General features: G+C 37.1%; 9 protein-coding genes, 2 long non-coding RNA genes and 2 pseudogenes across 40 annotated transcripts; 5 read left to right on the plus strand and 8 right to left on the minus strand.

Annotated features, from left to right (window-relative positions):
* Positions 1-6,467: 6,467 nt before the first annotated feature.
* Positions 6,468-7,383, plus strand: LOC137726344 (antimicrobial ginkbilobin-2-like protein pseudogene; annotated as a pseudogene). The gene has a single exon (XR_015963056.1). The product of XR_015963056.1 is annotated as an antimicrobial ginkbilobin-2-like protein pseudogene (transcript).
* Positions 7,384-13,176: 5,793 nt separating this feature from the next.
* Positions 13,177-18,920, plus strand: LOC137721950 (subtilisin-like protease SBT3.9). The gene is made up of 11 exons (XM_068460966.2): positions 13,177-13,557; positions 13,722-13,813; positions 14,539-14,636; positions 14,748-14,903; positions 14,986-15,097; positions 15,800-16,343; positions 17,152-17,249; positions 17,349-17,591; positions 17,781-17,895; positions 17,978-18,179; positions 18,257-18,920. Exons 1-11 carry the CDS (start codon positions 13,321-13,323, stop codon positions 18,823-18,825), a joined length of 2,466 nt encoding a protein of 821 aa, XP_068317067.2. The 5' UTR covers positions 13,177-13,320; the 3' UTR covers positions 18,826-18,920.
* A 12,539-nt stretch (positions 18,921-31,459) lies between these two features.
* Positions 31,460-32,984, plus strand: LOC137726543 (GATA transcription factor 5-like). Its single transcript, XM_088694857.1, has 2 exons — positions 31,460-31,971; positions 32,067-32,984. The coding sequence occupies exons 1-2, from the start codon at positions 31,669-31,671 to the stop codon at positions 32,733-32,735; spliced, it is 972 nt and encodes a 323-aa protein (XP_088550983.1). The 5' UTR covers positions 31,460-31,668; the 3' UTR covers positions 32,736-32,984.
* Positions 32,985-39,393: 6,409 nt separating this feature from the next.
* LOC137726615 (protein FMP32, mitochondrial) lies at positions 39,394-42,230 on the minus strand. Of its 2 annotated transcripts, XM_068465552.2 has the most exons (6): positions 41,685-42,230; positions 41,486-41,545; positions 40,774-40,850; positions 40,591-40,647; positions 39,804-39,870; positions 39,394-39,716 (listed from the first exon to the last, which is right to left on the minus strand). In XM_068465552.2, the coding sequence occupies exons 1-6, from the start codon at positions 42,000-42,002 to the stop codon at positions 39,597-39,599; spliced, it is 699 nt and encodes a 232-aa protein (XP_068321653.1). In that variant the 5' UTR covers positions 42,003-42,230; the 3' UTR covers positions 39,394-39,596. The 2 variants fall into 2 exon arrangements, with proteins under 2 accessions (XP_068321653.1, XP_068321654.1); XM_068465553.2 differs by lacking the exons at positions 39,394-39,716; positions 39,804-39,870 and adding an exon at positions 40,156-40,246 and having other exon boundaries at positions 41,685-42,152.
* Positions 42,231-43,792: 1,562 nt separating this feature from the next.
* On the minus strand, positions 43,793-46,869 carry LOC148697105 (uncharacterized; annotated as a pseudogene). The gene is made up of 6 exons (XR_015962161.1): positions 46,715-46,869; positions 46,269-46,369; positions 45,777-45,945; positions 45,486-45,549; positions 44,504-44,576; positions 43,793-44,366 (listed from the first exon to the last, which is right to left on the minus strand). The product of XR_015962161.1 is annotated as an uncharacterized LOC148697105 (transcript).
* Positions 46,870-48,756: 1,887 nt separating this feature from the next.
* On the minus strand, positions 48,757-57,907 carry LOC137725212 (bifunctional aspartokinase/homoserine dehydrogenase 1, chloroplastic). Of its 20 annotated transcripts, none has more exons than XM_088694867.1 (8): positions 57,377-57,857; positions 53,916-57,289; positions 53,629-53,743; positions 53,173-53,271; positions 52,798-52,992; positions 51,992-52,034; positions 51,586-51,779; positions 49,646-50,044 (listed from the first exon to the last, which is right to left on the minus strand). In XM_088694867.1, exons 3-7 carry the CDS (start codon positions 53,707-53,709, stop codon positions 51,727-51,729), a joined length of 471 nt encoding a protein of 156 aa, XP_088550993.1. In that variant the 5' UTR covers positions 53,710-53,743; positions 53,916-57,289; positions 57,377-57,857; the 3' UTR covers positions 49,646-50,044; positions 51,586-51,726. The 20 variants fall into 20 exon arrangements, 14 of the variants coding, with proteins under 14 accessions (XP_088550989.1, XP_088550993.1, XP_088550992.1 ...); XM_088694866.1 differs by having other exon boundaries at positions 53,872-57,289; positions 57,377-57,856; XM_088694865.1 differs by having other exon boundaries at positions 53,629-53,802; positions 57,377-57,855.
* A 1,917-nt stretch (positions 57,908-59,824) lies between these two features.
* On the minus strand, positions 59,825-71,794 carry LOC137724533 (zinc finger CCCH domain-containing protein 19). The gene is made up of 10 exons (XM_068463291.2): positions 70,284-71,794; positions 70,118-70,197; positions 68,173-68,360; positions 66,116-67,037; positions 65,883-66,010; positions 65,449-65,508; positions 65,321-65,371; positions 63,321-63,391; positions 62,213-62,367; positions 59,825-62,055 (listed from the first exon to the last, which is right to left on the minus strand). The coding sequence occupies exons 1-10, from the start codon at positions 71,648-71,650 to the stop codon at positions 59,966-59,968; spliced, it is 5,112 nt and encodes a 1,703-aa protein (XP_068319392.2). The 5' UTR covers positions 71,651-71,794; the 3' UTR covers positions 59,825-59,965.
* Positions 71,795-72,645: 851 nt separating this feature from the next.
* LOC148697106 (uncharacterized) lies at positions 72,646-75,698 on the minus strand. The gene is made up of 3 exons (XR_015963063.1): positions 75,230-75,698; positions 74,472-74,530; positions 72,646-72,829 (listed from the first exon to the last, which is right to left on the minus strand). It is a non-coding gene; the product is annotated as an uncharacterized LOC148697106 (long non-coding RNA).
* Positions 75,699-79,194: 3,496 nt separating this feature from the next.
* Positions 79,195-82,247, minus strand: LOC148697107 (uncharacterized). The gene is made up of 3 exons (XR_015963064.1): positions 81,779-82,247; positions 81,021-81,079; positions 79,195-79,378 (listed from the first exon to the last, which is right to left on the minus strand). It is a non-coding gene; the product is annotated as an uncharacterized LOC148697107 (long non-coding RNA).
* Positions 82,248-95,697: 13,450 nt separating this feature from the next.
* On the minus strand, positions 95,698-99,608 carry LOC137725791 (uncharacterized). 6 transcript variants are annotated; one of them, XM_068464580.2, is made up of 4 exons: positions 99,460-99,608; positions 97,996-98,203; positions 97,266-97,358; positions 95,698-96,467 (listed from the first exon to the last, which is right to left on the minus strand). In XM_068464580.2, the coding sequence occupies exons 2-4, from the start codon at positions 98,115-98,117 to the stop codon at positions 95,909-95,911; spliced, it is 774 nt and encodes a 257-aa protein (XP_068320681.2). In that variant the 5' UTR covers positions 98,118-98,203; positions 99,460-99,608; the 3' UTR covers positions 95,698-95,908. The 6 variants fall into 6 exon arrangements, with proteins under 6 accessions (XP_068320681.2, XP_068320680.2, XP_088550998.1 ...); XM_068464579.2 differs by having other exon boundaries at positions 99,443-99,599; XM_088694872.1 differs by having other exon boundaries at positions 99,449-99,588.
* An 11,112-nt stretch (positions 99,609-110,720) lies between these two features.
* Positions 110,721-112,840, plus strand: LOC137726133 (uncharacterized). Of its 2 annotated transcripts, XM_068465009.2 has the most exons (3): positions 110,721-110,879; positions 111,997-112,074; positions 112,168-112,840. In XM_068465009.2, the coding sequence occupies exons 1-3, from the start codon at positions 110,870-110,872 to the stop codon at positions 112,752-112,754; spliced, it is 675 nt and encodes a 224-aa protein (XP_068321110.2). In that variant the 5' UTR covers positions 110,721-110,869; the 3' UTR covers positions 112,755-112,840. The 2 variants fall into 2 exon arrangements, with proteins under 2 accessions (XP_068321110.2, XP_068321109.2); XM_068465008.2 differs by having other exon boundaries at positions 111,997-112,840.
* Positions 112,841-112,979: 139 nt separating this feature from the next.
* LOC137726134 (fructose-bisphosphate aldolase 1, chloroplastic) lies at positions 112,980-115,662 on the plus strand. The gene is made up of 6 exons (XM_068465012.2): positions 112,980-113,666; positions 114,002-114,271; positions 114,393-114,502; positions 114,599-114,689; positions 114,837-115,106; positions 115,202-115,662. The coding sequence occupies exons 1-6, from the start codon at positions 113,493-113,495 to the stop codon at positions 115,478-115,480; spliced, it is 1,194 nt and encodes a 397-aa protein (XP_068321113.2). The 5' UTR covers positions 112,980-113,492; the 3' UTR covers positions 115,481-115,662.
* A 539-nt stretch (positions 115,663-116,201) lies between these two features.
* LOC137725010 (B-box zinc finger protein 19-like) lies at positions 116,202-119,739 on the minus strand. 2 transcript variants are annotated; one of them, XM_088694875.1, is made up of 6 exons: positions 119,467-119,739; positions 118,653-118,749; positions 118,432-118,547; positions 118,108-118,338; positions 117,810-117,898; positions 116,202-116,526 (listed from the first exon to the last, which is right to left on the minus strand). In XM_088694875.1, the coding sequence occupies exons 1-5, from the start codon at positions 119,557-119,559 to the stop codon at positions 117,842-117,844; spliced, it is 594 nt and encodes a 197-aa protein (XP_088551001.1). In that variant the 5' UTR covers positions 119,560-119,739; the 3' UTR covers positions 116,202-116,526; positions 117,810-117,841. The 2 variants fall into 2 exon arrangements, with proteins under 2 accessions (XP_088551001.1, XP_088551000.1); XM_088694874.1 differs by having other exon boundaries at positions 117,810-117,904; positions 119,467-119,735.
* Positions 119,740-144,179: the final 24,440 nt, after the last annotated feature.

Genomic DNA, 144,179 nt, shown 5'->3' on the forward strand with positions numbered 1-144,179 from the left:
AAAATTAACTTAACACAAAATTAAATCCTAATGTTGACAATTGTAGTATATATGTAAGTAGGGATCGTTCTAGACCGGGGATTAACTAGGAATGCTAATCAACACAAATAAGACTTAAAAACACTAAATTAGACTCTATAGACTCAAAACTGACTCAAAACACTCAAAACAGCAGTTACAATAAAAAAGACTCAATTCTAGACCTAACAAGTGATTTTGACGAAAATAAGACTTAACTTGACTCTAGAGACTAAAAGAAAACAGATTTTGACTCAAATAACAAGACTTAATGGAAAGGAGATTGTTTTTTACGAATTTAAAACTTAAAACAGAAACTTTGCATAAAACACTTTATAAAAACGAATTTGGTGAATTAAAAAGGATGAAAGGCTAGTTAGAGGCTCCTTCTCCACACATGACATATGCATACAAACCAATTTCCAGTTATTATTCCTTTAGACTATGAATGACAATGCCCCAAATTAACCGTGAAAAGCACAAATTAACTTTCAGATTTTCCTTAACTCATTGAATTGGATGGGATACGCATCGCAACCAAATTATCCTTATCAAGTTCCCTAACTATGAAAAGCATGATAGAAAGACATATCAAAGGTCATAAGCATTGACGATGCATTCGTAACTATGAAAAACATGATACTCATACCAAGGATTTACTTAACACAATCATGACTAGTGACTCCACTACTTTTGAATATAAGTTCATAACGATTAGGTGAAACTCTCTTATACTCTAGCATCAAATATATGCATGCAAATTAAGTGTCAACCCTCAATCAACATACGTAAACAAGTTTTGATAACTCAGATAAGCAAATCACATTCAAGACTCAAGAAACAATAACTGGATGTAATCAATTCAAATTAAACATATAATCATGGCATCGAATTCACCTCCAACTATAAAGAAATTAGTTCCTCATGTTCATCATAATTGAAAACCAAATTAAAATAAACATTGTACTAAAACTAAGGATAGAAAGAACCCAGAAGCATTCCACACTCCAATGGTAGGCACAACACTCCCTTGGATGGTGGCAAGCACGGCACAAGTCCTCTTCTCCTTCCTTCCTTGCTTGCGGCACTAGGGTAATTTAGGTGTTTGTGGTGTGAATTATGGTGTTTGATGGCTGAATGAATGAATGAGTGAATGGATGGATGGGATGGATGCGGCACAAACTTAAATATATATATATATATATATATATATATATATGTGATGCACGGCAAACCCTAGGGAAAATCAGATTAGGGTTTGGTAAAAATCAGGTGGGAAAAGGTTAGGAACCTACGGCAAGGATTTAGGCCTTCTAGAAAGGGTATTGTTTCTAGAAGAACAAGGGCTAAAGGGTGCAGCAGCAATGTAGGAGAAGGATAGAGCTTCTAGAACCTGATATTTAGGTGAATTAATCTGAAATTAAGTCCGCTTTGCAGCTGGAATTAAGGTGCAACAAGATTAGGTTAGGATAAGATAAGATAAGGTTGGATAAGGTTTGGATAAGATAAGGTTGTTTGGATAATATTCCATGTTTCTTGCTCTTTCCTTATCTTCTTTGTCTTGAATTTGTTTCTCTAGATTTGTAGCATGTTCCTAGCCTCATTTGACTTCAAATTCGTCCATCCACCTTGCTCCATATGCAAGCTATCCATTCCAAACCCAAAACTGCTCCAAATGGCTCCAAAATGCACTTTCTTGCCAACTTTGCCATTAGGACCTACAAACACACGAAAATAGCTTAAAACACTATAATAAATGGAAACTAACTATGTAAATGCAAGAAAACAAGCTAACTAAGTCGCATAAATATGCTCCTATCAAATTCCCCCACACTTAGCTTTTAGTTCTCTTTACCCTTGAGCATATACTTAATCGTAGTCACCACTCACTAGCTCGCATTTAATCAATTAAAACAACATTTTGAACGTAGTAACATGCCTTAGAGAATTCCCTCAATTCCTCACTGGATATACTCTCTATTTTCACACAGATTTTCTGACTACACTCCCTGCACTAGGTATATGTGAGAAGATTGATGTAAACATGTAGACTAGCACTCACATATGTATAATCAAAGAAGGCACTTTCTGGAATTATTAACATGTACAGGTATATGATCTCATGAATGAAATGTCACTACTTAGACGCGAGAACCAGGGATACCATATACTCAAACCAATTTTAAACTCCACATATTGAAACACATAACAATCAAGATAGAAGTCAAAGGGTTGTAACGGGGCTAGGGTATTGGTTAACAAAGAAAGGTAAGGATAAACAAAAGTTCTTAAAGCAATAGTAAGCAAAGTAATCAAATAAACACTTAGAATTCACTTTTGAATGCAGAAATCAACTTTGAAAGATGTATAAACACTTGGAATTCAATTTTGAAAGCAGTTAAAATGACATAGGATCTAATGAAAGATGTATAAACAACAGATCTACTTTATGTAAGTACAAATAAAGGAGATTCGGGCATGATTACAACCTTGGCGGGCAAGGTTTGTTTTCTAGCAGACACTTCTCCTTGTATTTTACATATATTGGAGTCTTGGAAAATGAAAATATAAACAAGGTTTACTTAAAGGGATTCAATACTACGATAAAGAAATTGTAGCAGAGCTTTTAAAAACTGACAAAAGATAGCTTTCTATAGTGGACGTGCGACTAAAGAAAGGGAAAATGAGTGAATAAACTAAAGCTTTCTGGTTTTTGCTGTTGAATGCAGAATTGAGTGTTGCTTGATTCATTGGTTGAGAGAGAGTTTTTGCTTGTGTTCCTTGTCGCTTTTATAGACTTTACTAGCCCGATTGTCCAAGTCTTCTCTTTTGATGATGACTTCCAAAGCATGGTAAGTCATCATCTGCCTATTAATTACCTACTCATGTCATGGAAAAGTACATTTTTTTTTTTAGGATGAGCTGTCCTCTATTGCTTGTCACTTCTCACGCTGCCACCTGTCCCAGCCCACTTCCTTTCTTATTTTTGTACGTCTGGGCCTTCAATTGCCTTAAACCCAATATTAAATATCCACCCAAACAAATTGTATGCTGGAGGTGGAGGTGAGTGCAGCAAGACGCGCTGCAGTTTTTGCTCAGTGGATTGGGTTGAGTGGACAACGATGTGTGATGGAAGGAGACACGGTGATCATCATAGCTGCGCTGAACGGGCGCGGAGAGGATTGCTCTTCGCTTGGCCCTATTATTAATGATGCTCGGGAATTGATTATAGGTTTTTTCTCATATACAGCTGATCATGTTAAAAGACAGGCTACCCAAGTTGCCCATAGACTAGTTCGTGCGGGAATAGGTTGTGTTCAGGATTTGGTGTGGCATGAAGAACGTCCAAATTTAATCACGGATGTACTACTTGGAGATGCCTCCTATTAATTGTGTCCATTTAAATTTGGTTGTGAGGATAGTTAATTCTTAGTTTATTTGTATGGTACGTTTTTTTTTTTTTTTTTTTTTCCTTCAACCAGGTTAAAATTCCTAACAAGATTTTTATCGAGACTAATTTAAGCACATTATCCTCACTTTGTACGTTTTCTTTCTTCCAAATGAACATCTTACTTTTCTCGTAAAAAACAAAAATAAATAGAATAACCAAACGTGCGCGTCATCTATTTCTGGAACAATATGAGCCACACCCTGAGGTCACGTTTGATTTGCACTACTAGATAACGGTATTGATTCTGGTAACTATACATCCCACTAATTCCACCATATACATCCCACCACTTTTAATTAATTCATTTTGACCATAATACTGCAAGCTTGCCTAACAATTCGCTCAAAATACACTCATATTCTGGAGCAAAAAGGAGAAAAATAATGAAATATATAATATAAGATGAATACATATAGTCTTACAATTGTCCTTCCCTTGTTCCATATTTTATTATAGTAAAACGAGAACTCTACTACGAAGCTATTCCTTTTACTAACTTTAAATATAAGTCATTGCACGCTCATATTATATAACGAAACATTTGTGACATCATGTGATATTGTTACGGAAAATTGATTTCATTTCTTACGGAAAAAAAATCCAAGACAATTTATTTCATTTGCAAACATATTTGGACTTCACAATTTTAGTCTCCAAAGTATTTTTATGGAAAAATAAGTTCTTAAAATCATTAAGAACTACTAATATATCCTTATTATAAGATTCAAAACTATTATATATATGCAATTTTTCATCACATTAAGTCACGTGACTTGTATGTGGTACATTCTAAAGGGTAGATTTAACATTTTCTATTTAGTTTAATGTATAACCTTTTTCTTATACTAAAAAAAAAAAGTACGACCTTTTTTTGGTGAAATGAAATCTATGTATGGTTTTAACTTTGGATGGTAAATTGATAGTTAAATTCGTTACATCCATGCAACATTAAGGGTTTATGGAGAGAAAAGGACAGTACTACTATCCTCGAAAGGGTGTCACGTTAAGTCAAGTGACTTAAATGAATGGGAATTATTTGATAGAGTAGCTTCAAATATTATAGTACTGAAATTAATTGGCGGGTTTTAATTAGTTCAAAAGGACTACTTTTTCTGACAGAATATGTTAAGTTAAATTTCGATGTCTCTGTTTCTGCAGGCAGGGGTGCTGCGGCTTTTGTTCTGCGAAACCATGAGGGGACTCCTATTGTTGCTGGAGCATTGTGTATGGGTGAAACCACTATCAATGTGGCTGAGCCTACTGCTCTAAAAGAAGGGCTGATGCTGGCCAAGCGAAAGGGTGTCTAGAGGTTATGGGTGGAAAGGGACTCGTTGCTTATCATTCAGCTCGCACGTGGAGTGTGGAAGCCCCGTTGGCGTATCCACCAGATCATTGGTGACATTATGGGGACTGCAACTGAATTCGTTGAGATTTCCGGGCATCATATTTTTAAGGAAGCAAACTTTGTCGTTGAAGCTATTGCGCATGTCGGCCTTTCTATTGATAACCCTCACTTTTGGAACTTTTGTTGCCCCCTGAGGCTTTGACCCCCCTTAGATTTGACACTCGAGCAACTGGTTGTACCAAAGGTTTCAGTCTTTAATAAATGATTCGTTTATCCAAAAAAAAAAAAAACTAGCTAGGGATTTAATTGACACTCGAGTAATAATTCATTGACCAATTTAGCAGTTTACTCATATTTATAATGGGTCATAAGGACCTAGAAGGCTAGAAGATAGACAGATGGATCATTGAAATACATTATGACGTTGACTCTAATAATATGTGTCCAAATACGTGCCTCCCGATCTTTACCCATATATAATAATAATAATGTTTTTGAACACTATAGTATCTACACTAAAGGGGTGGGGAAGTGGGTTAAGTTTTACGATAAGCTTCCCATAATAATGTGGTTCAAGTTCGCCTTTGGCGAGAATTGAACATAAGACCTCTCATTTACAAGTGAAGAAGAACATCACTAAGCGAACAGAAATATCACTAGACCGTAGTATTAAGTGGCAATAATAATAATAAATTTTAAGTACTGATAGATTGTCCAAAAACCAAAAACAAAAAAAAAAAAAAAAAAAAAAAAACGACGGTATGAATAGGTGGTGCTATCTACACACCTGTTTTTACCTCTCATCCACACTCTTCTCAATTTTAGTGTCAAATCCCGACCCAGGCTCTATTCTACCGTAGCACGATATTGTTCGCTTTGGGCCCCGACCACACCTTCACGGTTTTGTTTCTGGAAATTCACACGAGAACTTCCCAGTGGTTCACCCATCCTAGGATTGCTCTCACACGACCTCGCTTAACTTCGGAATTCCGATGAAACTCGAAGCTAGTGAGCTCCCAAAAGATCTCTTGCTATGTGGAGGTGGGCATGTACGTATAAGGCATAGAGGATCTTCTCCCCTTGGCGATGTGGGATCTAACATTCGATCGTCAGATGAATGAATTGAAGAAGATCAATGGACAAAGATTAACAAGAGTGTGCTCTAGAGGTATAAAAGGGTGTGTGAATAGCATTATCCTAAAAATATTGAGGTAGTTTGTCTAGAACTCCTCAGCGCATTAAGCATAATCATGAGCTTGATCCAAAGGAGCAAAACTTGACCTAATCTTCCACTGGAAAGTAGCACCAGACAGACAATTAATAATCCATATGTAAGTTCCAAAGAGCGACCAGTATAGTGCCTTGAAAATGTGTGATGCTTTAGACATTTTACTTTTAATACTAACATCCGTGGCTAGCTTGAATTCGTCTTTCAACATCATTCGTGGAAGTTTAATTTGTCCAGAACTACGTCAATATCCCATAAGTAATGTCAAGTTTATTATATTGGCTGGTGAGACTTTTGACGACGTTCAATACAATCAATATCTTAGAAACACATAAAAAAAAATGAAAAAAAACAAGTCAACAATTTCGTCTCCAGTCAGAACCAATATCTTAGAAGCTTCTTATATATCTATATATACCGACTGCGTTCTTTGATATATCTCATAAATCCAACATGTTCTTCTTCAAATCAATCCCTCTGGGTCTCTTAGTGCTTTGCCTTTTACACCATTCTGCAAGTGGTGCCTCCCCACTTAACCATTTTTGTTTCAGCCCAGAAAACTACACTGCTGATAGTCCATATGGTGCCAACTTGAACTCATTGTTCCATCTTTTATACACCAAAGTTCCTCCTTCTGGCTTTGGCATTGGTTCAACTGGCCAAGCTAAAAACCAAGTGAATGGCTTGGCCCTTTGCCGCGGTGATGTCTCAAGCAAAGATTGCAATACTTGCGTGGTTGACGCAAGCAAAGAGCTTCGAGACCGCTGCCCTTATCATAAAGGAGCCATAATTTGGTACGATCACTGCCTTTTAAAGTACTCAGATGTGAGCTTTTTTGGGCAAATTGATAGCAGGAACAGGTTTTATATGTGGAACGTCCAAGAAGTAGAGAATGGGACACTATTCAATGAGAAAGTTAAAGAGTTGTTAAGTGGGTTATCTAATGAAGCTTCTGAAGCTAATCAAAAGCTTTATGCTACTGGTGAGGTACAACTCGATACATTCACAACCCTTTATGGCATTGCTCAATGCACGAGGGACCTCTCTGGGGTTGATTGTAAAAAGTGTCTTGATAGTGCAATAAGCGAACTCCCAAACTGCTGCGATGCAAAACGAGGTGGGCGTGTTGTAGGTGGGAGCTGTAATGTTGGGTATGAACTGTATCCCATTGTCAATACTTAAGAGTATAATTATTCAGTACAATGTGACCGACGTCTTGTTATGCTTGCTAATAAATGATGTTCAGATGATATTTGAATGTCTCTCTTGACAAATTTGTCCAAGGATATGGATCTGTGTTTACTGATTGTGTTTGTGTTATAAAAGAAAAGCATTATGGTATATTGAGTAGTTTTATGAGATTGTATTTATCTTCGAAGTTAGCATTGAGTGGGAATCTGCTGATTTATATTTCATATGAGATCTTTACAAGATTACAAGACATGTATATGAGATTGGAATTGAGTGAGGGAAGGCATGGAATGCGGGACAACACACCTCAATCTTCTCGGCACAATCAGCTGCCATAATTCAAGGAAAAAAGGTGGTATTCACAACTCATCCCAAGATAAGGTGATGGGGAGTGGTGACTACAGCCTAATATATAGGTTTTCTTGTCTATGTAAATATGTGGTTGCTTGTACAATTACGATCGACTTATTTACGGTTTTGAACAAGTCTTGTATCTTGTTCTCTTATAAATACTTACCTTATGGAGAATAATTAAGTACTTGTTATGAATATACTTTTAGTACCGTACATGGGTGGATCTATTAAGAGACTAAGGTGGTCCCAGGACCACCCAAAGGCTTAGAAAAGTGGCTATGAAAACCTCCAAGGAACACCCTAATCTGGGTTGTGGTGGAGGAAAAGAGCAGCCATGGTTGCCGAGCACCTTCTGCAAAACAGAAGGAGAAAGAAGATGACTTTTTCTTTCAAATGACTTGGCCAAAACGAAACCGTTTTGAGCCAAACCATTAAAAAAAAGACAATATTTAGACACTGACTAGTCACTGTATTGTTTTACTGACCACCAATAAATAAAAGACACATGTCAACCAAAACTCTCTCTAAATCTATAACCAAACAACCAACTCTAACATTGCACCCATAACCAAACAGCCACTCTTTCCTCGTAAGCCTACTTTGCTGTATGCTACAAATCTCGTCTGCAAAAGCCTCTCCACCGCTAAGCCCTCCTCTCCGCCAAAACATCTTCCGTTGAACCCAGCCTTGCCCACTCATAATCCAACCCTCTCTTTGCCATGGAAGGACGTCTGCACCCACCCGCACCACCTTTCTCTCCTTGCTAAAATCCTAGATCCGCCACTGCCTGCGTATTGTGCAAATCATTAGTAGATTATATTTAGAATACTAGAAGAACTTTTTCCTTTAGGATTGTATTAATTGCAAGGCAATGAATCCTCCTTGGTTTACTATAAATAAAGGCACAAGGAATGAGAAATAACACACAGAATTCCTCAATCCAATTTTCCATCTCTCTTTCTCTCTATGCCGCACCCTCTATTTGCCTCAGTTAATTATAGGCCACAACACATTATCAGCAAGCTCTTTAATTATAATATACAAGCTTTGAAGATGGACATTCGAAATCCGGAGGAGGAACTCCTACAAACCAATTCATCAATACCATCACGTAATCCAACTTCTTCCAAAATAACGATGTTTATCTTAATATTTTTTCAGCCTTCACTGCGTGAACCTTCACCATAATGCATGAACCAACTTTATGTTTTACGAATTTTAAATTCTACATAGATTGTGCGTACATTATACTCAAAATGTTGCCAGATTATAGGAATTGATATTAGGAATTTGAAAGCAAAAAAAATTAGGCCAACTGCCTAAACCGCTGGAGCCGAGCCACCAAGATAAATCAAACCCAAAAAAACTATGAGTGTCATGCAGGTTCCGCCCACTTGCCTACATAGTGAGGAGTATACACATGTTAAGTAATGAATGTTTTAGTGCTATGTTGTTTGTACCAAATTAAAATTTGGCATATCTGTTTTTGGTTTGTGGGATAATGATTTTGACTCAATATAAGGGTTGTGGTATTTAAGAATCTGGTTGCTAGCATGATCCATTTCTATGGCTATCTAATTTCTGGCATTGTATTTGATCTTATTATGTATATCATTACTATTTTTGAAGATAAATTAATAAATGGTAGAAGGTTCCCAGTTTTAATTTCTGCCTAAACCACTGGAGCCGAGCCACCAAGATAAATCGAGCCCAAAAAAACTATGAGTGTCATGCAGGTTCCACCCACTTGCCTACATAGTCAGGAGTATACACATGTTAAGCAATGAATGTTTTAGTGCTATGTTGCTTGTAGCAAATTAAAATTTGGCATATCTGTTTTTGGTTTGTGGGATGATGATTTTGACTCAATATAAGGGTTGTGGTATTTAAGAAACTAGTTGCTAGCATGATCTATTTCTATGGCTATCTAATTTCTGGCATTGTATTTGATCTTATTATGTATATTATTACTATTTTTGAAGATAAATTAATAAATGGCAGAGGGTTCCCAGTTTCATGAGATTGATACTTTTGAGATTGCTCATGCCTTGAAGAACAAAAACTGGACCAATGAGGCAGCCAAGTCCAAATTTGTAAGTCTAAAATGGAATTAATGCTTTGGTGTTGTTTAATAATTAAGCTGTAAATTTCGGACAAAGTTCTATTCTATGCCTTTCTTGTTTTTTTTTAAAGGAAAACTAATGAAAAGGGTTTGAAATTTTTGAGTTTTAACGATAAAGACAAAATAAAGGGTAAAGTGAATAGTATCAAGTTTGATTTTTTAGTGTAAAAATGTGGTTTTTCGTTAAAGTAAACAGTACCGTGGACTTTTCTTTAAAACTCATTTCTTTTAAAGGATGAGACGCTTGTTAGGAAAGAGGATTGTCTTAATGAATTTACAAAGGATTATCCTGAGAATACTCCATTAGATGACATAGCAGTACTTGATAAAGATTTTGTCTTCTTATCCTTAACTGTGTACTGGGTGTTAAACCCAGTAGGTAGATACGCGCTTTGGGTGATGGCCGAGTTCATGGGTTTGGTGGATCGACTTCTCGGACGTCACTTAGAACCTGTGAGTTGGAGGAGGAGCTTGCAGAGGAAAGAGCTGCTCGACCGTTGGAGGAGGATTTTGATGCACCGGGGAGCTTGGTGCGTCAGCTACCTGTCAAGCAACTCTTTCCTCTACCAACTCCTCCTCCAACTAACGCGCTTTAAGTGACGATCGAGAAGTCAATCCACCAAGCTCACGAACTCGGTCATCACCTAAACCACATATCTGCCTACTGGGCTTAACATCAGTACATCAGTAAGGATATGAAGACCAACATCTGTATCAGTTACTGCTATGTCATCTAATGGAGTATCCTCTGGATAATCCTTAGCCAATTCATTGAGATAATCCTATTTCCTAGCAACCATATCATCCTTAAAACAAAGGGCATAGATTAGAACTTCGTCCGAAATTTACAGCTTTATTTATTATACAACACTAAAACAGAATCAACTTCAGACTTACAAATTTGGACTTGGCAGTCTTATTGGTCCAGTTTTTGCTCTTCTCAGCATAAGCAATGTTAAAAGTATCAATCTTAGGGAATTGCGAACCTGCCTGTTAGCTTCAAATATAGTAATGATCAGTGTATAAAATCAAATACAAATGAGAAAAATTGTACATACATAGAAATGGATCATGCTAGCAACCAGATTCTTAAATACCACAACCCTTATATTGAGTCAAAATCATTATCCAACAAACCAAAAGCAGATATGCCAAATTTTAATTTGCTACAAACAACATAGCACTAAAACATTCATTACTTAACCTGTGTATACTCCTACACCTCCATTATGTAGGCAAGTGGGCACGAACCAGCGTGACACTGATGCTTATTTTGGGCTCGATTTTTCTTGTTAGCATCTGATTGCTTCTACATTTCGCAACAATATAACAGTTTCTTAGCTAGTGCACATATACTTGACAAAAAATGAAGACTAACTGCTTTGCTGGTATGAACCAACTAAAAGAATACCATAAACTTCTCTGACTGAAAATGTTCATATAAAAACTCCCACTCCAAGTTCCCCAAGTCTTGAGTTCATATATTGGCCATGCCTCGTCAGGCGATGCCCACTCTAAAAAGTATGCATGTAACTCGTACTTAAACTCAATACCGTCTAGACATAAGTCAGTCAACATAATCATAATGTTGTTCAATTTTGGTGTCCAAGTTAAAATTCACAAAAACAAAGGTTGTGATTTTTATTTCAACAAAATGCAGACCTAAACTTAAAAGAAAGTTTAAAAAAAAATACATGCTGTTTGTATAGTAAAATTCAGGTTGCTATAGAGATTACTACAATGTATATGTCTCGATCAAAGATTATTAATTAATTCTACTCACAGTAATCTCTTAGATGAGGTCTGACTTTGACTCGTCAGACATTTTTTTTGCCAATATGCCTTGTTTATTGGGCAGTGTTGGTGAACAATGACCCTTGCATCATGCGTCAACAATCTATGAACGACCTTATGTATCGCTCACCTATGCACAAGTCTATAACGATCTTGATCTTTACTTGCACAATACAAACAGTACGATTGGTCTATTTAACCAACCAACATGCCCCGCGTACTGGTGTTTCATCAAGTTTGGGATAAAACCACCAACACCTACAATGCAAAAGCAAAAATGGTATTAATATGCAGTGATGATTGGTGTAACGTTATGTGATAATAACTATGCTGATCATGGTGTATAATATTTATTTATTTTTATTTCTTACGCCAGCTGCGGCGAACGGCATTCTCTTTGTAGTAGGTGCTTGAGTAGGCAAATCAATAGGAGTAACATCAAGCTGGGATCCTACAGGTGTATAGTTGCCTCTCGCTGTTGATGAGAAGTTCTCCTAGTGCCAATTACGGATTGCGATTGAGTGCGAGGAAGAGGGGTCCCGCTCGCACCACTTGTGGTAAAGACGATTACAAGGTGGATAACGCGTAGTGTTTTCCTGCCAAGGTCTTGGAGCATCAATATTCCTTGGCCCAAAAAATGAAAATTGGGCCTATTTTTTTCACAAAACAAAATTAAAGAGTGGGCTTTTAGCTAAAGCCCAAAATAGAAACAGAATAGTTTCATACTAAACCTATAAGGTTGGGTATAAGTTCGGCACACCCCATGATTGCGAACCAAATCGTACTAATTTTTGTTTTTGATTTTGATTTTTGTTCGCCTCCCATACTGTGCCGAGCTATCGTGCATAGAGCTACCCAACCTATATATATATTTTCTCAATTCAACTATTATTTGCTTTAACTTTTTTTTTTTCAAAAAAAAAATTATTATTATTAGGAAAGGGAGCAGAGTTCCAAACTATTACTTTAATTTGCAGATCAATTTTGAACCATGATGCATTGATAGAAACTCAACATCCTATCCTATCCACTAAAGACCACGTACAAATTATCTACTCAAATGTGTTACAACATTGATTTCTCTCTTTTTGCTTTCATCACTCTTCAACCTATGCTAGGTTATATAAAACTCAATTTTGATTTCATTTTGTCCCTGAAAACTTGAAAGTCATCTCTATAAAACTCAAAATTCGCTCTACATTACCTTAGATCTGTTAATTTCTAATATGGATTTGGTTTGAGTGCCCCAAGCTAATCAATTCTTTTTTATTTTTTCATCTCTTCAATTTCCCTTAAACCTATTATTCTTTGATTATTGAATGTTAATCCATAATAGAGATTTATAATCAAATTTATTGCATACATCGCATAGTCTTATTGAATGTTAGATCCACATATATTTCAGGAAGCGACCTATAAATTTCAGGGAGAATGAAATCTCTACAAGTCAAGGTGAAACGAATTTTAAATTTTAAAAAAGTAAAATGATGACTTTTAAATTACAAAATAATGTTTCATATAGAATTCCAAATACCGTAACAAAAAATAAGCCAAAAATAAATTACCCCCAAGTCAACTTTACATAAAAGCTCATATAGAGTCCCGAGGTTATAGCGCCTCCATCGAGAATGATTTGACCATGAATTCCATTCCCACGTTGAACAGTAGAATGTAGGGTAGTTAAGGAAGTGACCACGCTTCTCCACACCAAATGTGGAAAATTTCAGTCAACCCTCTTGAGTCTTTGGTTTTTGGATTATGCTTTTTCCACATCACATTATTCTCATCAATCCTGAGCTGAATGCCGACTGTTGTAAATGCTTTGCTTATTGTCCCACCAGCAACAATTGCAACACAGCATACTCTCGCTACTTCCTTCCACAACCCCCAAGTTTATTAACTCAAACACTCTGAGCTTTCTGTGTTTTCGAATTGCCATTTTTCAGGTCACTCGTTCACATCGCATGGCTTCTCCTTGTGGGGTTATCGGCACCCTTTTTCTTCTTCTTGCTCTACAGAATTCTGGGTTTCTTCTCTCTTTGGCTTCCAAAAATGTGAGTCTTAACCTATTCTTTGTGTGCTTTATAGTTTATTCTTTATTTGTTTTGACAAAGGCGATATTCTATTATAAACTACTTTATAGTTTATTCTTTATTTGCTTTGTTATTGAATGTTACAATATGATCACTTTGTTTTTGTGGGTTTTTGGTTTTGGCAGGTTTACATTGTGTATATGGGAGAAAGACAGCATGGAGAGCCTGAACTGGTTTCTGAGTCTCACCATCAGACTCTGTCATCTGTATTTGGAAGGTCATTGATACTTATCCAAACTTTTATCTTTGACTATGTGCGGTTCAATTTAAGTTAAATTTAAACTTAACCAACAAAAGAAGATGAACTGATTTCTATTTCTAATTTAGGAACACAAATTTGTTCAAATTGCTAGGTTTTCTGTATGTTTTTTTTTCCCAATGAAATGGTTGTTCTCTATGTTCATAACTGGGGGAAGGGACTATATTGCTACATAATTGTTTGTAACTACCTTCCTACGGCCTTGACATGTTTCAATGCATTTTGTGCTAAAATATTTCGTATCATTTTGCAAGAAAAAAATTCGTAAGGCCTTACGTGTTTCAATGCATTTTGTAGTGAAAATTCCTCAACATTTTTCGAGAAGAAAAGGTTAAACATGCTGCTGCTGTTTTACTTCATAATAAAACGATATGCTGTTTGGTTTGAGAAATGACACAGGGGGATGGAGTTTTCATAGCTGTGACTGATATATGATGACAACTTCAATAGCATAGACCGAAAACTCCCTTCAGTAAACATGCATATGTGTGTGTGAATGTCTGCTGTTTTGTGGCATGCTAGTTTTGCTTGTTTGGCCAATGGTACCTCTTTCTCTGCAATATCACAAGCACAGGGTGCATCTCATAGGCATGGACATGAAAAATCATCCGAAAAAAGCATATTTTAACTGGACAGGATTACAGCATAATATAAAAGTAACAGGTTGTGAGTAAAATTTTCAGCAAAGAAGCCGCAAAGGAATCAATTCTGTACAACTACAAGCATGGATTTTCAGGGTTCGCTGCTGTCCTAACTCCATGTCAAGCAAAGCTTATTGCAGGTGTTACAATTTTAGTGAACTGTAAACTATGTTTTCTTTCTTTTGAGTCAGAATTTTCTTTTCTAATAAGTAACTTAATTTATATTTTCCTTTGCTGAAAACTTAATGCAGATTCCCCTGGCGTTGTTCATGTCATTCCAAACAGAATTCTTAATTTGCATACGACTAGAAGTTGGAATTTTCTGGAAGTAAACTCTCATATTAGAAATGGAATTCTTTCAAAGAGTCAATCGGGCATTGGGTCTATTATTGGAATCATGGACACTGGTCAGGATTTCAAAATTCTCTACATCTTGCAAAGTATATTAGATCAGATTACATTTTACTTATATTGTATTTTGATTCTCAGGAATTTGGCCTGAGTCTGAAAGCTTCAGAGATGAGGGTATGGGAGATGCCCCATCCCGATTCAGAGGGATATGTCAAGAAGGAGAAAGGTTCAATCGCTCCCATTGTAACCGGTTAGTTTATTTCATTTGCATGTATATTGTTATATTTTTCATCATTTCCTCATATGATGACGTAGTCAACTGTTGTGTACCTGGTGATATATTGTTCCTTCACTTGTTTTAGAAGGGAGTTGTTTCGGTAAACTGGATTAGTGGTTATATTGAACCACTAACCTAATAATAGTTGAAGCGATCAGTTTAAATATATCATGTGGTGGAAATGGTCACAACCTTCCCATTGTCCCGTTCTACTAATTTTCGAACTCAACATCAGCAATGACTTTTGTATCAGTCTACTTTGGAGAGCTCTGCCTTGTGCTAACTGCAAAATTATCATTAGGTTTTTCTTTTAGGGACAAAGTATGTCATCATAATAAATTGATAAAAACTATGAAAAATGTTGCATGTCAATTAGTGTAAAGGATTCTTCAGCTATCAAGATCCCAGAATCTATACCTATAAGTATCAAGTGCGGGCTGCTTCTAACCAAATATTTCAGTTTAGTGCTTAATTTTCAACAATTACCAAATTTTTATCTTAGTAGTCCTTTTTTAATCCGCATTTATGGTGTTTACTTGCGAACCATATCTAAACAACAAAGGAGTTTGACTAACTTCATCAAGTCCCTTAAGGGAAACCATTTATTGGTATTCTTTGCTGAACTACAGTCAGAGAACGACATGGTTTATTTATTCTATTTTCTATGATAAGCAGCAAAATAATTGGTGCACGGTGGTATAGTAAAGGATATGAAGCTGAATTCGGAAATCTAAGTACAAGTGATGAGTTTGAATATCTATCTCCCCGAGATGCTGCAGGACATGGTACTCATACATCATCCACCGCAGCTGGTGATTCAATAGAAAATGCAAGCTATAAGGGATTAGCTGCAGGATTGGCAAGAGGGGGTGCTCCTTCAGCTCGGTTAGCTGTCTATAAAGTTTGTTGGGCAACTGGTGACTGCAGCTCAGCAGACCTGCTTGCCGCATTTGATGATGCAATCTATGATGGTGTAGATGTGTTGTCTGTATCTCTTGGTTCTCCACCTCCACTTTCTTCTTATGTTGAGGATGCTGTGGCCATTGGCTCTTTCCATGCTGTTGCCAAAGGAATCTCTGTTGTATGCTCTGCTGGAAATTCTGGTCCATACCCTCAAACTGTCATAAATTCTGCTCCCTGGATTTTCACTGTTGTGGCAAGCACTATTGATAGGGCTTTCCCTACTGTGATTACCCTGGGAAACAATCAAACTGTTGTGGTATATCATCACTTCCTTCTTTTAGCCATGAAGTTTTTGTTTGCTTCTTATTGACATGATTAGCGCTATGGTATACAACGAGTTATGTTAATCACTTGATAGACAGTCTGCTGTGATATGTTGCCAGTTATCAGTCAAGCCCTTGGTTCTAAATGCGTGGTTCTGAGTAGCAGTCTTTAAATAAGCATATCACATTGTGTCACAAGAGAACATTCTTATGCTACTCTATGCATAGCATGTATATTAGGCCATTATGTGAAATTCTCTTTTACTAATGCATCGCTCTTAGCATTGTTAAAGCAAACTTGCACAATAATGGAAATCGTTGATTTGAAATTTATGATCCATTAATTTGTTACCATTCATGTTGTTTCCATGATCTAGAAGAGCAATACGTTACTCTATTTGATTTAGTTTCAGAATCTGAGACCCTTGGAGTTGTTTGGAAATGTTGCATATTTATCAATTTGAAAATGGTATGTCGTTAATTGTGTAAGAGAAAGTTTGTTCTGAAATACCAATCAAAGCAAATCATCCTGGTAGTGTTCTCAAAATCATTTGGGTTTGTTCTACCGATAGAAGTGTTTAGTGTTTTGTTGTTTTAATCATTTTTAAGAATTTTCATCATTGTGGATTAGCGATGCGATTTAAATGAATAATGCACTGTGTTCGAAGTTGAAAATTAAACCGTATATACTATATCCTTAATGCTTCAACTTGATTCTGAGTTTCCATTTAAACGTCTAAGTTGGTACTGGTAAATGCAAAACTACAAAAACCTGGAAATGAAATTTATTTTCTCATGTAGGGTCAGGCTTTGTATACAGGGATGGATAGAAACAAGTATTACCCTCTTGTTTATGGAGGAGACATTGCATCTATTGATTCAGATGAAGACACTGCCGGGTATTAAACCTTTTCCTCTATTTTTGAGCTTGAATTCTACATGAGCCTCGTACCTCACTGTAGAGAAATACACATTATAATGGTGCCCATTTTTAACAGGAGCTGTTATCCGGGAACTCTAAATGAAACTTTAGCAAGTGGAAAGGTCATTCTTTGTTTCCAATCTCGATCACAGAGGTCAGCTATTCCTGCAACGACAACTGTGACGAGTGCTAGGGGCGCTGGTCTCATTTTTGCTCAGTTTCCTAGCAAGGATGTTTCTTTGTCTTCGGGTAGTCTACCTTGTGTTCAAGTTGACTTTGCAATTGGCACAAATCTGCTAACATACATTAGAGCAACCAGGTATTCTCTAGTATGTGTAACTTGTCTTTATGCAGAATGTGTACCATATGGAAATAAAAATAAAGAGCCTTTTCATGCTTTAGTTCTTGTCACTCGTCAATATCGCTCCTCATAGAAGACACAATTACATTTCCCTTCTTTATCTTGAGGAGGCTAATAACAGTGCCCTAATCGAATGATGTGCCACAGAAATCCCGTAGTCAAGTTCAATCCTTCAAAAACACTAGTGGGACAACAGATATCCCCAGAAGTGGCATTTTTCTCTTCCCGAGGACCCAATTCTCTCTCTCCTTCCATACTTAAGGTATATAAACTGTGTTATATTGTTTCATTAATTTTTCTTTTCTTAAGAACTATATTATTAACGATTCGAATGTGTTATGCAGCCAGACATTGCTGCTCCTGGTGTTAATATATTAGCCTCCTGGTCTCCTGCTCAGTCCCAAAATCAAGCAAATCCAGATATTTTCAAAATTGAATCAGGAACTTCCATGGCTTGTCCCCATATATCCGGTATTGTTGCTCTTCTTAAATCTATCCATCCAACGTGGAGTCCTGCTGCAATAAAGTCTTCCCTGGTTACAACAGGTGAGAAAGTAAAATTTCATGGCATCTAGTGCATTCAAGGAACTTTTTGGAGAACTGATTGTTCTTCCTCTTTACAGCTTCTCTAGAAGATGAATATGGTCAAAGTATTGTGGCCGAGGGAGCTCCTCACAAGCCGGCCGATCCATTTGACTATGGTGGTGGTCATGTTGATCCTAACAAAGCCATAGCTCCTGGTCTCATATATGACATAGAATCATCAGATTATATCCGTTTCCTGTGCTCCATGGGTTATAACAACACAGCCATCAGTTTAGTGGCTGGGGCTAAGATCACATGCCGTAAATCAACCAACTTCATTAATAACCTTAATCTTCCTTCTATCACCATTCATGAGCTGAAGCAGAGCACAACAGTATCAAGAACGGTCACAAATGTAGGTCCAGTTAATTCTACCTACAATGCTCGTGTTATAACGCCTGCAGGTGTGTCTGTGAGAGTTAAGCCATCAATTTTGTCATTCAACTCTACTGTAAAGAAGCTGGAGTTTAAGGTTACTTTTCGTTCCCTATTAAGAATTCAAGGAAGATTCTCCTTCGGAAATCTGTTTTGGGAAGATGGTTTGCATGTAGTTAGGATACCACTCATAGTTCGAATTGTCCTTGATGATTTTTATGCAGACACATGATGAACTGCCATTCATTTTGAAAACCAAATCTGGAGTTAATCTGATTGTAATTATAATTGTATCCTTATGAATAAATGATTCATCGTTCTGTATCACTTTGCTTCATTAAAAATCTGTTGTTTGACTTTTTCACCATCCCTCAAAGTATGTTGCTTGGCGACCAAGCAAAGAACCTAAACCGCATACGGAAAAAAATTCTTTTGGGTGATTATGGGTTTTAGGTTCTTGGTCATATACTCGAAAAATACTAATAGCATCGTCCTCCTGGTCCATTTTATATGCTTAACGTATTATGTAGAGCAATTGTTTTAATCAAAGCAGAAGCCATTCAACTGCTGGGACCAGCCTTGCTGCTGTTTATGCACAATGTTCTTATCCGGTATCAAGTTTCCAAACTGCGTGGCAAGGAAACGCTTGCCAACCAGCTTCATTTGTATGTTTTGACTTGTGGGTGTGCAGGCTAGGAGTATGACTGCTTCTGCTGCTGCTAACTCCCCTCAAGAAAAGAGGCGAGGACACCCGCAGTGCCTTTAGCAGCCATGTTCATCCTGCTATACATGGGAAGAAAACCAAAACATGCATGGATCATAGTCTTAAAGGAGTAGATGAAATTGCGCCTGCACTTATGAAAGCAATCAAGAATTCATATCTTTCAGCAATCATTTCTCAGCAAACTATGCTTCTTCTACATGGTGTTTGGATGAACTTGCGCATATACTGCGATGCAAGGAGAGAGATAGACAATTTGTTATTCCCATTTTTTACTGCATTAATCCGTCACATGTACGATAACATCAGGGGGCATATACAGATGGGTTTGCTCGACTTGAAGAACGTTTTAAGGATAGTGTGGACAAGGTGCACAAGTGGAGGGATGCTGGTGTTGGATTTAACCAAGATTTGTCTAGGTGAGAAGGCTGAGCTCTGTTTACTATTGTTTAGTTTGTTTGTGTAGGTCCTGGAACTGTGAGGTGTGATGGTCTGAATTATGTGTCATGGTCCTGTGACTCCTTCCCATTGCAACTTCAAATATGGTTACTACCGCGCTTGTAAGAGGTGTTAGTGTCTCCTCCTCTCTTAACCCTAGTGCCTCTGTGGTGGTGCAGTGAATAAATTCGTATGCTTGTTGGGTACTTTTTTGTCACATTGATTCAGAATTTGAATTTTCTGCAGCAACTTGGCGCAATTTGCAAGGAATTTGTAAGTATTTATGATTCATATTTTGTATACACAACTTGATGATATAAACTTTCTGATGCAGTTTTCGTTATTCCTGCAGCAAAATACATAGGTTCAGGTTTCTTCCCACCTTTCAAACCATTCATATGCTCTTTTCTTTGAGATAAACAGTGTTAGTTACTCCTCTAATGGGTTGTTATGATGTCCTCCACTTGCATGTCTTATCTTCGTTGACATCATGTCCTTCTATTAGCTCTCCTACTACCAGTAAAAAGAATTACTATGACATACTCCTGCACTTGATTTGTTTTAATTGACTTTGTAACTGAACACGACATCTTCTCTCGGTAGACAAGAGGTTTGGCATGGCCTGCAGTTCATGTCCGTTGGGTTACTCGGAGTGCAAGGTTACATATCTCTTCCATTGGTAACTACACTGCCATGGACTTTGTAAACTCCCAACATGTTTTTGAACCCAAGGGATTTTAAATAAAGCCTGCATTCATACTTATTTGTTGCCCTAGAGAAAGTTATCTTGGCAGGGGATTTCAAATGCTGAGGTTAAATGAGATTGTGAGCAGCTGTTACTTCATGTTCCTCGATTTATCTTGAGTGATGATTTTTCTTCTGTTCTTCTGATAAGCTGATCATGCCGGTCTTTCGGAGCAAAGATAGTTGAAAACTGAGTCCTGTTTGTATTGATGTTGGGTTTGCTGTATAGCGCTTGCTGCTTTAGGACAGGGAAGCTCTATTGAGCTTAGGTACTTGGTTCTTTTTATTTACTTTTACTTTATTTTTTTAAAATATGGTGAATTTTAGTTGAGATCTGTTTACTTGTTTGGACCGTTATTTGACAATCCACATGGATTCTGAAAGATCCACTATGTCATGTTATTATTATGAGATAGCCACAAAAATTAAAGATATTTTTGATGAGGATGGGTGAAGACCTAGAGATCATGGAGCACTATCAAAGGAGAAGCCAAACAACTTAAAAAGAAAAAAAAAAAAACCAAGATTATTCAATCTCTCTCAAAATCCTCCTACGAGCAATATTCTCAGTCTCTCAAAGAGCAAATCTCTACAAAGAAAGCAAGCTTTACTCAAAGCATTTCAAAGAGAAGTATCATTCCTTCTCCAAATCTCTTCCAATCCAGTAGTTGCGGTGAATACGTACCATACCTTCTCCAAGCCCTCCTTCAAAATCAAGCAAGCCCTCTCTGACAAAGCTTTAATTTGCTTTCTCTTGTTTTGTAGCCTTGCATTTACAATTTCCTCTTGTAATCGTTACTAAGTATTTCAGTACAATTTCTCTCTTTGAGTCTTGAGATTTAGTTTCCGACAATTTGAGGTCCATAGCATTCAAGGCAAAAAGAACTCAACGCTGAGCCTCCCCACTCAATTACACAATTCCTTGGTTAGGAGTCAATTAGGTGCAATTTTTCATGTCCGAAATCTGTCTACTAGTAGCCTCTAATAGTGGCATACCTGTTTCCCTTAATCTACACCCATATTTTCATTTCAGGGGTCAAACGTATGTTGGCACGTCCACTGAGACTTCGTAGAAACTAATTCCTAAATTCTCATCATTACTTTTCCAATGACTACGATTCGAAGGATGATGATGATGATTGGCCTTTATATGGCCCCAATCAAGGTTATCATCTTAATCATAATAATCATGTTGAGTGGCCTTCCTATGGCTATGACCTAGATTATTATTAGAGTAAATTGGATTAATAGTTTCTGTGATGATAGGGTATTCGGAAGATAGTTCTCATGGTAAAATAATTTGGAATATAGTTTCTAGATCATTCATAGTATACTATTTCTATGATATAAAACCAAAACTCATGAATGAATAAACCTTGCTCATTTTCTTATTAATTTGGAACAATTACAATATACTTTTTTTCTTTTTTTGGAATAAATGATAGTATCTACATTAAAAGTTGGCAGGGTCGGTCCTCAGATTTTGGAGGTCCTGTGCGAGACTCAAACGAAGGCCCTTACAAGGTCTAACTTTTGGTTGCTATATTTTCTTTTATATTTTATATTTTTTTTTTTGTGTGTATAAATTGATATGAACGCAAAAGAAAATAAATAAAAAAGAAGCATAGTTTGGTGGCTATGTATCTGCATTCTTTATGTTTTTAAGTTCGAAACTCCTTACTTTTTAAATAAAAAAAGCATGGTGTGGTGGCTATGTACATATCATATCATTGTACATATCATATCATTATAGTGTTTAGATTCTATAAGTGGTTGGGGCTATTAAACATTTGTGGTTGGTATTGTTGTGGTATGTTTGCTTTTTAACCGTTTTCTCAACAAGCTGGAATTCTCGTCTTTTTGGAATTAATTGAATCTTTATTTTAATTTTTTTTTTCTTTTTTTTTGTTTTTTGGTACAGAAATTCTTACTTTCATGACAAATACAATTGCTCACTGATAACGTTTAATTGAATTCCAAACAAAGATGAATTTCAAATCAAATGAATTATGAACCAGAGAAGACCTTTAGCTTGCTTTTCTCTCCCCAAAATCCTATTGTTTTTATCTCAATCTCTGTTAATGAAAAAAATCCATCAATATTTAATTTGAAGGAAAACCACAATTTGAATTTTTAAAACGAAAAAATAATTCAAGATCTCAATTCTGTAAATGAAAATTTGTCGAGCATACCCACAATTTGACAAACCAATAGATGAACTAGTCAAATTTTGTAAACATTGTCATTCGTTGGAAAGAAAAAAAAGTGAGGGGGAGCATGACACACCCCGACCGAGATCGGAGCGTGCTGGCCGTCACACGAAGATGACGTAGCCATGTGCACGTGCGGAAGCTAATAAAGTAGTAATATAAAAGTACGAATAATTTAAAAACTAGCATACAAAGTCCTAGAACAAGTGCTAGCATGAGTGAACACAATTCAGAGCAGGTCTACAGCAGTCCAAAAGAAGATTTCGACAATAGTACACCCGAAGGTGACCCTACAATGGTGAGTGTCTGTCAGAAACGCCGGAAAAGCCCTCTGGGAAACCACCGAAACTGCTAATCAACTAGAACCTGGAGGGGCGCAAAACAAAAGCGTGAGTGGGCAAAAACAAATCTTTCCGAAAACCATTTAGCAAAATACATTCTAACCCCTCACCGTAAAACCTGTATACTTCCCAGAAAATAATCATATATACGTACGTATAAATATGCCAATCATGCTCAAGGGTATGCCAATCATGCTCAACAATGTGCCATGTCAAAGCCTCATAATGATATGCAAGTGCTCAGGTATAACTCATATCAATAGCATAACATCTGGCAGCCGGAGTCACCTAACGTGACCTGTACGGCTACATATAGAGCTCAAATCTCAAAACTCAATAACTGAACCTGCCCACGAGTCGGAACCACCTAAAGTGGTCTGTACGACAAGCCTGGGTGTAATATATATATACGCTCTAGTGCTACGATCACGTGAAGACTGTGCGAATAATCGCGGGTCACCTACGAGTCGGAACCACCTAAAGTGGTCTGTACGACAGGACTGTGCACCTAACTTGGATCCAAGCTGAGCGTGTGGTGCGGGAGGTGAACATCACGTGAAGGACTGTGCCCTACTCTGGGCGGGAGCACTAACACCGGGAGTGCAGGTTATGAGCTCTCTAAGCATCTCAAACTACTGCTGAATGTAAATATGTATACCACTTACCTGGCACTTACCTGTGCGTCCACAGCACCCAATATGCATATGTATATGTATGCCACTACTAAAGCGTGCAATGATGCATAAACGATAATAATAACATGCATGGCATAAGGCAAATAACCCTTTTTACTCAATTTCTGGGAAAATAATTGTATATAGGTATATACGGAAAACAAAAGCCCACTCACTGGTACGTGGAAGGGTCGTAGCCCCCCTGCCTCGAGTGCGCACGCTCGTCCTCGGGGTACGTGTCACCTATATGCGAAATAACTATAAAAACGTTAACTTTAAAGCACATAACCTAACTTTCGTAATAACTTCTCATACATTGCTCAAAATGGACAAATGAATATACCAACGTGCTCTACACAACCTCAGGATCACAACCATATTTTTAGAAAAAATTTCCTCCGCCGCACGCGCCGGCCACGCGCAGGCACGTGCGGTGCACACTGACGGCGTCAACTGACGCCGTGAGGAATATTCCGTTATTTCTAACAGATTCCGTCAACGGCGTCAGGAATATTCCGTCAGATTTGACGGAATATTCCGTCACCTTCTCCGTTCAATCTCCAGTGTCGTCGCCGGCGCCGGAAAACTGGAAAACCTGCAACTTACGTTTTCTCACTCGTTTCTCAACCGTTTTTCACGTTTCTTGCACCAATTTAAAGCTTAGGACTAGTAGAACACATCCATACAAGTTTTAAGGGCTAAAACTTACGCAATCTTACCTGTGCAAACAACCAAAACAGGCCAACTTCGAGCAGGACAATCCCGACGTCCAAATTCGTCCAACGAAGCACTCCGAGGCTCCTTGGGACCTCACTAAGACACCTATGAGCTTCAAAAATCCAAAAACATGCTAGATTAAGGTTTGCATGAACAGTACACAAATCTGCCATTGTCGAATCGACGTGAAAACGTTAGAGTTCCTACCTGAAAATGGTATGGTTGCACTCGCACGAGCTTCACGAGTTCGAAGGTGTCCTTAGTTTCTTCGATCTGTGAGGATTTGGTGGGTTGTGTGTTTGTCCGTACGTATTAAGGTGAACGGGAAGGGAGAGGGAGATGAGAGACATTGACAGAGAAAGGGTAGAGAGAGACAGTGAGAGTGCAGGTGTGTGTGTGTGGCCCAACACATGCCACAACACACAAAACAACCAATAAACGTGACGAAAACGAACTAGGGGCAAATATGTAATTTCACACGTGCGTTTTAATAATCCCGGGACGGGATGTCACAGAGCAGTTTAAATATACGAACTGATTATACTAAAACTATACCAACTGATTTTACCAAAAATTATACTAAACTGATTCTACATATATTTGAAACTGATTATGCGAAAATGGTCAATGACGGGTTGGGCTAATAGCATATATGTTTTTTGTTGAAAATATATAAACTGATTCTACTAAAACTATATAGACAGATTTTACTAAAAAGTATACAAAACAGATTCTACATATATTTGAAATTGACTCTGCAAAAATGATCAAGGACGAGTAAGACTGATGACATGTAGTTTTGTTTAAATATACTAACGAATTATATTGAAACTATACACATTGATTTTACTAAAAATATACAAAAATGATTTTACAAATATTTGAAACTGGTTTTGCAAAAAATGATCAAGGACGGGGTTGGACTAATGACATGTAAGTACTTTTGTTTAAAATATACAAACTAATTCTACTGAAACTATACGCATTGATTTTACATGTATTCGAAACTAATTATGCAAAATGGTCAAGGAGGAGTTGAATTGATTCCATTAATAAAGGATACAAACTAATTCTACATATAGGTTCGAAAACGATCCTACAAAAATGGTCAAGGAGAGGTTGAGTTGATGACACACATTAATTTCTTTGAATTTATGTGGGTTGGGCTATGTTAACAAACATAACTCTTAGGGGTATGGCTGGTATTTTCAAAAATTATTTCCATGTTTTTAGGCTTGACGTTAGGTGTTTTTGTGTTTTTGTCTGTCCTTGAAATATTTAAAAACTAGTGGAGTTTCTTGAAATATAGTATTTTTGGGAGATGAGATTTGAATGGGAGTTTGAGTTTCTGTGATGGTAGTTGTTGTGTCGACGACTTTGAACCCCAAAGCTGCGTCCCAAGAGGAGGTTGTCCCTAAAACGACACCGTAAGGCCGCCTCTTCTTCTTTTTGAATCTAACAATGGCGTCGCTGTTCCTCTCTGCCTCAAAGCTCAGGGTGTGAAATATTGTCTCCGAGTTCAAAGAAAGGCACGCCGGAGAGGTGTCAAAGGCAATCATTGATGGTGGTGGCTGAAGCTTTTGGGGGAGAGAGAGTTAAAAAATTGAGGTTTTAAAGTAAAAAGATTCGGAGAGTATAGGAGAGAGAAAGAGAGAGTTTTTTTCCTTCTTGCCATATCATCACTTAACGATTAACTTAACAGATTTTTAACGAATGTCTAATATTGCAACGAATGTCTAATATTGCAACGAATTCAGAAGTTAATGTATGACATTGCAATTTTTAAAAGGTGAGTTATTAGTTTGCTATGTGACTCAAAATTGAGTGGTAAAATGTATTTACCCTTTTAAAAAATGTAATATGAGTATAAAAGAAATAAAAGTGGAGAAAAGATAATACTAGACTTAACCTAATAACTATGTTGATTTTTTGGACCCAGATCTAAATTTCCCATAAAAAGTGCATTTCCATACCCTAGAAAAAGTCATGAGAAATTAATTCCCATGAATTTCTTTTCACGTACGAAACACAGCCTCATAGTAACTACTTAGTAATTTTATCACTCGAGACCATACCCCTAACCAAAAAAAAAAAAGAGGAAAACTAATGAAAAGGGCTTGAAAACTTTGAGTTTTAATGATAAGGACAAAATACAGGGTAAAGTGAATAGTACCAGGATTGACCTTTTAGTGTAAAAATATGGTTTTTCGTTAAAATGAACAGTACAGTGGGCTTTTCATTAAAACTCCCAAAAAACAGACTGCTCCCTCGCGTACTCTCTCCCAACCTCATAGTAGTTACTTAGTCCTTTAAATAGCATTAATTTTTTCAGTTATTGATAGTGAGTATGGTAGCTTCAATGTGACATGACAATATTGGTGTAGAAAAGATATACTTGGCATAGTCTTCTGTTTAGTGTAGATTAGTATAAAATATCGTTATTAAAGAAATAAAATAAAAGCTAACTACAAGCATAGAAGTCCATGTTGTTCGACTACAAAATGGTATGTGTACCCAAAATATAAAGTGGTACACCATGTATTATAATATAAGTAGATGAAATGGTTGATATGTCATACTTTAGGGTATATTTTTCAATATTTATGCATTTATATTATAATATGAGGTGTACTACCTTGTATACTGGATTAAAATATCTATCATTAAGCACCGTGCTTCTCTAACATGTAAGATGGGCCGGAGCACTTGGCTTTCATAAGTTTATTTCATCTTTCCAATAAAAATGTTATTTTTACCATTTATATGTACCACCATTTTGTATCATCTCTCTAATAAAGATGAGACCCACATGTATTGTTGCCCTAACTCTATTAGATAAATGATACAAATAAACTCTTAAAGGCCTCGTTTGGCAAACCATATTATGTATCAGATAGGATTAATAATACGGAGGCTGGTGTTTGGAGACTTATGTGCTAAATAGTCGCCGAATTAATGAATCTAGTCCAAATTGATTAGTACGCCTCATACCTGCTAGTTAGTACGCTAAAAAAACTCGATATAATTAGTCGGCCTCAAAACTAAAAAACACGATTCGCACCCTTTTCGCATCGGAGGCAGATTCTCTGCCCTCTCACTTCTCGTGCCCTCCTGTTTGTATGGTCACCATTAATCCACGTCAACATTTTATATTACTATTCATTTTTGTCTTATTATCTCTATAAAAACAAACAATATAAAATGTTGACGTGGCTTAACCGTGACCACACAAAACAGAAGGGCACGATGTCACATATCGGCCCGGGGGGGGACCATTTCCCGGGCCCGCTCCACCACCGTAGCACGATATTGTCCGCTTTGGACCCCGACCACGCCCTCACGGTTTTGTTTCTGGGAACTCACACGAGAACTTCCCGATGGGTCACCTATCCTGGGAATACTCTCGCGCGCTACTCGCTTAACTTCGGAGTTCCAAAGGAACCTGAAGCCAGTGAGCTCCCAAAAGGCCTCGTGCTAGATAGAGATGGGAATATACATATAAGGCTAACAAGATCCACTCCTAGGGCGATGTGGGATGTCACAATCCACCCCCCTTAGGGGCCCGACATCCTCGTCGGCACACACGCGCTCAGGGTTAGGCTCTAATACTAAATTGTCACATCCCGGCTCGGGGCAGATCACTTCCCGGACCTGCTCCACCACCGTAGCATGATATTGTCCACTTTGGGCTTACCATTCCCTCACGATTTTGTTTTTGGGAACTCACGAGCAACTTCCCAGTGGGTCACCCATCATGGGATTGCTCTAACCCCCTTCTCGCTTAACTTCGGAGTTCCTACGGAACCCGAAGCCAATGAGCTCCCAAAAGGCCTCGTGCTAAGTAGGGATGGAAATATACATATAAGGATTACTCCCCTGGGCGATGTGGGATGTCACAATCCACCCCCCCTTAGGGAAATTTTTTTTTTTTTTGGTCTTTTTTTTTAAAAAAAATTTGAATTGTCATTCAAAAAATACTAATAACAAGTTATTAGAAAATAAAATATAATCAAACCTCTTAATACGTCATTAGTCTGATATTGCATCAAACGCTGGACTAATTTAGTCAGTACTATTTGACGACTATTTATTCTATTTGATTAAAATAATCAGTACAATCCGAGCTGTCAAATGAGGTCCTTTAGCTTTTTAGGAAGTGGGTGGATTAGCTATCAATCAATGCCATCATTAGCCTCAAATTTGAAAGTTTTAACAGCGGGAAAGACGTTGGAAATTACGGAGAAAAAGAGGCGCGATTAACGCGGACAAGTAATCCCATTCCTTCCCAATCTCGTAAATAACTTGAATGCCGGTGGCGACTGTCCATGACTAAATGATTGCAGTTTCCTGGATGGTAAACTTTGGTTTCGTTTAATTTGAACTTTGAATGATCCTAGCGCCCAAATCCCAGCATAACCCACTGTCACCACCAATCAAGGCAATACCCACCGCTCATTCAAACATTCGAATTTCTTGATTCTTGATAGTTTGGAGAGAATATCGAACATTAGAGCTCTAATCGTGATAAGTCACCATTAAGATTTACATCGGATGTGAAAATGAAGTTAGTACTTTTAACATGGATGAACTCTTCTATGTTTATATTCTACTTGTTTTGAAAAATATAATTTGATTGTTAAATGGTAACAAATTTCAAACATGAACGATGATTAGTGAAATTAATGAATGATAACACACATGTATATATTAGTTTTTATATTTTTTAATTAAAAGTACTTTGCGTAAAAGTTTGTAAAAACTCGTAAACCATTGTAATTAATCATTTAATTCCAGTACAATGACGCGGTATAACGGTTTCAAATTAAGATACGAATTTTCAATTTAGAGGGCTTAAAAAAGTTGGAACCGAAGGATCCAGTGCGATGATGGTCATTGGTGGGCATGGTCATTGGTGGAACCAGTGCGATGATGGTCATGGAACCAGTGCGATGATGGTCATTGGTGGGCATGGTCATGGTCAAGCTCAAATGGGAATGTGGAATGTGGAATGTGGATATGGACTTGGTCCGGATAAGCCAAGCATGCCAACCCGCTGAGACCTAGAATAGTCAGCCGGACAGAGCCGGACAGCCATATGTCACGCGCAGACACCAAAAACACGCCGAGTCACAACCCCTCCCCAGTATTTAATTTAAATATTTTATTTTAGAATTGCCCCTAAAACTTTTGATTTGTTTTTCTCTTTGGTATCTTTTTTTTTTTTCGTTCCAAATTAGTCCATAAACTTTTAAATGTGCAAACACTATGACATAATGGCACGTGACCAGTTCTGAAGTAAGTTTGATAACCCATGTATTTTGAAAACCAAACGTCTTAAGTCCACATGAAAGTATTGACAGTGAAATACAATCAAAACGAACCAAATCAAAATGAGCCCGTCTAGTTTGAAGTTGTTTATAGTTCATATTGAAAGTATCTAAACCGTCAAAAACTAGTTTTTACGTTTAGTAGTAACCCATTTATTTTTTTTATAGTAATTGTTGGAAAATAGTTATTTATTTAGTGATTAGATTTGGGCTTAGCCCATTAGAATTAGATTTTCATTTCCTTGCTTATTAGGCACTATGGTTAATTTATTATAAATAGAGAACTTTGTTATTTAGAGATAATAAGTCATTCACAATGTAGTTTTTTAAAGTTTTGTAACCGTTTTGACATTCTTGTTTGTTGAATAATATTCTATTTTGTAATCTTATTTATGGCGCACTTTGATATTCAACTAATGAAATAGTAATTGACTTAATAAAATAATATATGAGTATTTTTTTTTTCACGTTTCTTAAGTCATTTTGGTGTTATATGATTAAGTGCGAGTGCAATATGTTCCAACTTTAAAAAGGGCATAATCTTTTTGATAAAAAAAACAAAAGGCATCATCTAATTGCCCCACCACAAACCTTATCAAAATTTTCAAACTGTTGTCAGTGTTCTCATTTAACACATTTCAAATCTTATTAATTGTTAAACTATAGTATTCATTTTTAATTATAAGTAAAAAATCTTAAATTCAACTCTTATGAATGACAAGTTTAATACTAAATTATAATTATTCATTTGTCCGACTACCCCAATCACCAACACTAACATCTTTTCAAATAAACATAAGGGAGCATTTTAACTCGCCACATTAAATTTGGTGTATACTTACTATATACGTAATCACTTATTGCGTGGCCTTTCACTTAACCTTGGTATTTTTTTTCAAAATCGAAAAAGTAATATTTAATGTGAAAGTTAACTAGAGTTAGGTTAAAGGACATATGATAAATGATTAGGTTTATGGTATGGTGAGCATACACCATAATTATGGTGGTGAACAAAAATGCACTTTAAAAATAATGGCTTGTTCTTAGCTACACTCCCTAGAACACTATTTTGATCTTATTTTGCCTCTGTAGCTTAATAGTCACCGCTCCCTTAAACTCAGAATGTGTTCCCTTTTAACTCTTGACTTTCTCTTCTCCTTCAAACTTATAGATCGACTCCTAAAATATATGTGGGACACAACACTCAATAAGACTATGTCACATGTGCAATAAATTTGATTATAAATCTCCATTTTGTGTTTACATTCAACAATCAGAGTATATCCAGTTTAAAAGAAATTGATTAGCTTGACACATCCAAATCAAACCTCATAAGAAAATAAAAGATCTAAGGTAATGTGAAGCGAATTTTGAAATTTTATAAAGATGACTTTCAAGTTTCAGAGGCAAAATGAGATAAAAATCAAGTTATAGCGGGCAAAGTAAAGCGAACTTTGAGTTTCACAGAATAAAGAACGACCTTTGAGTTATAAAAAATAAAATGAGACTAAAATCAAGTTTCAGAAGACGTAGCTAAAAATAATAAATTTGAGACCAACTTGAGACGAACAAAAATTAGAGGTCCAAAGTGGAAGCACCACTACAATGGAAGGATCAAATTTATAATTCATTTAGTTGAATTGAATCCAAAATTCAAAATAAATAGGAAACGGACACTGAGAAAGAGATAAAAACACGAAACCAATAACTCAGGCACTTGCTTCGCTCACAAACCAGCCTTTATTTCAGTGCTTTTAACCCAACACACTCTGAGTCGCTGACCCCATCAATCATCCACACCACCCCGCCCCACAGTTTTCATCCTTCTCTCCTTCTTCTTCCTCTCTCACCAGCACCAGGTACTACTACACATATACTTGTTGTACTAATAATAATAATAATAATGGAGTACTGCATGGAAGCAAGGGCCTTGAAATCGAGTCTGCGCAGAGAACTGGCCGTGAAGTCGACCCAGCATGTTCTGTTGGAGGAACTTTGGTGTGCTACTGGAATTTCTGGTGTGCCCTGTGAGGATTTTTCAGTGGATGACCTTCTTGACCTCTCCAATGGCGAATTCGGAGACGGTTACGTTGAAGAAGAAGGAGAAGAAAGAGACTCAGTTTCTGTGGATGATGAAACTTCCAATTCAAGCAATTCGGTCTTGGCTGACTCCGACTCCGGTCTGGCAACCCAGCTCTTAGTTCCGGTAACAATCTTTTGAATTGACAATTTTTTGTTTAATTCTCTTTTAAATTATGTAACATTTTGAAATTAAATTTTGGGTTTTGGGCTAATTTACAGGACGATGATTTAGCAGAGCTTGAATGGGTTTCTCATTTTGTGGACGATTCTCTTCCGGACCTCTCTCTATTACACACAATTGGTGTCCAAAAACCGGAAGCTCTTCCTGCGAATCGGTCTGAACCGGAACCCAAACCGGCTCAATTAAGAGCTTCTCTGTTTCCTTTTGAAGTTCCGGTCAAACCTAGAACCAAACGCTGCAGACTGGCCAGCCGGGATTGGTCCTTGTCCTCTTCATCTTCACCGTCGTCGCCTTCTTCTTCTTCGGGTTCGGGGTTTTCATTTTCAACCCCTTGTCTTATCTTCAACCCGGTTCAAAGCATGCACGTATTTGTTGGTGAACCGGCGGCTAAGAAACAAAAGAAAAAACCGGCGGTCCAAACAGGGGAGGGTTCAATTGGGGGACAGTTTCAGCGGAGGTGTAGTCATTGCCAAGTTCAGAAGACTCCACAATGGAGAACTGGTCCGCTTGGTCCTAAAACGTTGTGTAATGCATGCGGCGTTCGGTTCAAGTCTGGCCGGCTTTTCCCGGAGTACAGGCCGGCTTGTAGCCCGACCTTCTCCGGTGATGTCCACTCGAACAGTCACCGTAAGGTGTTGGAGATGAGGAAGAGGAAAGAGATTGGCGAGCCCGAACCGCGGTTGAACCGGATGATTCGGAGTTTTTGATGGGTTAAAGTTAGAGAATAGTGCACTTGAACCGGATCGAATGGGATGGACCCAATTGTGTTGTACATTTTTGTTGGTGGTTGGCAGTAGTAGCAGTGGTGGTAGTACTAGGTTTTTAGGAAGCTTTTGGAATTTAGCCATGGTTTTAGGTTTTAGCTCTATACTTTTTCTTGTATTATTAATTAATGGTCTCCATCTTGTTACGGTAGTCGAAAGATGGCCCCGTAGTAAAAGAAATTAGTGTTTAAACCCTTGTGATGAAATTTGTTAGAAATTAAATCCAACATTAAAAGTAGATGAAATTTGTTAGAAATTAAATCCAACATTAAAAGTTACATAAACTCTACGTTAATTGGTAGTGCGGGATCCTCACATTAAAAGTTTTGTAAACTCAATGTTAAGTTTCGTAAACTCTACGTTAACTCATTCTGCGTTCGAAGTCCTCAGACCCAAAGGGAAGAAAAGAAAAAAAGTCATTCAGCGTCCCTCCCAATTTGAACTGGGATCGAACTGAAACTGTCTATTGCAATCATAGAGTGGAGCGATGAAACCATGAAATCACGATCAGCAGGTTGTTAGGGTTCTGTGAGAAATCAACTTGAGTTTGAGTGAGAGAGAGAATTGAAATTTTTTAGGCTCACAAAAGTATTGAAAGGGGTTTACAGGTATGAAGTTTTCTTGTTTTGATTTTTGATTGATGTTGAATCGGGTTTTTTTTCTTATTGCTACTTTTTTTTTTTTTAAAAGCAATGAAAAAGACAAATTTTAGCTCACATGTAAAATATTTATAGTTGACGAAACTTTTAATATTAGGCTTAAATCCTAACAGACCTCACCACAGGATTTAAATCCTAATTTTTTTAAGACATGAGCTATCTTCCAATTTTCTTATTATCACATGAAACTATGAATCCAATTAGGTATTATTAATTTGTTTTGCAGGTTTAAAATTAATGGAGAAAGGGGGATATAAAATTCAGGGTTTGAGTGGAGCTTTGGACCTTCCGGTTTTTGATGGATGGGGAATCTTTCAATCGTTTGTTTTTTTTTTAATTTTTTTTTTTTTTTAACAAATGATATTATCTATACTAAAGCAAAGAGGGTGGGCATCACCTTATAATGAGAAGGAATTAGGCTTAGTCTCATAATAGATTAGCAATAATCTGATTCGAATTTGCCTTTCGCGATAATCGAACATAAGACTTCTCACTTATAAGTGAAGAGGAATACTACTAGACCGTAAACTAAGTGGCTGATGGATGTGAAATCTTGAAACATTAGAAATTGGGTAATGTTAGAGAGACCAAATTTTTAAACAAAATTTTGTAAACCAAATGATGTGGTTGTGGATGATTAGATTATTAATTAAGTATCAATTAACGTTTTTATTTTCAATTAGTGACACATCATTTAGTTTATAATTTTGTTTTAAAATTTGATCTTTCTCGTGTTTTTGTTAAAAAATTTAGTTGACCAAAAGAAACTTGATTCTTGAAACGCCAATTTGAAAGAATGGTGAGCCGTAATTGAGGTTAAAAAAATGATTGTGTAGGTCAAATCACACATGGCATGACTAATCATCATTAAAATACTTGCAATGAATCCCCAATAAAACATTTTTGACACCATCATCACCTTCAACCACCATAGCCATCACCACCTCCACCATCCCACTGCTACAAGCACCACCACCACCCCTTCCACCATCGTCGCCACCATCACCATTAAAACATTCTCCACCCATTACCCTCACGATTACTACCACTAACTTCACCATCTCCTCCACCACCTTCACCATTTCCTCCACCCGACTTGATATGACTTGATATGGATTCTCACTTCAAATTATTCGAATGTAAACAAACTTTCTATTTATGAGAACCTAGCTCCACATCTTCAATGGTGGCACAAAGAGAAGGTATAACTAAACAACAATACAATTCATTAACTTCCTTTCTTTCCTTACAAGCTTCTATTAATACTGACCTCCAGCTTCTAACAAACTCTAACTAACTCTTAACTAACTAATATCCAATGTACATTTGTCAATCTTAGATGATGTCACCTAACATCCTAACAATAACCCCACTCCCCTTAAAACACAAGTTTCCTCAAAACATAACTAAAACACAATACAATCAAAAAACTCAACAACATTGATAGAGTTTATCACAACTGCACAATTTTTGGAAACTTAAGCTTGAGCTCCTAATATTTTTCCCAAGTAGCATCATCCTTAGAGTGGTTCTGCCTAGGGATGCAACTCGGACGGGCTGGGCGGGTTGGAAGGTCAACCCAATCCTAACCCAACTTTTATAATTCGGGCTCGAATTCGGGTTGAGTTTCATTCGGGTTCATTTGGGCTCGGGTTTAATTGGGTTAGGGTTTACTTGGGTTAGGTTCAGGTTGCCCAACTTTTTCAAGTTTAACCTTGTAACAACTTAGTTTCCAAGAATTCCTAAAAAAAATTAAGCCAAGTAGCATCAAAGTTAGCCAACTTTAATTTTATAAATCCATCTACTATAAAGCTTTAGGATTTAGAGACTACAAATATGGGCTGACTAATCATAGCCTCTTATTTCCTAAAAGCTTAAGTAATTATAAAGGGTAGTTTATTAAAAAAATATTAGAAAGCTCGTTGGTTTTTGGACTTGACTCACTTGGGTGTAGTATGAACATTAATTGATATGGGTTACAATCTGGTTAGATTGGGTTTGGTTAGTCGGGTTGGGTTGGGTTGGGGATGGACGGGCAAATGATCAACCTAATTAATGAACGGGTTGAAATTGGGTTGGGTTTGGACAGGTTATAACTAAAAAAAAACCTTATTCTTCAGGTTTAAAATCGGGTTAGACATGGGCGGGTTCGGATTGGCCCAACCCAAGTTGCACCCCTAGTTCTACCAGTACACCAAAACTTCAATCACTGCAAAATTGTTTCTTTTCACCATTCTTCTGTCCAAGATTGCCACGAGAACATCCTAAAGAATACTTGAATCTGTGATGACAGGCAATGGAACAGTAGGCTGTGTATCCAAACCCAAGTGTTTCTTTAAACAAGACACATGGAATATAGTATGAAGTTTAGAATGATTTGATAATTTGAGCTTATAAGCTGCAGGACTGCTTTGGACAATATTTGAAATGGACCATAAAATTTTGGTTGTAGTTTAAGAAATGGATGAGAAGCTAAGGATATATGTTGGTATGGCACCAATCTCAGATAAACCAAATCTCCCACCTCAAATACCATTTCAGACCTCTATTTATCAGCAGGAACCTTCATCCTACACCAAGCAGCTTCCAAATTACTTTTGAGTAAAGATAAAATTCGATCCTTGTCCTTCAAAGCTTGATCCACATAATCAACCTTAGTAGTGCCATTCTCATAAGCTTGCACTGTTGTTGGAGCTTGACCACATACAATTTCAAATGGAGTCATCTTGGTTGCAGAATGAAAACTTGTGTTAAAAGACCATTCTACCCAAGGAAGCCATGATACCCATTTCTTCGATTGCAAGCTACAAAAGCATCTCAAAAATGTTTCAAGACATATGTTCAATACCTCGGTTTGACCATTTGTTTGAGGATGGTAACTACAACTGAAGCATAAGAGGATCCTTGAAGATGAAAAAACTCTTTCCAAAATTTGCTTAAGAACACCGGATCTCTGTCACTTACTATAGAATTAGGTATTTCATGTAATTTGAAAATATTATCGACAAAGAGCTGAGCAACCATGGATGCAGAATACGGATGAACAATGGCAGTGAAATGAGCATATTTGGAAAATTTACCAACAACAACCCAAATTACAGATTTACCTTTACATGGGGGAAGGCCCACAATGAAATCCATAGATATGTCGGTCTAAATCTTGGTTGGTAGAGGCAAGGGATGCAACAATCTAGGGGGAGACAAAGTCTCATACCTTCTTTTGTTGACATATTGAACAACAAGCTACCATATCATTCACAAACTTCTTCATACATTCCCAATAAAAGCACGTGGAAATCCTCGTATAAGTCTTCAAAAAACCACATGACCAGCAGTGGGTGTTGCATGGTTTTCATTGAACACTTTGCTTCTCCATTGACTAGTAGGACTAGAACAATCCTATTCTTGTATTTAAGTAGACCATTATCCACTTGAAACTTCAAAATAGACACTGTCATCTTTAGACATAAGGCTTTGAACTTTCGACACTATCCAAGGGTCCCCTTCCATATCTCTTCTCAAATCATCTAACCATTGAGAATAAGGGTAAGAAATAGCCAATACTTCCATATCTGCTAATAATTGATCAGTAGGATTGGTAACATTCAAGGGAGAACTTGATAAAGCATTAGCAGCTTGGTTATTACAACCCTATTTAAATTGAATTTTATAGTCGAATATAAGTAGTTTGGTAACCCATTTGTATAGGCCTTGCCTTGAAGGAAATATTTCAAATTGTGGTGATCAATTTGAATAATGAAATGATTCCCTACTAAATAGGACTGCCACTTGTGAATGGCATGTAAAATTACCAACATCTGTCTCTCATATACAGATAACACTTGATTCCTAGGACAAAGTGCTTTACTAGTGAAAGCAATTGGTTTTCCTTCTAGTTGAAGTACAACACCAATGTCATGACCTGAGGCATCAGTTTCAATCACAAAAGGCTTTGTAAAATCCGGTAATACCAAAACTTGAGGAGATAACCTTGCTTATTTGAGAGTTTTAAAAGCTATAGTAGCTTCATCAGACCACTGGAAGCTGTCTTTTCTTGTAAGTGCAGTCAATGGACTTATGATCTTGCCAAAATGAGGAATAAATTTCCTATAATACCCAGTTAACCCCAAGAAGCCTCCCAAAGCTTTCACAGAATTGGGAATAGGCCATTTGGCTATGGAATTCAACTTAGTGGGATCAGTAGATACCATTTTCCTAATTATGAGTTAAACCCAATAAAGCCACAAAACCCACTTAATTGCCTAATTAGTTATAACATTTTTCGACAAATTATAACAATGTCACTTATTCAGTGGCATCACATATCACTATTAACACCGGATCCTTTTCGATCCCTAAAATTGTACATGCCTAAAGGAAGATAAAAGCCCAAAGGAAGAAAGGAAGACAAAGGCCCAAAGGAATGAAGACCAAGGCCCAACATAACTGGGAAAAACAATCCCGAATGCTATGGATGGCCAACAATCTGGTTTTCTTGCCAACAATAAAGCTAAACATCTCCCTATAAAGTACTTTCCGATCACTGGCAACAAGTTGGCATACTGCCAACTTTATAGCACGACGTCTTAGGGGCAGGCCTACTCAGACATTAACCGTAGGCCACATGTTGCACGTCTACGAGAGCAAAAGCCTATGACGAGACATAAAGGCTAACAAATCAAGCACTCGGGCATGAGTTTCCACCAACCCTAGGGCTGAAAGGCGCTCGATATGCATTGGCTCAAGAAAACATGCAAGTGGATATGAACGAGTGTCACTTAGCCACATGTGTTGACTAAAGAACAGAATGGCAACTCACGGGTCACGTCAATGTACTTGGTTCATTAAATGCAAATGCAGTGGAGAACTCAAGCCCAGAGAATTGGGGCTCATTGAAGGACTATATAATGAGGACGAGTACCTTATTGGATGTAGCCCAGTTTTTAAGGGCTTATAACCTTTATTCAATATATCTGAGCACCTCAATGGATGTAGCCAAGTTTTTAAGGGCGAATCACTTAAATCTTGTTATTCAGTTCTTATTATTGCTACCCCGAACCACCAACGGCTGACCACACTAGTCTTTGTTAACCTCAATGGATGTAGCCCAGTTTTTAAGGTATGTATGTTCAATTTGTTTTATGTCTTAATGTTAATAATAGGAAATTTTGGCGTAGTGTGTGTGTGTTTCTTGTTAATTTATTATTCAGAAAATTTGATGTTTATTTGCATCAAATTAAGGTTACTGATTAAATGTTATTGATTGTTTTCTGAACCCTAGAATGGATGCAGCACAAGATGTACCAGTTTCGCTTCATACCTTGAGAGAGTACGCTATTCATAAGCAGATGGCTGATCATCCCCTAGTGGAGGAGACGAGGAGACAAGAAGAACTGAGGTTGGCCGGCGACAAGGCCGACGAACTCATGAATCTGGAAGCTGTTGATGTGAGCGACGAGAGACGGACATGTTGAACTTGTGTTTGTTTAAGCTAGCAGATGGCCGTAAAACCTGGCCTGGTTACGCCGGATCGCAGCTGCTCTAGATGCACATGAGCTTCAAAAAATTCTCGCCATTGCTGTTCCGTGTAACATTCCGGTACTCCAGCCGCCACACAATATTTACCGTGCGCCGAGATTCTGAGTTCAATTTACCTTTTCTTTACTTGTGTGTTTCTTTTTGACAAAATTCGGAACCACCGTGTTGTAACTATGGATTGGTAGATCTTGTGATGTTAGAATTGAACTTTTCAAATTTTTATGGTGTCGTAAAGTTTTACTTCTCGACTCAGTCACGGCCGTGGCTACAAGAGTATTTACGCAAGAATTTTACGTTGTAACCTGCTATTTATTTAAATTTCTATCTCCCACGTTACGCGACACTACAACATGTGATAAATAACTAGTTACACCAAAGATTTTCGCCTACTCAAGGGTGAGATCTACCATTAAAAATTAAATTAGCTATAACTATTGGAACTGTAAACATGTGTAACAGTACTTTGAATTGTTCGTTCTAACATCAAATTCCCATGACCATACGTCTATATCGGCTATATAACCCTGTAACAGGCATCACATTGCCACGAAAAGAATAGTGACCTCTGAGTTTCTGTGTCTCATCGATGATCAACGTACCTGCAATCCTATACGAAAATACGAACTACAGCAAGTCCAACAGCAGTTATGGAGACCAAGGTACCTATGCAATATTTGATCACCTCATATTTTGCAGTTTCCACCTGTGCTCTTAATGCATGAATTTCCTGTCAACAAGGTTCAACATCATTATTTCTAATAAAACCCTATGTTATAAGTCAACTGATGTAAACCAAATAGTTTCCAGTGCTCACTCGGTCAAGTTTATTTGTGAGATTGGTTGTTTCTGCATTTTGATTGGCAAGCTCATCGCGTATGCGCCTGCAATCATGAATCAGAAATTATTAATTTATTACAAGAGTAATCTGTTTACACCCAAATTTCATCTCGGGACACCCCATTCAATTTATAATATTCCAAAATCAACCCTACATAAAAAATATAGAAGGAAACAAAAAAATTGCACAACCACCCATCTCACCTTCATTGGTGAATCCAACTCGACCCCTAATAACCTCCCCCTATTCTTCTCCAACAACAGCAAATCCCCATCCCCACCCAACCCAAAAGTGTGGCTAAGGCTAAAAGATCCATTGCATAAAGAAATTGGAGAAACAATGGCTATTCTTCTTCTTCTATTGTAAGGTAACTCAACAGCCCAGGTGGCTGGAACATAGCCATCTGCCACTCCGCCGATCTGGAGATGGGAGGAGCCACTGATCACCATTAGTCCGGTGAAGGGGAGATAAAAGGGTAATAAAATGTGAAGAGAGGGAGACAAAAAGCGAGGATAAAGGGGGTGGTGGGGGGATTGCATCCGTGGGTGGGAGAGAGAGATAATTGAGTGGATTCAGAGGTGACTGGAACATCCGCCCTTTCTCCATTAATTTTTCAGTAACTTAATAATGGGATACAATGGTCATTAAAGTAAGAAAAATTTATGGGTGTCCAAAGATGAAAAGTGGGTGTAAACAAAAACAATCTTATTACAATGGTACCAACGGACTAATAAAATTGTAGACAAGAAGAAAATTGACTTACCCTCTTTCAAGATTTAAATCCAAACGCTGCCCTGCTGTAACTTTGTCAATCTCGTACCTGTTTCAGTAAACAAACTATTGAACTAAGACCCCAAAGAAAAATAACAGTATTGGAATAATAAGTTATGAGTCAATAATTCCCTTGACAGTAGAAACCAAAAACATAATACATCAGAAGACATACCTCAATTCACTGCGCATCTTCTCTATGTCACCACGAAGTTTTTCAGTTTCACGTTGCAACACTGTAAAATGATGCTCCTACGACCAAACAACGATGAATTAGAATAAGAAAATGATAATTTTTGTATTGTATATATAGGACTATTCAATACTAAAACCATTCAAAAGTCTAATAAATCTAAAATCATGCTATGCTACCTCAACTTCATTGAATTTCAAGCTAAATGTATGTGGAAATCGAATTAGGTTTAAACAACCTCAAAAGAACTAGATACGATTTCTGATAAAGAACGAAGGGTGATGGATGGGGAACAAATCAATGCCCTACTAATTTTGATATATATATATATATATATATATATAAAAGGAAACTGTTATTGGCACTCCAAAAATCTCATTATGCACTCATTGTGCACTCCTCAGAAGTGTATTTTTCTTTCTATATATAAAAAGTTTGGAGTACAAAATGAGAATTTAGGTGTGCGAATAACAATTCCTTTAAAAAATTTCAAATTACCAAATTTTACTCTACTTCAAAAGCTCATGTCTATTTTATCATAACAAACAATGTTGAATTCCATTTGGTGACATGTAATATGACAGCAACTTTCATGGAACGCTATACCAAAACAGTAGCAGTACTGCTTCAATAGCTATAAATTATTCTCGAAGTGCTAAGTTTTATGAAGAAGGAAGGACAAATCTGTTGGAACCTGTGAACTCTGTACTTCGGATTTGAACTTTGACAGGTTTGATTCTTGCAGCATTACAGCCTACAAATACCAAAAACAAAAAACGCATCAAAATCAGACCGCAAGATGAGCAGTAAAAACATCGAACAAAACACGCACAACTTCTAAACTCACACTCCACTGAGGCAAATCAACAAACAGTTGGGGAGCAGCTTTTTACCTGTTGCATTTCGGATTTAGATACAAAAGCATGAGCTACATTCTCCAAGCTATCGTTCAGAACTTCAGTGATCGCAGCTGTGATGGCCTCCGCCTGCTTCGTCGGCACGCCTTTGGCCTCCAAACCCCTGACCAGAGCCAGCGTGTCGACAAGAAACGCGCGGTTTCCGTTCGGTTTGACCAGCTGCGAAATCTGCCTGCTCATGAGTCCGTATCCGCTGTTGCCCGTCGAGGAAGGCGCATAGAAGTTTCGTCGGAAGCCGGAGAAGCGAAACGCCGATTCGGCACCGGTTTGAAGCACCCGCTTGCAGAGCGCCATGGATTTGCTTCAAATCTTTCGGGGAGAGCTGATAATCGAAGTGGGGTCCACTGGAGAGAGGAAGAGAGAGCGGCGAACAAACGAGGATGGCCGAAGGACGTTAAGAAGAAGGAAAAACGAAAAGAGAAAGTAGTTTTGCGGTTGCTTGGGGGAAACGCAAACAGCTTGCGTTTATATTTATGCTTTCCTGTGACTCTGTCTCGGTCGTTACAAGCCTTTGCCCAAGTCAAGCCTTGCAGTTGTACTTCCAAACTTAATATATACCTGTTCACATACTCATTTTTACTTTTCACACATTTAGTAATTTTTTGTCATTGATTTTTTTAATTTATTCGATCTATGGCCGGAATTAAAAAGGGTGGTGAGAAGTAAAAATAAATATGTGGATAGCGCTACCTTGTTTTAAATTCAAAATTTGGAGGTTTTTTGTGGATGGTTAATCATAATAATTTGTGTTTTGGAAAATGCTAGAGAGATCATTTTTAGATCATATTTTACAAATCACATGATGTGGCAGTTGATGGTTGGATTCCTTCTTTAAATGTTTAAACCAATCATCAACCATTGTTGCATCATGTGATCTATAAAATATGGTTTAAAACAATGGTCTTTTTAACTTCATCCATTTCTTTTAGTTTATATTGTATTTCTCCAAAGCCAAATGCAAAACTAAAAGGTTTACCGTGTTGTAAAGAACTTAATTGGAAAGAAGTCTAACACCTAAGAGCAAGTCCACCCCTAAAAATACGCTGGCACCCAGCCCATTTAATCCACTCAAATGAATAATAATTGACCCCGATGCATCTCGATGGCTTAATTGCCATGGTTTGGCTGCAAAACGGCTCAAAAGTGGTTGTCTTGGTCTTGAGTTAGCCACTTTCGAGCTGTTTTCGGCCAAACCACGGTGAATTAGCCATCGTTAAAGGTATCATTCTCTTCGTCTCATTGAGAAGTATGATTTTTGTTTTTGAATCACTCGATTTCGTTGAGTATTGAAGAAGTTATGAACGTTTAAAATTTACCCAGTTTAGAGCGAGTTTTCTAGTTTTTCTGCGGACCAGTCACCTTTCAGGCTATTTTCTGATCATCTCCAACAACCATTGGGCTTCCAAATAGGTATAATCTTGTTCTACACTTTTCTATCTTCATTTTGATATATTATGGGTCGAATTTGGTTAAGAAACGATTGAGTTACGAAGCTTTAAAAATTGCCCAAACTTCCGGCCAAGAGTTCTGGGACACTTAATGGAGTTTTTAACGGAATGACCAAAATAATGGATGGTGGACAATTTCAGAGACCATTTCTATTGATTTTCAATCCCAATGACCAAAATGATGTGTTATGCAAATCTTAGAAACCATTTTGGCTAAAAAGCCTTTCTATAACTACGGAGAAGATTCGAATTAACTAAAGTTATTCCAACAATGTGCCCTCCCTTTGGTCTGTGGACAAGTACAAATAACTAACCAAATTGAAGTGGCTGAGAGGACTTTGTGCGGTTGGAATGCAATGGCGCAATGCAACTATGCTGTCGGTAGAAGGTGAAATCAAGGATAAACCTCAACCCATGATATTCGATGCAGCCATTTAGCTTATACCTTTTGCACCGGTATAAATGATTTTAATTTTCTTTCAAAAAAGATTCGCATTACAAAAATTTGAGTGAAAATATCACGAGCTGACGTCATAATACCGTATCACAAGGTCTTGCTTTGGTCTCTAGGACTGAAGTAGAATGGATACTTCATTAGATTCATGGTATTAAAGCAAGAAATAAAAAATTAGGGTCTAACTTCAAAGCAGATGATGGATTACTCAAAAATAAACTTATCCACTGCAATAACCCTCACATTGGAGGACAAGGAGAAGTTCCTTTCATGTTTAAACCCTTCAGCTAGCGGTGGATTCGCTCCGTGATTAAGGTACTTCTCTTCAACCTACTGTTTTCTGGGTTCATATCTCCAACCAGCCATGCTAGTATTGTATTCGTGATTACAAAAGTTGGAACAAGGTTTACCTATGGCAGACCTACTACAACCAGCCCCTATTATTACAAATTTCCACAGCAAAAACTCGACCTTCGCCGGGATGACTATATTGTCAATACGAGCACAGAGAAAGTGAGGGAATGAAGGGAGGGGAAATGAGGAAGGGAAATTTCAATTTGATTATACAACTGGGATCATGATTCAGGCACTGAGATTTTCTATTGATATAAATTATTGTTGCAATAGAAGAATTGTTACTTAGGCCTTCTCCGGTAAGGGTATAGAATGTTATCCACACTCTGTTTCACGTAGCTTCCCACTCTATTCACATTTCGAGCAACGCCTGATGCTACTAGTGCCGCATTCCTCTTAAACCTGCAGATATAAATATAAGGTTTTTGAACCATAAGTCGAAAGACAACAAACAAGACCTGAAATTAAAATAACAAATCATGTGAAAAATGTCATTGACAACTCATTTTCTCTTCTGCTAAGTCGAGTTTCTGCCAAACCTGTGGAGGTATTCATCTCGTGTTGACTGTGCTGGTTGGTAGGTTCGAGGTTGAGGAATAGGCCGACCGTTTTCTTGAGAGGAGACACAAAAAGTTATCAACAAGATTGCAGTGAATGCTATAAGAAAACTCAATCACTTTGACAATTAGTATTCACGCATTAAAATAGTTTGCTGGTTCACCAGAAACACCTGAGAAGCTTAAGCTGTTAGCATATGAACTATCAATTATTTCATAACATTCTAAGACTCCCTATCACATGTGGGTCTCTCTTGTGGAAATCAATCGATACTGAAGTTACAAGTGCAGGGATACAAACTCAAGATCTCGTTCTTTGGTAAAGTTTGCTAGTTTACTACCATTCCCAAATATTGATACTGTTCAGTGGAGACATAATGTGTATGTCGAACTATTGGATACATAGCCCAATCAATGTGGTACAGTGCTCAACACTCCCCTCAGGTGGATCGCCTCTTTTGGGTGACAGCACATGTGACATGTGGTCCCTCTATTGGTGATCAGGATTACGGAGTTCTTATTCCTATTAAGGTTACCTACACTTCGTGCCTCTAATACCATGATATAGTTTGTTGATTTACCACTATCCCAGAAGCTTCGACTGCTAGGAAGTGATGCAAGAGTTATTGTACATTTTAAACAGACACAATCTGGATAAAGGCACAAAAGAAAGGTCGAACTTAGACGTATTAAAGCAGGCACATATTCTTCAAATAGGTTTCTGGCATTTACAAATTTGAGCATGGCTTTACTTTAAAAATGTTGTTTTCTAATTGCCCTACATTCTGTTCCATATTATAGCATGCAGACCCAATAGCTATTATATAAAATTAAACGGAATGTAAAAGCCGTGCCTCATGGGAGAGATGTATTTGTTCAACATTCAAGGAATCAAAACCTTATTGGCATACCACCTCCCCTTAACAAAGGAAGAAGAAACGTAGAAATAAAAACTCTAACACACCTTCACTTTTATGAGCAGGAGTTGGAGCATGAGTATGGCCTGCAGGTTTTTTGTCATACAATACCTGACACAAGCTAGTTATGTCACAATCCACCGAGTTGATGAGAAGATCTTTAGCATAAAAATATGAGTATTAGAAGTATTTATGTAATTAGACTTTTAATTTGGACACAAGGACAAGAAACCTATTTGGACAGGAAAGTGATACAGATATTCCACCAGATAAATTCCAATATGAGTTTTGCAAATCAGGGAAACAAGGAAAAAGAGATCAGAGCGAAGATATAACACCTCAAGACCAACACAAAACGGCAATTCTGCTTGTTTATTATGTGGATCAGTAGGAGTATCTTTTCTGTCTAAGAAGACAGAATAACCAACGCAGGCAACTTAAAATGGGCAAGCGTCCGGTCTGCTTTAGATGCCTCCAATTCGGTTTCTCCCACAATGTAGCTCGGCACTGGCCATATAAAACCATAAATAAGCACATATCTTAATCTTAATTGATGCATAACAAAGTATAAAAAGTTTCAGGTAAAATTAAAAACCCGAAAAGATATAATTATGAAATTAACTATTAAATACACCATGAAGACACAGCCTTTTCTTTTCAGCATGATAAAGTATAAGCATCAAATGTGCCTGTAAAAATTGTAGCAGCAGAATTAAAAGCACCAAGCCTTTATTTTTGGGTGATTGGATTAACATGACCATCAAATTCATTCATCAATTTGGGGGGAGAGAGAGAGAGAGAGAGAGAGAGAGAGAGAGAGAAAGAGAAACCTTGTTGGAGGGTTTTGGAGAAGCCGACGCAGGTGGGGTATTTGGATTTGGATTTCTGGTTGGAAGAGTAATAGAGGCAACCCTTGCACGACTTTCCACATCTTTCTCATCATATTCTGTCATCCTGATCCATACGTGTAAAAACTGCAGGATTTAGCACCGGAACGGGCTTTTGCAGATTTTCTTCTCTGCAACTTGGTGCTGCATTTGGTGATCATGAATTTCCTTGGATAAGATTAACATATTTTAGTTGTCTTGGATACTGTTTCCTTCAAAATTTCGATTAGATATGATAATAAACAAGTTTATGAATTTGATGTGACGACTCTTTACGGTATTTTTTCGCTTTTATATGATAAGCTTCATATTATAAGCTATGCAGTGATGAAAAAATTAGTAAAATTTGTACTTGAATCGTTTAGCGAAAGTAAAAGTGCAAACAATACATGAAACATGAGCCTCCTAAGTGTACGCGTTCAATCTTCAGTGGACTCCTGATCCAAACAAATTGGTAGCCGTAGCCCTTCTTGGGGCCCTCCACATAAGGTTCCACATACACCTCCGCGCCCCGATGTCGACAGGCACCGACGTGGAGGGGCATTGAACCCAAGAGCGGCGATTTTTATTATGCAAAATATGGGTCACCGGTCTTCATAGGAAGAATGTATAAATATCTTGGTCGAGAACCTCCCAAAAGATGGGTCACCAGTCACTCAGTGAGGCCCAAAAGAACATAAGGCCTTGTTTGGTACACCGTATAAGACACCAGATTATACTATATAATACGAAACAGGTGTTTGGTGAGTTTTGAACTAAATAAGCACCGGATTATTAATCCAGCCCCACCATTTTTTATACTCCTTACGCCCGCTTGCTTATCCCGTCCAATACCTTGGTATTATTTAGTCGGGTTCATGAACTTCACGCTAAAGCAAAAATAACTGCTCCAACCATCTTGCCATCTGCTTCTACACATCAGGAACTCCTTCTCAACTAAGGTATTCCTTCTCTCCCTCTTTCTCCATTCCCACCTCCGATTAGCATTAAGCAGATTTTAAACGGAAAACCAGAGGTGGCAGATCGAATCCAAGTCACGCCGTTCCCGTTGTGGAGAGACATTATCTGAGTTTTTCGTTTAATTGTTATTTGATTTTGATGATGTTCGGTGATTAAACTCAAAACTGGAAAAAGATTTCATCTGGGTTTTGGTTTCAATGGATTAAAAACTCAAAACTGGGTTTTTTTATTTCACCTGCGTTTTTGGCTGCAGTGACTCCCTTGAAAAGAATGGACATGGACTTTCTGCTTGCTGGGTGAGCAAGCTCCGATCAATAATTTGGAGATTTGCTTCTGCAAATTTGATTGGTTGGTGGATGAAAGAATAGGAAGACGATGATGGTGACGAAAGAATTGATGGTTTTTTATTTTGCTTTTGGTTTTTTTTATTTTTTTTTATTTTTGGATTGTGAAATTTTATTTTTAAAAACACATTTGTTATTATTATTTTTTTTTTTAAACACTTAAAGTGCTTTTGGAACCCAAAAACACTTTCTAAAAGCGCTTTCAACCATTTTAAAAGTACATTCAAACAAGCCCTAAACTATTATTAAATGATTGATAACTTTGTTATAAAATCCTCTCAACCCTATAATATATTAAGCAGGCGGCATGGCTACGCTAAGCTTAATGTCATGTTGTTGTGCCTTATCTTGTGTGTTGGGAACAATATGGGCGTTGATGCGATTTTTGTTCTTTTTGTTTTTGGTATTTAATAATGGCAGGAAAGAAGAAAGGGCACAAGGACTTGGAAGCAGAATTAGCAGCAGCAAAACTTAGGTATGGTCCTTGTGGAGTTTGTGGAAAGGAGAAAGACCACACGAGTGCTGGTTGCCCTTACATGATACATATCCCAAACCCTCTGGAGGTGACTCTTGTTGACGGTAGGTATGGAATAGTTTGTGATTGTTGTGCTCGGCCGGGGGGCCACCCTGCTTGCCGGGGCTGGACAGGACGTGCTACTCTCAAGTTGTGTACCTATTGTATGGTATTGGGTGAGCACTGGACTACAGATTGCCCGTGCATTGAGCCCCAACAACGTGAGAAATGGAGAAAAGAAATGAGAGAGGATGATATTTTGGAAGAGGAGCCCAAGAAAGAATAATTTCTGGACTTAGAGGCATATTTGAAGGACTTGCGAAGGATGGCTGAGTTAAAACAATATGACTCTTGAGGAAAGGAATGGGGAACTTGATGTTGAACGCATGTAAGTGTCGTCTCAAATTACAGGTTTTGTCTGAAGTGCAATTACTTTACTATTAAGTATGGATGATATATGGGAGTTGACAATTTTACTATTTATGAAGTTGGTGAATTGGTTGTTGGAGTGATTCAAAGAGACTTTCCATTTATATCTCTATTTGATATCATATTACCCTCTCTATACCCTCAAATTATTTTCGGTTTTCGGATTAAGGAGCGCCTCAAAAGATGATGAGTGAATTTCCAGAATGCATTAATTAATTGTTCCAAGTGAAAAAGAAGTTGCACATCGCCTGAAAACATCAGAAGTGATACCACATCGATGGCTTCGGTTCCATCAAGTTCAGTCGCTTCTGACCTTTAATTTCCAAACCACCTCCTCAGGAGTACTCCCTCGAACCAAACCAATGGACAAATTGGAATTTTGTACGTAGCGTTTGGAGAAGCAACGCCAAAAATATAAAGCCAACTAAGAGAGCGATTTCGTTATCTTGCATATGATGAAGCGATTTTTCTTTTCTTCTCTGGGGAACATGCATCAAGTCCGCTGTTAACCAGGGTCCTTTTCAGCTCCTAGAAGTAATGCAGGCTCAAGAGAAGGCCCGACTACGGCCGAGGAAAAGAGGAGAAATCAAGGCTCATGGGAAGAAGGGAGGACCAAGACCTCAGGGATTAAGAGAAGAGAACTCGTTGGCACATGACCCACTCTCTCTCAAGTGCTAAGCATGCAGTGGTTGTTGACGGTAGGTATGGAGTAGTCAGTTTGTTCATCCGCTCATCTATGTTCCAACCACCAATAATGATCAGACGAATTCTAAAAATACTTTTGGTTCCTTATTTTGATCCTTTTTTCTGCCGCCACTTTTCGGTTATTTAAAATTTGCTCAAATCATAACTTTGTCATTCACGATACATGAAATGATAAACCACTTACGAGACTATCCCAAAAGGATGGTTCAAAGACGGCGAAAGTCCTAACGAAATGACATAAGCGGGGGAAGAACCCATCAGATCTACAAGTAGAAGGAAGTTGCAGCAAAATTAACAACGCACAATGTCCACAAATTACCATACAAATAGAAACCAAACGCACAAGGGTAAACAATAGAAGAGCAAAATTCGCAAGGAAGATTCACATCTACAAAATCATTCATTCATAGATGGGATCACAATTCTACAAGGTACCAAAGTCGGAAACCCAAGAGAACCATCACGAAGTCTACCAAAGAGGTATGACAATTCACATAGCCATCTGAAATGCTGGGCATAATTCCAAATAAATATTATATTTTCAAGCTGATGACACGTATTCTCTTGATGACCACAAAAATCTAATGACTCCGGGAGGGTTGGGCGTAATGACGGTTAAACATCACGTACTAGCAACAATTTTCTGTTGGGAAATTTCTAGGGCGAACCTGCTAACGCATGATGATGGGATGGAGAAACTCAGCTTCACAGGATATTTTTGCCCTCATAGGCTCACAAATTCCCTGAATCCAGGATCAGCCAACTAGCTACAAAGTGAAGAGCCATTCTCTGGGTCAGAAAGTTCATGGCTTGTGTGGGAAAATAAGAATCAAATGCACAAATCAAGAACTGTTATTAGGTTTACTTGCAAGCTAAGTCTCAATGGCAATCAGGGGCAGAGCCTCTAGCTCAATGGAAACAGCAACACGCCATAAAAGCAAATGCTGACAGAATATAAAGCACCATTGATTCATTCTGTTGGGTCAGTTTTTGTTCGAGTTTAAAGCATCATTCTGTTCGGTCAAAACTTAAAATCATCCTTGATCCTTAACCAAAAACATAAAGAAAAACTAATAAAAAGGGCTTGAAAACTTTGAGTTTTAACGACAAGGATAAAATAAAGGGTAAAGTGAATAGTACAGGATTGACTTTTTGGTTTAAAAATGTGGTTTTTCATTAAAGTAAACAGTAACGAAAGCTTTTCCCCCAAATGTGTTATCCAAATGGTATCATACAAAAAGCAAATGCCAGTCCATTAAAGTGAAAATGTGCAGCAGAACTATATATTCGCCAAAGAAGTACTGATTAACCGCACGATTTAGGATATTTATGGGCTGGAAATTCATCATCATGCATTAGCAAGTTCACCCTAGAAATTTTCTACCTGCTAATGCATGATGATGGGACGGTGAAAATCAACTTTACAGGATATTTTGCCCTCCTTGGCTCACAAATTCCCTGAATCCAAGGATCAGCCAACTCCTCAGCAGATATCCTTGCATAGAGGAAAGACTCTGAGTTACCCCTAACTTCTAGCAATGTAAATCATTTCTCACAGTGAAAGATTTCAAAGCCTTTCAGTGTTTGTTCATCAATGAATTTCAAAATTCATTTAAACGGACAACAAACAGACAGACTCTTATCTTGTAATCAGATGGTTTTAATGAGTACTTACCTAAACATTAGGTATTCGTATATTCACAAATATCAAACATGAGCTTAATTTCATATTGAGATATACTTCCCGACACCTCCCAGTGTATATGATGAATATAAGAATTTTAGACTATTAAACAAAACTGCAATGTTGGTTGATTGTGTGAGTTACGAGAAGACTTAAATACTAAAGAAAAAGAAAAAGGAAACAAAAGATCAAACCACAATCAATAATAAGATTTCTATTCTGGCTGAACATGAGTCTCTACATAAGCATATTTGATGATTAAAGCAAAAACCTTTGCTTTCTGTGCCATATTAGGTACCTTTACTTCTTTTGCTCATCAGGCATCCAATATTTATCCCACCATGTTATAAACTGGATCACGCTTATATGATGAATTGTCAGAAAGAAAGATATCCCAAATTCATGGGTTTTGGATGCAAGATTATTAATTAAAACCACAAAACGCACTTGGGTAGATCAACTAATTAAGGAAATGGTTGACATTCTTGTTCTTTTCAGTTAATTGGAATTATATGTACTACAGAAACAAGAACATGCAATTAGATATCATCAAAGATAAAACACTTGAAAGAAATTTGCAAGTATAAAAAGAGATATTACTAGATCAAGCGGCCCTGAATTTACCTTTTTGTCAGGAGTGACTTCGTGACCGCGACCGGTCATAGTAATGACTTGCAAGAATAGAGTCAGCTGTGCGGTCAACCAAAACAGTATTTGGAATAACATGATTCCCATGTACATGCTGCACAAACTTTTCCATATCTGCTACAACTCCCTTCTCTTTTCATTGTTCTCTCCATCTAGATAAGTCAACAACCCTACAACAATGAAAAATTAAAAAGTAAATTATGGCACTCAAAGTGAAACTATAGAATGACAATGACTTAAGAAGTAAATGTATTTGAACTAATTACTACCAGCCTCTACAAAGCAATGGATCACTTTATTTTTGTAAATTAAATATAAAAAATACAATGGAAAAGGTTGAAATTGGAAAAGACTAACAAAGAGAAAAACTTATAAAACGTACGTAGATATAGTAATTGGACTGTAGAAAGGAGCAACTTCTGCTGCTAAAGGAAGCACGTTGGTCAATTATCAACTCAAAAACATTTCATTAACGACACGTATGAATTAAGACCACCACCACTCCAAGGTCTACTTCAGAATATGCAAAGCATTTGATTAAATCATATTCCATTGAAAGCTTTTTAACTTACACCTCATTCAAAAGCATTGTCCGTAGCCAGCAATTCCCATAACACACAAATCAATGTTAAACTCTTCCTTGAGGGTAGCTATATGCAGAGATTTGAAAATTTTAATTTTAATGAATTGCCCACGCAAATAAAAGAAATTCAAAGTACCTAGTTTTCATCAAAGTTTGGTTTATAAGCAAGCAGCAATATACAACTTATCACGAACATGATGAAAGTCAGAGAGGATAACTCAATTGGGGGCCGTAAAACCAAATTTTGAATTGCATGTGGCTGTAAATGAACAACATGCATGGCCTCAGAATGTTTTTGACCATTCGTTTGACCGTGTTTTCTTTGCACAAACTAGATGTGCATATCCCACCACATAAACAGGAGAAGAATGAATCAGTACATCTTGCTGCTTTCAAATCTTAAATCAGACTAGGATGGGAACTCATATGCAATAACCAGAAAAGGCCACCAACAAAGCACGCAGAACGACAGACTCTAACAAAACTGAGCACCTCAAAATTCTAAACTCCAAAGTGTCATGAATATTTTCAATAACAGTTGACCTTACACGTGCAATATTATACAAAAGCCTTATAATAACTGAAGAAAAAGGGAAATTAAGTACCTGATCCCTTAACTGATTGAATAATGTGACACCAATCAGAGCAGGTCGGATATTGCCCACTGCTATTGCAGTTCTTGAAAGATATAATCTAAAATGGACTGCTCTCGGAGCCCTAATACAATCCTCCTGCTTTATCACTACAGTAATTTTGTACTCAGTACAACCATGAGCAATTGCACACACATTAATGTTTGCCTGCATTTCATAAAACAGATTAGATCCCTTCGTATTGTAAATAATGGATAATGAGAAACGCGTAGAATCAAAGTCTACAGTAGCCCGGATTGTAAACCCGTGTACAAACCATGAAATGTTAAATCAATAAAATAATCCAACTTGTTGCCAAAATTAATAAAATGATAATAAATCCCTAACCTTTGCCAGTGCATTGAAAAGAGTTGCACTAACTCTTGGAGTACAGGCAATTTTTTGGCCAACTGCTGCCAAAATACTACAGTTTGGAATGACTTGAACCTGAGAGGGAATCGGTGCCAGAAATTGGTATTAAAAAATGACCACAAAGATACATTCAAACATAAGTAAAATAAAATAAAAAATACAGTGCAGTAAAAATTTCAATGTGGGAATCAGTTAAGAATGGAATAAAACATATCTGAATACAAACCAACACATTCATTCACATTAAAATTCATGTCACCATTTTCAACTCTTCTTATAATTCTTTAACTGATCCACAAAATATGGGTCCGATAAGGTTTTTCACAAGTAAACAATAAACTAATTGTTAGTGTCAGTACATTATCCTTGACCTGCTTAATTTACATATCGAGCAACCTGGTCAAGAACATTAGTCAAATAAAAAGCAAACACCTGAGAAAGACACCCAACATTCAACATCTCACGAAATCTAGACTGCAGTAACTCAGAAACAGCATTTACTTCCTTCAGCATATACCATGAACACAAATTCAGAGGATGACATAACCTGAGATATCATAATAACATTAGCCCCAACATCCTTTACGGCACTGAATATATCACGGGCTGCACCAGGAACCCCAACCAGTCCAGTGATAAACAAAAGAGAATGTTACAAACAGAGGGAAAGTAAACCTTAAATTATAATCCAGCAACAACCACTGTAATGCACAGCTCACCCTTAAACTATGACAGGGGCCAAGTAGTCTATTCTGGCAAATGCTTTAAGAAACGACTCCAAACCTTGAGCAGTTTCATCCTCATTAGACCAACATAGTCTTGTTCCACGTCCAGCAAGGTCAACATCATTCCTTATTATAATGGGAAAAAGTGCACAACCAAACCAAAAGTACAACTTGACAATAAATTCAGAGTTTAGAATAGTTTTAAATGGCAGCAATACATTATGTTACAGTACCAGTAAATTAAACTCAATCACAAACACTTCCAGCAAAATTAACAAAGCACAGTTTTAAAAACAAAATTTTAAGTCTGTTTCATAAAACTAAACATTACAAACTATAATCTATAGATGGCAGAAAGCCCCTCATGTTTGCCAAGCTGGATTTGGTTGATAGCATGATAAAAACGAACTTTCCTCCAACATTAAGCATCTTTATACCATCAGAGTTATAGGCAAACAAAAGATCTTTGTCTCGAACTTTCTGTGCAATCTTCATAACGGAATCAATAGACTTTAATTCAACAAAGAGAACTAATTGAAGATAGTAGCCATCATTCAAAGAAGTCATTGGATGTCCAAAATTATCAACGGTTTAATATAACAGTTCTTTTTAGTGGTTTTGTAACACTGTTTCTTATTTAATTTAACACTGTTTCCAATTCATATTATTACTTTTTAAATCTATCAACTTGCTATATTTATATGTTTTTTTTTCTCTTTTTAGTATCGGACATTGTTAACAAGGTGGACAATTTGAAAAGAAAAGTGGTTGTTGCAAGAGCAGGAAATGTTTACTATTTGAAGTTGGGAGTTTTTAAAATACCAAAGGCAAATTTTTCTAAAGGCAATAGTTGTCTTAAGGAGGTACTCAATCAAGGAATTTATTATGTAAATCAGTTGGGAGTGTGATGAAAGTATAGCCTTTATGGTAATGGGATTTGATGATGAGATTAGTCATATGTTTCATCTTTTTTGCTATTCAAAGGAAAATGATTCACTTCTAATTAGAATATTAGTGTAAAAGTCTAGGTTTTATGCTATTGGATCAGGTGTGATGTACGTAATGCAGAATGTTAAGTCTAAATTGTGTAAACTTAGTCGTATCGATGTCAAATCTACTTTGAAGTTAGCTGAATGTGCAGTTCTGCTTGCATGAATGATCCATTAACTGGGGTCACATAACTGGTTTTAAATTAATGTGACCACCAGTGGATGGATCATTCATGCAAGCAAGTGGAAGTGCACATTCGGCTAACTTTAAAGTAGATTTGACATCGATACAACTTAGTTTACACAATTTAGACTTGACATACTGTATTCCGTACATCACACCTGATTAAATAGCAAAAAACCTAGACTTTTACACTAATATTTTTATCGGAAATGAACCATTTTCCTGTGAATAGCAAAGATGAAACATATGACTAATCTCATCATCAAATCCCATTACCATAAAGGCTATACTTTTATCATACTCCAACTGATTTACATAATGGATTCCTTTATTGAGTACCTCCTTAAGACAACCATTGCCTTTAAAAAAAATTTCCTTTAGTATTTTAAAAACTCATAACTTCAAATAATACACATTTCCTGCTCTTGCAGCAACCACTTTTCTTTTCAAATTGTCCACCTTGTTAACAATGTCAGATACTAAAAAGAAAAAAAAACATATAAATACAGTAAGTTGACAGATTTGAAAAAGTAATAATATGAATTGGAAACAATGTTAAATTAAATAAGAAACAGTGTTACAAAACCACTAATAAGAAATGTTATATTAAATCGTTGATAATTTTGGACATCCGACGACTTCTTTGAATGATAGCTACTATCTTCAAATTGTTCTCTTTGTTGAATTAAAGTCCATTGATTGTATTATGAAGATTGCACAGAAAGTTTGAGACAAAGATCTTTTGTTTTCCTATAACTCTCATGGTACAAAGATGCTTAATGTTGGAGGAAAGTTCGTTTTTGTCATGTCATCAACCAAATCCAACTTGACAAATTTTCATATATCAGTTTTTAACTTTTTATGAACAAATTAAAAATGGTAATATATGACAGCTAAATTTGTAAATAATAATGAGCTTAATTTCCACGAAAAACAACATTCAAGTAAAAGGAGATTTACTAAAATCCTCTGATTGAGACAGGAGAGATGGTAGGCGGCCCTCTAATTAAGGTTGTAGGCAGGGAGGTAGGGTTCTGCTTCTCCAACAATAAATGGTCGGCGGAGCATTGTAGCATAGCGGAGGCCACCGAAGCGCAGCGCAACATGGAGATGATGGGGAGTCAGGAGTTCTACAGTCTGAGAAAATGTATGTAATATTTTTCCTAAACCCTAGAGTGATGTTTTAAATAGGGAAAAAATGCAATTGGACCTCAATGATAGACGATCCAGATTGCCAGTTGGACCTGACTGATGGACAATCCCGAATGACTGTCCGACGATCCGGAATGGAGGTGAGGTCTGACTGATGGATGATTCGGAATGGTGGTCGGGGCTGACTGTTCCTCGGTACATATAGTTGTTGATGCTAGAGCTAATAAGTTGGGTTTTCATCAAAGACACGGGTTATTGAAAAACTAAAAGATAGGTGAATTGAAGATTTTACAAATAACAATAGATGGATTAATAAAAATCGAATAATAATACGATTCGATTTAGCAAATTACTAGCCTTCCATGAGTTCTGTTCCATCCCATTATCCCAAGCCACGGTCCTCTCTCACCACCACCAAGCCCACCCACCCTCCTCCCACCGATGACTTCACCCAACAGTGAGACTGTGTCGACGAAATTTGAGAGGATTACAGATTGGGATATCTCGGTTAAGGAATCGACGTCGGCTTGGCGAGTGAGCTTGAAGCTTGCACATGATGCCGGAGCCGACGAGGTCACGGGGTGGTCACGGGGTGGGTTGACCAAGGTTGGAAGAGGATAGGGTTTGTCCATATTTAACATGGCAAAGGTAATAGGAGGAAGAAGAGGGCTGTTTGGTTCTCAACATAGCAAAAGTTTAATATAGAATTAAAAGGGACAGCTGTTCCCATTTCATAGGGCCATGTCATTTGGTCAGGAAATTGGGTACTCCGTAGTGAGTACACAAATATTTTCTAATGCTCTAATTTAATAGACAGTTAAAGCATCTTCAAAGAAACTGTCAAAATGTTCAAATCAGCTTTAATAATTATAAAAGACAGCAACAAAAAATTTCAATCAAAAAACCAAATCTATGTGTCATGATATAGAATAACAGCCCCCAAAATTTGACAGCAACATCAAATATTTTTAATTCATTTCACCTGGAATTCCAAAACCTTCAAACTTCTTCGTCTCTAACCATTTGCAGAGTCCCCTCCAATCCTACAAAACCTAGAAATGACTATCTGATCCCAGTATATCAAAATTGGCCCCAAAATACGACATCGTATTAGGATCGAGAAGGCTTACCCTTGACGAGCTTGATGACAAGCTTCTTGGTAGAGGGCTGAGGGGGCTGTCCCTTTTTGGGGACAAATTGGCAGCGATGCCTCGGGGAGAGGGGTCGTTTGGCTTGAGATCTTCGTCGAGGGACATGGAAGAGGGGTCAAATACAGCATCGTTATTGGGGTCCTGGGACGGGTGAGTGTGAGGGTGGTGGTGCTGAAGGTGGTGGAGGCCATTTTTGCTGGGATCGAGGGAATAGGCCACCGCCTGCGACTTGGCCTTTTTCTTGGGTGGGCCGGCGGAAGAAGGGTTGAGAGAGGAGGAGGAGGAGTGGGATTTCTCTTCGATCTTGATCCACACAACCACAAAAGTTTAATTTCTGCAACACAAGATTGAAACAAGGAATTGTGATTTAGGGTTTCACAATTGTAAAATATAAATATAAAATAAAAATTATAAAAAGAAATAATGTAATAAAATAATAATTTAATTTGGTACATGAGGTGGGGACTAAAATTTTAAAAATGTGAAATTGTCACATAGGTTATCAAATTTCAATTTTATGTTTAAAATTTGACATCTCCTTTCGATACTCTTACAGTCATCCTAAAATTATATGTTATGCGAGTTTGTGGGTAACTGAAACAACATATATAAATAATTGAAGCATAAAGTAAAAATTAAAATTAAAAGTGTACAACCCTCGTCTCCAACCATCATTCTTATCATCTTCCATTGCGAAAGCCTCATCTTCACCTTTCTCGAGATTGAACAATTCTTCCTGTTGTGCCAATAATTTTTTCTATTGCTCATCGATTTCATACAATCTTTTTAAAGAAAATATTATAAGAATTCAAGATTTAAAAACAATAAAAAAGGATCATGAGCTAAAAAAGAAGAATTGAGTTTAGTAAATGATGATGGATATAGGGTTTATATAGACAAAAAAAGACAGGATGAGGTTTTGGACAATGTCATGTGGCACTATGTGATTGGTTGAAAATCTTATCTAAATCTTAGCTAAATTATTGTAAGCAAATAGTGACACGTGGCGTGTCGGGATTGGTTGAAAATCTTATTGGAAATCTATCCATAAAATAGTACGTTCGGATAATGACACTTGGTATGACAAGATTGGTTGAAAATCTGATCGAAATCTTGGCTAAATTATTGTAAACAGATAGTGACACGTGCGGAGTCGAGATTAGTTAAAAATCTTATCGGAAATCTATCCACAAAATAATATTTTCGGATAATGACACGTGACATGACAAGATAGGTTAAAAATCTCATCCGAAATTAAGACTAAAGGGGTGTAGTCAAATTAAAATTTGTTAGCATTTTAATAGACTTTAAAATCAGAGTGTAGTCAATTAGGAGTTTGAATATGGATTTTAAATGATTTTAAAATCATAGGGTAATTAAATTAGGATTTTGGAGGATTTAAAGAATACATCCAAATCCATGAATAGTCAATTAAAAGTTTTAAAAGTCCATACAAATCTAGGTACAGTGGAAATGTCAAACATTTGCTAGGATTTTTGTGAATGAAGGATTTTGATGGATTTGAGTGTGGGTGATATAAATACCAAATGCTATCAACAATCCAACCTTCCCCCTCAGATTTCTTTTCACACCAAACCATAGGAGATGAACAGTCCTATCATGAGTTCAGAGCATTTCCCGGTAGACTCCCGCGTTTTTCATGTTTTTTTGTATTTTTCTGAATTCATGCTCTTGGTTTGTTCATCTAGGAAGATGAGTAACAATCGGACCATAATTTTTCTGAACTGGGATTTTTTCATTTGCACTTTTGATTGTCTGAGTTGGGCATTTCCCATTTGCACTTTTCTTTTTCCACGAATAATTGGTGTCCATGTTTTGGACACAAATAATTGCCTTTATTTTTGGGTGATTGGATTAACATGACCATCAAATTCATTCATCAATTGAAAGCAGTTATCTGTGAATCCATCAATGATTCAGCTGAGAATCATCAATGAATTCCCGATCACCTGCTATTTACTTGTTTGTTTGTCTGATGTTGTTTTTTCACTTCCCTCCTTGTCATCTGCACTAGAATAGTAGAATGTCCTCGACGGTTCGATGCTGATCGTGCGGTACAAAAGTACTCGCTAAAACATGTGTAAATCGTAACCGACTTTAATGTCACCATAACGATCCTCGTTCATGTTTTTAATCCACTCACGGAGTCGTGAGACTAACTTATATGGCTCCGATGTCATTATGACAGTTGCGAGGGAGGATCAATTGATGTGTTAATATTGAGATACGTGTAGAGTTCAATTCCCTTCAATTTAACACCAGAACCTTTGCCTACTTGATAGATATGCGAGTTCGAATCTCCCTCTATTTATAAAATCTTACATGCATCAAGATCACCCATGATTGTAACACATTGGAATATCTAAACAGTAACGAAGAATGTAGGAAAGACCAAACAAAGCATAATACACTAAACTAACCTTGTTATTGTAATTAAAAGATTAACAAAACAAAGGGTTTATACAAAAGTCAAAACTCTTCCATGGGAAATTTGCTGTACACTATGAACTGCTTTCTGCTGCTGCTGCTTCTGTGTTCCCAAAAATCTTACTGGTCCGGGTGCAGATAATCACACGCTGCGCCCTTCTTGCAGTGACCGCTCTCAAAGAACTTGCACACTCTGGGCCCTTTGAAAGGCAGCCTCGAAGACCCTCCTCCCCCGCCTCCGCCACCACCACTACCAAAGGACGACTGCCTATTCCAGGGCTTTCCACCACCATAACCAGAATCTCCGCCATGCGGAGCGCGATCCCTTTGATTTGAGAACCTATCTCCTCCATTCTGAGTTTGCCCAGCCCAACCAGGATTGGTGTTCGCAACTGCTGGCCCTTGACCAGATGGAGCCCAACCGGGATTTCCACTTAACGAAGGAGGTCCTTGAGCAGCAGGTTGGACCCAATTAGGCGCTGCATTTCCAGGTACTGGACCTTGACCAGGTCCAGCCCACCCTGGACCCTGTCCCGGAGCTCCCCAATTCATGTTTGTATTTCCTGGCACTTGTCCTCTCCAGGCCATGTTTGGATTTCCCCCAATTGGCGCCCAACCTGCGTTTTGATTCTCTTGCCCCTTTCTTGGCAGAGAACTTTGGTTATCTGGGACACCCATGCTCCAAGGTACCTGGGGTGATGGTGCTGGAGGCTGAATGTATGATTGATTAGCTGGGACTTGGGGTCTCCAAGGATCAGACTGTGGAACACCAGAGAAGCCGGATGAAGGCAAATTTCCAGCTGCATTTCCTGTATTAATAGACTGGGTAGCATTGTTAGTAGATGAAGCGTTACCCCAGTAACCATGGGCCGGATGTTGTGCAGGCATAGTAGAAGCATTAATTGGTTCTATCCTCTGGGACGGAGCACCTGCCCAGGGTTGAGTTTCACTCCCAGGTACTGGCCCTGGAGCAGTCATTTCCTGTTTTGGAACTGAACCAGAAGCCCACCCTCGAGCATCACCACCGGGAGTACGATTAGTAACAGTCTGTACCAGATTTTGCAGATTTGAAACAAGATTTTTCACATCTGTTACTTGATTCATTGAAGCATTTACTTGACCATGCATTTGAAGAGTATTTGTAGAGCCCAGAAGCACAGCAGTTTCAGACTTGGGTGCTGCATTAATGCCGGAAAGAGAGCTTGAGCGATCAATTCCAGAAACTCGCAATGCACTTTCTGGAGTAGCTACTGTACTAGGTTGCATCACTCCATTCCCACCCAAGACAGAGCCAGTTGGATGAACAGGGGTGGGTGACCAATTACTTTCATAAGCTTGACCCCTTGCCCCACCTAATGGAGTTTGGGATGGAGTAGGTGAGGGAAAGTTTGTTGTGCCCCACCCATCTGAAGAATACTTAGGAACCTCAACTGATGATAGAGTACCTCTGGCTGAGGATGAAGTAATTTCGTTTTCAGATCCCCAACTTCCTCCTGCAGCTTGGCCTTCTGTACCCCGTTGAAAGAGACCTCCTTGAGGCTTCCCAGACGGTGCAGGTGAGAGACATGAATCATGCACCATTTGGGCCTTTAGAAAACTACTGTCAACCAGTGAAGGGTCTTTCTGGAACTTTCCAGCCAATACATCAGTTACCAGGATAGAATCTTCTTCCTTCTCAGTGTTTTTCCAAACTCTCAAGTTGGCAGGAAAATAGCCAGTGTTATTCCATTTGCGTAGCTGTGCCATGGAAAATGGTCCCTGAATTTTCCCGGAAGGATCCTTGTAATGCCATATTTTTTCTGAATCATTGATAGTGGGTGTAGATTGCGCTGCGCCAGTGGTGAAATGTGCAACTGAATTTCCTGAGCCACCACCAGGAGATGTTTCAGATTGTACCACAGACTGCGTACTCCTAACACCTGTTTCTAAACTTGAAATAATTTGTTTCTTCTCCCAGTGGCTTGTTTGCTGCGTTTCTCTGTCTCTTCCTTGACCCCATGAATCATTCACTCTCTCACCAGCTCCAGTTGTATTTTCTGCTTTGTTGTAGAATCCCTTATTTGACGTATTCCTGCTTAACTCTCGATTCGTATTGGAATAATTCTTTGTCCCACTCCAGGAATCATTAAAAGAAGATCCTCCTCTTCGTGGAGAAATTGGATCCCTCCCTTTCCTTCCAAAGGAAAAACCTGTAGGTCTCGTGTAACTATCTGCATGGGTTGAAAGCTATGTTATTAATGACTGAAATAATGACTGGATTATCGCTATCGTTTCAGTTAAAAAATTATGATTGAATTAATGAAAAAGAAAATAGCACTAGAGAATTAAAGGTATAAAAATTCCCAAAAAAAAAAAAAGAAATGGGACCTTGTCTCTTGTCATCTCCTTCGTCTTCCTCCTCCTCAGATTCATAACTTGGGTCCATATTTGGATCCGCATGTATTTCTAGAGTTTCCTCTAGTCTACGCTGGCGTTCCTCAGGCGTCTTTAGAAGCTGCAACTTCTCTACACACTCTCTAAGCGTGAAAAGAAAGTTAAGGATTTTACATCATACCTATTCCTAGTCATCTTAAAGTACCATATACAACATTGACCATTAAAAAAAAAAAAGTACCATATACAACAAAAGCAGTAGCAGCAACAACAAAGAAGCCTTATCCCATTAAGTGGGATATACATATATATATATACAACAAAAGTAGCTCCAAAAAAATACAAAAAAAAAAAAAAGAAAAAGGTAATTTAAGGTTTTCTTTCCAAAGAATCAAGAAATTAATAGGATTTTTTTTTATACTGACAGTGAAAATACGTGTTTCTGGCATCAACTAATGAAAAAGGCAGATGGAACTATTATATAGGTATCTGATGCTCTATTAAGGAGCTAAAATTTCTTGTAAAGTTAGAGTGCTAAAATTTCTTGTAAAATCAAAGAGAGAAAAAGGCCAAATGCATCTGCTTATTGCAACATCCAATTCCCCTCCAAAACAAAACATAAAGAAAAAGAAGACCTCAACTGGTATAAAGTATCCCTTCACATGTGTCACTCATTACTTCTAATCATAGCAGGAAAAAAAAAAAAAAAAAAAAAAACATGCGAGGGTAAAATTTCCTCCTTTACCAATATAAAGTTTTTAAGTTTTCTGGAAATCACTAATATAAGAAACAGGTCAATTTATATCGAAGGCCACAGCCTTGGAAAGCAAGTAAATATAAAATTACACCAAATAGCTCAGAATTCAGGAAAGAGAGTAGTGCATTTAAACATCACACACCAAGAAAAGAGAAATGATTTTTGCACACCATATTTCACCTCTTGCAGACCCCTCTTTTTTCCAGCCATTGGAGTGAACAAATCAAGGACCAAATTAAAGTGAATGTGTAGAACTATAAGGTAAAAAAGGAGGGTCTGCAGAAATCACTTTCCCACAAAAAAATTGTGAATAAAAATGTATTAAACTTGAAAAGTAAAGGATATTCCTTCCTGCGCCCTTTTTCACTTGCTCGATCACGAAGATGGCTGAGTCTAACTATCTCCGTTTCTAACCACTGTATCAGAATAAATAAATAAAACAAATCCATCAAAGAAAAGCAAGGAAAACTATTACAAAAATAATATCAAAATCAAGTTATAGGAAAAACAGAGGGCATAGTGTATATTGAATTTACACCTACAAGATTTAAAATAAGGGTTGAGTCAACACTAAAGGAGCCAGAATCCATATTGCATCTAAGAAGAAGAGGAAAAAACAATCCTTCTTAAAGAACAAATCTGGTTGAGATTATTAGGAATTAATTGGGGAAAAGCAACTAGTTCTTGCCGATATTCCTATGTTGCAGACATGTTAGGTCTTTGATCTCTTCATGAAAACATTAAAACTCCGGTAGCAAATGGCAGAGGATGGCTGCAAAGAACTTGATCTGCTCACAAGTTCAAGACTGGATTGAGCTTGTTTTATATTTGAGTTGATCTGGAACCCAACCATAGGGTTACAAAAATAAAGCACCTACCTATCTCAACATTAGGTATTTATGCCATGTCACCCTGTGTTATACTTCATTTGAAAATTTATAAATGACAGACTTAAGGCTTAAATAAGGATCCATCGCTTGATTGGTTACAAAGCTCAGCAAGTAAAATCGGCAAGCTTGATTTTTGGGGTTCAATGGTCGGCCTTTACTTGTTCAAGACCAACTTGAAATGCAACTGTTGAAGCTCGACATCAATAGCATTCAGATGTCCAGTTAAGTTGGAAAAAGCAATAAGTTGCTTCACCTAGGCTTCATATGCAACCCTTCAGATCCACTTACAAATGGAGAGGAAAACCATTACACCATAGTGCTAGTAGCAGCTAGTACTCAACCTTAGACAAGTTTATTACATGGTGACAGTGTACCATATCCCAAATATCTTCTAAATTGAAAAACATAATAACACCAAAATTACTCCTCTTTGTTGTGCCTTTATGGGTGGTACAGATAAAAAAATCAATCAGAATTAAACTTGGAAACCAGGACCTCATACCCTCTATAATCAAACCCATTGTGGTAAGCAAATATGCCAAGCTACGTTTCCCTTTACAAGCCAATAACTGAAGTTGGAAAACCAAACACGAAGAAAGAAGCCTACTTGGGCTAAAAAAATAGATAAAACAAACCTTGGTTCAGATCACTACCTAAGTCCTTTATTAAGTGTGGAGTAAGTTTCTAGCGTACCTAATTCAAGGGATTGGAATTTGGCAACCACATAAGCCTATACTAATATTAAAAGTCTACAAGCATTATTTGGTCTTTGCATGCTTCCAAATTATATAGTTTACCAATTTACAGAAACATAAGATCCCTGGTTCTTATAACGAGGAGCCAGTAACACAACACACGTATTTGGATTACAAGAAACTGTTTCTTTGTCACTTTTGCAGATTGGAGGGCTACTTACTGTATCTAATATATTTGGAGGAAGGAAAGCTTTGCTTAATTACCTTTAATCAGTGGTTTCTGTATCTTTTTATGAACAATAAATGGAACTTCTCAGTTCCATTATATTGTATGCAGTCCACAAATCTTGTATATTTTAGATTAGTTAATGAATCCAGTCCTTTTTATGAATAAAGTATATTATAATCTTCTCCCTAAGTGGACACTCAGTGGAGGTATATATTTTCTTCATCGTCATCATCGTCATCATCATCCTTGCATCATCATATTTTCTTTTCTTTCCTTTTCTGTGAAACAAAACTTTCCTAAGTACACTTTAAAACTTTATCCGGGAAATCAAATCTACAGCAATTCCTAAAGGCAATGCTGTAATATGGAGCTCAATTTTGAGATGAATTACCAACAACATCTGATGCGACATGAAACATGTGCAAGCCTAAGAGTACATAGAACATGTCCAAGATGCAAATAAAAAATTGAAGGAAAAGAAGTTTACAAGTGAGAAAGCAACTTTAAGGGATAAAAGGGCAAGAGTTTTACATCTTTGACTCTGACTGCTTGGAGCACCATTGCTTTGTCTTGAACATCACCCTGCAAACGACCACTTTCTCAGGAGAAAATAAAAATTAACATCAACACACAAAAGTAACAATAGAAAATAGAAATACCACAGTAAGCCGGTTGATAAGTCCACATTTTATGCTCTGACGCAGTCGTTTGCATTCGTCCTAAAAATAAACAATGAAACAAGGTGATAATCAAACAAGTGATTTCTAAATGAAAGCAGAAACAAAAAAAATTCAAACAAAAATTGCTTTTCCAGCAATCTTCACTATGATGCACATAAAGCTGCAGTCTCTCCCAATAAAGAGGGAAAAGCAAACTACACTATCCATTCGATTGGATGTGAGAATTATTCACGTTTCCCTTGTACCATATCTTGCCCAATGGCAAGCATTATCAGTCTTTCTAATGTTATTTCTAATGGAGGACATGCCCTTGAGAACAAGGATGTCCAAATCATGTCTCTTTAAGAGCCACATTTATGTTATTTTTAAACCGAGTTTGGAATTGAAAGGAAATAGTTAGTTATATAAATCACCTCAGTGAACTCTTGGTTTGAGATGATATCAATCGAAATGATCTCTGTCTTGTTTAAGTTTAATATCTCTAGCAAGATGTCTGTCATCCTTTTACCAACTTTATATGGCTCAGCACCTTTGCATGTACCTGTTCAGAAAATCATTTAGACAATGAACTTTACAATTCTGAAAGTTTAATGCCTTCGTTGCTCACGCCAAAAATACAATGAAAGACAATTAATCAAATAATTACCTGTAACTTGCACCAGCCTATACAAATCTTGCTTTTGACCACTACCAGAAATTCTAATTCTGACAAAAGAGCCGACAACCTTGTCTTGAAAGTTATCCAGATCATCAAGTAGATCTTCCACTAAATTACGCCTTAAGAAAATTAAATTGATGTTATGCATATCAATGGCTGCAAAGTCGTCAATATTAGATTGAGGTCCTTTCCCATCACCCTTTTTACGTGCTTTACGTCTCTTATCTTTACTGGCCTTTACTGGGGTATCAGAGTTGCCATCAACCTCCAACTGATTGTCATCGGTATCAACAACACTCCCTTGAAGATCATCAGTGTGAGCATCCTCTTTTACAAGAAAGTGGGATTCAAGAAGCTTTAACATTTCAAAATGCCCAACGCGTGGTTTCCCAAATAAATTTTGAAGCCTTATATCACAAACTATCTGACTTTTTCGCCGAGGGTCACGAAGTTTGTTCCTTTTTATATATTCTAGCAAGAGAGCCTGGACATCAAACTGAGATAAAGCAGACTCGTCACCATCTCTCATGTGCATTACAAACTCCAGAAGTTCCTTTGATGCCCACCCTGTACTGTCATCTGCAGATGGACCTCCAGAGCCAGTTGCTGTAGCTGCACTTGATGAATCCCTCCCCTTTGCACGGGTTCTCATTCGTTTTTTGGACTTTCTTTTTTTAGGGTTAACTAAATCCAAATTCTCAGAGTTGTCAGAATCAGACCCTCCACCATCATTAGCATCATAGGGTTCATCACGTGACTCCTGTTTATTAGCACGTCCAGTTGATCCTTTCCTTGGATTCTTGGCCTGAGCAAGGTCATCAAGCGTTAGAGATAACTTCTCTTTTAAGTCTATCCAATAATCCTTGAAGAGGTACTCCCAGCTGCTTTTATCATCAAAATCAACTTCATCCTGCACAAGCACAAGAAAAAAAAGAATAAAACGAATGCCACTGCAAGCAGTTTAAACGTGTGAAGTGAAAACAGTACATAGTTAAGGACAAGATTAATGTTATAAATTGGAATGTTATAATTTTGATTTTAATTAATTGACCAGACCTAATGTCTAATGACATACCACTCAAACCATGACACACTAGAATTATACAGGTGGACATTGCTGAGAATTCCCAACCAAAGGGAGAGACAAACACTCTCTGACTTTGACTTATATGTACAATGACAAATTAAAACGACATTTCCTCTGTCGCATGAAAACTTGGGCAGCAGCAGTTAAGTATCAAAGGACTATCGACACAGGCATTGATAGACCTATAATCTCTAATAGGGTGAGTATATGCAACACCTCAACCATTTCACATGAGCTTTCAGCTACATTACATCTAATCTTCCTTTCTTTTTTGTTCGTTTTTGCACAAAATTATAACCAGACACTTTATTATGCCATAGGTTTCAAACCGATACATGGAATTACAATTAGATGCTTTATTCTTGAAGCCATATTTTCCAACATATTATAAAAGATTTCTTACAAACAAAAAAAATATTACAAAAAAAAATACTCAATCAAACTAGCTTCCCTTAAATTTATTGACATAATTCAACATATAATTCCAGATATATGACTTGTACAAACTCAAGCAACTCAATATGCACTGACTGGATACATTGTTCATCGAGTGAACTACAGTCCGCCAGAAGGGAACTCAAACAAAACAAGATGAGAACAAGGGAAAGAGCATATAAAGACAAATCCCAGACATCAACAACCCTAGGAAAAAATCACCAGGGAAACCAAGATACTACTGTTCCCAGTTCACCTTCGATTAGAAGAAAGGGAAGTCACTAACGTCATTACATACAGAGGCTTACAAAACCTCCAAATGTATACGCTTTGTTGTTTCTTTTTTCCCTTTTGGCTGACTGATTTAATTAGGACGTAGCAAAAATGAACTTCACGACACACTACTTTCACACACTAAAACACTCCCAAGATAGATATAACCCTTGACCCTAATCGTGACAATGCTAGCAAAAGGAAAATACAAAAGTGATTAGGGAATAACAGAAGAAAGAGGGCATCATACCTTGTCCTTGTTTCCTTGCTCATTCTTTTCAATCATCATGATAGTTTTCATGCATGTCTCACAGAAGCCTTTGTTTCCTCGAACACATAAGATAACAGCATCTTTGATACACGCCTTGCACAAGGAAAAGGTGCATGTATAACACATGTAGTGGGCACTCTTTTCACAGTTGCTACAAAGGTGCCAACCTAAAATATATTTATTAATACATCAGATACTGCCCAGCAACCAAAAGAATTGAAATAATTTTCAAATAAGCATTTTTATAATGATTTAACATCGTTAAGTGATGAAACCCAGTGACACATGTAAAAGAACTGGTGCTTATAAGATGAAGAGTTCAAAATAGCCATAATGCCTGCAATCTCTCTCAAAAAAGACACTGGCAACTAGATTCACTAAAAGTACATGAATAATAAAAATTGAAGCGGACAAACACATAACTTCCAGGTTAAGGCTAGAGTCTGAAGTCTGAACTGAGGTAAATGCTGAATACCTTTCATGAACCCTTAAAATTCTTCCAAAAAAAGGAAGAAAGAATAAAAATAAATAAAAAATAAAAGAAGTTGATAAAGTGTTGCCTAAAAGTGGTTTGCTAAGGTACTTGGTAGGAGTTTGGTACTTGTTACGTTACTTTAACAGTAACTTAACTGTACACGATACACTTATGCCTGATATATTTCTTCCCAAAACTTGAATTTTATTTGACCCGCTTAAGTCCCCATTCTATATTATAACATAACCTTATACAAGCAGTTGTAACTCTCTTGGTAATAGGTCAAAACACAATGTCCGTCAATTCCCTATTTAGCTGCCGGTCATAGGTCATTACATCAGCAATTGTTTCTCCCCTTGTCATTATAAAAGAAAATCTAAACCAAGGATCAAAAAACTGATCCCTCTCTGCAGAAAAAGCAATGCCCTTCTCTTGGTAAACGATTTCAAATTTTTATAATTGTAAAGTAAACAAAGAACTACATCTTGCAGGTACTTGTAGTCATAATTCCAGACAAATACATAATCACTTGGAGACTAACTAATATCTTCAAAGCACACAAACTGTTCAAGGACAATTAACAAATAGTCATCCAAATAATAATATTCCAGGTCAATAATTACAAACATGCAGCTCCAAATCAACTCTAACTAGACACAAACTGTCCAATACTTCAGGATACTGAAAGTATGCAAAAAAAATTCACTTACTTGAAAAAATACAAATATTTCAAAAGTATCACAGTATTTTAGACCCCTAGCCAGCAACTAATAAAATATCATTTTCATATAATTTAAACCAAATATCAAAAACGAAAACGAAAAGCAAAAATATAATTTTACAACAAAAAAATACTAACTCAATCATCACTGCACCAAGGAAGCACTAATGCAGCTGGAGTTTGAAGCTACAGAAACCGCATGCTAAACACATAAATGATCACCAAAGATACAAATATACGAAGACATGGAATAAATAAAAATAAAGAGAATTCAATTTAGCAGAAGCTAGGAGATGAACCTAAATTCTCAAAGGTAAATCTAGGAACTGATCAGAAAACCGAAGCCTCCTCAAGATTACAAAGGGTCTTAGTTTAAAGGCCTATTCCACTAGATGAATTGTTTAATGAGGTGTATGTGCTGAATGGATGTTTGTTCAAAATGCATTTAAACTTAGTAATGAATGTCCATTATGAATATACATGAAATTCTACTATACTTAGGGGTATCCAATACATTGGGATTGTTGGCCGTTAGAATACAGTCATCAAATCCCAATGTATAGAATACCCCGGAGCATACTAGAAAATCCTGAATATACATTGTACAAACAAGTACATTGTGCATTAATAGTCTACTGGCCCTTAACGTACTACATCAGAATTAAATAAAACAATAAAACTTGGTGAAAAGGAAAAGAAAATTAAGGACTTCAGCCGCAGCAACTTACCGCAATTCCATCGACCCTTGGCTCGAAAGAAGGCCTCATCACGATTAACACACGAAGGATGGTATGCTTTGGGACATCCCCTGAAACCACCAATTAAACTAATCAATAAACCAATCACAGAAATAACGTCAAAAGAAGCACACACAGTAAGCAAAGTTCAACTGACCTGCGGTCACAAAGCACAAGCTCACCCCCATCAAAGCAAATGAAACAGACATCCTCTTCCATTTTCTTCTTTGAGAGGAGTTTTCCCGTGTCCTTAGAACTCTTCACACGCTTCCTCTTCCCACCACTGCCGGCTCTTTTTGTCTCCTCCTCCTCTTCCACCTCCATTTCTTCTGCTTCTTCCTCTGCCGCCCCCGTCTCCTCTGCCTCAGTTGTCTCCTCCATTACATCATCAACCATATCCAACTCCCCAACTGTGTCAGTCTCAGTCAACATGTCTGCCGCATTCTCCTCATCATCTCCCCCTGCTTCAGCCTCCTCTCCTTCTGCTTCGGCCTCAGCCTCCTCTCCCTCCGCTTCGGCCTCTGCCTCCACTCCCACCGCCTCATTCACATCCTCCTCTCCCACCGCTTCACTCCCATCCTCCTCTCCCACCGCCTCGATCCCATCCTCCTCTCCCACCGCCTCGATCCCATCCTCCTCTCCCACCGTCTCGTTCCCATCCTCCTCTCCTTCCACCTCGGTCTCAGTCTCCTCTCCCACTGTCTCGGCCTCAACCTCACCTCCCTTGGCTTCACCCGTCATTTGCTCTGTTTCATCCTTCACTGAAAGCACAGTCTCCTCAGCCGTTTCAGCCACATTGGAATCCTCAGCCTCCTGCTTGTCCGAGTTAGCCACAGCAGCTTCCTCAGGCAACACCTTCACCTCTGTCTCCAATACCTCATCATCCACATCCCCAACCTCAGCTTCCTCTGTGCTATAACCTTCGGCCACATTCATCCCCTTCACAACCTCAGTGTCCTCTGTCACATGACCACCGGCCACAGTCATTTCCTCCTCCACCTCAGTTTCCTCTGTCACGTGACCTCCAGCCACATGCATCTCCTCCTTGACCTCGGTTTCCTCTCTCAAGTGACTTTCAGCCACATTCGTCACCTCCTCAACCTCCCTGTCCTCAGCCACGTGACCTTCTATCACATTCGTCTCCTCTTCCACCACCATCTTCTCTCCCGCGTCAGCAGCAGACTTCTCCATCGCCACCCCCAAATCCTCCACTGCATCAGTTTCAACTGTCTCCGCAACCGCCGCCACCGCCTCAGCCACATCCACCATTTCCGTATCCCCCTCCTTACACCCTCCTCCAATTCCATCCCCATCGCCTCTCTCTACCGAAGACGCAACCGAATCAGATTCTCCGTCGACCCCAAGCTCCGAGCCGCCATGCTCGGGCTCAGGTGCAGACTCCGGGTCGCATTGTGGTTCGGTGTTCCGGAGCTCCTCTCCTGTATGAGGCAACGGTAAAGCGTCGTCTTGGAGTGAAATCGAAGGCTCGTTCACCTTGGAAGCATCTTCCTCGTCGGCTTCCATGGCAGTAACTGAAATTGGAAATCAGAGATTGAAAACCCTAAAATCCAAAGAGCTAGGGTTAGGGTTTTAAGCTTCCGGTTCCCCTGCAGGGCTATATGTCGTCGTTTAATCGTTACACAACACTAAAACGGATTGTATTAACTGAGGGGAGTAGTAGCGAAGGAGAAGGAGGCAACTGCCACGACAGCCAAACAGAAGAAATGCCGTAAGCAACAAGGGCTTTTTTGTGGCTCGTAGGTTTGGGTTTGGGACGTGGGCTGCTTCAGGTAAAATTACTAAAAGCTCCAATGCTATTCCACCCACCCGCCCTATACGCATCACATGCTATAGATGTGAGGATTTTCCATCCACACGTATTTTTAACCTTCATACATCTTATTAATTCAATTCATTTAATTTAACGATTGAAAATTGAGAGCTGTATATAAAAGGTAAAAAGAGATTTGTGGATTACACCATTCTTTCTCATTCATAGAGTATTCAATTTTAGTGGTTTTATCGTTCGATATATATTTGTTCGTGTTCAAAAAGTATAGTATACATCCAATGAATGACAAGTTATACGTGATAAATTGGTTGTACAAGAAAATCTATCATATTATAGGCCTTCTTTCAATGGCCCGATACCTGGCAAAATCATACACGCCACAAAAAATTAAGTGTTTGGGTTGAACCTTAATGAGTTTGGATTGATAATAAGTGAACCTGTTGGTAGCCTATTAACTAATGGGTCGATTTGAATACAAGTACCTGTTTCAACCAGTTAAGAGTAATGCTAGTTTAGCAATTTTACGTACCTATATAACAGCTACCCTTTAAGAGGTAGATCAATTTAACAATATATATATATATATATGTATTATATACAAGAAGCTAACATGAGATACTGACACACCCCGACCCAGAAAGTCCACTTGGACCCTGAATCGAGCTGTGCTGGCCGTCACCTGGAAGGTGACGAAGCCATAAAATGTGATAGTGCATAAAAAGTGAATAAATTTGAATCTAAAAGTGTCTAAGTACCAGAGTGCGCTACGAGTGGGAGCGAACCCATTTCACACGCGATGTCAGAGCATAAGTAAGGTACAGTAGTGTGGGTAAGAATCATACCCTCAGAAATATCCATTAATACTAAGATTCACCATAGATTCTTGTCGATACAAACTCAGCAGCTAAAACCTGGAGGGCACCAAACAGAAGGTGTGAGTAAGCAATAAAACCAAGCTTCCCAAAGTTACTATCTCTCAAAAAGTAATGCCCCTAAATATAAAACCCGTATCGTTTTCCATAAGACAGTACAACATATATACATATATCCCAACCATACTCAGAAATGACCAAAACCACGGTTTGCCATCAAATCCACCATACATTAATAAGTAGGCCAAATGGACTAAATCAATACAAAGTAATATATCAGTCAGAGTCATCTAAAATGACATGTACAACTTATCCGTATCTCATCAATCATGGCTAGCATATAAGTCGGAGTCACCTATAGTGACCTGTACGACTTATCCATATCTCATCAATCCTGGCTAGCATATAAGTCGGAGTCACCTCTAGTGACCTGTACGACTTATCCATATCTCATCAATCATGGCTAGCATATAAGTCGGAGTCACCTATAGTGACCTGTACGACTTACCTATATCTCATCAATCCTGGCTAGCATATAAGTCGGAGTCACGACTTATCTATATCTCATCAATCCTGGCTAGCATATAAGTCGGAGTCACCTATAGTGACCTGTACGACTTACCTATATCTCATCAATCCTTGCTAGCATATAAGTCGGAGTCACGACTTATCTATATCTCATCAATCCTGGCTAGCATATAAGTCGGAGTCACCTATAGTGACATGTACGACTTATCTATATCTCATCAATCCTGGCTAGCATATAGCTCAATAAGTATACCTGCACACGAGTCGGAACCACCTAAAGTGGTCTGTACGACAGGACTGGGTGTAAATAAATACGCTCAAGTGCTACGATCACGTGAAGACTGGGCGAATAATCGCGGGTCACCTACAAGTCGGAACCACCTAAAGTGGTCTGTACGACAGGACTGTGCACCTACCTTGGATCCAAGGCGAGCGTAAGGTGCGGGAGGTGAACATCACGTGAAGGACTGTGCCCTGGCCACGGGCGGGAGCACTAACACCGAGGTGCAGGTTTATGAGCTCTCAATGCATCTCAATATAACATGTGCAACTCATGGCAACCAGTACGACCGTATCGAAGTTGCCTAATTCATAACTGTAGTCATGCTATGACGCAATCGATTCAACTAGTACCATAAACTCACCTGAACTTACCTGGGTGTCCTGAGTTCACCTTTGCACTTGAAAGCATTCCCAATAATTATATGCAAGTAATATACATATGGATATATATAATGATGCAATCTACTGCTCAACCATGTCGTAGCATTTTCAATTATAAACAATATAGTGTGAAGTGTACAATCAATAACGCCCTACTCCCAAACTACTTATTTTCAAGGATAATTATCCATGACAATCCAATTAACTCTAATTTAACTAACTAATTCACAAAACTAAAACTTGTCTTTACCAATTTCCTTCACATTACTCAATTTCCCAAGCAAGGTTTTTGTCTCAAATATTTTATGGCTGCATCTAACGTCTCGTTAGACTGCCTACGTACCCTAAACAGGGATCAAGCCATTCGTAGTTCACATAGTACTTCAAGCATTCACAATAATTATATATGAAAGTAATATGCCTAATCAATTTAAAGGTGTCGATAGAACTCTCAATAATAAGTACGATAAAAATGAAAAGATGCATTCACCTGGAGTCCACGCTATGATTCTCTAGTGCACGCATCGAGGCGTCCTGAATGATTGGTCCCTGTGACCAATTATCAAATTACATCTCAGAACTCTTATCCGTAGAATATGTAATTCACATAAAACACAACCTCAACGACATTCTAAAATAGTTTGAGACCCATTGACCACAAGTCAACCGTCGATCAAAGATCGACGGTAGGGTTTACAACCCTGTATAACCTGACCCGGAAGATCCGCATATCAGATTTCCAATCCGCAACTTCCAACGATCCACAATATGTTTCTAGAATAACATATTAAAATTTCATTACGATCCAACGGTCAGATCTCCGCCAATTGCCTAAGACAAGTGGCCGTGAACATTTATTTTACTAACTTACAAATCCAATTCGGAAAGATCCGTACATCGGATTCCCGATCCATAAATTCCTATGATCTTTAAATATTACGTATTATAATGTACCCAAGTTTGGTGACGATCCAACGGTCGGATCGTCGATTCACATTTTCATCAAGCAATGTATCGTAACGAATTTAGGTTCCAACGATCAACCTATGTCATTCTAATAAAAAAACTGAATTCAAGACATTCGACATAGCCTAAAAATAGCATTGGCGGCCCACTGGCCACGCGCCGCCGCACGCGCCGCCGCGGGTGGCGGTCGGCCGCCCCGACTCGCCGGAAAATCCAACTATTTCCAAAAATTGTCAAACTTCACAGAAATGAAGATCTCAGTGAGTGGAGCAACTTTCATACCTGCCACGAAGTCCAAAAGTGGACGGAAGATGGTCAATTTTGCCCACGAAGCCGGCGGGTGCCTAAAACTTCCCGACGTCGATTCGTCGTCTACGGTGGTCCAACGGGGTCAAGGTTGGTTGGGTTTTGCTCCTGGGATGATGAGCTACAAAGCCCAAGTGGTGGCATCGGCCATTGCTTTGCCGATTTGCCGGAAAATCGAAAAGGGTGGCCGGAGCACCATTGATTTTCGTCAACTTTCGTGGCCTCAAACCTCCACATCCCATGGTTAATCAAGGTGGTTCTTGGGTGGGTTTTGTAGAGGGGAATGAGAGCTTCAAGATGGTGGTGGTGGCATCGAAAAACTCCACCGGAGTTGGCCGGAATCGGCCCTGGAAAATGGGTGGTCGCGAGTGGGAAAACCCACGGGAAAAGCTGGGATTTTTTTTTTTTTTTTTTTTTTTTTCTTTTTCTTTCTTTCCTTTTTCTGATTGGGCTTCACCTTAAATAATCAATTTCTAACGTCCGTAACTATACCGTTATAATCCGGACTCGCAAACGGCTTTCGCCTATGCGTTCACATCCACGAGTATTACGAGAATATGTTAAAAGAATAAGTCATACGTCTCTCTAGACGATGGTCAACAGAAGTCAAAGTCCTTGCCTCTAGGGTAATTTCGTAAATTCACGCTTTTAAAATAAAATAAAAACGTAAAATTTGGAACGGGTTGTCACAATCTACCCACCTTAAAAAAATTTCGTCCTCGAAATTTAAAATCATAAGTCCAAAGTAGAATACTCAAAATTAAAGAGATATATGTATGTAAATACATACACGAGGAAGACACAAAATGATAGTGACTACATAAAAGAGGATGACATTCTGTCATGATCAGAGTGTAGTGACTCTTCTTTCATGCCTCCAAATTCCTACTTTCCTTCTCTTTTACATAAACGTGTTCAAAGCGTAACGCACTTCGAAATTTAGCATGTAGTATTTTTGGGTCAAGCCTAAACAACAATTAACGAATTAAATAAGTAAATACAAATATTAACGTAGAATAATCTACTTGTTTATTTGCTTAGCAACCCAACGAATAAGCTATTAATATTACGCTATGCACCCCACAAAACCAACAATTCACTGTTGTCTTGATAAGCAAGTAACAATTCCCGAGGGTGCAATATTACCATCTTGCCCCTCAATGGGAAATACACCTACCAGCCTCGATCGTACTCATTCACTACCTTCTAAGGCAACATCGTCAATAACATAAATTTTCTACATCACAATCTCAATCAAATATTTGTTCGCAATAAGCTGCTGTAAATCACAAGCTGCACATACAATATTTGTATTATATTTTGAAGGATACCATACTCCTAAACAGGAATGTAACCGTAGTTACCCATAATTCTAACAAAAGTATGTGTCCATTAAATATGCGTTGTATGTAAAATCTCCATACATCAACCCCAATGACACCATAGTTAACCCGAAATTGTAACCGTGGTTACAAGTGACTAGAATGGAGATAAGGATATACTGTAGCCATGCTACTGGTGGGACAAACAAGATGCAACTCGTCCACAAAGGTCTGAGTAACTCATTTCAAACTAATCGTTAATCTAGGGTTAGAAATGCGATACTGAACAACTTCTAATACTCAAAACCTTCATAACGACTTCCAAAGGCTTGGAAGTGAAACATGTAACACGATGAAATATAAATACACCAAGATGATAATCTTGTCAGGTTTCTATTTGTTGAATTTGTATAGAAGTCTAGGAGTAGTTTTCTCAAAAAGTCATCGTCCTCTGGACGCAATTAGAAAATTGTAGTTGCCCAAGGAAGTTTGAACTCTATATCCTCAATATCCCCACAATATTAATCAAAAGCGGGGTGCATCTAGAGTGAGGATTCATTTAGAACACATCAACGGGAGCCTCGATTTTATCTCTTTCCTACTTCCACATTTGATCACATCACAAAGAGAATTTCTAGATCACATCCCCCGAAGAGGTTGACTACATCCCACTTCTATCTTAGTGGTCTTCACAAGTGTCTTGTTGTTGAAATTTCAACACCCATTTTAAGGAAATAACTATTGCCAATACTTCAATTTTTAGAGCAAGAAGAATATTGTTTTCTACTTAAGTAAACAACCACCAATTGGAACATCATATAAGCGTATCATTGGTTTAGCATCACGATTAATGAATTTCACATTCTTTACATATACAACATATCTTGAACTGCGCATATAAAAAGATACTTCCTAACTCCATTCATACAAAATGATTAAAATCATTTGAACCATTTCTTGGTAGATTAAAGGTAACTCTATATCGATACTCATACGTCCCAATTAAATAGAAAAGGACAGGCTGGAAGTGTGCGAGAGTAAATACACCATAGTGCACTCATAGATGCCAATTTAATTCTACTATTGCCTCTGACAAAACTTAGCTTGTTCCAAAAAGTAAATGTAATAAAAAGTTCGAAGATCAATGAAGATTTGGACACACTTTTCTACATAAGAGTCCCAATCAATATTCCAATGAAATTAGAAATTGTTAATTCTAGGTCATAAGTATGATGGTTCATCTTTAGCGGTTCTACCACCGAGAAACATAAGCGTTAACATACTAAGAAAGTCTGAATCCGAATTGACTTATCACATCAATCGACAATCACTATGCATCATCAAAATCTCCACCGAGAAGTGTCATCTAGCCTTCGAAATAAGGTGACGACTGTTGACTTTAGGTCAATGAATAAGATGGTTTGTTTCAAACGATTCTAATCGTGAAAATAAAAGCAATACTCCGTCATGTTGCCATACCAACTTAACAATGTGGTGGTATCCGCGGTAAGATTTTTGGGATATGACGCCAAAAGTATACGTCCTCGAAATTTACAGTACTACTAACCAACTCTACGACACGAACTAAAAGGTCTTCACAGTTTCCTCGACACTCATAACAATCTAATAGTGAGATACCATCCCGCATTTCGATTCTAAAGTCTACCTATGGAAGTGATCGAGAGGTGGTTAGTCAAAGGGTTTTCGTTTACATAGATAAGTGATAGGGTAAAAACAACAATCATGAGTTTACCGTCCTATTGCAAAGCTTATTCCTAAGCTTCCACGATCCTAATTTATTCGGCTTAAGCGAAGTAGTTCATTGATCCTAGGAGGATTTGATGATTGCTTTTTGGATTCCCACAACTCCCAGGATATGACAACTTACATTCGCAAGCCTATTCTCACCCATTTAATAAGTACAACTACGAAAGCAAAAATCTAGGAATAGCGTTGATTGAAAAATCCCAATGCTAGAAAAAGACCTTGCTTAAGATCTACTTTCAAAAAGACTTCATCGACAGTCGATCTTCCTCCTAAAGATTCAACATGAACACAAGTATGCTTGAAGATATTAGTGCTAATAGGGACCGAACAATAATTATCCCTCAGATGATCTTCCGCGAAATGTTACTAAGAAATCAAGACTAACTAAGATTTCCAATCTTTAAAGAATCAATACTAACGGCGGTAGGACAATGATAGAATTATTTGGTAATATCTCTGGCGATACATGATTATCAAAACATTTACTTAGGCCATCAACTCGCCTCACTTTTATACCTTTCCTCCACAAGGAAAATCTTCGTTTTAATTCTAAGGACAACCGCCAAAATGATTTTATAAAATGTCGTGAAGACAACATAATTGTCCAAAACTTAAGAAAAGTTAACATATTTTTCCATATTCGACGAGGTGGCATCATTCGAACGTCAAACACAAAAACCAAGAGTGCTCACATCACGCGTGTGATGAACACAATACTGCCCAACATATGCTCTGATACCAAACTGACACACCCCGACCCAGAAAGTCCACTTGGACCCTGAATCGAGCTGTGCTGGCCGTCACCTGGAAGGTGACGAAGCCATAAAATGTGATAGTGCATAAAAAGTGAATAAATTTGAATCTAAAAGTGTCTAAGTACCAGAGTGCGCTACGAGTGGGAGCGAACCCATTTCACACGCGATGTCAGAGCATAAGTAAGGTACAGTAGTGTGGGTAAGAATCATACCCTCAGAAATATCCATTAATACTAAGATTCACCATAGATTCTTGTCGATACAAACTCAGCAGCTAAAACCTGGAGGGCACCAAACAGAAGGTGTGAGTAAGCAATAAAACCAAGCTTCCCAAAGTTACTATCTCTCAAAAAGTAATGCCCCTAAATATAAAACCCGTATCGTTTTCCATAAGACAGTACAACATATATACATATATCCCAACCATACTCAGAAATGACCAAAACCACGGTTTGCCATCAAATCCACCATACATTAATAAGTAGGCCAAATGGACTAAATCAATACAAAGTAATATATCAGTCAGAGTCATCTAAAATGACATGTACAACTTATCCGTATCTCATCAATCATGGCTAGCATATAAGTCGGAGTCACCTATAGTGACCTGTACGACTTATCCATATCTCATCAATCCTGGCTAGCATATAAGTCGGAGTCACCTCTAGTGACCTGTACGACTTATCCATATCTCATCAATCATGGCTAGCATATAAGTCGGAGTCACCTATAGTGACCTGTACGACTTACCTATATCTCATCAATCCTGGCTAGCATATAAGTCGGAGTCACGACTTATCTATATCTCATCAATCCTGGCTAGCATATAAGTCGGAGTCACCTATAGTGACCTGTACGACTTACCTATATCTCATCAATCCTTGCTAGCATATAAGTCGGAGTCACGACTTATCTATATCTCATCAATCCTGGCTAGCATATAAGTCGGAGTCACCTATAGTGACATGTACGACTTATCTATATCTCATCAATCCTGGCTAGCATATAGCTCAATAAGTATACCTGCACACGAGTCGGAACCACCTAAAGTGGTCTGTACGACAGGACTGGGTGTAAATAAATACGCTCAAGTGCTACGATCACGTGAAGACTGGGCGAATAATCGCGGGTCACCTACAAGTCGGAACCACCTAAAGTGGTCTGTACGACAGGACTGTGCACCTACCTTGGATCCAAGGCGAGCGTAAGGTGCGGGAGGTGAACATCACGTGAAGGACTGTGCCCTGGCCACGGGCGGGAGCACTAACACCGAGGTGCAGGTTTATGAGCTCTCAATGCATCTCAATATAACATGTGCAACTCATGGCAACCAGTACGACCGTATCGAAGTTGCCTAATTCATAACTGTAGTCATGCTATGACGCAATCGATTCAACTAGTACCATAAACTCACCTGAACTTACCTGGGTGTCCTGAGTTCACCTTTGCACTTGAAAGCATTCCCAATAATTATATGCAAGTAATATACATATGGATATATATAATGATGCAATCTACTGCTCAACCATGTCGTAGCATTTTCAATTATAAACAATATAGTGTGAAGTGTACAATCAATAACGCCCTACTCCCAAACTACTTATTTTCAAGGATAATTATCCATGACAATCCAATTAACTCTAATTTAACTAACTAATTCACAAAACTAAAACTTGTCTTTACCAATTTCCTTCACATTACTCAATTTCCCAAGCAAGGTTTTTGTCTCAAATATTTTATGGCTGCATCTAACGTCTCGTTAGACTGCCTACGTACCCTAAACAGGGATCAAGCCATTCGTAGTTCACATAGTACTTCAAGCATTCACAATAATTATATATGAAAGTAATATGCCTAATCAATTTAAAGGTGTCGATAGAACTCTCAATAATAAGTACGATAAAAATGAAAAGATGCATTCACCTGGAGTCCACGCTATGATTCTCTAGTGCACGCATCGAGGCGTCCTGAATGATTGGTCCCTGTGACCAATTATCAAATTACATCTCAGAACTCTTATCCGTAGAATATGTAATTCACATAAAACACAACCTCAACGACATTCTAAAATAGTTTGAGACCCATTGACCACAAGTCAACCGTCGATCAAAGATCGACGGTAGGGTTTACAACCCTGTATAACCTGACCCGGAAGATCCGCATATCAGATTTCCAATCCGCAACTTCCAACGATCCACAATATGTTTCTAGAATAACATATTAAAATTTCATTACGATCCAACGGTCAGATCTCCGCCAATTGCCTAAGACAAGTGGCCGTGAACATTTATTTTACTAACTTACAAATCCAATTCGGAAAGATCCGTACATCGGATTCCCGATCCATAAATTCCTATGATCTTTAAATATTACGTATTATAATGTACCCAAGTTTGGTGACGATCCAACGGTCGGATCGTCGATTCACATTTTCATCAAGCAATGTATCGTAACGAATTTAGGTTCCAACGATCAACCTATGTCATTCTAATAAAAAAACTGAATTCAAGACATTCGACATAGCCTAAAAATAGCATTGGCGGCCCACTGGCCACGCGCCGCCGCACGCGCCGCCGCGGGTGGCGGTCGGCCGCCCCGACTCGCCGGAAAATCCAACTATTTCCAAAAATTGTCAAACTTCACAGAAATGAAGATCTCAGTGAGTGGAGCAACTTTCATACCTGCCACGAAGTCCAAAAGTGGACGGAAGATGGTCAATTTTGCCCACGAAGCCGGCGGGTGCCTAAAACTTCCCGACGTCGATTCGTCGTCTACGGTGGTCCAACGGGGTCAAGGTTGGTTGGGTTTTGCTCCTGGGATGATGAGCTACAAAGCCCAAGTGGTGGCATCGGCCATTGCTTTGCCGATTTGCCGGAAAATCGAAAAGGGTGGCCGGAGCACCATTGATTTTCGTCAACTTTCGTGGCCTCAAACCTCCACATCCCATGGTTAATCAAGGTGGTTCTTGGGTGGGTTTTGTAGAGGGGAATGAGAGCTTCAAGATGGTGGTGGTGGCATCGAAAAACTCCACCGGAGTTGGCCGGAATCGGCCCTGGAAAATGGGTGGTCGCGAGTGGGAAAACCCACGGGAAAAGCTGGGATTTTTTTTTTTTTTTTTTTTTTTTTCTTTTTCTTTCTTTCCTTTTTCTGATTGGGCTTCACCTTAAATAATCAATTTCTAACGTCCGTAACTATACCGTTATAATCCGGACTCGCAAACGGCTTTCGCCTATGCGTTCACATCCACGAGTATTACGAGAATATGTTAAAAGAATAAGTCATACGTCTCTCTAGACGATGGTCAACAGAAGTCAAAGTCCTTGCCTCTAGGGTAATTTCGTAAATTCACGCTTTTAAAATAAAATAAAAACGTAAAATTTGGAACGGGTTGTCACAGATACCCCCTTCGAGGCATGTGGAGATGCCGGGAAGGGTTGAGGATTTAGTGGTGCCCGGGGGTATATGGAAAAAGGATATTATTGAACGGTGTTTTAACGACGAAGCCCGTATTATTTTGAGTATGCCTCTTAGCAAACTCGGATGTACTGATAGAATTATTTGGCATTACACAAAGAATGGAGTGTATTTGGTTAAATCGGGGTACATGGTTGCTTAAGAGATGAATCAAAACAGGGAGCTCGGTCGTAAAGGTGTGGGACAATCGAGTGGGGAACAAAATAAGGATCCGGTGTGGTCGGCAATTTGGCACTTGAAGGTCCTTCAAAAGCTGCTGCATTTTATATGGAAGGGATGCAAAAGCATTCTTGCAATGCGTACTAATTTGCAACGCTATGGTGTTCATTTGGAGACATTGTGTCCTCATTGTGAGGAAGATATGGAAACGCAAGTACATTTATTTTTCCATTGTCCATTTGCCCGTGTTTTTTGGTTTAGATCTCCAATCCAATTAGATTTGGTAATGGTGGAGGGTGGTGACTTCTTGGAGTGTTGGAAGTGGCTTTGTCGTAAATATGACGATACTGAAGATGCTGAAAAACTAATGTGTTGGATTGTATGTGGTCTTTGGCGAATATGGAAGTGTAGAAATAGTGTGATTTTTGACAAGCTTGATGTGGAGCCTCATGTTGCTTTGGAGCTCTTGCATCAACAATGGCGTGAGATTGAGGATGGTGGGGACAAAGTGAAGCAGCCATGCCGACAGGTTCAATGAGGTGGGGAGATCAGGGGCGGGTGGATTAAGCCTCTGTTTCGAACAATTAAATTAAATTGTGATGGGGCTTGATGTAAACAAATTGGACAAGGTGGCTTTGGTTGGATTGCCAGAGATTTTGCTGGTATATTCAAGCCCTCATAAGCCTTTTATACATTTGTTTGATTTTTTCTTGGTCCTCATCTTATGACCTTTTTTTCATGGCCTTTTTACCACCAATATTGCACAATTATTTGTTTGGTATATAAAAGTTTCAAAGGTCAATTCTTCATACTTACTAGAAATTGTATACATGATATGCTTGTGCTTATTAATATTTTGAAACTAAAATTTACAAAGAAAGAAAATATAAGATAGTCGTTAAATCTTTTTGGTGACGACCTTGAAACGACTTTGAGTCGCTGAAGAGGTTGTTCATATCTTTAGCGATTGGCTTTGAATAATTAGTTCGTCGCTAAAAGTTTATTTTATATGGGAGAAAACGTGGAAGAGAAAATGGGGGCAACTAATATGGTCTTCTTTTTTTTTTTAAATAACAAGAAAATATATTAAAGGGAAAACTTCCGACAAAAATCGTTCCCTACAAAATCAAATTGTAGAGCATAAAGAGCAAATCAAGGAATACAATGATCCCAAAATATGACATCAACAACAAGAAGGCTTTGGCAAGAGAAGGCATCCGCCACAGAGTTAGCTTTTCTAAAAATATGTTTCCAATCAATGCAAGCAAATTTGGTCATCGTCTACTTTATATCTTTAATAATAAGAACCAGACTCCAAGGCGTCACATCCTGGTCAAACACTGACTGAATGACCAACTTAGAGTCTCATTCTACCATAATCTTTGTATAGCCCTTCCTCCGAGCAAAAAGAAGGCCCTTTGAGAGCCCTAGCCTCCACTTTAGAAATAGTGGCACTGTCAAGATTTAAAGCTCCACCGGCAATAAGGTGCCCATTAGGATTCCTTAAGACAAATCCCATTGCTGCCATGTCCCCAGCCACTAAGCCGTCAAAATTTAGCTTAATATAACTCTAATTCAGAGGGTGCCATTTAATAATCGTGGAAATATCATCAGTATTTCTTCTTAAACCTTTACAATTGGCTTTAAGATATTGCTCACCCATAGATATAGCTAGTAACTTAGATCTCGCTAAAATGGGCATAACATTTATGAACACCATGTTATTACGGTCATTTTGAATCTGCCAACAAAGGAGCAAACACAAGCTTAATTCACTATGAACTTCTTTATCAATGTGCTTTAAAGAATTAAACCAGTTTATGACCGCAGCAAAGTTAGCATTAGTGAAATTGCTCGGTTTAATTGAGCAAAGGTCCTAAATCAATTTGATGACACCGCAATTAAAGAATAAATGTGTTTAATCCTCCTCTTCGAAATTACGAGAAGGACACGTCTTATCATTATTAATCACAATATGACTTAATCTTTTTCTAGTCTGAAGTGTATCACGAATGAACAACCATGCAAACATCTTAACTTTAGGAGGAATATTAAGTTTTCACATCTTATTAATTAACTTAAGCTTTGTAGTTTGAGTCAATGTCCCTTTTTGAATCCAAGTAGCCGATTTAATAGAGAACTTACCATTTGTATTTGAACCCCAAACTAGCACATCTTTGGAATCATATAAGGGAATTGTAATATTATAAATTTTCTCACAATTTCATTACTAACCACTTGCAAAAGCTTTCCCCCATCCCAACAATTATTATCAATAAAGTCACTAACTTTCAAATCCCAATTAATGTTTTGATTGTCAATCTTAAGTAAGAGATGGAACACAGGGTAAGGAAAAACCCAATTGTGGGCCTAGAACAAAATGTCCTTACCATTACCCACTCTCTATCTCATACTCTTAAGAACAACATCCCTACTTTTCAAGATACATTTCCAAGCAAAAGAATGATTTAGTCTAATTTATTATCCAAACTATTTTCCTTTCTAGGATACTCTTGACTAACTTCACCCACCAATTATCATCCTCAGTCAACACCTTCTAACCCAATTTAGCAAGACATGCGTTATTAAAATGATCCAAACTTCTAACTTTCAGACCGCCCACTTTCTTCAAAGCACAGATCAACAAATCTTGTTAGGACACTTAAAGTAAGACATAACATGATGGGACATACCCATTAGATTAGAGTTAATTAAAGTAAGACTCCCTGCTTTCAAAAGAGTTTTCACTTTCCAACCAACTAATTTTTGCTTGACCCTCTTAAGTAACTCATTTCCATTAACTTGGTCTTTCTAGAAAACAATATTTTGGATACCAAGATACTTACTTATAGTAGTTTTATATTGAATTTGCAAGATATTAACAATATTAATTCTAATTTGAGAATTAGTATGGTTGTGAAGCTTGGAAAAAAAAAAAAAACAGTAAAATTATTTTGTGTTTAAATTTACTATATTACCCAAAACTTTTATTTTGGTCCCTTTACTTTAGTTTTGTTGACAAGGTTAATTTGGTCTTTTCACCTTCTTTTGGTTGACAAAGAAGGTTTTATTAATAGGTAATTTAAAAAAGAGAAATTTGTTAATAAGTAATTTAGCTGTCATTTTAGTGATGCATCTTTTTGCTCATTTACTTGTGGTCGAAATACACTCAGGAGGGTCCCCGGCAAATTTTACAAAAAGTCAACATAAAAGTCAATGGTCAATCTTAAAAGGTCAACTGAGTCGTCCCAGCGGTCAACTATATTAAAACTTTAAAATTTCACTAAATGGATGTTAAAAATGGACTCGTGGCGTAGAAATTAGCCTATGAGGGTTTCCGAGAACTTTTGAAAAAGTCAACTAACAGTCAACGGTTAACTTTAACAGAATTTTCCATTCTTAGACAGAATATTCTATTAAAATTAACAAAATATTCCAAAAGAATATTCCCTCCAGATTTTGAAATGGCAATGGGCCGGATCTGGGTTAAGGGTTTATGGGCCTAAGGCTTGGATTTGGGCTTAAGGCCCTTTTTTTTTTTTTTTTGCCAGGTCGGGTTGACTCGTTTTGACTTGCGGGTCACTAGACCCAACGAAGAAGAACACCTGTATTTTGGCCAAGAAACTTCCACGGCTCTGAAATATGTACTTGAAGCTAGGAATGTAAGGGATTGGTTTATACCTAAGTCGAGACCTAGGAGTGCCGAAGAAGGCTGGAAAACGGCCTAGAACATCGCTACTTCACTTGCTGGAAAACTGGAAAACGAAGGACAAACACGAACAAAGTTAAACCCTCGGTTTTCAACACAAAAAACACTCAAATATCTAGAAAAAGTCATTAAAAACTGAGATAAAATCCTAATCAAGTCATGCTTACCTCGTCGTCGGGTTCCACGTTAACTCATTAGAGAGAATGGTGGTGGCTAGCCTCGGCCTAGCCGTTATTGCAGGGAAAAAGACAGAAGGTCCAGAGTGTGGTCTCAACTTCTAGTGTTCACATAGAGGATAGTAGTCTGGTGATGTGAGGGTATGGAGTTCGCAGGGGATGGCATGGTGGTGCAGCTGTGTATTGATGTACAGGGACAGAAATGACGATATATGGAGTTTGAGAGATGAGATTTGACGTGTACGTGAGAGAGATGAGATTGAGTGGCAATAGCCGTAGGTGGCATAGTGGTGAAGCCCTGCATTTGCAGAGAAGAAGAAAGAGTTTAAGTGAAATGAAGAAAAGAGAGAATTTAGGTAAGAGAAAGTGAGAGTGAGAGAGAGAGAGAGAGAAAAAAAAAAAGAGTGAGAGATAGTGACAAATGAATGAAGGGTTGAGAAGATGAGAAACACGGAAGAGAGGGAGGAGTATGGGGTGTGGGCCCCACATGGCTCACAAAACAAGCCACAAAATATCTCCCGTATGAAATTATCAAATTGCCTTTCACGTTCGTAAGTCCATAAAATATCAATTGTAGCTCCAAATTCGATTCCACTTGCGCCTATGCGTTTGTAATGATGAGCACTACAAGGATACACTAAAAGAATGTTTCATATATCTCATAATACACTGGTCAACGAAAGTCAACATACTTGCCTCTTAGGGCATTTTCGTCAATTCACTCTTTTAAAATTAATAAAAGCGTAAAATTAAGGACGGGTTATCAAAATCTATCCATCTTAAAAAAAATTTGTCCCCGAAATTTGAAATAAGTTGCTAACATAAAATACTCAAAGATAGATAGAAGATACATAAAGAAGAAATCAAGCCAGAGTGGTTGCATGAAAGAGAATGTCATTTCATCAGGATCGGATTGCAATGATTCCTCTTTCATGCCTCCAAACTCAAACTTTCATTCTCTTTCAGTACAATACTAAAGTATAAAACCTTTAGAAAAGCATAAGGTCAAAAATATATACATAATAACGTAACGTCAAAAATACATATGTGGTGAAGTAAAGTTAAAATAGTTGTACTGAAATCAAAACCGAACATAGAAAGATTTCGCATACGCACTCGTAGCGTAACGTACTCCGAGAATAAGTGTAGTATCTTTGAGTCTGATGCAAACAATAATTAAATGATATATTAAATAAATGAATACAAATACTAACGTAGACAACCTATTTATTCACTTGCTTAACGAACCCAATGAATAAGTTATTGATACTATGGTCTGTAGCCCGCAATACCAACAACTCATTATTGTCTCAATAAACAAATGACAAATTTCTAAGGGTGAAATATTATCATCATGCCCCTCATTGGGAAATACACCTAAATCATTTGATTAGCGCCTCGATTGTGCTCACGCACTACACTTACTAGCGACATCATCAATAGCACAATTTTTGCTACATCGTAATCTCGATCATTCAAATACCTATTTGCTATACTCACCTGCCAATTATGTATTATGTATAGAGTTTCTATACTACGTCTCAAATGGTGACATATCCAAAAACTGAAAGTGTAATTGTAGTTACACACAACTCTAACAAAGATAAGTATCTACTACAATCATGTTAAAACTATAGAATGGATAAACGCAACATGCCACGAAGGTCTGGATAGTTCGTTCAGACTAGCCGTTAGTCTGAGGGTGAAGTGTGGTATCAGACAACAACTTAGTACTCATAGCCTTCAAGAAGACTTCCTAAGGCTTAGAAGTGAGACATGTGTCACGGTGAAATACAGTAGTGACACACACATACCATATAGCTGAACAATACAGCTCACAACACCATAGTGAGCAAATTCATATTGAATTTCTCTCAAGTTTAGCAAAAAAAATTATGTTGAGAAGGCTAAAAAAACACTCAAGAAAATTTGAGGGTCAAAACAAGTCCATCAAATCTAGGATACAAGGTAAATAGAGTGAATGTATAACATCTCGCTACAACGGTAGCTTCCAGAAGATTTAATCACCAACGGTAAAATTTGTTCAGCAGAGTATTTGTTGGGTGATTGAAGCATTAATGCTCAAAACTAAAAATTAGATATCCGAGCGATTTTTCTTAACGATTTGTCTGCTTCAGCAAAATACGAAGTTCAGTAGGGTAGACATGTATTCAGGTTGACTAGAATGCCTTCCATCACCAAGAGGTGAATATGGAATCACAATCAGAGTAGATGCTGATCGAAACGTTAGAAAATCCGATAAATTCAAGAATGAGCAATTTTACCAAGAGATCTAAAATGTTGTCCATCTGGACCAACGTAAAGTGAATTGACTTGTCAAGTCGGTCTATAATCATCGAAACATCATCATAATCTCCACGAGTACAAGATACCTCATACCGAGAGTTTATGATGATATTTCCCAACTCCATTCATATACATGAATTGATTAGAACCACTCGAACAATTTCTTGAGAATTTGAAAGTAATGTCAAATCAATGCTTGTGGACTCTAACTGGAATGGGATAAGGAAGGCTGGAAGTGTTTGAGGGTAGATATGTCTTTTGTTGTGGTAAACAGTAATTACGTTTGCATAACTAGGCAATATACGATAATACAGAAATTTAGCTTATTTCAAATGAGGATGTATTTGAGAAGTCTAAGGTTGATAAAGATTTTGGATACGTTTCTCCACAAAGAAGTGTCATCCGGTTTTCAAGTAAAGATGGTAACTGTTGACTCTAAGTCATGAGTAAGATGGTTCATTTTGTACGATTCCAACGATTGGGAACATAAGTAATACTTGTAATGCTGCATCAGTACGCATCCAAATCACTCAAAAGAAACGTCATCATGGATTTCGTAATTATCAATGTCCTTGAAAGGTGTAAGAATAATGTTCGGGAAAGAAAACTCTTCAGTTGTCAGAAATTTTATTAACATTTAACGTCTAAAAATAAACTAACTTTCCTCAGTCAATTTGTGAAAAACAGAGCTATAGCTGAAAAATTGTTGACGAACTATCGATAGAAATCGACAAAACCTAGGGTATCTTGTATATCACAATAATTTGTAAAGAATATCGTTAGCCAAGATTATGTATCCCAAGAAAAGTACCAATCTAAACAAGGCTAACACTTGAGAATTTTGGTATAAGGCTGATTCTTTGTGTTTAGAGGATTTAATCTCATTGCTAGGATAGATGGGAAAGTCATTGGTAAAACTACTATGAATTCGTCAGGTTACGAAAGAAAACTCGGCTAAAAAAGGTTGGTTGAGTAGACCAGCAATTCAAAGTTGGGGTTAATGATTTTAATCGTCACCCGATGGAGTTGCTAAAATCTAGATACAATCCTAAGGTTCAGTCTATTGTCTAAGTGAATAGGTTTAAGGTTCCCTAAGACAAAGTGTTTGGTTGGGTAAATTCCTAATCGGTAAGCTTTCGTAACTAAGTTTCCTCAGTGTCAAAGGAGTCGTTCGAAAAGGAGTAAGGAAAATTGATGTAGTACAAGAAAATGGATCGATGGTGTACTCAACTTCCCGCTTCAGTGGTATCTCAGGTAAAATTTTGAGAAATGACGCCAGAGATATACGTCCTCGAAACCTACCATACTACTTCATTTCACTACACCACATGCTAATAGGTCTTCACAGCTTTCTCGATACTCTTACAGCGGGAATTCAACTCGTGCTTTAGTTATAATGTTTGTTTGTGGAAGTGATCAAAAAAGTGATTGGTCGAAGAGGTTTTGGTTACATAAATGGGTAATATGGTTAACACAACTGTAAGTTTACAGTCCTCCTACAAGGCTTGTTCCTAAGTTTCCACGATTTTACTTTCTTCAGCTCAGGTTGTCACTGTTAATCAGTTTATCAGTCGCGCCGCTAATTAACACATTTATGATATTTTTGATAGTTTTGATATTGTTAGTTACCTTGAAACTGTGAACCGGCGTTCTGGCATGAAGGTATCACTTCCAGATACTAGTACCTGTGTCCGATATCAGAAATCATACCGCCTGAATACAAGTTGACAACTTCTGGATATCAGACAATATCATCAATTAATAGCGCCACAATAGGCTGATTACATATTAGAGCCTGCTCAAATGGATAGTTTCGGATGATTGGTAAGGAACTGGTTTTGTGAGGTGGTTCCTTTGATTCTAAGGAAAATACTTGCTACACAGGGATTTCTACTAACTGTAGGTATAACAAATCATACTCACAAGCCTATACTCATCGAAATGATGAGTACAACATCGAAAGGAAATCTGGGAACTAGTATTGGTTGAAATGTCCTAAGGCCGGAAAAAGGAATTTGCAAATAATCCACTTTAGAACGGACTTAAACGGAAGTCGATCTTCCTCCTGAAGATCTAGAATGATCACTAGTGCATTTGAAAAGATTAGTGTTATCGTGGATAAAAAGTGGTTGTCCCCCAGATGTTTTTTCGTCGAGTGCTACCACTTTAGCACCAGTTTGTCACTCAAGAAATTTCTAGAATCTCAACAAAAGTAAACTTTGTAGGAATTCTAATAGATGGTATACTAAAAGATACTGCCAAGGAATCAAAACTATTAATGGTTTCCTAACTCGAAAGGGTTGGTGAAGATGACGAGATAATAGTAGTGGGATTGATGAGTAAAGTCTTTGGTGGTACACAATTACCAACACAATAACCCTGCTTCAGGGCCACAAACTCGTCTCCGAATCAAGATTTTCCTTAGCAATAAGGTTCTTTGTATAAAGTCTAGAGGTGGTTGTCGAAACGTTCTTCCAAGCGTCGATAAGTCATCTAAAATGCCCAAAACTTAGGCAAAAGCTAACACGTTTTTCATATTCGATGCGGTGGCAAGATTCGACACTTAGGTTCAAGAACCAAGAATACTTACATCACGAGTGTGATGAGCGCAATACTGCCCAAACTTATGCTCTAATACCAAACTGACACACCCCGACCCAAAATATCCACCTAAACTCCGAATCGAGCTGTACTGGACGACACCAGAAATGTGATGAAGCCATAAAGTGTAGTGATCTGGAAAATGTGAATAAATTTAAACCTAAAAAGTGCCTAAATATAAGAGTGCGTTTGTGAGTAGGAATGAACTCATTTCACACTTAATGTCAGAGCATAAGTAAAGTACAGTAAAGTAGGATGAGAATTATATCATCAAAGGTAATCTCCAATACCAAGATTTGCTAAAAATCCTCGTCGACACAAAAGCTTAGCAACTAAAACCTGGAGGGGCGAAAAATAAGGGTGAGTGGGCATAAAAAATAAAGTTTTATAAAAATCATTTTGAAAACTTTATAAACCCTCGCAGTAAAACAAGTATATTTTCCAAAATATACATACTACGTATAGTATAAAAATACTTACCGTAGCCTGCAATATCTCAAGAATTCAGTACATCACAAAATGTGTAAATAGGCATATAACTACCAGTAATTACAATATTTCGCATGAATGAACATATCATATTGAGTGCTCATCGACATATGCTGACACATGAGTTCATGCAGAGGTATTATGACATGAACAAGATTGGGTGTAATAATGATTTACGCTTTAGTACTACAATCACATGAAGACTGGTTCTATGCGCATCACATATGAGTCCTAATTGCCTATAGCAATCTAGGACAAGACTGGCACCTACAATGGATCCAAAGTGAACATATGGTGCGATGTGAACATACACATGAAAGACTGACTCTGGCCCGAGCAAGTACTAACACCAGTGCAACAACGATGAGCAGATAACGTAAATAAAATTATATAGTGGTAAATTGATAATTCATGTCACCATAATACTATTCAAAGCCATAAATATAATTAAGGCATCAATAATAATGTGCATACCTGTTCATCCCGTAAGACGTAGCATAACTTCATAATTTCTATCAATGCGCTAAATCTTATAAACGTCACGCTAATTTAGGCGTATTGTAGAAAGCTCTTTATGAAATGTATAAATGGAAACTAACAATTATTTATACACTATATAAAAGTAAAGACCCACTCACAGTTACTTGTGATGTCATATCCATTCAAGCTAGGAAGCCGGAGTCTCCGATAGTAATTACACCTAAGCATAATATTGGGACCCATTAGTAAAACTCAACTAAAATGATTAAATTTGGGAAAACGGAGTGCAGATTTGGAATCAAAGCCTCGAAATACGCTCAGGAGGGTCCCCGACAAATTTTACAAAAAGTCAACGAAAAAGTCAATGGTCAATCTTAAAAGGTCAATAGAGTCGCCCCGGCGGTCAACTATATTAAAATTTTAAAATTTCACTAAATGGATGTTAAAAACGGACTTAGGGCGTCGAAATTAGCCTATGAAGGTTTCCGAGAACCTTTGAAAAAGTCAACTAATAGTCAATGGTTAACTTTAACAGAATATTCCATTCTCAGACCGAATATTCTGTTAAAGTTAACGAAATATTCCAAAAGAATATTCCCTTTAGATTTTGAAATGGGAATGGGCAGGATCCGGGTTAAAGGGTTTATAGGCCGAAGGCTTGGATTAGGTTTTGGGCCGGGTTTGGGCTTAAGGGCTTTTTTTTTTTTTTTTTTTTTTTGTATCAGGTCGGGTTGACCCGTTTTGAATCTCGGGTCATCGAACCCAGCGAAGAAGAACACTAGTATTTTGACCGGGAAACTTCCACGGCTCCGATTAACTTCAAATCTCAATCAATTTCAATGTTCTAAATATGTACTTGAAGCTAGGAATGTAAATGATTGGTTTATACCTAAGCCGAAACTCAGGAGTGGTGGAGAAGGCTAGAAAATGGGTTAGAACATCAGTACTTCACTCGCTGGAAAATTGGAAAACGCAGGACAGACACGAACAGGGTTAAAACCCTCAGTTTTCAACTTAAAAACCACTAAGGTATTTGGAAAAAGTCATTAAAAACTGAGATAAAATCCTAATCAAGTCATGCTCACCTCATCGTCCGGTTCCACGTTAACTCACCGGAGAGAATGGTGGTGGCTAGCCTCGGCCTAACCGTTGTTGAGCAGAAAAGAAGACAGAAGGTCTAGAGTGTGGTCTTAACTTCTAGTGTTCTCACAGATGATGGTAGTCTGGTGATGTAAGGGTATGGAGTTCGCCGAGGACGGTGAGGTGGTGCAGCTGTGTATCGATGTACAGCGAGGGAAATGACGAGAGATAAAGTTTGAGAGATGAGATTTGAGGTGTACGTGAGAGAGATGAGATGAGACACATTGCAGGTGGCCTGAGAACTCGGCGGAGTGGCGATAGCCATAAGTGGCGTGGTGGTGAAGCCCTCGATTTGTAGAGAAGAAGAAAGAGTTTTAGAGTTTAAAGTGAAATGAAGAAGAGAGAAAGTTTAAGTGAGAGAAAGTGGAAGTGAAAGAAATAAAGAGAGGGAGAGAGATAGTGACAAATGAGTGAAGGTCCAGGAAGATGGGAGACACGGAAAAGAGGGAGGAGTATGGGGTGTGGGCCCCATGTGGCTCACAAAATAAGCCACAAAATATCTCCCACATGAAATTATCAAATCGCCCTTCACGTTCGTAAGTCCGTAAAATCTCTATCGTAGCTCCAAATTCTATTATGCTTGCACCTACGCGTTCATAGTGACAAGCACTACAAGAATACACAAAAAGAATGTTTCATACATCTCACAATACGCTGGTCGATGAAAGTCAACATCCTAGCCTTTAAGGGCATTTTTGTCAATTCACTCTTTTTAAATTAATAAAGACGTAAAATTAGGGACGGGTTATCATATAAAATATCATCACAAAAATTCCTGAACTCTCTCTTTTCTCTCTGCTGCCGTACTCTCTTTCTCCCTTCAGTAAACTAGACCACACATGTTATCAAGCAAGCTTATGATGCTACGCTAAGGAACCGAAGATTATTCTGCTACAAACTTGTTTACAAGATTCATCATCGCAATTCAAGTAACTTTTAAAACACGTTCTAATGTCAATATCTTTTCAGTCTTGATTGCATGAACATTCACCATTGATCGTGAATTCTAGTTTTTGATTATAAAATTACATATTCTACATAAATTATTGTTTGCAATTATATTATTATATTTATGTTAATTGTAGTGACTTTAATATGACGGCATGGGTTCGAATTCTGTCAGTGGCTAATCTAACATTTAACTTACTAACACTATCGTTTCTCTCAAAACAAAAAAAAAAAAAACAAAAAAAAACAAAAAACAAAGAAAGAAAGAAAGAAAAAAGGGTTTTTCAAACCCTAAATCACGTGTGAGCCGCAGCATGAAGCAGCCGAGCCGTGCCGTCGAGTCGAGCCATTAGTGTTGAAAAACCCTTCTTCATCGTTTTCTGGTGAACCGACCACCACAGAAGACCTGCAGTCGTCTTTCCTGGTGAAATCTAGTCGTCCGAAATGACAATTTTGTCTTACCTGTTTATTTTAATGGATGTTATACGATACGACTCATTAACATATTAAGTATGTCAAGCAAACGACTGAACATGAAAGACACGACATGCCAGGTCTAGCCCCCCTTTTATCTCTCGCTTCACTCGATAGCTAAGCTCTGTTCTCTACCATTCCATGCTGCCGAAGCTCGAGGTCGTCCAAAAATGCTCATCATCGTGGTAAGATGTTTTTTCCTTTTTGGTGGTGTTCTCGGTTCTGTTTATGGATGAAATGGAATTTAGATTTTCCTTGTTTTTCTGCTGCTTTCCATTATATTTTTTGAGCTTATTTGCTTACAATTTCAGGAGTTTAATGTTAATAATATAATTTGGGGTCAAGGTTTTGTAATCCTAGACCTGAAGTTCTGTTCGAACTCCGACAGCCTGGTATCACTGGTATAAAAAACATCATGGTTAAAACAGTAGTTGGCCAAAAAAAAAAAAAAAAAAAGGCTTCGTGGACCTGTAGAAACCGGCTCATTTCAAGCACGGGTTAGTCCGGTTATGTTGTTAAAAAATTAGAATTAACCCCACCCCGTTTCATTTTCCGACAAATCCAGTCGGGTCCCTCCAATTTGGGGGCTGGCACGGCACTTATTGACCAGAAAAAGAACAACAAATTACTGTACTAACGAGAGGAAAACAAAAATACGCAGGCATCACAACATAAAACGTAATTACATACAGTTATATTTGCAGTAATTGCCAAAAATTCAAAAATAATCTTCTAAAATAAAATCTCAATTCAACTCCTCATACTGTTTAAAGTTTCAACCTTCAATCTAAAACCTAAACAAGAAATGCTTGCTCGAGACGAAAGGTAAATGCCGGAGGGCACTCTGCCACCTCTCAGTACCTCCTGGGGTAGCGATCCATGAATCTTCCCGAAGGGCACTCGTATGCCAAGTGTCCTCGTCCCCCACAGTTGTGACAGATCATCAAGGGGCCCATGCAATCCCTGCTCATGTGGCCAAGTTGCTGGCAGTTCCTACATACAACGTCACGGTAACTGCCTCCGCGTCCCCCCATTCCACCACCTACACCTCCTCCACCTCCCCGCTCTCCCAAAACATTGGCTCTGGGGCACTGTCTCGCCACATGCCCCGATACATTGCATAAGTTGCAGATGGGTTCGTTTGGGCAATCACGTGCCAGGTGACCCGTCTTCCTACAGTTGTTACATGCCTTATCATTTGTGCAGTCAGCTGCAATATGACCCTGCTTGTAGCAGTTGTTGCACAACCTCAAGTCCCCAGGTGGCATTGGGGGAGCTGTGCAGTCTCGGGCGCGATGTCCAGTCTTACTACAAGTGTGGCAGATGCCTTCATTTGGGCAGTTACCGGCCATGTGACCAGGTTCCCGGCAGTTCCAACATAGCGACTTTGTTGTACACTCTGAAGCAATGTGCCTAGTAGAATATTCGAATCACATAATTAGAAATGAAACCCACTTTCCATTTTTGAAATAAACAGCAAACAAAAAAATATCTGCAGGGCGCAGGTCCATGATTCCGTGAATAAGAAACTACGTAACCTTATAAAGTGGTCGCTCTGGTTATCTCAAAATGGTTATAACATCAGTTTAGTGACAGTACTGAATGGTGGCAATAGTGGTTTAATCATTGAAGACTCAGAGGAGAAGATGCTGTTATTACTAAGAACACAAACTGTTTTTTATTACGAAGGTGAAAATAAAATTTTAACAGAAAAAAAGAGATAGAAACATCAGTTTTAAATTATTGGAGTAACTCTGATGGAAATGGACTGCTCGGTAGATGAAGCAGTAACATTTGTCTTGCTGCAAAGCAGTTCAGGCATAGACAGAAGAGGGATGCAGTTCAGGTAATAGACAGAAGAGGGATGCACTTCAGGTATAGACAGAAGAGGGATGCACTTCAGGTAGAGACAGAAGAGGGATGTAGATGCGTTGAAAGAAAAATATACATACTCAGGACATGTATCCCTAGACTATAGTATTAACTAGCTAAATTCTAACGTCACATTGGATTTTAACTCTAGAAATTCTGGAACCTTAAAACCTTGAAACCCTCTCCCAAAAAGCAAAGGTCCAAAAAAAAAAAAAACAAAGACCGTATTTTGATAAATAGTTACCTTTAATAGTAAAATAGAAACACTGTAATGAACAATGGAGATAAAAAATAATCATGCAACATCATGACGTTATGAGGCAGAATAAGTTTCCGTACCCAGGAAGACCACAATTATGACAAATTGCAACATTGGGGCATTCTCTAGCAAAATGGCCTGGCCGTTTGCAGTTCTTGCACAGATTGTCTCGGCTGGCAAAAAATAAGGATGCATTTAGTTCTCAGCAGAATATAACAGAATTCCAAATTTCAAAACATAACTAGTTAAATGAAAGTCGCTTATTAAATTAACTCCATGATTTTGACTTATCATCAAGAAGAATCAGAGCCACAACCACAGAAAGAAACATTCAAACCCAAAAAATTCAAAAACGAGAGTATGCACTTTGAAGGTTTCAAAATTTTCTAACAAATTGCAAAAAAAGTGAAGGAGTTGCCACATGTACTGAGCTAAATTTATCTGACAAAACAAAAAGTACAATGTATACAACCTTTGTGCACCACTGGCAGTCCGTCTACAAGCAAAATGACTTACACTGAAGTGTGTCATTAATCAATCAATATGATTTGGCACTTGTATTTGACAACTTACAAAGCTCCAAATAATGTACAACAAAGCAAAGAAAATTATTATCCAGAGGCAAAATTATCATATATCAACTTCATAAGGTCTTCACAGGCATATTCAAGTAGAGGTCTCACTCAACAAATATGGTTAATCGTAACATTCGAGACCATCTCCAATGAAGACATGTTGGAAGATTACTTTCTCCTTACCCCAAATATATAAAGACGAGAAGAAAAGAAAAATAGTCAAAGGCCATAAAACCTGAAACCCTGACGTCCTCCATCTCTCCTGTAAGGTGCATCACGGTAGGAAAAACGATCAGAACGGATCTTCCGATCTGAAGGGCTCCTGCTCCTGCTCCGGCTCCTGCTGTCTGAACTCATGTTAATTAATTCTTATTAAGACCTAGTTTCACTGATTGAATGATAAACACCACCACAACCAACACCAAACAGCCGTTGCCTCCTCCCTGTCCACATCACAACCACATCCACATTACAACCACACCCAAGATCTTATCCATGAGTCAAAACCAAACCAACTACTTTCCCTTCATAATAGAAAACACCAAATCCCAACAAAGTACAGAAAATTATTTACTGCAACACTCAGAACCCAGATACTAAATCCCTGGTTCCTCAACCACATCCTTCAAAAGAAAGTCATGCATCCTTAGCTAATAATCAAGCATTCCCATCAAACATCAAACTACATCAACAGTCAGACATTCCCTAAACTCCAACTTCTTGAGACCATCTAAACAGAATGATCATCAACAGTCAGACATTCCCTAAACTTCAAGGCCTTTCGAAGAGAAGCACAAGGAAAATCAGCAAGCTGGCAACATATTTCCACTGAAAAAATCTGCAGCCATTACTATTCTAACCCTTTTCTAATCAGAAGCCATCATCTAGATTTTATTACATGTAGAAATCAAGAGAGCTTAAAAGTTCTATGAAAAATTCCCCTTTCAAACAAAACAACATTTAGCATTGGGGGTTTAGAATCTCCCCGGAAGAACAAATTTTCTTTGTAAAACATAGATATGTACAAAAATAACGTAAGCATTACTTATCCGCATGATCCTAAATATACAATCAATATATGATAGTGCACACTTAAGCTATCTTGTATTCGAGAAGAAAAGTTCTGTGTTCAAACTACTTGTAAGTTGTAACTTCCTCTCTCATCCACCAGCCATAAAAGCCTTCATTTTTGAAAAAAATACCTTCTGCAAATTACAACCCAAGATACTGTTTGAATTTCTTCAACTCCATACTCCCACCCTTGTATCAAACTTACGGTGGCCCTCACTTAGAAACTTCTGAATAAATGAAACGACACAAACAAGTTCCCAATGCTTGCTAAAATAATTTAGTTAGGGTCATTGTTCATAAAATTTTCCATAACCTAGCCCGGCTCTCGGCCAAATCATCTATTGTTTGGTTCCACCAATTCCCTCTTTCCGAGCATGCATATTCAATTGACACTCTCACACAATTACAATTACGTGTAACATCAACAATATATCGTCTGAGCGATTCAAAATGAAAGAGAAAAATTACAGCAGAAGAAAATCCAACTCAAATTAAACATTTAACCAAAGTAATTTAAATTAATTCGATTCAACGAATACATACACAGCGAGATTAGCCCTAACCCTAGAAATGGTAAACAAGGGAAAGTGCAATGAAGGAGAAGAAGGAACCTGAGCCAAAGAGTTACACAGACGGTGGCGCTACTGTGACTTGTGTGGCAGCAACGAAGTGAAGATATTTGCGGAGAGCGATAGAGAGAGAGAGCGCGATTCGTAGACGGAAAGCCGCAGAGCTTCGATTGTGATTTGGGATTGTTGGTTGGGGCTCGACTGGATTTTATGTGATTTTGCCTCCAAGCCCATTCTCAAGTGTTGGGCTAAAGTCACTCTCCTTGGGCCTTATTACCCATATATGTTTCGGCCTGGCCACTCTCTCACTTTGGGTTTCCTTTTTCTTTCTTTTTTTAATATTTATTTTTAATTCCTTTTTTCCTAGAATATTCTGGAAAATTTTGGAAAGAACATAAGTGCCAGTTTGGTAAATCAACTTAAATTTTATTTTTAAAATTCAAAACAAGTGTTGAGACCAAAATTTCATTTTCCTCAGTGCTTCTTAGCTTTGAAAGCTACGAGAATTGGACGGCCTAGATCACTTGTCGTCAGTCAAAGGATTGGCATAAATAATGATGTTGGAAACATCAGATACCGGAATGACATGAAGCTGGGAGTGACCCAAAGAACAAAATAGGTGGTTCACTCCACGTGGTTTTCCACATGCTTACTAAAAAATGATGGATTAACTAGTCAATAAAACTAGTCAAATAGTATAGATTCGTCAGTTAAGCAAATACAAGTTCAACGAATAAACTTAGTTCATTATAAGTTAACATAGTCAATAACAATACAGTTTTTATCTCATGATAATGCAGTACAAACTTGAGCACAAATATATATCAATTAATGGATCATATAACGCATGAAATATGATAATAAACTAGATATGTCGACAAATTTAACTAGAAAGAATGCAAGAAGTTTTGACCGGAAAAAGTCACCTCTAGGTTTAAAAACCAAGGACTCCACAGAGTCCAATCCACTAGAGCAAATAAGATTCATACAAGGTACCACATCAAGCTCATTTCCTAAATCTAATCTATGAAACAATTTTACCGTTGTGCAACCTTATTTTGCATGAGATGGAGATATCTTCAGTCTTCACAAGAGGGCAGCTCCATTCCTTGAGCTCATCTTTTTGTGGCACCGAGACCAACACGTTCAATGTATTGTGGTGTGTAGATGATGATGATATGTATTGTGGATTTAAATGACAAGTCAATTTCTCCAGTAAAAAGATTGAAGGAAGAAATTAACAAGAATACAAAAATTAGTTCTAAGTGAAGATTTGAAACTTAAAGTTAGACCATGAAAACAAAAAAAACCTATTTCTCAATGATTAGAAGTATAGTGCATGAAATACGATTTGACGGCTAGGTTACATAAATAAGGAAGAAAGGAGCTCAAGAGCTTTGAATGCACTCTATTTCTCAACAATATAATTTGGACAAGCAAATGCAAAATGGAGCCTAGTTGGGGTTTAAAACAAAAAGAAGTTGTTTGTTTTCAGCCAACAAGGACAAGGAGACTTGTCAAGCCAAAAAATGATATGGGCAAATCAAGGGCTAGAAGCTTGCTTTCTGCAAAAATGTGTCTGCCAGCCCATTTGGATAGTCTTAATTTGTGTGCCCAACTTGCGTGAAAGAAGCGAGCAAAACTAACGAGATAACTAATCTAGTTAGAATGTAACAAGAATTTAGACATGAATGCATATGCATGAAAAAACCTTTGGAGGGATGAGCCATACCCTTCAGCAAGCATTTTCAACAACATCAGCCCTTAATTATAGCATATTTTAAAAACTAATTGGAGCATGTGTGATACAATTTACAATATTGACAAGCAAAGCCAAAACACTTAAGTCTAGAGTTTACAAGATTTTTTTTAAAAAATAAATCCCACATCTTTAAGACTGGGTTATAGTTATGTAGTTTTGAGTTTAGAAGTTTTACAAGAGCTGATCGAGATTTAGAAACTCAAACTCAGAAATTTCGATGAACAGGTAGATTTGATATATGTGGTTCGATATATGAGATTTGGGATCTAAGCTTTACATTTGGTTGTGGTATGAGATTTAGAGATTGGAGATCTGATATATGTGATTGGTTGTGGTATGAGATTTACAATTGGAAAAGTCGTGAAAGTAGAGTGTCATACTACTTGCTAATGGCGAGAAAAGGGTGGGCTCAGTGATTGGTCGATTGGAGGTAATGACAAAGCTAAAATTACGAACTGCATGAGTTAAATTTTATCAGGTTATGAGAAAGTAACCGGTTGGGAAACGCAATTGCAGACTAAAAATCGACATTATTTGTGAGTAAATATTTTGTGGGGATATATCTAATAATGTGATTGATTACCCTCTTTGTATTGTTAATTTATATTTTATTAAATTGATTGTAAAACTTATCTTCAAGCTTACCTTATTATGATCGTTCATAGGGCGGTTGTAGAGTCACTAAGTGAAGTTCTTCGTTTCTTTCGGAAGTGCTGACTTACAGTGAATTAGAGATGACTAAGTGAGATATGGAATATGTCCACGACAACAATATATTGTAAGAATATTTTACTATTCTAAAGTGGTCCACATGGTACAGTCCATGTAACATATATTTTTATTTCTAAACAATCTTGTGGGCCAAATTATGAGAAATTGTTCCCTATCGTATTACTGTGATGGATGATAATTGATTATGGGCTTCAAAGGAAATAGGTCCTCTCTCTGCCTTTCTATATAAATTGCATAGACCCATCTAAGGATGGGCAATGATTATGGCAGCCGGGTAATCGTGATTATTTACCTATAATCGTTTATACTCATACCCGCATAATCGTTTACCTGTTGGTAATTGCTTAAAGGGTTATACATATACCCATAACCGTTTGTAAATGGTTAACCATATCCCGTGACCGTAGACCCATTTAATCGTAACCGTATACCCGTTTATCCATTTTTTAACGGGTTTTTATCACAAATGGTCCTTGAGATTGATCAAACTCATCATTTTGGTCTCTCACTTTTAAAATCAATCAATGTCGTCCTTGACATTCACTACTCCACATCAATTTGGTCATTCCATTAAGATTTCATCAACTATTATATTAGTTTGTATGTGGTACCCACTAATCCAATGAAATAGTGACACGTGGATCACAAAATAAGGGTTTTATTGCAAATGGTTTCTAACATCAATCCAACTCCTCCTTTTAGTTCCTGAGTTTCAAAAGTTGATAAATTTGGTCAATGACTTTTACTACCGCAAATCAATTTAGTCATTCCGTTAAAATTTCATCGATATTTTTCGTTTATGTGTTGATGTGGTCCCACTAGTCCAATCATATTGCTTCATGTGGATGAATTATAAGAAACTTTTTTTTTTTTAAAGTTAACCACCAGACGAGTATTCCGCTCTGACATTTTTCTCGCATCCCACAACCCCAATTGGAAAAAAAAATCAATCTAAATTGGATAAAATCAAATCCAAATTCAATTCAAATTTGATAGGATTACAATCAACCAGAGAGAATGAGGAATGAGTTCAAGAGGCCAAGTAGTTTAATGGTATCATGGTGCCTTCCTTTTATTTGTGAACATACCCTGACAAAGATGACAATGACTTTTTTTCCTTTTAATTTTAGTTTTTAGTTTCTTATTTTACTTTTAATTAGTTTTAAATCTTAAAAAAAAAAAAAAAAAAAAAAGAGTTTCTTATAGTTTATCCACGTGGTGCCATATGAATGGATTAGTGGGACAAAAAATATTGACAAAACTTTAACGGAAAGATTAAATTGATGTGCGGCATTGAAATCAGGGACCAAATTTATCGATTTTTGAAACTCAGGGACCAAACTGAGAAGTTGGATCAATGTCAAGGACCATTTGCGATAAAAACCCTTATTTTTTGTAGTCCACTTGTCACCATTTTATTGCATTTGTGGGTCCCATATACAAACTAACAGAATAGTTGATGAAATCTTAACGGAAAGATCAAATTGATGTGCGGTAGTGAATGTCAGAGACGACATTGATTGATTTTGAAAGTGAGGGATCAAAATGATGAATTTAATCAATCTCAGGGACCATTTGTCATAAAAACCCTTTTTTAACCCATTTACCCATTTTTTCTCCTATTTACATGTTTTTTGTTTTTTGAACCATAACCTTATACAACTCCAATAATTGAAGTAATAATTTATGAACTATTGTAGGCCTATTTGATTGAACTAATCTAAGGGATTAGAGAGAGAGAGAGGGGGCCGGCAGTAGCAAAAGGGAAGAGAGAGATTTAATTGTGAGGTGTGTGTTGTATCACCCTATTGTGCTTTTATTTATGGTATTAGGATAGGTAAAAACCTTACCCTTTTAGGATTACAACTCTTAATAGGTAATCAACTCCTAATATGAATATAAGAGATATTCCTAGATCTACTAGGATTTACACAATTACATTCCTATTTAAAAGATGATTGCAACACAAACAATATTTTTAATTGTTATCAATCAAGGTAATATAATATCTTTGCTAAGAATTGATTTGTTACTAATAAAATACCTCTCATTACTTGAGCAAGCATATTGGAAAGAAAATTAATGTATTTTCGACATATTTTTCTTCTATACCTAAGCAAGTCTTCAATTATAACATCCATATGAGTACAAAATAAAGCTTCTAAAAGCTTAAGGCACTCATTATCTTAGATTGAGGATATTATAATCAATATGCATCAGCACTGGATGTTATAAGCACCTGGATGTCATAATTGAAATGGATGTTATAATCAATATGAAATTTCTATAGAAAGTGGGTGTTGTGATTTAGCTTAGGTTTTTTGTTTTGCTTTTTTGTTTTTTTAATTTTTTATATATATTAAAATAAACGGGTACCCATTTATAACAACGGTTAATACGCATAGTCATCCATTTAAATTTCACGAGTAAAGGTTATACCCATAACCATTTAATTATCTAAACGGTTACCCATAACCGTAACTGTAAAATTTAAATAGACAGGTAACCGCGTTACCCATAACCTATGAGTATTTGTCCATCCCTAAACCCATCTAATATGCACGTGCAAATAGAGGCAAGAGAGAGAACAACTATTTCCTTAGCTGTTGACTGAAACCAATTGGTATCTCATAGCGTTTGCCATCATGAATCCAAGTACACTTGGTTATTTATTGTATTTCCGCATTTAATGCATTATATAAAAATCATGAAGTTCGATGATCATGGCTTATTTAATTTATATTTTACATGTGGTATTAGGGCCACGGTTAAGAACTTTCATGGTTTTCCTATCAGTTTTGATGAATGATAATTGAATCAGCTTGAATGGAGAATGGGGTTTTCGTTTTGAAATAAATTACGATCCACTTTGCGATTTTGAAATAACCTAATTGTATAATTCATGACTGAAACTTATGAACTGCCAATGAATTTTTTATATATTGTAAATTGCCTGATCAAGGATGTGGGATTTTATTATATTGAAGCCGAAATTTCTTCTGTTTCATAATTTTTGGTTTGCCTCTTTGTATGAATTAATATTGGCATTTTTAGCCACTGCAATTTGGAATCTTTATGATGGCTTTCAATTTTTTGTAGTTATTTATTTAAATAAGATCATTTAATTTGTAATTCGTATTATGAAATTGTTTGTTAGTTGCCAAAGTGGCCAAACTAGAAAGATCACATAGATTCGAATTAAATGATGATTATCAGTTACTCATGGTATGATGATGCATATGAACGAATAAAACCTTATTAGGGTTTGTACATGAGTAATATGATTTTCATTAGTCATAAGTTCTTAAGGGTCACCCAAAGGTGAGAATTTGTATATTTTTCGTTTTTTTGTATTTGTTTGGATATCCAAAGAAAAAGAAACTAGTCTAGTTAGAGATGTACAAATTATCAATAAGGTATTATCCATCGATGATTATTTGTATTTTTTTAGTATCTACCCTGCCCAAAGGAGAATACGATAATGCAGTTAATGTTTTTACACGTGCTTCTTAGTACGCAAAACACTAATATTTTGAGCACTTTTGGATTGCAGTGTCAGTGCTTGTTTCTCTTCATTCGCTTGCTTCATCTATTCCCTCACTCAATGGAACAAATTTCTCATATTGGAGTTAACAAGTTCAGTTTCACGTTGGTGTCCTGAACCTTGATTTAGCACTGCGAACTGATAAACCTGATGTTCTTACGGATACAAGCAACACTGAGGAAAAATCTCTCTATAATGCCTGGGAGAGATCGAATAGATTGTGCATGCTATTTCTGTGAATGACTATAGCGAGCAACATAAAGACTAACCTTTCTTAGGCTGAAACTGCTAACAAGTCTCTTGCTGGAACATTCTTGGCTGAGCTTACCGCTAAGAAATTTGATGGTATATGAAGCATGCATGACCATCTTGAAATAACTGATACCTATTTCGTCACTGAAGAGACTGTTCATATCTTTAACGACTATTTCTAAATAACTATTTCGTCATTAAAGGTTTATTATGAGAAAAACTTGAAAGAGAAAACAAAAGCAGCTAATATGGATACCTAGCCATGAGGCTTTGAAAAAGAAAAAAAAATAGTAAAACTTTTTTGTGTTTAATTTATTACGTAGCTCGTAACTTTTATTTTAGTTAATTTTCTTTTAGTTTTAGTGACAGGGTTAATTTGGTTTTGCACCCTTTTTTCTGTTGACAATGGGGCATAAGCCCAAAAGAAAAGGAAGATTACATAAAAATATCACAGGCTATGAGACCCAACTATATCTGCAACTGGTAATCGATGACAAGAAGGAAGAACTTGCTTAAAAAATGCTAAACCCAAATTGCATGACAAACCTAAACTAGCCAAATCATCAGCAACAAAAAAAATTTCATGATAGATATGATAAATTTCATAAGACCAACTTTGATGCATAAATGCACGACAATTCAGTACTAAATTTTCTAGAGGGTGATTATCTACTTTTGCATTTGAAATCAATTGAACTGCAAGAGTAGAATCCGATTCTACCATTATTTTTTAAATTCTATTATTCCATGCATGTTGCAATCCATTATAAACATCCCAAACTTCAGCATATAGAATCTCACCTCAACCAAGATTAACACAAGAACCAGAAATCCTTGCACTCGACGAGTTTCTAGGAACATTGCCAGCATCAATGAAATTGGCCTCTCCCTTTTAATTGACAAAGAAAATTTTGTTAATAGGTAGTTTAGATATAAATTAAAAATACTATGGGCTGGTTTGGTATTGCTGTGCTTTGAAAAAAAGTTGCTTCTGCTGTGCTGTGAGAATAAGCAGCTGTGAAATAAAGCAGCAGAGTGTTTGGTAAACTTTTTTGTAAAAGTGCTTTTAAAAAAAAAAAAAAGCAGTACTAGAGTGTTTGGTAAACTTTTATGTAAAACAGATGTGAAAAAAAGCTGGTTTTTCAAAGCTGGGTTTGGGCTGGTTTGGTATTGCTGTGCTTTGAAAAAAAGTTGCTTCTGCTGTGCTGTGAGAATAAGCAGCTGTGAAATAAAGCAGCAGAGTGTTTGGTAAACTTTTTTGTAAAAGTGCTTTTAAAAAAAAAAAAAAAAGCAGTACTAGAGTGTTTGGTAAACTTTTATATAAAACAGATGTGAAAAAAAGCCGATTTTTCAAAGCTGAGTTTTGCAGCTTCTTGTTTTTGGCTTTTTTTCATCCAAAACTGTGAAAAAAAAGCTGAAGCTGAGTGTTTACCAAACACAAAAACAGCTCCTACCTTTTTTTTATAGCTGCTTTTATCAGAATCACCTCAGTACCAAACCAGGTCTATATCACGTACAATCGATAATCAAATATGCTATAATCTTGAATTAAACCAATTACGAGTCAAATTGATTTAATTTCCTCTACTTACTTTCCCAATCGCACAAAAAGGGAAACCCCGAGCTTGAACGAACAAACCCGATTTTCTTGATGAGGCTGGATCAGACGCCGAACCGCATCGACCTCTAGAAAGATTTTTTCTTTGAACAAACGATATTGAGTTTGTTTGAATATGTTTTTAAAATAATTGAAAGCGTTTTTGTTAAAAATATTTTTAGAACTAATCTTTGGTAAAAATACAAGTAAATATTCAAAAAGCATTTAAAATGCTTCTTAAAAGAAGCACATAACTAGTGGTTCTTGCATAATGCACTTTAAGTGCTTTTGGAATTCAAAAACATTTTCTCTAAAAATGCTTTCAATCATTTTAAAAGCACATCCAAACGAGCCAATTATCTTTACTAAGAGAAAGAGAGTGGGTGTGACCTCACAATGAGTTACCAATAATGTGGTTCAATCACATTTAACGAGAATCAAACCTAAGAGCACTTAGTAAGGTCTCCTAGGCAATAGACAACCCAATAACTGACTTCAGTGAACAATAACTGCCCAAATGCATCTCTACTCATAAATTGAATAGCCTAGGTAATTTGTATTAAAATATTAATATTTTTTATTTTATAAAATAATAAAAGATAACTTTATTTTTAATTTTAGATAATAATAAAAAATTTATTAAAAGTATTTGAAAATATTGAAATGTAATGTATAGTAAAAAAACATGGTTAGGTATTTATAGAAAAAAAAATTATAATTTTTTATATCTTTTATTAGTTTGTTTTAATAATTTTTTTTAATAGTTTAAATTTTGGTTGCCTCACGTAGATATGGCGCTGGGACAGGTAATTGTTGCCTGACTTTTGCATCCTTGGGCCCAATTGCCCCAGTGGATTGGAGTGTTTTGTGGGGTAGGGGGAAAGGAAGTGAATTGGGTTGCCTATCCTCAAGGGAATAAGCAACGGAGGAGTTGCTCTAAGACTTCTCACTTATAATACAAGTGAAGGAGAATACCATTAGACTGTGATACGACATACATAAATATTTTTTTAATAAACGATATTATCTATCCCAAAGAAAAATGATGAGTTTAGTCTCATAATAAACTAGTAATAATGTAGTTCAAATACATATTTGATGAAAAATAAATATTTTAAATTCAAATTACTTTTTGAAATTTCAGGGAATGAAACCGTAGCCGATAGACTCGTAAACCGTATGAATCATTATTCGTTCCTTGGGTCGTCTTCTTCCTTCCAAAGTCTTCGTCTTTTTTTCTCCCTAATCCATAACTGCTTCTCCAAATTAGGGTTCTCAATGGCACAAGGTACGCTTCTCAAGCCCTGAAGCCTACTCCATCGTCGTCGTTAATTCATCTCCCATTCCTGCGAGACCCCTTCCCAAGCTTTAGGGTTTCTTTATCTTTTTAGTCTGATTAGGTTTAGGGTTTATGTTTAATTTTGCTATTTTATTTCATTTTAATAAAGTGCATAACTATTTCGTCATTAAAGGTTTATTATGAGAAAAACTTGAAAGAGAAAACAAAAGCAGCTAATATGGCTACCTAGCTATGAGGCTTTGAAAAAGAAAAAAAAATAGTAAAACTTTTTTGTGTTTAATTTACTACGTAGCTCGTAACTTTTATTTTAGTTAATTTTCTTTTAGTTTTAGTGACAGGGTTAATTTGGTTTTGCACCCTTTTTTCTGTTGACAATGGGGCATAAGCCCAAAAGAAAAGGAAGATTACATAAAAATATCACAGGCTATGAGACCCAACTATATCTGCAACTGGTAATCAATGACAAGAAGGAAGAGCTTGCTTAAAAAATGCTAAACCCAAACTGCATGACAAACCTAAACTAGCCAAATCATCGGCAACAAAAAAAATTTCATGATAGATATGATGAATTTCATAAGACCAACTTTGATGCATAAATGCACGACAATTCAGTACTAAATTTTCTAGAGGGTGATTATCTACTTTTGCATTTGAAATCAATTGAACAGCAAGAGTAGAATCCGATTCTACCATTATTTTTTAAATTCCATTATTCCATGCATGTTGCAATCCATTATAAACATCCCAAACTTCAGCATATAGAATCTCACCTCGACCAAGATTAACACAAGAACCAGAAATCCCTGCACTTGACGAGTTTCTAGGAACACTGCCAGCATCAATGAAATTGGCCTCTCCCTTTTAATTGACAAAGAAAATTTTGTTAATAGATAGTTTAGATATAAATTAAAAATACTATATCACGTACAATCGACAATCAAATATGCTATAATCTTGAATTAAACCAATTACGAGTCAAATTGATTTAATTTCCTCTACTTACTTTCCCAATCGCACAAAAAGGGAAACCCCGAGCTTGAACGAACAAACCTGATTTTCTTGATGAGGCTGGATCAGACGCCGAACCGCATCGACCTCTAGAAAGATTTTTTCTTTGAACAAACAATATTGAGTTTGTTTGAATATGTTTTTAAAATAATTGAAAGCGTTTTTGTTAAAAATATTTTTAGAACTAATCTTTAGTAAAAATACAAGTAAATATTCAAAAAGCATTTAAAATGTTTCCTGAAAAAAGCACATAACTAGTGGTTCTTGCATAATGCACTTTAAGTGCTTTTGGAATTCAAAAACATTTTCTCTAAAAATGCTTTCAATCATTTTAAAAGCACATCCAAACGAGCCAATTATCTTTACTAAGAGAAAGAGAGTGGATGTGACCTCACAATGAGCTACCAATAATGTGGTTCAATCACTAACGAGAATCAAACCTAAGAGCACTTAGTAAGGTCTCCTAGGCAATAGACAACCCAATAACTGCCTTCAGTGAACAATAACTGCCAAATGCATCTCTACTCATAAATTGAATAACCTAGGTAATTTGTATTAAAATATTAATATTTTTTATTTTATAAAATAATAAAAGATAACTTTATTTTTAATTTTAGATAATAATAAAAGATTTATTAAAAGTATTTGAAAATATTAAAATGTAATGTACAGTAAAAAAACATGGTTAGGTATTTATAGAAAAAAAATATATAATTTTTTATATCTTTTATTAGTTTGTTTTAATAATTTTTTTAATAGTTTAAATTTTGGTTGCCTCACGTAGATATGGCGTTGGGACAGGCAATTGTTGCCTGACTTTTGCATCCTTGGGCCCAATTGGCCCAGTGGATTGAAGTGTTTTGTGGGGTAGGGGGGAAGGAAGTGAATTGGGTTGCCTATTCCCAAGGTAATAAGCAACGGGGGAGTTCTTCTAAGACTTCTCATTTGTGATACAAGTGGAGAAGAATATTACTAGATTATAATACGACATACATAAATATTTTTTTTAATAAACGATATTATCTATCCCAAAGAAAAATGGTGAGCTTGACTTCATAATAAACTAGTAATAATGTAGTTCAAATTCATATTTGACGAAAAATAAATATTTTAAATTCTAATTACTTTTTGAAATTTCAGGGAATGAAACCGTAGCCGATAGACTCGTAAACCGTATGAATCATTATTCGTTTCTTGGGTCGTCTTCTTCCTTCTAAAGTCTTCGTCTTTTCTTCTCCCTAATCCATAACTGCTTCTCCAAATTAGGGTTCTCAATGGCACAAGGTACGCTTCTCAAGCCCTGAAGCCTACTCCATCGTCGTCGTTAATTCATCTCCCATTCCTGCGAGACCCCTTCCCAAGCTTTAGGGTTTCTTTATCTTTTTAGTCTGATTAGGTTTAGGGTTTATGTTTAATTTTGCTATTTTATTTCATTTTAATAAAGTGCATAAATATGTGAAATTTACATTTTAACGTGAAATGTAAAGCAGAAAATGATGTATAGCAAAATCCTCATGTGTATCGATTGCCTATTTGTGAATGTTTTGCTTTGGTGCTTTGACAAGGGTGAGTGGTTTCATTGATATGTTTGAAAAACCTTCATCTCGGTTTCTTCCGAAACAGAGCATTATAGGTGAAACTTATGAGATAAAAGGAAATTTTGGAACATTATCGAGTTTAATCACTTGGATAATTAATGTGTTTCACTGCTACAGTTAGACACTATTGCTATACATAGTAAATGATTAGTTGGAAAATGTTTACTCCAAGTTGAATTCTCAGGAATTTAGCTTCTAATGTTTGAAACTCCATTCCTCTCCCTGTTTGGCTTGTTATGTTGCATCATTACAACAACAAAAATGGATTCAGATAATAGAAACAGAACAGATGAAGTCACTGATGTGGTTAAAGAACCCGAGTTCGCTACCATTCTATTGTATTTGTTGTTAATTAGTTGTTTCCATAATCTGTTTCCTGTATTAGTATGAACTTCCATGTCTGTTATATTGCTTGTATTTTCTTTTGGTATTACATGAATATGTGAATATCATGAATGAAGCCATGTTAGGTTTGTTGGGTATGTTTTGAAAAGGCTGTCTCCAATGATGTCTAACCAACTGACTTCCTCTGAAATGATTGGAAGCTAGGTTTTTTTTTTTTAGTCATTCAACTTTTTGTGCAAGAAGCGTTTACATTTTTTTTTTTTTTTTGGGATTTTTTATTTTGCTCTAAGTTTTCATGTCAGAATGGAAAACGAACACAAAATTTGTATGTGAACATTTAACTGAACGTGTATACTGACAGAATTTAATCACAATGACATGTCAGCATAAATTGTTTTGTATTTGCAAAAAGCATGGCTTGTACTTGCTTCTACTTACTGTTTCCCTTAAATTTGTAGCCATGGATGTTGGAGATGAAGTGATGGAAGGCACTATTCAGTCTCTTATCATGGATTCCCTAGAGTCTATTAAAAATGGTGAGGTACTTTCTCCAGAGGATAATGCTTGGGTTGATTCGTTCCTGATTAACGAATTTGATGTTTTTGATGACAACTGGGACTCTCTGAAAGGTGCCTTACAAGAAATCCTTGGTTCTCAGCCGCCTGAATCACTCAGCTCTTCTTCACTTGTAACTGATGGTTTAACCGGGGGAACTGACATTGTGATACTTGCATCTCGTGAGCGGGCAGAAACAAAACAACTCCGAAGAAGAATCCGAAATGCTGTTCTTAGTATTGGTGAAGAAGCAGAAAGAAGTGATGAAGATGATGATGATAATGATGATGATGATGACATGCCAACCGATGAGGATTCGAATAATTTGCAGTCATCAACTTTTATGGGAAATCCATTTTTGCCAGGATACAAAGATGACCCGAGAATGACGGAAAACCTCGAGTTAGGAGTCGATATCAGCCCTTCATTATCTGAGACGGAGCCTTCAACTAAGGATATTTTCAGGGTTTGGGATTTGGATCTTCCTGTGGAGGAAGACGACCTGGTAAGGCAGTTGAACAAGGCCCTCGAAGAAAGTTTGCCTCAACCGGTCCCATCAACTTTTGATGATTCTGATGTATGGAAAAGTATGAAAGTAGATTCGGTTGATGATCTAGTTTCTGGGGTTGCAGATCTATCTTTGGATCTCAACTCTAGTTAAACATCTTATATATTAGAATAATAGAATTCTGCTTTAATTTCATTATTTGTTGCGGTGTGAATAATCGACTTCCTGTTGTTTCACAATTTCGCATGTCTCATTTATTTGTTGAATTCTTCTTATGTTATGTTCAACATCGTACCGAAAGGTTTTCTGGAGGCAAGAGCATTGTATTCAACCATGAATCTGCTACTTAGTGAGAGCCATTAGATTGAACCAACCTATCGCCGTGGTTTATGTGGCGTGAAAAATCACCAGCACGGTCGTAGAAGCTGACCTGTGATGCTATGTACCGTCCACGTGGTTTTCCGTCTCGTCGAACCTTAACGTTGAACCATAGCCGTTAGTCAGTAAGAAAGGGGGAAACAAAGCAAGAGAGATCATAACAACCTCATATTTACTTCCCCATTTGGAGAGGAATATCTTGACACAAGTCTGTTTTGGACGTTTCACATTGTGAGCGTCATGCATTTGTCTTTTTCTTCCAAGGTGAGAAAAAACCCCCATGCCTGAACCACGTACGCAGCCAGCCAAGTCAGCAGGTTATCATCCACATGGTGCGGCGGGATTGGCCGGAGCACACCAGCCTCAAATTAGACATCTTTGTTGTACACAAGACAGTTATAAATATAGAGAGCGAGTGCATGTGTGGCAAAGGGCAAGAGAGCTTTGCCGGAGGAGATAAGATTATTTTACACTTGTTCTGTCTCACAAGGCTGCTACTCTTTACAGCTAACGATGGCTTCTGCATCTTTCCTCAAGTCTTCTCCGGTTCTCGACAAGTCTGAGTGGGTGAAGGGCCAGACCCTCCGCCAGCCTTCCGCCTCCTCAGTCGTCAGATGCCTACCCACTGCCCCAACCGGTCTAACCATTCGTGCCGGTTCCTATGCTGATGAGCTTGTTAAGACTGCTGTAAGTTTTACAACGTTTTAGTTACCATATATGACTCGAACTATTTACTTATGGTCTCTCGAAAATATACGCTCTCGAAATATATTTTTTACGCAAGGAACTCCGAAAATGTTACTTGAATTGCTATCTTGTTATAGTAATTGAACATGTTTCTTACTATGGACTATTAATCTGAACTACTGATAAGGTTGATTCTTGTTTGAACATGTGGAACAAGTTGATAGTCTGATAACATAACATCCTAAACCGTTTAGTTATAGAAGTTCATCTTTAACTTGCACCTTTGCCTGTTGAGGTTTGAATTTGATGAGGTGTGGGTTTGGTTGTCGGTACAGAAAACTGTTGCATCCCCAGGCCGTGGAATCTTGGCCATGGATGAGTCCAATGCAACCTGTGGCAAGCGTCTTGCCTCAATCGGGCTAGAGAACACTGAGGCCAACCGCCAAGCCTACCGTACCCTCCTTGTGAGCGCCCCTGGCATTGGCCAGTACGTTTCAGGTGCCATTCTCTTTGAGGAGACTCTCTACCAATCCACTGTTGATGGAAAGAAGATCGTTGATGTGCTCATTGAGCAAGGCATCGTCCCCGGGATTAAAGTCGACAAGGTCAGCTGACTGAAATGCAAAAATTTACATACCAAAGCAAGCTGCAAGCATACTCTTCTGTAAGCATAGTATTAGTACATAAAATTATGGTAGCTGCATGTTCTGATTATGACAAAAACAGGGTTTGGTGCCCCTAACTGGTTCCAACGATGAGTCCTGGTGCCAAGGTCTTGATGGTCTTGCCTCTCGCACAGCTGCCTACTACCAGCAGGGAGCTCGTTTCGCCAAATGGTACGGATCAAATCTGAATTCCCCATGTTATTTTGGCATATAATTCTAGCTCCATAAGGTGTAAAATGTAACGTAATTACCAACTTGATGAACTAGGCGTACCGTTGTGAGCATCCCCAATGGCCCATCAGCTCTTGCAGTAAAGGAAGCAGCATGGGGTCTCGCTCGCTACGCTTCCATTGCACAAGTAAGAGAACTGATATGCTATGCAAGTTGATTTCATATTTGATTGACTAATTGCTATTAAGTTGCTACTTAGACCGCAGGGGTTTGTTTTGTGTCTAGTTAGGATGTGTTTTTTGATTGAGAAAGTGCTTGCTTCTTGATTCTTTAGGACAGTGGTTTGGTCCCAATTGTTGAGCCAGAGATCTTGCTTGACGGTGAACACACCATTGAAAGGACTTTCGAAGTTGCCTTGAAGGTGTGGGCCGAGGTTTTCTTCTACCTAGCCGAGAACAATGTCTTGTTCGAGGGTATCCTCCTCAAGCCAAGTATGGTTACTCCTGGTGCAGAGGCCAAGGAAAGAGCCACCCCTCAACAGGTTGCGGACTACACCCTCAAGCTCCTCCACAGGAGAATCCCCCCAGCTGTCCCCGGGATCATGGCAAGTGTTCGAAAAACTTGATACTAATTGTTTTTTTTCTTTTTTGTGACGAGAATATATCATGTACTGATGATGAAATTGTGTTTGTTGCGCAGTTTTTGTCTGGTGGACAATCTGAGGTCGAGGCAACCCTGAACTTGAACGCGATGAACCAATCGCCAAACCCATGGCACGTGTCGTTCTCCTACGCCAGAGCTCTCCAAAACACCTGTTTGAAGATATGGGGAGGCAGACCCGAGAACGTGAAGGCAGCTCAGGATGCTCTGCTCATCCGTGCCAAGGCCAACTCACTCGCACAGCTTGGCAAGTACACTGGAGAAGGAGAGTCCGAGGAGGCAAAGAAGGAATTGTTCGTCAAGGGCTATGTGTACTAAGTAATTTGAACCAACGCTGTAGATGATGAAGAACAAATAGCAGATGGTGATGTTGTTGATGTTAATGGAGGAAGGAGACATGGATCTCTTATGTGTGTAATGCCTTATAACCATGAAAGACTATTTTTGTTGATGAACATTTTATGTACTTTTCAGCAACTTAATAAGCTTCTTGATGATGAGTTAGTTGGCCCGTAGTTATTCAATCAGATATTTTCATGCTTGAAGTTTGCATCTTCGGTTCATAAGTTAACCTGAACCCCGAAAATTTTGCTACTTTCAGGCATAATTTTTTCGGAAATCCGTCAGCTTGATCCTTCGAAGCATATAGCTATTTGTCTGGAAAAAACTTGGAAATGTTTCAGCGATTTCTCTCAATCTGATAACATGGTTCGAATCATTAGACAACATCAAAATCTATCAAGATGACCGAGTTCGAATCAGTAGACTACATTAATACATCCCCACCATGTGTTTCTCAGGGATGTCTTCAACTACTGTTTCTTGAAAATGTTGTACGAAACGGGTGTTCCACATTCATGGTTATATGAGTAGCACCTGATGTAGAGAACATTAGACCCCCATTTCATGCAACGGGTATATGAAAAGTTTTCTCCCTCCTTGGATCGCCTTTGTGCATACACATAAACTATGTAAGTAATCCTGATTAAGTTCTCATTTAAAAGCCAAATCACATGAGTTTTTGGGGAAGCATAAAAAATTCAATTGAAACCAGTTCACATTTCCTTTCTAAGATTTGATAAAAATGTCATCGAAGTGCAAGTAAGACCGAATGTCAACAGCGGCATTGCATTTCGGTAACTTAACTTTGAACAAACTGTACAAATGACTCTTACTTTTCTCTCTTTCAAGCTAAACACATTGCTTGTGATAATACACAGTTAAAGAGTTTCATCTAATCTACTGTGCACGAGGAACGTGACAGACTGATGCTGATCCAAAGAAAGCGGAAGAAAGGTACAAATAAGAATACAAGTGCATAAGTCGTCAACCAAGATTCTGCAACGGTAGTTTGTCTAGAACATCTGCAGCCACAATGTAGAGGAAGAGAAGGGTTTGTAAATTTATTGGACAACGATGACAAAGAACAAAGATAATCTCATTAGATCAAAAACATGATCAGACAGAAAACAGAAATACAAATAGTTGGGGATCTTAAACAAGTTGTTTATGTCTACACTCGACCCATTTCAAAACAAGAACCGAAAAATATCAGCATATATGTGTTATTTGATAAACAGAGTTATTAACTTTCTCCCAACTATCTTTTCTTCGATTGAGTACACAGTATAATGGGAAGCCAATACAATCTCCACCTCTTTATTTCTAGAAAACCCTTAAAGATAGTAATGCTAAAATGCAAAGTGGAGGGAGAAGATGACCTCTCATATTCAGTTTCGGTTCGAAGATAGGCCATGAGCTCACATCACAGTTGAAATGAAGAAAAGAAATCCACGCAAAAAGGGTAATTCGATGAGAGATAGAGACATATGATTCAGCCATAAAGCCTATGTGTTACAGAAAATTTCTCCTATATCACACCAGACTACTAGCAGTCAGATATATATAAAGTCCTTTTCCCTCTAATTTATTTTATTTTTCTTCTTTCTCCTTGGGTTCCCTTATTAAGTTGACTTTTTTACAGCAAACATATGATCTATGTATATGTTACGTCATCATGAATAGCATAATTCATATCTTGTCAAGTGAATCTTCCCGGTGACACACGGGTTAAGGCTCACCACTCAAATAATACACCAACTTATGTGACCTTGCTTTGAAAACTATAGAAAGTTTGTAACTTTTTTTATGTCATTTGACTAAATGGAACCCTGCCCTTCCCACAAATGCACAACAGGTGCAATTTCCTTATAATGTCAACCATCTCTCAGTTCAAACTTATCATCCAAGTTCTTGGGGAAAAAAATACATTACCAAGAAGAAATTGCGGCTTTGCAAGCCTTAATTGTATCGTTTTCTGCTAGCAATTAAAGTTGCTCAAAACCAAATACGTTCTTTGGGACTGGTATCCAAATATCCCTCCTTGTTAGTGACCCAATATGAGAAAAGTTTCACTCATTTTCTAGCATTCTGAAAGCAAAAATCCAATGCAAATACCCATGTATTTTACATAAGCACGTGCTTGCAAACCATTGATTTGAACAATCCTTTTCATTTCTGAATTTAAACACATCAAAATCAATGCTAGAGAATTTTCCTGAGCTATAAGCAGCAATTTAACTTCATACAAGAAGATCTTGAAAATGTAAAACAAATGGATGAGGATAATATGATACGCAAATTGTACCTTTCTCCCTTTTCAGGCTATTTTTTGAAGGATCAAACTGGAACGACACTTACAGATTCGTCATTCACGCCATTTAGAACACCCACACCCTGTTCCTAAATATGAAGGCAAGATAAATGTTGTTTTGATTAGTCAAAATGCTTATAATTGCAAATAATTAAAGGAACAGAACTAGAGTTCACAACATTCAAACTGAATGTTTAGAAGACAAAGAATGCCTTGTTAATAAGAAGACAAGAATGCCTTGTTAAAGAACCCAACCGGATAGTAAAATCAACATGGGGAAATATATTTTTACCTGGTTATTTGAAGCTTGCCCGCGTATTCTTTGGGGCCTGGTATTAACATCAATCAATGTATTGTCTATCTTGTAGTCACCGTCAATATTGTTGTCTAGGACTGCAATTGGAGAGATATTGTGATTATGTTCACCCTCTTTTGGTTTTACATTGGGCAGCTGATTTTCGTCCCTTCGTACCTTCTTTTGGTCAAGTGGTTGAAGTCCTCGGCCAAGCTTATTCCCTGGAAACTATGGAGAAACGCCCCAAGAGAGAAAAGAAATTAATCCCTGGAGGCCTATATATATAACCTTAACCCGAACTTCCAGTAGAAAGACACAAACCTCAACTCTCTGCCTGAAGAGGAGATACCTCCCATGGGTTCTTTTCCCACCGACATGTACAATCATATCGCACTGCAGGCAAAGAGAACTACCATCTACCTCACAGTAAAAGAACGCTACATGTACGTTTTCCAAGGGAAAATAAGTCTTGAAAATTCTTCTACTTAAGTTTAACATAGCTCACAAAAACTAAAAGTTTAAAGCATTGAAGTCTAGCATACCAGGTGCATTTTCGCAAATATCACAGCAAGGAACATCACTGGGTGTGGCTAGCCCAACCCGTACATGTCTATTGGCAAGTTTATTACACAGATGGACCTGCAATTCCAACACAGAAGAACAAAATCATGCTTCTACTACAATTTGACAGGAGAGCTATGCAAAGCAAAGAAAAGACTAAGAATTCAAACATCTTCGGTAGTCATGATTTCCATACACATAAATGGCAGAAAGACTTCAAAATTAAGAAGCAAACGTCAGACTTGTGTATAACACATGATTTTCGAACCACGCTACATTCAGATAGCAACCCATCGCCAATCACTTCTCTAACCAAACATCTCAAAATTCATCACTAATGTGAACTGTTGATTAAATTTACCAATCTCACTTTCACAATTCCAAATCGTATAGTATGACTTCCACATCATCTGGGTACTCATAGTTTGATACAAAACCTCGTATACTCGTCAGACAAGTTCAAGCAGTAAGCAATCATTCTTATGATTTGTCCGGCACCAATATAGCAGAAGTGGTGGATTGCCCTAGTGGTTAGGCCTTCCTCTTCAACCCACTACGTCCGGGGTTAAACCTCCCCCCTCCTTAATGTAGAGTATTGTTTGTACTAAAAAAAAACAACCACCTGTGACTTAGCTTGCAATAATCAAAATCAAGATTAACAATCAGAAAACAGACCCACAAAATTCAATTTCCCAAAAACTTGCAAATGTTAGTGCTAAAATCATTGGAAGGATCATATAACTAAAAGTCAATGTTTGCGTAAATAAAAGCAAAGGGAAACAAGAAATGAAGAACCTTCTCGTCACAGGAACGGCAAAGGGCGGCCTCGTCGGCGGCACAGAAAAGGATGGCAGCGGCGCTCTCGCACACATCACAAAGCGTTCGCATACTGTATGCCCACTTCTTCTCATATACTCATCCGTCCTTCCTCCTGCAGAAAGCCATTGTTTTTCTGGTTTCCTCGGAGACAGGCAAAAGACAAAGGGGGTGAGGGAGGGAGGGAGGAGAAAATCGAGCCATTGTATATAGGTAGTGGGCCGGTGGTACTCTGTACACGTTACGTTGATGTGTATGACAGTTTGGTTTTGTGTTTTCTTTTTCTTTGATTTCATTACTATTTATGGAAAATGATTCTTGTGGTGGCGACCCTTCAATTTTCACTTCAAATTAAATTCTTCCACTACCAATTAATGAAAGTAGACATGTGGTTTTCATGTTTATTTATTTATTTATTTTTCATGATTTAGAGCCAATCATTGAAATTAAATTTTATATTTGTTGTAAAAACAGTGTGAATGCCCTATATAAAAGCAGTACCCACTTGAAAATCAACTTTTATATTTAATATTATTGAAATTAAATTGTTTTATTCGTGGATGGTAGGTTCATCACCTAACTTTTATACTTAATATTATTGACTAGTGGAAGTGTGAGGTGGAATGAAGAAAAGATGGTTGGCTATCTGCTTATAAAACCAAGAGGAGAAGAAGCAGTAGATGTGGAGCCTAAAATAATTCCAAAAATTCTAGAGGCAACGCGTGGATTTTTTCTCAAAAAAGACAAGACTATCCGTATTAAATGGGCAGACTCCTCAGATACTCCCACGCGCAGCTCACATCTCTAAAGGTCCATGCAGCTGAATACGACTGCCCATAACTCACCTGCCCTTGGTAAGGAAAAGTCAAAGCATTAAAGATAGATATTAATTACCCAAATCCTATCTTTAATACATTCTCAACTGAAGATTAAATTCATTTAAGTAAGTAATTCCTATTTAAATCAATTAGGGATATTTACTCCATTATCTCTATTCCTATTTAATATCTTGAGAATATTTCTTCATAAACCTTGGCCAATATGATGGCGTTATGTGTAGGGTAAAACCCAAGCACCATGGCCGGCCCTTATCCCTAATTCTACCAAATTTCGGTAAGCTTTTGCAACCCTAAAAAGCCCTAAATACTTACTCTTTTTCAGAGAAACTAACTTAGGCATTAAAGATCCATTGGCCTAACCACTTTACCTCGTGGGCGCGTGAGGCTTAGGTCTATGATCAAAGGTGTTGATTGTTTTGCAGGTGTATTTTCATCAGGCTAGAGACGACATAAATTTGCATCCACAGTAGAGGACGTAGAAGAGAAATATATCAGTAGCTATAAGGCTAGAGAGAAGAAAGAAAAATAATGAGAGATATCTTTGTATTCCTATTATTTCAAATAATGAAGGAAAATACTATTGCTGCCCCAAGGACGTAGGCACACTTGCTGAACATCATAATATTGTGTCTTATTTACTTTATATTTCATTGCACATATATCCTCAATTTCACAATATTTTAAAGTTTTTCTGCCGCATTTGTTTACTAATCACATGTCTCATGAAACTATGAGGTCGAGCTTTGAGTACTGGCGGTAGTCATAATTTAGGCTTGTGGATTAAGTTAGAATATTAGTTGTGTTAGAGTAAAAGATTATATTAGATTTTAGAGACGTGGAGATTTTGTTGTTTGTGCAGGTTTCAACCACTTTAGTTTTTACCTTTTCCTGTTTTTACTTTTATCGTCTTTTCAACGTATCTAATGTACTGATGCAGTTTTAATAAACATGTTTTAAATGCTTTTACAATGCAATTAGGCTTAGAGCTCATTTAAACTGCTTCTCTAAAAACCACATTATTTTAACGCTTTTGCTAAAAATGATTTTATTAGAAACGCATTAGAAATTTTTGTTAAAAATTGTCATGACCATGGTGATGGGGAGGGGTAGGGCAAGTTGGTGCTTGGGTCTATAGGAAGGGTCTAATTACTGAATTTTGAATATGTCCTGGATATTACTTTTTAAGTGACTTTTTTTAGGAAGTAGTTTTTGGTTTGTTAGTAGTGTTTCTGGATTTCTTCTTCCACGTTTGAGTTTTGTGATCTCCCATTTGTTTTCACAATGTTATCATGTTATTGTGTGAGATAATAAAACGTATATTATTCTGCTACTTTACTCTCTGTTTCTGGCGGCTTGAGGCTAGTACATTATGTAGGCTTTATCTAGATTCTCTATTGCTTCAACCTTTTGCTTTATGCTGGTAAGTTGTGTGGTTTTTTTAGCTTCAGGTTTGTACTAGTAATGTAAACGCTGATAGTTTATTTTTTGTTGATAAGTTATAACATTGGCGGATCTACACTTAAGGAGTTGTGCTAACTTCTTGAAGTTTTGAACGTTGCCCGTCACATGTTTGATGAAATGCATGATGCCTACCTTTTGCTTAGGTGTGCAAAGCTTATGAAAACTTGATCATCACCCTTTTGATTAATCAGTTATGTCTCTATCGTTTTTTTGTAAAAAAATTTGCTAGAGTTGGATTAATGTGCTGACTATGGTGAGATATTTGAACTATATTTTAATCACATATTTGTTTTTGGTAATAAATCATTATGTTTTTATATCTTTTCTTCGGTATGTTTCGATATAGAAGAATAGGTTTCACTTTGGGTACGTTGTGAACTTTGGCATACATCCACTTTAGCTTTGGATTTAGGGTTTTTTTGTTTTTTTTGTTTTTTGTGACAAGCAACAATAGTCTGATATTTCATTAATCATTCCAAACAATACATAGGTGCCAATTGATTGTACTAATACTCTAGTGACCAAGAAAATGATCTAGAGGTGAATTTGCACAAATAATACAATATTTTTTTCTTTCATTATGTAAGCTCATCCAGTATCCAACTGTTGTCGAAAGTTCAACATGTTTTTACTTGGAGTGATGTGCACATTATGCACCAAATGATTTATACCTTCTACATTAACATAATGCTAAAAGATCTACCAAATAAGATACGTTTAACTCACATTGTATAATGTTTCATCAGTCTGGTAAGTACCAATAATAAAAACATTATGTACTATACATCTGCTACGTTCTAAATTAAAATTATGTTATGAACCATATGAAATTGGTACCAGGCTGAATATCATGTATATAAAAATTATAATCTACTGGACTGACTAGTCAAGCCCACTAGTCAACTAAGACAGATTGGTTAGTTAATAAATCAAAGATTCAATAACTAATTTCAAATACCAAAAGCTATCCTAGTTTGCAAGGCCTCAGTTCATTCCAAGTTATTAATGTATCAAGTGAGCATGATTGTGAGCATATACTAATTAAATATTCAAGTTATACATGCAGCATGTATATGTATGTGAGATATATGACACAATATAATTAACTTTGAACACAAGATGTTTTTTGCTGTAAAAACCCACCTATAGGTTAAAAAACCAGGGACTCTCCACTGAGTCCAATCCACTAGTATAATCAAGGTTCTTACAAAGTACCACGCAAAGCTCAATTCCTAGACCTAGTCTACAAAGCAGCTTTACCTTTGTGCAACCTTACCTCACATAAGATGGATTCCTTCGGTCTTCATGAAGTGGCAGATCCTCCTTAACTCTTCACCTTGTAGCATCGAAAATGTATTGTCTCTAGTCTTCACAAGATGGCAGCTCCTCCTAAACTCTTCACATTGTGGCACCGAGACCCACACACGAACTATGCATATGATGATATGTCAATGATATGCAAATCTAGATTCAAATGTCCAGTCAAATTGTTGAAGGAAAAACCATACAAGAATCCTAAAATGGGTGAGTTTTAAAAATTTGAAACAAGGAACACTTGATCACAAATTTAATGCAAAACCACAAAAACAATGCAACCCTATTCTTAAATGATTGGGTGTTTAATGCATGAAAAAAAGTTTTGCAATTAGGGTTCATAAATGAGAAGAAGGAAGAAGGTGGAAGCATAAATGCATTCTCTCTAACGATATAATCTAAAAACCCCCAAAAAAGAAGTGAAAATGTAGCCAAAGATATATGCAAAAGGGATGTTTCATTTTAGTTAGCAAGGACAAGGAACACGTGTCACACCATAAAGCAATTTGGGCAGATCCACAACTAAAAGCTGGTAACCAGCAAAAAGTTGTCAATCAACCTATGTGGGTAGGTCTTAATTTGCGTGCCCAACTTACTGAAAATTTGCGCGCAAGCTTGACTAGACAACTAAGCTAGCTAGAATGAAGATGTGAAATGCACATGCATGAACAAACCTTTTGAAGTCCTTGAACATTTCTTCCTGGTAGACACAACCTATAAACAGAAAAAAGCCTAAAGCTAGATTGAGCATATGGTACAATTACAATGTTGACAAGGAAAGCCAAACCTAAAAGTCTAGACTTCACAATCTCCCCCTGTGGCATAAAGCTAATTTCACTCACCCACACTCAAGAAATGAATCCTACAAAACAACAAATCTTGACAAGAACCAGCGAAATTTATCATAGGTGACCAGCTTGCAAGGTAATAAGGTAATAACACAATTAAAAAAAAATTTCCCCCATTTTGTCATGGTAAGACAAAGGCAAGGTAGAATATCACAAGAAATTTTCCAATTTGCAGCAAATCACAATGCAAGAACCACAAAAGCATAGTGGATAAGGAATTAGCAATATATCATATAAGCATGTCCAAGCAAAGTGAAGCAACAAGTAAGCACATATAAGTGATCTAACTACCCCAGAAGGGATGCAAGCAATGAAATTGAACTCCCCTCAAAATTGACGCTTTCCATGTAAACACACCCCTATAATTCTAAAACATGACTTCATTTATCTAACAAGGGACAGTGACTCAATGGAAAATGAAGATGTCCATTGACACATAAATTTGAGCATAAGCATAGAAAAATGTACCTAAACAACCAAATGCAGCTTATTAAAATTCTAGAGATCAAGATAACAGTTGAATCTTTGAACCAATAAATTACAGCTAAAGCACAAGCCAGGAAAGGGATAAAAAAAAAGTAGTTTGAATATCGATGCTTCTAAGAGATATTGATAAGACAAGTATTTGACAAAATAATATGCAATGCAATTCTCAAAGGACAACTCTTCAAGGGCATACAAAGACAGTAATACAGAGATGAACACTTGCTCATGATGCAACTGTGATGTCACAAGGGTATATGATTGGTGACAGCCATCTTGAAATCATAAAACTAAGCATTTAATTTCAAAAGCATTTTCAATGTTAACCAAGCTTTTAATAATCCATTGACTTTAAGAAACAACACTTCCTACATAATACGGACAATGGACAAGACTCGCAAAAAGTAAGGCCTAAGCCTTGAAATAAAAGTCAACTTTGGTGAAGAACTTTGAGTGAGGCACCAATTTGAGAAATGCCAAGGTCATTTGAATGAAGGTGATATTTAGATGAGTCACCAATTGATTTTTTTAGAGAATTTGGTTCATGACCTACGAAGGGGGATCTTGAAGCACTACACATGACATTGCAAGGAAAGCCAAATTGAAGGGATTTTCCCCATTGATAATATACGATTTCTTTTGAAGACACCCCTTTCATAAAACACTATCCTATTTGAATATTTTGGTTTGATTTGGGGGAGGACAAAAAGAAAAGAATTGACATATGGTCTAGATTAGAGCATCTCCAATGGGAGTCCCTATTTAGGAACTCCTATCACCTCCTTTGAGTACTCATTTAAGGACTTAAAGTGAATCTTTGTCTTCCTAAAGGAATATTGTCTCCAATGGGAGAGTCCTTATAGTAGAATCCCTAAATTTGAGGTTTTTACAATTTTATGTGATAATTTGATTAGGTGCACATTTTTAATTTATGTTAACATTATGTTCTCGTAAAATATTTTTGTGAACATTTTAACCAAAAAAAATTCAAATTCTGACACCAATTTTTTTCTCACAAAAATGTAACTAGAATGAGGGAATTGAGTATATGAAGTTGTGTTAAGTTTTGGTTAAATAATTTGGTATTTATAGGAATGATGAGAGAACAAAGTTAAAGAGTAACCCAAATTGAAAATATTAATATTTCAATAGGGGCATTATGAAAAGAGAAAACAAAAGAATTTGAAAACCAACATGAGAGGGTAACCTAAATTGAAATGGTTAATTAATTGGAACCGTTGATCTTTCAATGGTAAAAAAAATTTGAAAAGCAAGAATCAATCTGGACCCTCCATGTTAAACGGTTGAAAAGAAAAGAAAAAAAGACAAGGCCATGTGACTGGGATTCACGCCTGCTTTTCCACTTAAATTATCATATTGGGTCCACCATTTCAGTCCCTATAGAGTCCTATATGTGGGTACATACACCAAGTATCCGGCAAGTCCCTATACTTTAGAGACTCATTTTCCGATCCATTGGAGATTCATTTTGTCCCTATATTTTTTATATTCATTTTATACGGTGGTTGACCTTATATAGGGACTCCACTGGAGATGCTCTTAGTAAGTAAAGTCACTATCACTCAATTAGGACCAAAGCAACATTAAATCCAAAAACACCTTAAGATTTGGATGATTGGAAAAATGATTTTTCGGAGGCCATCTGAGAGAATAGGGAGAACATTTGACATCACAATGAAAAATTATGCAGATCCACATATTACTAATAATGTATGACATATAAGAGATGCAAACAGAGAGCAAAATGAGATTATATGATGAGATAACTATCTACACAAAAACATGCATAGAGACTAAACAAAATATTCAACTTTTGGAAGTAAGGCCATACAACCTATTCAACTTATATCAAAACGACCAATAGACCGTTAAAGATCTTCGTACCTTCGATTATCTAGGGCTTTGGTGACGATGTCAACTAGCTATTTTTTAATTGGCACAAAGGTTAAGGTAAGAATTTTACTTTCCACAAGATCTCTAATGAAATGATGTCTTATATCAAATGTTTGGTTCTTGAATGTTGGACAGGGTTCTTGGAAATATCAATAGCACCTATATTGTCATAATAAATAAGAAATGTGGATCGAGATATACCATATTAAGCATTTGCTTCATCCACATTAATTGAGTGCAACAACTTCTAGCAGCAACATATTCAACCCCAGCTGTAGAAAAGGAGACACAGTTTTGCTTTTTGTTATGCCAAGCCACCAAATTGTTCCTAACATAGGAAGCTCCCCCAAAGGTACTTTTTCGATCATCAATGCATCTAACCCAATCAGCTTCACTGTATCCAACCAAGTTGGTGTTTGTGTCATGTGTATATTGTAGCCCAAAATCAGTAGTTCCACCCATATTTTGATAATCATCTTAACTGTCAATAGGTGAGACGCCTTAGGACAACTTTGCAACTGACCATACACCTCAGCTGCAAAGGCAATATCCGGTCTACTTGCAGTCAAATAGAGTATGCTTCCATTCATGCTCCTATACAAAGTTTGGTCAACATCCTTGCTACTCGAGTCTTTGTGAATTTTGGCACATGTACTCATTGGTGACTTAACAGCTTATGATATTTCAAGACCAAATTTCTTCACTAAATTCTTGGCACACTTGGCTTGAGAGATGAAAATGACATCATTTTCTTGTTTGACTTGAAGTCTAAGAAAGTATTTTAATTCACCAACAAGGCTCAATTTAACTCATTGGACATCATGTCAATGAACTGCTTCACAAGAGAATTAGAGGTAGAGCCAACAACAGTATCATCAACATATACTTGAGCAATCACAACATGACACTTCACATTCTTTACAAATAGTGTATTGTCAACTGAGCCATATGTGTAACCATGAACAAAAAGATGAGAAAATAACTTGTCATACCAAGTACGAGGAGCTTACTTAAGACTATAAAGAGACTTCCTTAGTTTGTGCACACATTTAGGATTGTGAGGATCTTCAAAACCTTTAGGTTGTTCCACTTAGACTTCTTCATTAAGATATCCAATAAGGAATGTCGTTTTGACATCCATTTGAAATAACTTGAACTTTAAGTGGCATGCAATAACACAGAAGTCTGACATATTCAAGACGAGCAACATGAACGAAGGTTTCATCAAAATCAACACCTTTGAGTTGAGAGTATCCTTGAGCAACAAGCCTGACCTTATTTTTTATCACATTTCTTGACCCATCAAACTTGTTCTTGTAAAATCCATTTTGTGCCAATAACATTAGTATTTGATACGATTAACAAGGGACCAAACTTCATTCCTCTCAAATTGATTCAGCTTCGTACTTCATTCCTTTCAAACTGATTCAGCTTTTCCTGCATAGCCATGATTCATTCTTCATTAGTTAAAGCATCTTTAATATTCTTAGGCTCAATCTGGGAGACATTGCAAACATTTGCAACTTCATCAGCTATTTGTCTTCGAGTTCTAATGCCTTTGTCAATTGGACCCACAATTTCCTCATCACAATGACTTCTGGCCCACTTTGGTTTATCCTTGAATAGGACATGAGAATCTTGATCAGTGCTTAATTCACTCTCATTGTCACATTTTGACACCACACTTAACTCAATAGAAGCATCATTGTTAACCTTAGTTGTAATACCCTGACTATTTTTAAATATTTGATTTAATTATGAAATTCGAGTGGGAAAAATGTGAAATCCCATTCCTAGATTTTATTATTAAATATTTTTTTGTCGTATTTGTAGTTACGACACATTTATATTTAAGTCGTATAATTTTTACGATAAGTGAAAATGACGAAAATGCCCTATTTGGCTAAATATAATTATATGATGATGTATTTTATCCTTATATGCTTCATTGTATTTATTGGCATATTTGGATAGAGCTCAATCCTACGAGTGTGTAGGCGAAAAAAACCGTTCATGAAATGGAGTTATAATGAAAGAGATATAAACTAACAAAGATAGGGGCAAAATGGTTATTTGACCATATTTCTAAAAGAATCTAGATTTGCTGGAGTAGGAATCTAGTGCCACGTGTGTGGCTAGGATGGAGAGATAAGAAGAGAAATGAGGGAAAATGAGAGGGGGCTGCTGAAAGGGAAAAGGGAAAAATAAGGAAAATGAGGGAGGAAAGGAACCGGCCAAACTGGATCTTCCTCGACTCGCCAACCCGACCCAATCGTATCTCCTTATTTCGGCCACCGTTGACAATGGGACCGGTTCCGTATTGATCCTCACTTCAAACCTAGTCGATCCTTATTCCATTTCCACCAAACTCGACGAGGATTAGCCTCATTTTCTTGAAGAATGGCGTCGGTGGCGTCGAGGGGTCCATGGCAACGATCTGCCATTTCTAAAGGTATTACATCTAACCACCACCACCAATGGACACCCCTCAATCTCAGGAATAAAGCCTAAGTAGTGGTTGAGGCGTCAGAGTTCGTTTTGAGGTCTAATTGAGAACACCCCATTTCTAGGGTTCCGACGGATCGATGATAAATTCAGGTATTTCCCGGCTGAATTGGACTTCCTCCCAGGTATGAAAATTTTTGCTCTCACCAAGATCTACATGTTTGTAAAATTTGATAATTTTTGGAGTTGGTCGGAAATTGGGTTTCCGTTCGCCGAAAACCGCCTCGTGCAGTGGCGCGTGGCCAATGAGCTGACGTTGCCTATTTAAGTTAAATTCGATGTTCTGATTTCAGATTTGATATCTGTTTGATGTGATTTGATTGTTTGAGTCTAGTATTGTAAATGACCGCCACTTGAATATTTTAGGAAACGGTTTAATTGACGGCGAACTACGAATAGCTTGATCCTGTTCGAGGGTACGTAGCTAGTCTAACGAGGAGGTTAGATGCAGCCATAAAATAACTGAAATTAAATTTTAGTGAACAATTATTAAGAAAAGAATTTTATTTTGATTAATAGCGTAAAAATTAACCATGACTTTATTTTTTTTGGCTTATCACAGTAAATAGCTTTCGAATTAATTTTTGGGAGTTACAAAATGGTATTAGTGAACGATTATTAAGAAAATAAATTTATTTTGGTTAATAGTGTAAAAATTAACCCCGACATTATTTTTTTGGGCCTATCACAGTAATTAGCTTCCACATTAATTTTTGGGATGTTACAAAATGGTATTAGTGAACGATTATTAAGAAAAAAAATTTTATTTTGGTTAATAGCGTAAAAATTAACCACGACTTTATTTGTTTGGCCTATCATAGTAATTAGCTTCCGAATTAATTTTTGGGATGTTACAAAATGGTATCGGTGAATGATTATTAAGAAAAGAAATTTATTTTGGTTAATTGCGTAAAAATTAACCATGAATTTATTTTTTTGGCCTATCACAGTAATTAGGGACGTTACATTAGTAGAAGGAAATAAGATATCATCATTTCTAGTTGCCCAAGAGGGAGGGACATCAGTGTCATCAATCTTGACATTTATGGACTCTATGATGGTTTTTGTTCTTAGATTGTAAACCCTATAAACCCGACTTGTGTTGGAGTACCCTAAGAAGATTCCTTCATCACTCTTAGTATCAAACTTTGTTTGATGTCTCGATCACGTAGAATGTAGCAAACAGTCACAAAGACTTTGAAACACTTTACCATTGGTTTCTTACCTCTCCATAGTTCACAAGGTGTCACATTAGTGCCAGGTCTGAGAAACACTCGATTTAAGATGTAGCAAGCAGTGTTCATGATTTCGGCCCAAAAGTGTTTTACCAAGTTTTTGCTGTTAAGAAACACCAGTCATCTCTATCAAAACACAAATTTTCCTTTCCACTACACCATTTTGTTGATGGGTGATTGGAGCAGAAAATTCATGCTTGATGCCGTTTGTTGAATAGAAATCATCAAAGTGAGCATTCTCAAATTCGGTTCCATGATCAGTTCTGGTTCTAATTATAGTAAGATGGCTAGACATAGATTCATTCAACATTACTCTGTACACAGTGAGGAATTGTTGAAAGGTATCTAATTTTTAGCTTAAAAAGCATACCAAAGTGAATCTAGAGTAGTCATCCACAATTACCAAGATGTACTTCTTGCCACCAAGAGATAAGGTCTAAATTGGTCCAACAAGATCCACATGAATCAATTGAAGAGGCTTAGTTGTTCCAATGTCAGTCACTTTCTTGTGAACCACCCTAGATTGCTTTCGTAATTGACATGATCCACAAACATAGAAGTTAGAAACAAAAAGAGGTGGCAGCCCCCTCACAACCTTATGTTTGGACAATCTCTTGAGGGCTTTGAAATTCACATGCCCAAGTCTCTTATGCCACAATACACTAGTTTCATCGATAGCTTTGTTGCACTTGGAGTATTTAGCAACTTTAGAGACATCAAGAATGTAGCAATTGTTTCCAGATCTCGAGAGTACAAGCAAGTTCTTTCCATGTTCATCCACAATACAATAACCCCTTTTTGAGTAGCACACTTCATCAGCCATATCATCACATAACTGGCCAATGTTAATGAAACTTGACTTCAACCCGTCAACATAGCTAACATTTTCAAGCTTAGGTAATCCCAGGATCTTTACATCACCTTTCCCTATGATTTGAGACTTGTCCCCACTACCAAACAACACCACCGCCAACAAAAGGAGCAAGAGATGAGAAAACCTCTTTGTCTCCAGTCATGTGACGAAAACACCCACTATCAAAATACCACACATTTGGTTTGGTAACATATAGAGCATTTAGAATAACAAGGCACATGTTGAGACTTTTTGAACACCTTTGGAATGAGGCCTCACCTTTTTCATACTGGATGCATGTACAAGTTCAGCAATTCAGTTGACTTCATTGACCAGTCGATCCACCTGATTCTTCAAAGTATCATTTTTCACAGAGTGAAGTTTCCTACACATAGGATGAATGTAACCCAATTCACCATAGTGATGACATGTGTGAATGAATCTGGACTTTGAGCTTGGATTGACTTTAAGTGCCACATGAAGAGATTCTCGCACAAATCTTAATTTGGTACTCGTTGAGCTTAAGCCATTTTCCATGTAACCAAGGCTACTTTTGTCAACATTAGGTTTCCCAAGGCTCAACAACTAGTCAATTTTTTTAGCCCCAGTGGTAAGATGAATAACTTTGTCATTTTCCTCATTTAACTCAAGAAGTTGTTTCCAATTAGCCTCATGATACATAACGTTATTTGTTTTCAACGCATGAATTTGATTCATCAAGATTTCTTGAGATTCCAACAACTTTTGAACTTGAGCTTGAAGAGCAGCAATAACATCATCTTTTTCCTCTTCGTCATCGTAAGGAGAATCCTTCTCATTTTGCTCCTTGATATGTACCTTAAGATAGCCAATCTTTTCATCCAGTTCAAATCTGGCTAGACGAAAACCTGTTTTCTTTCTGCAACTCAGCAACCTTCTTGGACAGTTTAACCTTTTCCACTTTTGTAGTACAAGTCTCATAAAAAATAGTATCATACTTGATGCATAATTCATCATAAGTCATTTCCTCATTGTCATTCTGCACTAGATCATCATCACTTAAAGACACTTCCTCCATTATAGCAACAAAAGCAACAATTTTTTCTTCATCATCTAACGGCTCATTAGAATGCATAGACCATTCACCTTCACTCCAAGTAGCCATCATTGTTTTGTCATTTTTCTAACTTGATTCCCTATTGTTCACACACTCAGCAGCAAGATGTCCACTATCACCACAAGAAAAGCATAGACCAGATTCTCTAGATGAGGATTTGACCCTTTTATTTGTGAAACTTCCTTGTTTTCTACCAAAAGTAAACTTTCCATGAGATTGGTACTTTTGAGTTTTCAGAGGATTCCCTAATCTTTTTTTATCTCCGTTCCTTTATTGTTAAGAACTTTTCTTAATTGGTTGACAAACAAGGCAACATTATCTTCTGGAGCTTGCTCTCAATGAACATTGACAATCTTTGCATTTTCAACAAATGAAGAGTAACATCACTCATTTTCTTGGCATCATCCATCTCCATATCTAGTTTCATTTCATAAGCGATAAGTGTACCCACCAGTTTTGCAAGTTTGATCTTATTCAAATCTTGAAATTCTTGAATGGCAGCCTTCTTAGTCATGAATCTCTTAGGCTTATCTCAAGATCTTCTGAACAATAAACTTTTTCATAGAAAGCCGAGAATGTCTCAGATTCTTTCATCCTCAAGTCCTCAAAGTTTGAAAGAGTTATTTGAAGTTTAAGATCCCTTACTTGTTTCTCTCATTCATGAAGAATTCTGAGCTTGTTCTAATCTTGCTTGGCTATTGTGCAACATCGAATATGTGCAAATTGAGTTGGAGAAATGGCGGTGATAATGGTATTTCTTGCTTTTATGTTTGCCTTCGCAGAAGAAAATTCATCGGGAGACCAAATTCCTTTAGATTTAACTACATATTCACCATTAACATTTCTTGATGATGCTTTCCATTCCAGGGTAAGATAGTCAACAACAATTAAGTCTTGAGCTTCTAGAAAGATTTGAAACTTTTCACTCCATGTAGCATAATTAGATCCATCAAGGAATGGAGGAGTATTGGAAGATGTACCAACACTCTCACAGTCCATGGTGAGATTCTACCCAATACCAGTAAATCCAAAGATCACACTATGTATATCTAGAGTAAGGCTCTGATACCAATTGAAATTGGTACCAGGCAGAATATCCTGTATATAAAAATTATAATATGCTGAACTGAGTAGTCAAGCTCGTTAGTCAACTAAGATAGATTGGTTAGTCGATAAATCAAAAGATTCAATAACCAATGTCAAATACCAAAAACTATCCTAGTTAGCAAGGCCTCATTTCGTTCCAAGTTATTCATGTGTCAAGTGAGCATGATTGTGAGCACATACTAATTAAATATTCAAGTGATACATGTAGCATGTATATGTATGTGAGATATGTGACACAATATAAATAACTTTGAACACTATGTTTTTGGCCAGAAAAACCCACTTCTGGGTTAAAAAATCGAGGACTCTCCATTGAGTCAAATCCACTAGTATAGTCAAGGTTCTTACAAAGTACCACGCAAACCTCAATTCCTAGACCTAGTCTATGGAGCAGCTTTACCTTTGTGCAACCTTGCCTCACACAAGATGGATTCCTTCGATCTTCATGAAGTGGCAGCTCCTCCTACGCTCTTCACCTTGTGGCACCGAAAACATATTGTCTTTAGTCTTCACAAGATAGCAACTCCTCATGAACTCTTCACCTTGTGGCATCGAGACCAACACACAAACTATGCATATGATGATATGTCAATGATATGCAAATCTGGATTCAAATGTCCAGTCAAACTGTTAAAGGAAGAACCTAACGAGAATCCTAAAATGGGTCGGTTTTGAAGATTTGAAACTAGGAACATTTGACCACAAATTTAATGCAAAACCACAAAAACAATGCAACCCTATTCTTCAATGATTGGGTGTTTAATGCATGAAATAAGGTTTTGCAATTAAGGTTTCATAAATGAGGAGGAAAAAGAAAGTGGAAGCATAAATGCTTTCTCTCTCTAACTTTTCTCTCTAAACAATATAATATGAAAACCCCAGGGAAGAAGTGAAAACCTAGCCAAAATTATATGCAAAAGGGATGTTTCATTTAAACTAGCAAGGACAAGGAACACGTGTCACACCATAAAGCAATCTGGGCAAATCCATGGCTAAAAGCTAGTAACCGGCAAAAAGTTATCAGTTAGCTCATGTGAGCATGTCCCAATTTGCATGCCCAACTTGCTAGAAATCTGCGTGCAAGCTTGACTAAACAACTAAGCTAGTCAAAATGAAGCAGGAATGAAGACGTGAAATGCACATGCATGAACAAACCTTTTGAACATAAATGCGCCACATCCTTGAACATTTCTTCCCAGTGAACACAACCCATAAATAGAGAAAAGCCTAAAGCTAGATTGAGCATGAGATCCAATTACAATGTTGACAAGGAAAGTCAAACCTAAAAGTCTAGACTTCACACCATACGATCATTATGTGTCAACATAACATGAATTAACATACTAGTTAGGTAATAGTGTAATACCGAATGATCATTACTCATTGACATAATGTAAAAAGACATATCAAATAATTGTTACATTTCAAACGCACACTATATAACGTTTCATCAAACGAGTACGTTTCAAAATAAAAACTTTACGTACCAAATATGTGTTAAATTCTAAATTAAAATTACTACATGAACTAAACAACCATTATGCGTCAATATAATATTAATTAACGTACCAAACTCATGGTACACTCTAAATTTGCAGACCTCAAGTATTTATATAGTAACTTATCAACTGGCAGTACAAAATGCTCATCACTTGTAAATACATAGCATTAGTCATGCACAAAACTCTAGTTGCTAAGGCAATGTTTTGTGAAGTTCTTGAATACCTATAACGACCAAATTAAAAAAAAAAAAAAAAAGTAACCAAGTATATTTCACTACATATACAAAGATTTATCTTGATGAACTACCATTTAATATCCATTTTTAGGTAGCCTTTTTCTTTACATTTCTCTAGCATTTTTTCCTCATTTGAGTAAATACTAGCCTCTTGGCACAACTCAGCGTGGCTTAGATTCTCCAAACATTCTCTATTGATAATAGAAATAAAATAGCATAAATTCGACGTATATTCTTAACAGAGCAATCTTACAAATACATTTAATCAAACTCTCTACTTACCAACAAAGCCGAAACACAACCTGTTACTAAATGTGGTTTATTAACATGTACCAGCGATTTGTTCAAACACTCAGTCATCGCCATTGCCCAATTATATGTTTGAATTTGAATCAAGTTCTCACATATACCCACTATTTTCCACGAAATTTGGGTAGAACTTTTGCACAAAAAGAGCGTGTTATAGAAATAAAGACACACCAAACTTTCAAAGTCTGCACGCTCTTCATTTGATTTTTTGCAACTGCAGTTTTATGGATGCCTCAATTCTAGTCTTAGTAACACGGTCAACCACACATGAGAAATAGCTAGACATGAATGTTGTTTTCTTCATTCTCTCTTCTGGTGGTACGTATTCCAAATATTTCCTCTCATTAGGATTGCCACATATACCAGCAATCAACACCTTTTTGATGTCACCAAATACAAAGCACCTTTGATCTTTTTCATATTGTTCAATTATCATCTTGCTATCACTGTCCAAAGTGCTACAGTGCTCGGTTGTTAACATGTTCTTCAAAATGGTTGCCTTCATATGAAAATTGTGTCCGACTTTAACATATTCTTCAATTGCACTATACAAACCAACAAAGTGTAGAAGCTTTGATAGGTAGTTCATGGTCCCATTCTTAGTCATTGGTAGCGGCATCATGTACCTTGAACATTTTTAATTGGTAGTCAACATCTATTATTTATGTTGATATGCTACAATAGAATAAAAGTAAGTATACAAACTAACAACTAACTGACTGGATCACCAGGTCACAACGATAATCACTACTCAACATTTATTCTTCCTTTTTTATACATAAAAGAAGAAATCTTACACGACAGAGGAAAAATTACGTTTTTTTTTAATTTATTATTATTTAGGGGAAGGGTTTGAAATGTTATAATAATTTAGGAAAAATGGGAGTTTCGAACCCGGTACGCATGGGTAGAAACTCAACATCCTGTCCACTACGATATTAGACCACATGCAACTATTTCCTTACTACTGCTAATCAAAGCCAACCCTGAGATTTTAGGGGCCTGTGCAAAAGTGAATTGGAGGCCCTAAAAAGTATTAAGAATTTAATTTTTTTTATTTTTTTGTTCAAAATAATAATTTTAGTTTTCAATTGAGCTTCTATAAATTCTAATAGCACAAACAAATTTAACAAATCAACAAGTGAAAATGTGGCGTATTGTTTTTCCTTAACTATTTAGAGCGTCAGGGTTCGAATTTTCATGTTATTGTGTGGAATTTTTATATTATTTTGTGAAAGCTTATGCATTTAATAAAAATATAAACTAAAAAAATGATGGAGATGAGTTTCGAACCCATCCCTTAAGCCGATGTAAAGAAGCAATAATTCCACTTGCACTAAAGACTCAAGTTTGTAATATTCTACACATACTACTATATATACGTAAATGCATGCAAAATTGAAAAATTGGAGGCCCTGTGCGGTAGCACCACTTGCACCCCCTCAGTGCCGGCCCTGCTGCTAATGCATAAAAGTTGATACAAAGAGGCGAGTGCTCCATCTTGATTAACCAACATTTATCAAAACGTTCCCACTCTTACTATATCAAATACTAACAAAGAGATAAGTCATTCATCTTCATTAACCAAAACGTACCAATCCTTCCCATTTCAATTGTAATCTAATCAGTTAATTGAAAACAGAGCAAACTTAAACCAATTATTGAATGATGACAAATGTACCAATCAGAGCCAACAAAAAAAAAAAAAAAAAAAAAAAAAACAACCTTAGACTTCAAAAGACGATCAAAATCAACGTACCTAACTTATAATCTGGATTTAAAAAAAAAAAAAAATTGGAACGTCAATAGCAAGTGGACCTTGGTAGGGAAAGAGGGAGTTTAAAACTTACATTCATTTATGGGGAAAATGTGCCGCCGGAGAATAAACTTCACGGCAGGAAGTTAACATGATTAATATCCTTAAATTCAAATCCTTCTTATCTTGAGCCGTTAGTATTCTTCTCAAATTAAGACTCTGAACATCAGTTAACAAGAATCTAGGATCCCTCCTCTATTTTGGCGTGAAAAAAATTGGACACCAAGATCTACTTTGTTAAATACTATGACAAGAGCTACTCAGTATTACGGTTTGGTGGTATTCCTCTTCACTTGGAAGTGAGAGGTCTTAAGTTCGAATCTTGTGGATGTCGAATTTAATACCAAATTAAGTTGCCCATTGTGTGACTATATGGCAGGTCATGTCGTTTAGGTACATTTAAATGGTTTAATTAAAATACACAAGGCATCAAAATTGTAAGAGAATGTTTAATCGAATTGTTAAAACAAACATATATTTAGTCTAAGAAGCTTAAAACGAGAGGGCTATATCAAAATGTCCTAATAAATAAACCATACCACAACGATTCACTGAGATAATATCGTATATACTCACCTACACATGAACAGAAATATCACTAAATCGTTGTGATAATCACATATTTAATTTACTTAGATAAGTGAGTTCAATACTTGATTATCAAATCTCCACCCTTTAAATTTGTCATATATAATTGGTTAAGACCAAGAAAATGGGGTGTAGAGAAGACGGTGCGAAGCATCTGGAAGACTAAAACTGATCCACACACAGACACACACTGGAGAACAGAGGTCAAAGATTTTGGTTTTACAGGTTAATCTGTGGTGCACCCACTTGTTCATAGTCACAAGCTTGGAAACTCCAAATGAGAGTCATCTAATGAAAGCTCCTTCTAAATCCATTTTAAGCCACCAATCTCATATCTCCATTGACCCACATTTCAATTTTTAAAGGTCTCATTATATATAATCAAATTATTAAGTACAAGTCTTATCGAATGATTGTTTGTGGCCAAAGGAGATGTACTCGACTGAAAATTAAGATATTGTTAGAATAAAATTAAGGATATTTGAAATCATTTCCGTAAGTAACGGAATATAATTTTGATTGTAATTAATTTACAATTTAATCACAGATGAGTTTTCTCAAACCTTACATATATTGTAAACAATGTAAGATTAGTTCAACAAGTCACACTTCTATATGATATTAGAGTAGATTGTCTAATGTGCGAAGACCAATAGTCACACGTGTTGCATGTCATTTGATTTGTGTTGTCTATGTGTTAGGCTTGAAAATTTGTCACATGTGAGGAAGCTTGTTGAGAGAATGAATTCCACCTCAGAAAAGAAGGCACCTTGCAATAGTTATAAGTAAAACGGATTATTCTCTATATTGTCAATTAGTTTTATAATTGAACCTTAACTTTCTTCAATATGCTATCATTCGTCTAAGTTTACCAACTTAAATCCTTGGGTTTTGTTTTCTGTGTCAACACAAAAAAAAAATAAAAATAAAAATAAAAATCTCCCCTTCCTGGTCTTCCCTGCGTCTTCCTGGGGTTTTGATAGTTTCTTGATCGTCCTCTTGCCGCCGTCCTTCTAGGGACCATGGGCCACTTTCTTGCCCCGGTTTCAGCAACAGCAGGCCTCCTCTCAATGTGCATCCAAGCGCAGTGATGCTTGCACGCCACCCATGCCGCATGTCCTCCTTGCTCTATTGGACCCGCACCTTTTCCGCCTTTGGCTGCCACCCTCTTTACACCCGCCCCCAAATTATTATTAGATACCGTGCCACTCATCATATGACCGGCCCATCTTCAATTTTTTCGGCTTCTCAACCTTACAATGGTTTAACCAATGTTTACTTGGGTAATGGTAAGACGATGAATATTATTCATACTGGTTTCGTTTCTCTCACTCTTGGTCCTACTAAATTTCATTTTTGTAATGTCTTTCTTATTTCTGAAATTCGAAAAAATCTTGTATGTGTTGCTCGCTTTAATCAAGAAAATATTGTCTTTTTTGTTTTCGCTCCTAATTTTTATCAAATTTATGACTTAGATATTAGTTTCTTGCTCTTTCTAGGCCCAAGTAAGGATGTCCTCTATCCTTGTCGCTTACTGTCTCTGATGTCCCCCAAGCCCTTGCCACCATTTCATCATTCACTTGGCACCAAAGATTTGGTCATCTTTCGTCACCAGTTATGTCCCGTTTATGTTCTCGTTTACCGTTCTATTGTCAAAATCAATAAATCTTTTTGTATGGGTTATGCCCTTAGCAAGTCAGAGCAACTTCCTTTTTATTCTAATAATAATAATAATAATAATAATAATTGTGCTTACTCTTTATTTTATATCATTCATTCTGATGTGATATTTATTCACGGATGAATTTTTCTGCTTCTCTTGGATCTATTCGATGAAGTGAAATTCAGAAGTCTTCGATCACTTTAAAATATGTGTGGCTATGGCTCGCAATATTTTTCATGCTACTGTTCAGGTTCTCTAAAGTAATAATGGTCCAAATTATGCTAATCAATCATTTTCTACTTTTTTTTTTCTTTCATGAGTTGGGCATTGAATAACAGTACTCTTGCTGTCATACTCCTCAACAAAATGGGATTGCCGAAGGTAAGTATTGCCATACAGTCACCTTAATACGGGCCTTACGCCACACTATGGGGCCATTATTGGCTGAAGCTGCCATCACAGACATCCGTCTTATCAATCTGCTTCCTACTCTATGTGTTGTACTTTTATGCGCAAACGGAAGCAAATTCTAACAAAATACCAATATCAATGTCGTAGGTGAAAGCTAAAACAAACAATCTCAAACTAACACAAGAGATTATGTGGTTCGGCGTAAAATCTACATCCATGAGCGAAGCACGATGAAGAATTTCATTAAACAAACAGAGAATACAAAAGAGTGTTTAAACTCTCACAACCCAAATCCCACAAATTAACCCTAAACCAAACGAGTAGAGAACCCAAAACTAATGGAGAAGATTCCCCCAAAGTGCTCTCTAATTCACAAACTCACAAATTGACTCTCGCCAAATTGCCACACGAATGAGCCACACAAAATACACTAACCCTAAGGTTCTATCTATAGTGCATAGAACTTAGGTTACAATAAGAATCCTAATAGGAAGTAAATACAAATCCTAATCAAATAGGTAACTAACAAAATCTCTCCACCAAGGAAACCAACTAAGAAGTCAAAATCCAAACCCAAATAGGACACCAAAACCAAATGGGTAACACAAACCTAATTTTTTACATCATCCTAATTTTGAGCCGTAAAACCCAACATTATGCTTAATTGGAATTATCCTTATTTTGTTCTTTTTGGTTTTCCTCCCATTCTTACCTTCTTGTCTTCGGGTGTTTGTGTTTTCCTCATCTTAAACCTTATGTCTTCGACAAATTAGAGAGTCGATCTAAGCCCTACGTCTTTATAGGTTATATAGGTGTCTTGATCCCCAAACAGATCGTGTCTATGCACTGCGTCATGTTATTTTTAATCAAGTTCCTTTCTATATCATGAGTTGCATCTTGCATGTAAACGCTCTCCGGAGCATAGTGAGTTTCCTATCCAACCTTTCTGTTGCTCTTGATAGCCCAGCATAGTTAGCTCTCATGGGCACTCTTCCACAAGATTCCCCAGCTCCCGCGTCTCAACCTTTGGCTCACGTGCACCCCATTGTAGAGGATCCCAACGATCCACTTTAGCATTCCACGACCACATGCTGTAATTTTCTGATACAAACATGATGACTCGTCTCCGCGACGACATCTCCAAACCCACGACTTGCACTGACGACATTGTCTGGTATCCTTTTCCTCACTCTCTTATCGTCTATTAGTTCCGGTAAACTCACTTGTTTTTCTAGGGTTTCTAAGCAACCGAAATGGCGCAATGCCATGAATGAGGAAATTAACTCAATGCTTCGCACATGGTCATTTTGATTGCTCGATGTTTCCTTCTTTTAATTTTATTGCATGTAAAATAACCTAATTTCTGTCTTATATCATACAAGGACGTCCAAAAATATATTCCGATGACAATTGTTTATTTTTGACAAGATTTCCTGTCACTAAATAATAAATATAGTCACAAAAACCATATTTTCGACCAAGCATTCGTTGATGATAATATCTTACAATTCTTATCTATTTACAACAACTTTGCAACGACCGATCATGTTCAAACATATATATTTTTGGCAAAGTTTTCTATCACCAATATGTATTACCAACAAACCTCCAACATCAAAAGTATATATTTTTTTACGACACTTGATCATTGCAAATATATTATTGTGTGTATTTCTAACAAGTCATTATGTATTTTCAGCCACTTTTTATTATCGATATTGATGCTTTCAATGATTGTGCACTCTCGTAAATAAGATTTTTTTTGTTGTTGGAAAAAGTTTATCGAACACAACTTTTTTTATCAGGTCAAACACAATGTTTTGGTAGAGAAAATAATCACAAAAAACATATGTCGTCATTCGGAATACATTTTCGACAACGATATTAGTATTTATGACTATATCGACATGTTGAATATGAAATAAGTTTGCTAGTATGAAAATTTAATTTTGATGGAAGGATAATTAGTACTTAGAAATGAAGTATTTATAATGGTTGGTCTGGAAAAAAAAAAGTTTTTCCAATGGAGAGTTTTCGAAAACCACCGAGTGCCTTTTCTCATCGGATATAAGCTTTTTCAACAGCAATGTCATTTTTAACAGCATTTGACCCTCGCTAACGACGATTTGTTTTGTAGAGAAGTATCCCCAAAGCCCTCAGTTTCCTTCCCCTTAACGTCTTCATCAGTTTGGTTTACTGTGGTAGAGATGGTTCCCTATGCTTGCTCTTTATAAACTGTTTAATTGACCTTAATGTTTCTCCTTCTAGCATTTCTAAGGCGATTTTCACATCCTGTAATCATTTAAGTTTAACTGGGATTAAAATTTTGATTTCATGGCCTATAATTATTTTTAATTGGTGTCAAACTCGTCATCTATTAGAGTCAAACCTAAGACTTCTCACTTACAAATAAAGTAGAGCCTTCATACTACGGTAGTGTATTCTATTGGGATTTTGAGGATTTTAATGGATTTATAAATTTCATAAATTTTGATTAATACACCTGGAGTGTTATAAATTTCTTTAATCTTAATTGAATATCTCTAGATTTTTAAAGATTTTAATAAACTATCTTAAAATTCTGATTAAAAACACTTTGAATTTTAGAAAACCACTTAAAATTTTGAATGAATACTCCTAGATTTATTAAAAAAAAAAAAATTAAAATCCCTTAAAATCCTAAATACACCCCCCTCAAAATCTCAGTCAAATCGAAACCCAATTCAGAACCTGACCCAGCTCCCAACTCTCAACCTTTTCGCTGCCACCTATATCCCAGGACAGAGATGGAGAGAAGCAGAGATAGAGGTGGAGTTGTTTTGTAACAGCGGAAACAGAGACGGAGTGAACCAAAGATAGAGGTGCAAGGGAGAAGGAGATAAGGGTACTTTGGGTACCAAAATTTGATTCCGGATGGAGATTTCTCTCGGAATCTAAATACTACCTATTGTTTGGTAGTTTGATTCCAGAAAAATCAGAAGTCACTCTCACATATATTTTCAATCCCCAATCGTTAGAAAACACTTGAATCACTTATGAGCAATTCCTATTGACTTGTAGACCCATACAATAATAGGTACGCGTGCAAAAGCAAGACTCTCATGTCAAATAGAAGCCTTGTCCTCGTCCTTGTCCTCGACTCAATTCTTCTACTTCTTTTTTCCCCTATGTCAGCATTTGCAATGCCTCAAATCATGCCACCAAGTGTGGAGGGGCACAGGACTACAAATAGTTTCAGCTTTAGCAATTTTAGATTGATACACCAAAAAGTTAAAAGTATAAAATGATATATTTGTTATTTATAAAATTCGAATTTAAGATCTCTTACTTATAAATAAAGAGAAATATCATTAGTCATCTAAGTGGCTCCCAAATGGTAGGATTAGAATTAATAAGTTTTCTTCATATTTAATCTATTAAAAATTATTCACCTCCACTTTTAAATTTTTAATATCTCTTTAGTTTATGAGTTATTTAATCAATTTCAATCTTAATTAACAAACCAATATATATTTTTTATTAAACAAAAAGGGCTACTTTAACAACCCAAAATATTGGACTGAGCAACACATTACCATTAGAAAACTATTATTACTCTCTTCAGTACGCAAAAGAAAGAGATATATATAATTCTATTTTATTAATCAACAAACCTTTTTTTTTTCTTTTGAGTTGAAATTGACAAACCGTTTTTATTACACATACAAAAGCACACGTTATTTTCTTGATGGATGATCTTGAACTTCCTTAACGACCCAACTTTGCGAGGAAATTATAATAATGGTTTCTCAATTTTAAGTTAATTGGAGTATGATCTCTCAACTAAAAATCTGTGATCATTGGTTTTTTAACTCATCAAAAAGTACAGCTATGATCATTTTCGTCAACTCCGTTAGAACATCGGTCAATGAGTCATGTGCCATGCACGTGAGACTGAATCAAAAGGCAAATATGAAAAACCAAATGAGAAAAAATTGTAGCAAGTTCCTCAACTTTAATCCAATTAAATCAATGATCATTATAACATGACTCATTTTGATGGAATGCTGACAAAGTTGACAAAACGACTATAGTTGCATGTTTTAATGAGTTAAGAAACCAATGATCATGAATTTTTAGTTAAGAGACCATTACTACAATTTTCTCCAACTTTGCCAATAGTAACAACGGTTGAAGTCATCTACCAAATAAACTATTTTTTATGCTCTGAGTAATAAATTAATAATTTGAAACTAAATAGGTGAATGTGCACTCTCCCACTCCGAGTCCCACTCCTAATCTTTCATTATTATTGGTAGTCTTTTTTTTTTTTTGGAAAACCATTATTATTGGTAGTTGGACAACCGATAAACCGTCTCAAAGCACTCAATGGCAAGGCTCATCTTTCTATCTTAATCAACTCCAATACTCGTCTTCTTCACTGTTAGATTAGATTAGTCGACAGCCAAAAAGTTGGTGATCCGTGATCCATGCTCTTAGACTTAGATCCCTCTACCATATTTCAACACGTTC

Source organism: Pyrus communis, chromosome 5 (genome assembly GCF_041283825.1).
Source record: "Pyrus communis isolate YQ-2024b chromosome 5, ASM4128382v1, whole genome shotgun sequence".
Lineage (NCBI taxonomy): Eukaryota > Viridiplantae > Streptophyta > Magnoliopsida > Rosales > Rosaceae > Pyrus > Pyrus communis.

Bases quoted from the DNA above. Each gene is read 5' to 3' on its own strand.
- LOC137721950 (XM_068460966.2), top strand. From the start codon at position 13,321: ATGCTTTGCTTATTGTCCCACCAGCAACAATTGCAACACAGCATACTC. The intron at 14,904-14,985 runs GTCAGGATTTCA...TTTGATTCTCAG, and splicing joins TATTGGAATCATGGACACTG to GAATTTGGCCTGAGTCTGAA. The intron at 17,896-17,977 runs GTATATAAACTG...TGTGTTATGCAG, and splicing joins TCTCTCCTTCCATACTTAAG to CCAGACATTGCTGCTCCTGG.
- LOC137726543 (XM_088694857.1), top strand. From the start codon at position 31,669: ATGGAGTACTGCATGGAAGCAAGGGCCTTGAAATCGAGTCTGCGCAGA. The intron at 31,972-32,066 runs GTAACAATCTTT...GCTAATTTACAG, and splicing joins CAACCCAGCTCTTAGTTCCG to GACGATGATTTAGCAGAGCT.
- LOC137726615 (XM_068465552.2), bottom strand. From the start codon at position 42,002: ATGGCGCTCTGCAAGCGGGTGCTTCAAACCGGTGCCGAATCGGCGTTT. The intron at 41,546-41,684 runs GTAAAAAGCTGC...TGGTATTTGTAG, and splicing joins CTAAATCCGAAATGCAACAG to GCTGTAATGCTGCAAGAATC. The intron at 39,871-40,590 runs GTAAGTCAATTT...TCATGATTGCAG, and splicing joins GATTTAAATCTTGAAAGAGG to GCGCATACGCGATGAGCTTG.
- LOC137725212 (XM_088694863.1), bottom strand. From the start codon at position 57,502: ATGTCCCTCGACGAAGATCTCAAGCCAAACGACCCCTCTCCCCGAGGC. The intron at 52,993-53,172 runs GTTAGGGATTTA...TATGAAATGCAG, and splicing joins TTTTCAATGCACTGGCAAAG to GCAAACATTAATGTGTGTGC. The intron at 51,780-51,991 runs GTACGTTTTATA...TCATTGTTGTAG, and splicing joins AGTCCAATTACTATATCTAC to GGTTGTTGACTTATCTAGAT.
- LOC137724533 (XM_068463291.2), bottom strand. From the start codon at position 71,650: ATGGAAGCCGACGAGGAAGATGCTTCCAAGGTGAACGAGCCTTCGATT. The intron at 67,038-68,172 runs GTATGATGCCCT...GTGCTTGTGCAG, and splicing joins AGCAAGGAAACAAGGACAAG to GATGAAGTTGATTTTGATGA. The intron at 65,509-65,882 runs GTGATTTATATA...GTTTATTTTTAG, and splicing joins CAAACCAAGAGTTCACTGAG to GACGAATGCAAACGACTGCG.
- LOC137725791 (XM_068464580.2), bottom strand. From the start codon at position 98,117: ATGAGTTCAGACAGCAGGAGCCGGAGCAGGAGCAGGAGCCCTTCAGAT. The intron at 97,359-97,995 runs GTTTTATGGCCT...ATTTTTTGCCAG, and splicing joins GGAGGACGTCAGGGTTTCAG to CCGAGACAATCTGTGCAAGA. The intron at 96,468-97,265 runs GTACGGAAACTT...ATATTCTACTAG, and splicing joins CATAATTGTGGTCTTCCTGG to GCACATTGCTTCAGAGTGTA.
- LOC137726134 (XM_068465012.2), top strand. From the start codon at position 113,493: ATGGCTTCTGCATCTTTCCTCAAGTCTTCTCCGGTTCTCGACAAGTCT. The intron at 114,272-114,392 runs GTCAGCTGACTG...TGACAAAAACAG, and splicing joins CCGGGATTAAAGTCGACAAG to GGTTTGGTGCCCCTAACTGG. The intron at 114,690-114,836 runs GTAAGAGAACTG...TTGATTCTTTAG, and splicing joins GCTACGCTTCCATTGCACAA to GACAGTGGTTTGGTCCCAAT.
- LOC137725010 (XM_088694874.1), bottom strand. From the start codon at position 119,559: ATGCGAACGCTTTGTGATGTGTGCGAGAGCGCCGCTGCCATCCTTTTC. The intron at 118,750-119,466 runs GTTCTTCATTTC...TTGGAATTGCAG, and splicing joins GCCGTTCCTGTGACGAGAAG to GTCCATCTGTGTAATAAACT. The intron at 117,905-118,107 runs GTAAAAATATAT...CTTCATATTTAG, and splicing joins GGCAAGCTTCAAATAACCAG to GAACAGGGTGTGGGTGTTCT.